The 135,135-nt window shown below is 37.0% G+C and overlaps 1 protein-coding gene across 1 annotated transcript; it reads right to left on the bottom strand.

Annotated features, from left to right (window-relative positions):
- Positions 1-31,738: 31,738 nt before the first annotated feature.
- Positions 31,739-110,526, bottom strand: LOC111149006 (NEDD4 binding protein 2). Its single transcript, XM_022505881.1, has 18 exons — positions 110,289-110,526; positions 96,022-96,118; positions 81,252-81,591; positions 76,717-77,863; positions 76,012-76,136; positions 69,929-70,017; positions 67,891-67,967; positions 63,260-63,415; positions 59,589-61,975; positions 58,914-58,999; positions 58,345-58,390; positions 56,893-57,089; positions 53,798-53,916; positions 48,196-48,334; positions 41,364-41,552; positions 40,269-40,437; positions 33,515-33,638; positions 31,739-32,285 (listed from the first exon to the last, which is right to left on the bottom strand). The coding sequence occupies exons 3-18, from the start codon at positions 81,475-81,477 to the stop codon at positions 32,240-32,242; spliced, it is 5,322 nt and encodes a 1,773-aa protein (XP_022361589.1). The 5' UTR covers positions 81,478-81,591; positions 96,022-96,118; positions 110,289-110,526; the 3' UTR covers positions 31,739-32,239.
- Between the last annotated feature and the right edge of the window lie 24,609 nt (positions 110,527-135,135).

Below are 135,135 nucleotides of genomic sequence, written 5' to 3' on the forward strand. Positions count from 1 at the left end.
TCATTTCCTGCTTCTGTGAATAGGCATGAATTTTAGACACATGCATTTTTAGATCCTATTTTTATTAGCTATTGCCACTATCCAAAGAGGCCAGAGGAATTTCAGCCACTACTGAACAGTGGTGCTGACAATGTGAGGGACGAGTGTAAAAATGCCTTCACATGCGCTCCAGAACAAAGTTCCAGAATAAAGTTCTGGAAGCCGTTGCTGATACACACTGATTTATAGAAGCAGCATGGTCCTGTCTTCTGAAAATCACACAGACTGGAATTGATATGGCTTGTCAGTTCATAATTTGAACAGGTGGTTCTCTTAAATGAATAAAATGCATCTTATAGGAACAAATAACGAACACAAGGAATTCGGGATATGTTATGGGTTGAAAATAAAACAAACAGTGGTGTTTTAACTACATAGAGCAGTTTAAAAATTTTTTTGCACAAATGCCCAGTTTGTAAGTAGATTTTTGGCTTTGGATAAATGTAGTTTCATGTTTTTGTTTTTGTTTTCAGATTCCACCCTTTCATTAAAAATGGGCAGGGTTGGATGGCTTCAGTCAGTTAAGCATCTACCTTCGGCTCAGGTCATGTCCCAGGGTCCTAGGATCAAGCCCCATGTAGGGCTCCCTACTCAGCAGGGAGTCTACTTCTTCCTCTGCCTCTGAACCTCCCCCAGCTTGTGCTCTCTCTCAAATGAATAAAGAACCTTAAAAAAAAGAAAGAAAGAAAGAAAGAAAGAGAGAAAAAGAAAAGAAAAAAGGTTGAAGTCTGCCTGGGTGGCTCAGATGGTTAAGAATCTGCCTTCGGCTCAGGTCATGATCTCCAGATCCTGGGATCGAGCCCCACCTAGGGCTCCTGGCTCAGCAGGGAGTCTACTTCTCCCTCTCCTCCTTCTCTCTCTCCCTCTCTGTCTCAAATGAATTTAAAAAAAAAAAAAAAATCTTAAAAAAAAAAAAGTTTGTAAAAACCAGCTGGGGAACTCTAACCTTACCAGAAAGTAATATATTCCTTAAGCTGGCATTTACCTCAATAAAAAATTTTATATTTGATCTGTGAGCAAATCTGGAATAATTTGGCCAGCGCTTTGGGAAGCCAGATTCAGATTAACATATTCCTTCTTCCTTACCAATTAACTTCTTGTCTTAGAAATCGCCACTGTTCAAATGATAAATGTTGACTCACCTAAGCGAAAATATGAATTCCATTCCCTTTACTACTGATGGAACATTCATGGAGGGAACGAGCTTGAAATATCTGTGTGAAAGTTTGTACTTATTTATAATAAGTGCAATTAGTTCCATAGATTTAAAAAAAAAAAAAAAAAAGCATGTCATCCAGCCAAGACTTGATGCCAGTTGGCATGGCTTATCAGGAAAAGTAGTCATGGGCACAATGACAGAGAGACGGATGTGGGCAGCAGAGGCAATGACTTTCTTCTGGAAGGGACTGATTTCATTTCTTTGTTACTAGTGGCTCAGTCTGAAGAAGCAGGCAATTTCAGGTCATTATAAATCAAAAAATATTTAATGACATGGGAAGGTGCTCACAGTACTCGGTTCAACGCAAGAAGCACAATACAAACCTTGAATTTGAACTCAACTTATTATACGCACATATGCAAGTGTTAATTAGAGGTAACCTCTGAGGGACAAGAACCAGGGATTTTTCTGTTTTCCTTTTCGGTATAGCCCAACTTCTCTATAATAAGCATTAATGATTTATGTAAACCAGAAGGAAAAATTGTTGGTTTTATCTGCTTTGAGCAAGTCTGCCTAAGTTTTCTCCATAAACCCTTGGCACTGCTTCAGCCGTGTTTTGCAAGATAACCAGTGATTTTAGAGCAGGTAATTCTCAAGCCAACTACTGAACCGCAGCCGAACTTTGCAAAGTCATCTTCCTCAGCACTCGGTCTCTACAGGGTCTCTTTCCAACCAGATGCAAATTCCTCTCCCCTGCCGCCTCCAAAAACAGGGGATCCCAGAGACTTCTGCACTAACCCCCTTCGAAGTCCCGTCTTAAACTTCCTTTAAAATGCAAATCATGGCTGGGAAAGACATCCTAAGCTATCTAAGAGCTTGATCTTCTCATGGGAAAGATAAAGGACTACTCAGAAATAAAAGAGGGAGGTTTCCGGAAACTTTGGCAGTGTCTGAGCTCAAAAAGAAAGAGGTAGTGGGAAATGCTTGATGCTTTATTAGAGGAAAACATGTTTGTGACGAGTGCAGTCAACGATTGCAACATTTGGTTTCAAACTAAACCCTCCGCTTTCTTCTTCTTAGTAGTAGTATTACCTAAATTATCATAGTTTTGCTGTTTTTTAAGCATTTAGGAGAAAAGGAAGTATTTTTGTAAATTCTCCTTAATGAACACTCTCTGTTTAAATTACACTGAAAAGGACACATAAAATTTCAAGATTAATCATAAATATCTATTCTTTTTACTTTTTTAGCCACACAAACTTTTTAAAAAGCGAAACTTCTATTAAAACACTTCCCAAGTAAAAATGTTGAGTTTTCATGTTTATCAAAACATATGTTTATCATATGTTATCAAAAAAAAAAATTTTTTTTTAAGATTTATTGATTTATTTGAGAGAGAGCGAGTGCGCGTGTTCACCCATGTGCCTGGGAGGGGGCCTGAGAGTGGGGACGGGCAGGGTGAGAACAAGAGAAGCAGACTCCCCACCAAACTGGGTGCCCAACTCCGGGCTCAGTATCAGGACCCTGAGATCACGACCTGGGCCAAAATCAGAAGTCAGTCACCCAATGGACTGAGCCAGCCGGGTACCCCCAAAGCAAGATGGTTTCCACTAAAATGTTAACTTAATTTCTTCTAATGATTGGATTATAAGGGATTTTCTTCTCCTTTTTTAGTTACCTATCTACATATTTTTTAAATTTTATCATAAGAATGTTTATTGATTTTATTATAAGAAGAATTAAATAAATATTATTATAAAAGTGAAAAAACAGGGCACCTAGGTGGCTCAGTCACTTGTGCGCCTGACTTCATTCAGCTCAAGTCATCATCTCAGGGTCCTGGGATGGAGCCCCTCATGGGACTCTGCTCTCAGTCGGGAGGCTGCTTCTCCCTCTCCTTCTGCCTCTCCTCCTGCTCGTGCACGTGCACTCACTCTCTCTTTCATATAAATAAGTAAAATATTTTTAAAAAGAAAGATTAAAAATAGCTTTTGTAATTGTGAGCAAACTTATCTCTATGGTATTTTTATTTTTTCCTATGGTGTTATTATTTGAAGTATAAAATAAGATTTTTTCATTCTCTGTAATTCCTTTCTTTTAAATTAATCTTCTAAATATAAAATAATGAGGTTTTTTAATGTTTTGGAAGAAAAACATTAAGTTACTAAGGTCTCTTTTAACTTTGGATTTTTGTTCTCCAGATTAATTTACAATTTACAAAATACTTTTATGTATATTGTATTTGATCATCAAAAGATCACTGTAAAATAGCAAAAATCAGTATTATTATTATTCTCAGCAACCTCTATAAATAAGAAAACTAAAGTTCAGAAAGGTTAAGAAACTTATGGAAGGCCTCACAGCTAGTGAGTGAGAGAACTCTCTAGATCAAGTAAATTCTACAGCATTTCCCCAACAGTTGGGGAAACAAATTACATTTCCCAACTGATTCATAAACACAGCAAAAGGTACACATTAGGGATGCCTGGGTGGCTCAGTTGGTTAAGCGGCTGCCTTCGGCTCAGGTCACGATTCCAGTGTTCTGAGATCGAGTCCCACATCAGGCTCCTTACTCAGCAAGAAGCCTGCTTCTCCCTCTGCCTCTGTCTGCCACTCTGTCTGCCTGTGCTCACTCTCTCTCTCTGACAAGTAAATAAATAAAATCTTTAAAAAAAAAAAAAAGTACACATTGGAGAGAGACAGGCAAAAAATTAAGAAAAACTGTTATTTTAAAAGAATCATAGATTTATTAATATAGAAAATACAAAACTAAAGTATCTGTACAATAAAATCCTAATTTTATATAAAAATGTATTTGTAGGGGCGCCTGGGTGGCTCAGTGGGTTAAAGCCTCTGCTTTCAGCTTAGGTCATGATCCCAGCATCCTGGGATGGAGCCCCACATCAGGCTCTCTGCTCAGCAGGGAGCCTGCTTCCCCCCCCCAACCCCTGCCTGCCTCTCTGTCTACTTGTGATCTCTCTCTGTCAAATAAATAAATAAAATCTTTTAAAAAATGTATTTGTATGTCTAAAAGGATCAAAAATAATCAGATCAAATAATAACAATGATTGTCTCTGGTGAAACTAAAGCTAATCTTTTCACTTATTTTTCTTTAATCTTTTGTACTCTAAATTTTAACAGGATTAATTCTATAATCAGAAATGTAAACATTGCAAGCTGTTGTTAATAAAGTACTATAAAGGGACACCTGGGTGGCTCTGTCGGTTAAGCATCTGCCTTGGACTCAGGACCAAGTCCCATATCGGGCTCTCTGCTCAGCAGGGAGCCTGTTCCTGCCTGCTTCTCCCTCTGCCTGCCACTCCCCCTGCTTGTGCTTATACACTCTCTCTGCCAAATAAATAGTAAAAATTAAAAATGTTTAAAAAAAGAGTACTAAAAATATAGTTTACTTTCTTTAGTGACACTACAATGTAATTGGTTTCACTTCAGTTTCTTGGTTTTGTTGCAAATTTTCAATTAAAAAAAAAGGCAGATGTGGTTTCAGTGTAAAAAAAAAAAGTAATAAGAAATCACAGCACTGTATTTTGAGGACTTGGCTCTCTATTGTAACTTGTTTAAGGATTCAAGGCTAGTTTTGAAAATATGACCAAAAAACTGTTTCTATGGTTTTCTTTGTCTCTACTTTCTTTGTCTCTAGTAAGTCCCAATGTTAGCTGTTAATTTGGGTGACTACCTGCCCTGTAGCCATTTCTACTTCCTTGCTAAAAGAACCCATATTTCAGGGGCGCCTGGGTAGCTCAGTGGGTTAAAGCCTCTGCCTTCGGCTCAGGTCATGATCCCAGGGTCCTGGGATTGAGCCTCTCTGCTCAGCGGGGAGCCTGCTTCCCCTTCTCTCTCTGCCTGCCTCTCTGCCTACTTGTGATCTCTGTCTGTCAAATAAATAAATAAAACTTAGGAAAAAAAAAAGAACCCATATTTCAGGATGGACAGAGAGTCCCAAATCAGGGGACGAACCATGATGTCCAGTCTAGGACAGTGAAAGAGAATCTTCTGGTTCCTGGCTTTCCAGCTTCCTTGCAGCTCCGGGTAGCCATGTACCCAGTTCTACTCAATAAAATATTTGGAAAAGTCTTCTTGAGCATTCCTGGGGTTAGATGTTCCTCACCAGTTAGATCAGGGAGACATGGTCAGAAAGCACCTGCCCTCCTTCCTGTATTGGGTGTTGTCATAGGAGAATGCTTTGTTCTGAGAGCTACAGCAGCCATCTTGGGACAAGTGGGAAAGCCAAGAAAACGACAGAGACACAGAACCAGAACACTGTTGACTCACTCACTACCTCTTAATTTTTATTATGTGAGAAGATGATCTGCCTGCATTACCTAAGCCATAGTTTGTTATTCTAATACTTGGAACCAAATGTTCTCTAATGATGTAATAACACATAACAAAAATTTGAAGTTGAAGATATCAACACCTCACAAAATGTAAACAAATTTAGCCAGTAACCAGTATCAATGGCCAACAGTACGGAGTGTCATATTTAAATGGTTAGGTATACACAATATTATATGTCAACTATATCTCAATAAAGCTGAAAAATAAAAAGAAATGGTTGCTTTACTGGGATAGCATACAGTCGTTTTAAAATAATATTTAGGAGGACAGTGTGGCCGCATGAGGAGATGCTCATAGTCTAAGATTATGTGAAAATAAAAGGAAAAAGAAAACCTGAGATTATAAATACCCTATGATTACAACATTTTCAAAGACTGTGACGAGACATACCCAAGACATTAACAGGAATTGTCTTGGGGGAGATTGGATTGACAATAAATTGTTTTTATCCATTCCTCTATTTCCTAAATATCGGATTTCACAGGTTACGATTTTTACATTAGAAAATATTAAATAAAGGAACTCGGATAGACAGGTGATATAAGTCCCTGGAAGAATTAATATCAGATATAAGACTATGGTTAGCACCCTATTGGCCGACTCCAACTTCCCAATCTGATTGTCCGAGCGGTTCCTAACACAGTTCCTGGGTTCCTGCCTACCCTCTAGTCCCGTCTCCCAGCGCATGTCCGTTCCAGCCACAGCGAACACTCCTGCATCCTGAGGATGTGTTCTCGCCTCTGCCGGAAGAGCCTTTCCTTGTGTGCAAGCTAAGCATTGCTAGTCATGCCAAGACTGATGGTTATTCTCCAAAATCTCTTTCCTCAGTAATAGAAAATAATATTCAGCTGAGCACGCTACAGCCCCGGATAAAGGCTACATTACAGTCCAGTCTTCCTTTCGGCTGGATGTAGTCGTATGGCTTTGCTCTGGCTACCGCAGTGTGGGCAAACCTTCAGGCAACCTGCAAGAATGTCCTTAGTAGGAAGAGGCGCTTTCTTTTCTTTGCCCTTTCCTTCTTAGATGCTCAAGCTTGAACAGCCCACGTGGACCGTGAGATGACAGCCATGAGCTGAGCTTGGAGGAACATGCTAGAAGGAGGCTGGGTCCCTGATGCTTGCGTTGCTGCCACACTACTGGCCCTGGAGAGTCTGTCTGTGGGTTTTGTCTCCACAGAACAGAGAGATGGATAACTATCTTGCCCACCCCACTGTTGTTTTGGGGTTTTCTGTCATACACAATTAAACCAAATGCTAGTTGATGAATTAATTTATGAGCTAAGCTAGTAGTAAAAATGGCTTTTAGAAGATGAATGACCGCAGTATTACTGAATTGTTGTCCAGAAGAAATGAAGAGAAAGTTGGCGGTGTGGGGCTGGCATGCAAAGGAAAACAGAACGGCGGAAGAAGAGAAAGGGCTAGAAATGTAGTGAGAAGTCAGGGCCTCCAATGACTATTTGGCGAGAAGATGGGGGCTAAGATTTGACCAAAGAAGTTTTAAGAATAAAGATGGCTAGTATGAAATATTACATCACTTATTGTACTCGGCTACAGTGTAATTCCCTGAGGTTAGCAAATTCTTGGTTAAAAAATCTAATAATATACACAATAGCCTGGCATGAGCAGGTGTTTTGGAAAATCAAGAAGAAAGGGTCAAGACAGAGTAAAACAACAGGTTAAGTGAAACACCAAAAGCTGTACATTCAGGGAAAGCCGAAACGAGAGCTTATAATAAGCAAAAGCTTCCCCAAATCCCCAGAAAGTGGGTGGATATGCTCTATTTCCAAAATGCATCAATTTTTGGAACCAATATTGTACATATATTAGCATGTTTTAATGCTATTTATGTATGTTTTGCATATCATTTTTCTTTATACCAGAAATAGAGTCATGTCAGACATATTCTTTTGCAACTTACTTTTGCTTTGTTTTAACCAATCAATATGCCCAGGACATCTTTCCAAATAGATTAACCTCATTCGGTAAGAACAGCATAGTATTCCATCATATGGAAACAGCATAATTAATTTAACTAGTCCATACTGATGTAAATTCACTTTTTTTCGCTCTTGCAAACAGTACTAGACTTGTGCAAAACAGTGTAACACCTGAATGCAATTGTGCATTAACAAATATTCCTAGAATAAATGACAGGAAGGGACTTTCCAAGGTTTCAGAGTAGATATATTTTTATCATAGCAGCTGTTACCGAACTACATTCCAAAGAAGTCTACCAGTGATGTACAGGAGTGCCTGCTAGCCTGCACTCTTACTGCACTAGATATTATAAATCTTACTTTTTGTCAGCTGTAAAGCAGTCTAAAGCTGATCAATTAGAGCGATTTAACATCTCTTCATATATTTACTGGTCACTTATATTTTATTTTTATATCTTGTGTCTGATTTTTTCAGACACAAGATACAAAATTTTTTTATTTATATCTTGTGTCTGATTTTTTCTATTAAATTGTTTCTTTTGCGGGGATGCTCATGTGACTCAGTTGCTTAAGCATCTGTCTTTGGCTTGGGTCATGATCCCGGGGTCCTGGGACCGAGTCCCACGTTGGGCTCCCAGCTCAGCGAGGAGCCTGCTTCTCCCTCTGCCTGCCCCCTGCCCCAGCGTGTGCCTTCCCTCAATCTCTCTCTCTGATAAATAAATAAATAAATAAATTCTTTTTTCACACTGATTTAGGAAAATATGTTTATATCTAAAAGATATCAATAATTGTTCTATATATACTTAACAAAGATATAGTCTGTCATTTGTCTTTTAATTTTGTCTATGGTGTCTTTTGCCATGCCCAAGACCTTAATTTTAGAAATGACTTAGAAAGATTTTGCCACTCCAAAATGTAAATAAAATTTTCTTTTATTTATGATTTATGATTCTATCAAAATGACATGGCACTAATGTAATAATTAAGAGTACAGTCTCTAGCCCCAAGCTGCCCAAGTTCAAATCTTAGTGATTCTGTGTAACCTTGGGAAAATTATTTAACTTCTAAGCACCTTGGTTTCCTCATAAGGCGCTTGTGAGGATTAAATGAGTCAGTACCTACTAGGGGTTCAGAACACTCTTTGCAACACAGAAAGTTTCAGGAAACATTAGTTACTATTACTTTGCTGTGTCTTAATGACAGTAGTTTTCCAAAGTGTTTTTAATATCTGAAATAGCCCACAAATAAACACTCCAGAAATGCCTCCAATCCTTATAATGGTCTTAACCTTTCTGCCACCTGCCTCTAACAGAAAAATGAAACTTGGCACCTGCACACAGTTGGAAAACTGAAGACAGCAAGTAAGAAGGGCTAAGTGCCACACAGCAAATGAAACAGAAGTACCAGCGAGAAAACTCGACCAGCCCCAGGGAAACAGAAGGACGTAAGGTCGGAATTACGTTTCAACCATGAGTCTTGCCCCGATGGGTCTCTCACACAGCGGCTGCGCGAACTTTTCTCATCCTATCTGGAGCCAGTGCACCCTTCACAGTCAGGGGAAGCTCATTTCCTACACATTGAACCTATATCTTTTTTTAGCACGTCTCAGGGACTACGTTGTGTTCAGTCCTTTCCAAAGCTTTGTTTAGTCCTGGGCAACTTTATGTTGTTATTTAGAGAGCCTGATCGTCGTCCTGGTTAGCATTGTGGCTGGAAGACTAAGATGGTTCATTGTTTTCACGATGACAAAGTGTGCCCATGTTTTGTTAATAATTACTGGAATCTCCAGAAAGGCACAGGCTTGCCCACATACCGCTAGTGCATCTTCTAATTCTTGAATCTCTTTCATCTCCTCTCCTCCTTTTTTGTGCCTGAAGCTGAATGGTTTTTTCCTTTTCTCTTACAGAGAAGCAAGAATCTTCTCTGTAACACTTATATATCATGAGGAACAGATTTGGTTTTACTTACCAACTCTTGTTATATTTTTATTTTCTAATTTATTTATTTCTGATTTTATCTGCTTCATTTGCTCAAACACAGGCAACAGAAAGGTATAGACAGCTTTTAAGAGAGAGAGGGAGAGAGCATGTTCATGTGTGGGTCGAGGGCAGTGGGATGGGGCAGAGGGAGAGGGAGAGAGAGAATCCCAAGCAGACTCCATACCCAGCCCAGAGTCCCCTACAGGGCTCCATCTCACAACCCTGAGATCATGACCTGAGCCCAAATCAAGAGTCGGTCACTTAACCGACTGAGCCACCCAGGTGTCCCAAGACGGCTTTTGAATTGTGCTCATTTCTGAGCAAGCAAGTCATCCCCCCTGTTATTTTCTTTGATTAATTCTGTTGTTTCTTTTCTGGTTGTTCATGTGAAATGTTGGGTCTTTTTCTTTTCAGTCACTCTCGTTTCCTAATGAAAGCATTTGGTCGTGGCAATTTTATTTAAATTTCGAAGGGCTAGGTGACTCCAGCAGACATCTAGACTACAAATGATTTATAAAAATAGAGTCCTTCTCTCAAAAAAGGCCTGTGTGCCAGGTGAGTGTGGAGAAAATGCTAGAATGTTAGAACTGGGAGCAGCCTCTGGAAGAGCCAAAGTCCTATGCCCTACAAATGGGGGCTGTGATCACAGGAGATGAGATCATTTGTGTGATATTTTAGAAGTTGTATATTCTCACATCGAGTCTGTGCTCTCCTTGAGCAAAAAGTCTTAAAAATCAAAGCAAAGCAACCTCTTTCCCTCCCTTTCTTCTTTGTACATGACACCAGCCCACCTTTTATTCCAGAAAGAACCTAGTTAACTCTTTCCTTTCATAATCAACCCATGTCCAAAATACTGTGCAAATGCTGTTTTCAAAACTGAGCTTCAGCCAAGCACTGCCCCAAGCCTTCTCTTTCCCTCCAAACTGGAAACTGGAGGAGGATTCCGGAAGGCAGGAGAATAAGGCTGGCTGTTGGTGACCTTCTTTGACCATGTGTTTTAGATGAAAGCACTTAGAGCTTAAATTTAAAGTTAACTCAGTGTAAAAAAGATATGTCACAATTATTTGGGCGTTTATTGTGGTTCCTGCCCTTCTCATGTTTTCTTCCAGTCACTGGGATTTCATTGCCTTAATCCTGCAGTTCTTAACCAAAGTTGGGGGAAACAGGGGTGTGTCTATCAGAATCGTCTTGGGAGTTTTTTTGTTAAAATTATACACTTTCCACTCCTAGAATCATAAACAATGATCTAATCAAAGAAGAAGAAGGGAGATAACAAAAGATGAAAAGGAATCTAGGAATCCAGTTTGGAAATAATTAGAAATGAGGACAGCTATTCATTATTAGTGATGAAAAGTCATCAGCTTGAATGTCCAAGAACAGGAAAATAAATTATATTACAGTAATTCACATTATGGAGTATATTTGTAACTATTACAACTAATACTTTTAATAACATGAGAAAAGGTGCATGATTTAACTTTCATTGCAAAATGCAGGATACAAAATTATATATAAAACATGATCTCAACTATTTAAATGTTATATATATAGTGTGTGTGTGTGTATATATGTGTATGTGTATATATATGTGTATACTCACACACACACATATATATGTACATGCAGCAAAAAGATTAGACAGGAAAGTCACCAAAATGCTAGCAGATTTTTATTTTGAATGGGATTAATGGAGAGTTTTAAAATTTTTTTCTCTTTACACTTTTTTGTGTTTTCAGTGTTTTTCTCACCATTATTGCTTTTTATATTCAGAAATAAATCAAGAAATGTTCATAGGTAACAACTTAAATCTGTAGATTCTATTTCTTATAATCCATTCTTGGAGAAAGAAAATAAATAAGAAAAGGAAGATGGGGACAGGAGGAGAAAGTTATAACTCAGAGAAAAGGAGGTACTGGTTTACCAAAACTACTGATACGCAACATATTTAATGAGAGTCTGGCTCAGGCTCCACACCATAACACAGGATGGCTAACTGGTCAACCTACACCATTGTCATCTCACTGAATGTCAGCCAGTATTCAGGCTCACTTTATAAGGGAAGGTGTTGGGAATATCCTGACCACCACTTTGAGGCTTTAAATACATTGTCTCCTTGCATAGAACATGTTTCCCTCCAACTCCCTCTGTCAAAACCCTGTATAGGTCTTTCCTCTTCCATGAAGCCTTTCCTGGCTGTTCCAGTCAAAATAAAGCTTCCTTGTCTGTCTCCTGATAGCCTTCTCCCCAGACCTCTAATGTGGTATTTATCATAAATGTGTATTAGAGCAATCATGTGTCCTATTGTCTTTCCTGCTGGTCCATAAATGCTCGAGGGCAGGGGCTATCTCCCCACAGTACCTAACACAGTAAGTCACATCTGAGCTCTCATGGAATGATATAAAAACCAAGGCTCCTTGTCATCATGGTGGGGTACCTTCCAGAAAAGTCCATGGGATTAGGGCAGCCAATTCCCTTTTGCAACTTTGCTTGCAGATTTGCTCATATTCAGCCATTTACTGAACCCGGGAAATGAGTGATTTACTGAGGTGGGAAAACAGTTTCCAAAACCAGCCCTTGTGAAATGAGGGAGTTGGCCTGATTGTAAGAGAAGCCTCTACTGATGGTGCAAGTAGAACTAGATATAGGTCAAGTCCACCCTTTGTTCTTCGGTAGGGGGAGATTAAGGGAGCAAATAGGCAGTATCAGAGTCGTGTCATCAGGACACACTCTGACAGATATGTATAGGGAATAATGGGTGGTACTTTCGCAAAAGAAAAAATGTTCTTAGCTTTGGAACATCTTGGATGAATTATTCACTCGTTTAGTCAACAAACATTAGTACTATTGTGGTTGGGCCACGTGCTGGATATTGGGAGGTTATAATAGATGACAGACACATGCCGTTGGGAAGGGTACATGAAATGACAGTCATAGACTTAAATACACACAGCTGAGTTGCACTGATTCAAATCCACTGTATGGGTTTGCTAGGGCTGTCATAACAAAGTACCACAGACTGGGTGGTTTAAACAATGGAAATTTATTGTCTCAGTCTCAAGACTGAAAGCCTTGAGATCAAGGTGTCTAGGGATTGGTTCCTTCCGCAGGCTGTGAGGGAGGGATCTGTTCCAGGCCGCTCTCTTCTTGGCTTGTAGATGGCCATCTTCATCTCGTGTCTTCCCTCTATGCATATATCACTGTGTCCCAATTTCCCTTTTTTGATAAGGACACCAGTGTACTAGGTCAGAGCCCACCCCAATGATCCCATTTTAACCTAATTACCTCCGTAAAGACCGTATCTCCAAATAAGATCGTATGCTGAGGTACTGGGGATTAGGTCTGCAACATACAAACTTTGAGGGGATGCAACTCAACCCATAATACCCACCCACATCTAGCAGATAATCCAAAGCTAAACCTGAATGTCATCAGACAGCCTTGACTGCCTCTCTGGCCATTGTTGCATGGGGACTACCACCCACCATTACCCCCAGGAGCAAAGGTAGCAGAGACACCAATCACAGTAGCAATAGGTAAGGTACAAGATGGCACTCTCATCCTTCCAAGGGGGTTGGCAGCCTTCTCCTGGAGCTTGGCTCCTGTTTTCTGTCTCATTCCTGGCAGCAGGGATAGGCCCACAGCAAACAATATTCACGATAACATGTCCTGGCACTTCACTTTGGAGGGCTTTGCCCCAGGCAGAAGACAGGCTGAGAAAAGTTGAAGCCCAGTGTTTAAATATGCAACCCAGAAAGACAGGCTAAACATATCTAAATGCCTCTCCCCAACCCCAACCCAACTAATGATAAAGTTATTAAGCTAAATACCACTAAATAAATTATGCCAATCTGCTTTACTGAAATATTATGCCTGAATTCTCAAATTCCAAAAAATATTTAAAGCTGTCACTTGTAAACATGTAAAAAAATACATATCACTTACTCCCTCGTTTCAATCACTTTCCAATACACCAAAGAGGAACTAAAGTAGAAAAGACATCATTGAACAAAATGAGGATACTTTAAATACAGTTGCACTGTCTTCAATAGCTCATTACACATTAAATCAATCACTCAAGTTAATGCATTACTTGATACAGCTATTGAACAAGAAATTTATCTCATTTGGTAGCATCTGGCCAAAAAGATACAGCTAAAAAAAATATATAGAATCAACAATTTCCAGTAGAGCACAAAAACGGATGAGCTCATGCATGTATCCTTACTAGAAGTCTACCGAGTTCATGTTCTGTTTTGTAACCTTTAAATACATTAGCACAATAAACACTTATATTGGGTGTGGTGGGTGTGTTCAGTGCGTAAGTAGGCAGAAAAAAAAAATTAAGGTTAATGACTGAGGCTGTATTAAAGACTCCAAGTAATCCAGTTATTAAAATTTGACATAAAAAAAGATGCAGGAGTTTCCTTTAAGCCTCAAAGGTATCTGGTTAGCATTCTGAACCTCATCAGAAGAACACAATGAAAACTACATAAAGCAGTAACTACCAGCACTCTCTTGATAAAGTTGGGAAGGATTCATGGGCTAATTTCTGACCTCTAGTGGTAAAGTTGTACTAAGGTCCTCAAATATATTCTCCATCCTGAATTACTGCTACCATTCGAGAGGGTTAAAAGGAAAACAGTCCACCACGCTTTCAGAGGGCACTGATCTCTCTGCCCCTAGGTGGTTCGAGGGTATTAGGGAATTCCTTGGCCAACTTCCATTTAAATGTTTGTTTCAAGCAGGCCTATCCAAGAACCTCAGATAAAGCAATAGTTCTTCAGCTTGCGTTCAGATTATTTTCTCTTCCTCTCCCCAATCTCTTCAGAGTACTAGGGAAAACCCCAAAAAATCAACCACGGAGAGAAAAGAAAGGTGTGTGGTAACTGAGGGCTAGTAAGTGAAGATACATGACTTAATCATATATAATCATATATATATATATATAAAATCATATATAAAATTTTTTGTTTTCAGAAACAAAAAGTAATTCTGATAAACCAAGAGGAATATTAAGTTTAGATGTTAGAAAACAATTCTTTCACTACCATTTAAAACTAGTAAGACTTAAAATTTTGAAGTGAGTGTAACCATTCAGACATTGACCAGACATTACACCACTAAAGAGAAAGATGGCCAACATGATATTCTTTTAAAAATAATAGCAGAAAAATATCAAACTTGGAAGGAAAACATCTTTTTCAAGAAAAGCAAAACTGCTTTCCCTGATGATAATAGGGTCATCATTTTGAACAAGTCTATTTCTGCTAATCCAGGTGTTGAAACTGGAAATTCCCCAATATTACTTACAAAAGCACCACAGAGATGCCATTGCTTTCGACACCAGCTGCAAATCACAGCCCTTCCCATTGTTCCAGATTTTGTCCTTCAGAATCTACATACACATGCAACATTGCCACATACATACTCTCCATTTTTTTTTAGCCCCACTACTAGCACTTTCTTGTATTTGTAAGTATGTAGGTAGGTAGGTATGCGTGTACTTTTACCTTCTTGTTTATCTCTGCCCTCCATCTAGGCCCTCAACCGAAGTTGACTACCCATTGGTTCATCTCTCCATGGCCTTCTCTCTATTCATATAATCATAATATACACATATATCAGAGTTGTCATTCAGTTACAAAAACAGAATTTTACTTATACATTGATTTTATTGTCTGTTTAATAATAATACATCATGGAATGCCCTCAAAGTTAACTGGTAGACATCAGTGGTAAATTTATTTTCCAAAAATAGCCACAATGATATATCCCTATCCCATATGCTGTTCCAGTAATAGGTCACTCTCCTATAAAAAAATGTGGAGTCAAAAAAATAAAAATAAAAATAAAAATAAAATAAAGATGTGGAGTCTATTTCCCACCTCTTGAACCTTGGTGGGCCTGTGACTGTCTTGACACATAGAATGTGGCAGAGGGAAGTTGTGTGACTTCTAAGACTAAGCGAGAAAAGATGATAAAACTTCAAACTGTTTCTATCTCTTCCAATTTCTGCCACTCCCCCTCCCCTTTCTTCTTCCTCTTTCTCTTTGCCTCCTCCTTCTCCTTCTTGCCCACTCCCTCCTCTTTTGCCTCCTCCCCCACCCCCCACTCTCTCAGCTACCATGTTGTGCAGAAGTGCAGGTTAATCTGGGAACCCAAGTGTAGAACTTCTAGGAGACAGCTCTAATTAGTTTCACTCAATAAGCCAGACAGCCAGATGGAAGTGGATGACCCTTTGCATAGTTCCTGAAACCTTCCATGAAGTTCCCCTCTGCTTTCCACGTAACACCTCAGATACCATGGAGAGTAGACAAACTATCTCCCTTGTGCTTGGAGTCTGTACTGTGCCTCTTCCAAATTCCTGACCCACAGAAGCCATGAACATAATAAAATTATTGTTTTAAGTCAGTTAAGTTTGGGGGGAACTTTGTTACAACAGATAACTGGAAAAGAACTGACTTGTCCATTCTCGTAGCTGTATGGTGTTTTACAGCTGGCTATAATATGGCTGGTTTGATAATTACATTTGCAAGGGTGTTCACTTCGTTTCCAGTTTTTGCCACTACAAACATTACTGCAATGAATATCCTTGAATATGTATCTTGAGACTTATGTTTTTATTTCCACGAGAATTGTAGAGTAGAATTGCTGTGTATTTTGATTTTTACTAGTTCTTTTCTTACCCTCTGGTTCATAAGGGCTTATGGGGGGTGCTTTTATCTTTCTTTTCTAATGTCTTTTATGGTTCTTTTTCTAATTTATTAAGATGAACACTGAATTCTTGTATTTTTAATCTTTGTCTGCATACTTTTTTTTTTTTTTTAAGTAGACTCCACACGCACAACCCTGAGATCATGACCTGACCTGAGTTCAAGAGTTGGACACTTAACCAACTGAGCCATCCAGGCATCCCTACATGCAACTTTCTTTGGGTCTTGTAGGTTTGGTTATGGTGGGTTTTCCTTTTTTACTTTAAAAAGTTTACAATTTTAATCTTAGTTTCTAATTTGATCCAAGAAATTATTTAGGAGGGTAGTCTTAAGTTTCAAATAATTGGTTAAACTATCTTTTAAAAATTTATTTCTAATTTCATAAATTTTCTTCTAATTTCATCAGATAATGTGAACTATAGAAGTCTCTGCTTTAAAATTTCTTATTTTTTTTTTTTTTGTGGAAAAGTTTATGATAAGTTTTGTAGATAGGCAATGGCCACTTGGAAATATATATGTAATCTTTATTTAAAGAATGTAAGATTCTGAAAAAACAATGTAAGATTCCATATATATTTATTAAAGTATATGTGTTGATTAGATGCCTTGGTATCATGTTACTTTTTTTTTTTCGGTCTACTAGGTCCATCTAGTTCTGAAAACAGTATAGTACAAATCCACTCTAATTTCATGTTTATGAAATTATCTTTACATTACTATTAATATTTTGGTTTACATTTGTTTAGCTATTATGTTGTTTGATGCATATATTCATTATGTTATGCCCTTCATGGCAAATGTTCTTCTTCCTCATGCTCATCAGCCACCTGACTGATGTTAATACTGCCTCTTCTAGTTTTGTTTGCTTGCATTTGTGTGGTATTGGTTTCCCAATCTCTATATTTTAGAATATTTCTTTACTATGTTAAGTGTTTTCTATGGACAACATATAGCTGGGCTTGCTTTTAATCTAATGTGACATCTCTGTCTTTGGATGGGAAAACCAAGTTCATTTACATTTAATATAATCTCTGATACTCTTGATTTTATTCCTTCCCTCTTGTTTTTGCTTACTATTGAACATACTTTATTCCCCTATTTCCTTTAATTTACATTTACTAGTATGAACAAGTTATAATTTAATCCACTTCCCCCTTATTAATTTCTAAATTATATACTCTCCCATTCCATTAATGATTATCTTCTTTTTTATTTCCTGAAAAGATGTGTTTCCCCTACATATTAGTCTATTTCCTGATACTTTCCCTCCACCTCAGTAAGATAATACTTCTAGAATGCTTTTACTTCCACTCCCCTTCTCCCAACCCCGCCTTTTGGGTTTTGCTGAGAAATTTTGCAACTTTTACTTCCAGGCTCTCATCAGTAGAGTCACATTTATCTTAAGAGTCTTTATTTAACACATGTAGTACATATTCTCAGTCATTCCATTATTATCCACATATATTACAAGGCTCACTATTCACTCATCACTTTTCCCCTTCTCCTTCACCTTCTCCTTTCTTGAGATCTCTATTCTTATTAATTCATTGTTTAGTTACAGCCCTCTTTTCACAGTTTTCTTGGATGGGGTATGAGTGATATATTCTTGGAATCCTTACATTTCTGCAGTCCTTTCCTCTTGGCAGGTGAATGATGTTAAGTTGGAAAGAGACCTACCTCTTGGGTTACATTCCTTTTCTCCAAATAGGGATAGACATTATTCCACTGTTTCATGCCAGTCTGATTCTTTCCTCTTTGTAAATTATTTATTCTGTCTAGAAACTTAAAAGGTTTTTCTCTTCAACCTTGGTATTCAGGAATGCTGTCAGAATATGTTTAAAGTGTGTTCCTTTTCTCATCAACTCTGCCTAAGACTTAGGGCACTTTCAATTGCAAATACAAGTTTTCATTTAGCTCAGGAAAATTTGCATCTATTACATTTGGTCTTCCCTTGTAATTCACTCTGGAACTCCTATTACCTACACATTAGATCTCTGGATTTGTCCTCTTTCTTCTAGCAATGAAAGTATCCATTTAAGAATTTGAAGAGATATATTAATGTTTTTCCTGATAATACTGGATCATCATCATCAGCTAAATTATCTGGTTATAACATTTTGCTACTACACTGTAGCCTAAAGTGAAATATAATAATATGCATATCATTTGCATACCAGATAACTCACTCTATCAAGGTTGGCTTTTGGGGCGCCTGGGTGGCTCAGTGGGTTAAGCCTCTGCCTTCAGCTCAGGTCATGATCTCAGGGTCCTGGGATGGAGTCCCACATCAGATCGGGCCCTCTGCTCAGCAGGAAGCTCTCTGCTTCCCCTCCCCCCCCCACCTGTGTGTGATCTCTCTCTCTCTCTCTCTCTCTTTCTCTCTCTCTCTCTCTCTCATCAAATAAATAAAAATCTTTAAGTTTGGCTTTTTTCACTATATTTTAAAATGTACATCTATTAATTTAATTATATCTATTTTTTTAAATATATATTTAAAGCAATATACACACAGTCTTTTAAAAAATTTGTTCCGATAATGAAAGTAAAATATTTCTCTCCTACCTCTGACTCCCCAGGCCCACTCCTAAGGTAACCTGCTCTTTACAGTTTCTTACAAAACCTTTCAGAAATTCTTCATGTATAACAAAAATTATTACTATAGAAGTATCCATAGCTTCTTTCCATCCTCCTACCTACTAACAAAGCTTTTTGCCATTTGCACCCTGATCCCTTCCCACCTCCTACATTCCTGTCTCCCACTGCCTTATTATGTGGATGGGACAAACAGGAGTGGAGGACTTAAAAATAAAGAAGCAAAGAAGTCCAGGGAGGAGATTTATATCCAAAAAGCCCAGGCCTACTCACTACAGGGAAGAGGAAAAAAAAAAAAAAAAAAAAAACAGGAAAGAAATAGAAAGAAAGGTAGCGGGGTGACAGATGAGGACTAGTACTAGCAGAGGTATCAGGGAAGGTTTTGGCAAAAGACAGGCTTTGGGGTGTGTATTGGATATGAGAGAGTGAAAGACAGAAAGACTATATGGATATGCAGAGTTAAAGAAGTGTTCATGCAAGTTATGTTTTATATAACTTGTGTTGTATAAAACACAAGTGTTTCATATACAGTTTTTGAGGAATAGGAAGATTAGAATTACTTTCACTATCTTATAAGCACAAGACCCTCTGAGGTTGTCATTTGAGGCCCAAGATCTATTTCATTCTTTCTATGTGTGGGTTTGCATTCATGTATGTGTGTGTATATGTAGGTATGTGTGTTTAGAAAGAGATGTATAGTACATAAATAGATTTATCTACACATATCCTTTTTAAAATTTTTTATTATTATTTCTTAAGTAAGCTCTACATCCAACATGGGCCTTGAACTCACAACTCTGAGATCAAGAGTCACACGCTCCATTGAGCCAGCCAGGTGCACCCACAGATATCCTTTCTTAAAAAAAAACACAAATGTGTAAATACACTTTTGCACCTTGTTTCTTTTCCCCTTAAACATATAGATTGATTGATTTCTATCCTGCCTACTTCCTAAAAAAATCTGAGTTCATTTACAATAAAATCAGAGGCAAATTTTTAACATGACTCCAAGGACAAAGACCAAAAAGTAAAAGGGCCAAGGGAGAAACTATATTCAGAAATTCTAGCCAATAGTTTCATTTCATGAATGTAATAAAAAATTAATAAGGTACTTTAAAAATAGATTCCTAAGTAACCAAATGCCAAACATTATTTTTGAAGGGAAGAAATTAATTTTACCTAAGAAAAGACCGAACAGTGAAAAGAAACCCTTAGCCCAGAGCTTAAGAAGACAGTGAGAGCTCCATCCACATCAGAATCTTAGCAAAGAAATTCAGGACAGTGCCATCAGTTCTCAATTGTTTATACAAGCAGAGAAACCAAGATAAACCAAACTAGTGGGTCATTTTTTAAGTATATTTTATTGGCTTTTATATATCCAGATGGATAAATGATCAGTAAATAAGTGTGCAAACAGAACAATGAGGTCCTGCTGCAAAGAACGGTTCCAGAAAGATCTGGGAAATTGTTCGTTTCCCACAATCCTCTTGGTGACTGCATCCATCTCATCCCTCCAGTACGTGCAAAACATTAGATTAAAGCAGAATAATCCTTATAAATCTTTCCTCAAAATGGAGCTGTGTTGAGTCAGATCCTATCAGTGTGAAGGATGGGGACCACACAAATAAAGAGAACATGTTTTAATCCATCCATACTTTGGGCAGATGGCTTTCAATCTTCCCCTTCCACTTCATTGCCTGTCACCTTCCTGTGGAATACATACCTAAAATGGATAATCTAGAAATCTGATATCACTTCTGTGACCTTCTCCACTCGGATAACCATCATCTCCATGCTCAGCCACAAATGAAACTATGTTGGGAACAAATATCCACAGTCCCAATATCTTGAACTCTGATACTCTCTCCCTTCCTACAACTTCCTTCTACCTTCTCTCTCCTCCACACTTTCTGAATCAGTCCTTTACCTCCACAACATCTTCACCTCCATTCCCCGATTCAACCAGCCCCCTCTAGATTCTGACAATCACTAACCTTACTTAACCCAACTGATGTCTGTTTCTCCTCCCTTCTGAAAACTGGAGAAAAATCACTTAATTGATAAAATAAGCAAGTACCAGGTGTTGAGGATGGACAGCTCTCAATCCAAAACCTGGTTCTGCCATTTATTAGCTGGTAAAGTTTGGACAAGCAACATAATCTCCCTGAACATCTCTTTCCTTATCTGCAAAATGGGGTATTATCCATTAAGACACTTGCAGCTATAACAGAAAATTCAAGCGAAAGTAGCTTATTGTCTCCCATAATAAAGTGGTTAGGAATCAGTACCAGGGTTAATTCAGTGGCTCTGTGATGTCATCAAGAACAAAGATTCTTTCCTCTTTATGCTCCACCATCCTCAGCACATTGCCTGGGGGACTTAGGCAATCTCTTCCTGTTACTACATTGGTGACTGCTCTACCAGGCATCTCATACAGACCCCAAGTCCTGCTGAAGAAGAGTGCACTTCCTCCCATGTGCCTCTCTGTATTAGTGAAGGAAACCTTTCCTAGAATTCTCCTTAGGTCCCTTTGGCTTGGTCAAATATCCATCCTTGAGCCAAGCACTGGCAAAAGTAAATGGGATTGCCATGATGGCCTTTTCAACCAATCATAACTCACTTTCTGGGGCTAGAGAGCGGCCAAGCTTTCCTCAGCACATTGCCACCAGATACCTAAACAAAAGAAGGCTGTGATAATAAGAATATCTGTTGTGTATGCCAACAACCTCTGCCCTTTGGGCAATAACACTTGCTCCCAAGATGGCTGTAAAGATGATACTGGATACATTTGCAAAGTATCTGGGGATGCCCGGCACATGGCAGACATCATGGTTTTTAAAGACGTCCACAATTCTTGAACATTCTTTCAAAAATTATTATTTTTGAATTTCAAAAATTATAAAAATAATTTCAAAAATTATTATTATATAATTTCAAAAATTATTAGAGCTAATTCCCCTACCCTTGAATGCGGGCTGTACTTCCTGACTGGGTTCTAATAGAATTTGGCAAAAATAATGGTGTGAAATTTCCAACACTATGTTACAAAAGGCACTGCAGCTTCTGTTTTTCCTCTCCTGAGTGGCCCACTCTGGAGAAAGCTGCCATGTTGTAAGGACACTCAAGCAGCCTATGGAGAAGCCCACACAGGGAGAAATTAGATTACCACCAACAACCAGCACCAATCTACAAGCCACGCAAATGAGCCACTGCCAATCTACAAGCCATGCAAAAAGGCTGGAAGTGAATTTCTCAGCCCCAGTCAAGCCTTCAATGGACAGATGCACCAAGCCACTTCTTGGATGCAACCTCATGAAAGACTCCTACCCGGAATGATCCCAGCTAAGCCACTCCAAGAATTCTGGGAAACGGAGAATAATAATTTTCATTGTTTTAAGCCATTAAGTTTTGAAATGATTTTTTTACACAGCAATAGATAATATGGATTTTGGTACCAAATGAGGGTTCTGCTATAACAAAAACTTTAAAATGCAAGAGTAGCTTTGTAACATGGCAGTAGACAGAAGCTGGGAGAACTTTGACGAGAAATTTAGTGAAGACTTAAAGAGCCTTGAAGAGACTGCCAGTGAGGGAGGGAAGGTTCATGGGTTTTACTATGACAGACCAGGTAAAAGTGTATCTTGCTTTTCTCCTCCATAAATTTTAAGTCTGACCATTGCTGAGAGGTAATATGCATCACAGATAAATGCACAGGCTTTGGAGTCTGTCTTGATTTGAATCCTGGCTCCATCACCTCTTATCTATGTAATATTAGGCAAGTTGCTTAACCTCTTTATGCCTCAGTTTCCCTCGGGATTTTTATGAGGATTAAATAAGTTGCCGCATATCAACTATAAATAAATAAACAAACAAACAAACCAGGGTTTCTTTCTGTATCCCATGGCAGAGTTGATTATGGTTGAGAACCAGCAAACCAGAATTGGGGTAGAAGCCAAGGAACATTACCTTGAGTAGCCAAAAAAAGAACAAAGTCTTTGTGATGGGCTATCCCAACTAGGGTAGCATTTCTTAAGGTGTTGCCCTACCTGCATTAGAACCATTGAGGTATTTATTTAAAAGTTGGGGCCCTACCACCTGAGATTGATTCAGGAAAACTAAAGGAGGGCAAAAAGCTGGATTTTAACTGAAACTTTTGTGGATGATTCTTGTGTCCACTAAAGTTTGAAAACCATTGTCCTGGGGAAAGGAGACCAGGTAAATAGCCCAAAGATTAATCTCTTTGAACCCTACTGTTTTACCTTAAAAATGAATGCAAAATTGCCCATTCTTCTCCACAATTTATCCATTTTTGTTTTACTATACAAATAAGGTACATTAAATAATAATGCACATAATTTGCCATTGAGTGAAATTAATATTCCTGAAAGATCTGCTACCTTTATCCAGGACTCGTGGTAGCCCCCGGCATACATCTACATACCCCAGTTGACATACAAGCTTTTGTGATAACTGTATCAATCCATTTTTAGTGTCTGATTTGACAAGTACCATCAGTATTGTAAATATGGACATTTAATAATTCGGCCTCTGCTCCACTTCTTCTAATGAGCCTTTTTGTACCACAGAGACTAAGAAGTTTAAAATTACATTTCCTAGACTCCTCTGGCTGGTAAAAATCTGGATATAAAATAGTGTTCACCCCTTAGATACACTATTATGAGATGTGGGAGGTAGAAGTAAGTTGAAGGTGCTCTGTCTACTGCTATGTCTCATTCCGATAAAATGTCAAGTTATAGAGAGGTCAGAGTTTTCAGCAACAGTTGTCTGTTACCAACTTTGGGTCCACTGAGAGCAGGTGTGGCAATGGTGCCATGGTGGCCTTTTCATTAGGGCAGAGGTGGCAGTAGGTTAATTCTGCAGTGTTTTGAAAGTCATTCTCTGAGCCAAGTCTAGAATTTACTCCTCTAGCTCTTCTACCAACTTTTAAAAAACACTTTTTATTACAGTTTTGAATATATTCAGAAGTAGAACCAAAAACTAATAAAACCCCAGCTTCAACATTTACCAACTTAGGCCAATCTTATTTTATTTTTTAAGTACCCCTACCCACCCACTTCATCTTACTTTCAAGTAAATCCCAGACATCATATAATTTTATATATTTTAGCATGTATCTCTTTTTCAAAAAGTAGACTAAAAAATGTAATCTCTGAGATAATAGAACATATTGGTCTCTTGCCCCCAGTTCTTGGCACAGAACTCCTGAAACCCTTGTAGTAATTTCCGAAGTGATAAAAACACTAGGTGATCTCTTACTATATTTGTCCTTGATCCCATTCCTGCCCAACATACAGCTCCTAAAACCCGTTTCTAAGTGATTAGAGCACTAGAAGCATCTTTTATTCTATTGAAGTGACTCTGGTGTGGGCTCCTGGTTAGAGGCTGGTCACCATAAAGACCATGCATGATCAGAATCTCAATTTTCAGTCCCAGCCCTCATCCTGAGACAGGAAAGTGGCTGGAAATGGGAGTCAATAACTGTATGCCTATGTGAGGAAGCCTCCATAAAATTCCAGTACAATGGGGGTTTAGAGAGCTTCCAGATAGATGAATACATCCAAATAGGAAGGGTGATGCACCCCAACTCCAAAGGACAGAAGCCCCTGCACTCGAGACCCTCCCAGATCCCAGGCTCTTCATCAGGCTGTCCATTTGCGCCCTTTATCGTATCCTTTAATAATCTAGTATACATAAGGAAATGTTACCCTGAGTTCTGTGAGCCACTCTAGCAAATTTTCAAACCATGAGGAGAGGATTGTGGGAACCCTCGATTTATAGCCAAGTTGGACAGTTGTGGGTAACCTGGGGACCTACTTATTACTTGCAACCAGCATCTGAGGTTGGGGGGGGACAGTCTTGTGGGACTGAACCCTTAACTTGTGGATGTTACCTCTAGGTAGATCGTGTAAGAACTGAGCTGAATTGTAGACACCCAACTTCTGTCAAGAGAATTGCTTGGTATGGGGGAAAAACTCCACACATTTGGTGACCAGAGGAAGGTGTTTTTTGTAAGCAGTAAAGACACAGAAAAGAAACACACAGGGGGAACGATTGGGTTTTCCCTACAAAAGAAAGAGATGGGGGGGGAGACTGTATTTTTTCCTAATATGACTACAGTATCATCATCCCTAAAATAAATAGATAAATGGATAAATAGATCTTTAATATAATTAAGTGTCCAGTCAATGTTCACATTGCCAGTCCCCGTTATTGTCATTAAAAAAACTCAATAGTTTTTGCTGAACAAATAAAGTCCATAAATTGTAATTGGTTGATATGCCTCTTCCATCTTAATGTATAGGTTCCCTTTCCATCTCTGTGTGTTTGTGTGTGTGTGTGTGTGTGTGTGTTTTTTTCCTTTTGTAATTTATTTGAAGAAACTCTTGTTAGAGCATCCCACAGTCTGTATTTTGGTGGTCACATCCCATGGTGTTGACATATTCCTCTGTCCTCTGTAATTCATATAAACTGGTTGTTAGATCTACAGGCTTGATCAGATTTAGGCTTTGTTTCCACTGATTTTTGAGTCCCCAGTTGTATATTAGATACCTTTCTGGGATAGTAGAAGCTACCAAAAAAAACCCAAAACAAAACGAAACAAAAAACAAAACAAAAAGCATAATACTGTGCATTCAATCAGACGGACAACCACAAGGCATACATAACTCATTTCACTGCTTTTGCTGTATTGTAGTTCACAGATACTGCATTTTTACAAAATGAAGGTCTATGGCGACCCTGCATCACGTAAGTCTATTGGTGCCACTTTTCCAACAGCATTTGCTTATTTTTATCTCTTTGTTGTTTTTTGGTAATTCTCAAAATATTTCAAGCTTTTTCATTATTATATTTGTTATGGTGATCTATGATCGGTGTCTTTATGTTACCACTGTCATTGTCTTGGGGCGGGGAGCACAAACCATGTGCATATAGGATGGAAACTCAATTAGTAAATGTTGCATGTGTTCTGACCTCCATCATTGGCTGAGCCCCTATTTCTCTCCCTCCTTGGGTCTCCCTATTCCCTGAGACACAGTAATACTGAAATTAGGCCAATTAATAACACTATAGTTGCCTCTATGTGTTCAAGTGAGAGGAAGAGTCACACATCCCTCACTTTAAATCAAAAACTAAAAATGATTAAGCTTAGTGAGGAAGACCTGTTGAAAGCCAAGACGGGCCAAAAGTGAGACCTCCTGTACCCACTGGACAAGCAGTAAATGCAAAGGGAAAGTTCTCGAAAGGAAATTAAGAGTGCTACTTCAGTGATTCCATGAGTAAGAGAGTGAAACAGCCTTACTGCTGGTATGGAGGAAGTTCTGGGGGTCTGGATAGAAGATCAAACTAGCCACATAATTCCCTTGAGCCAAAGCCCAATCCAGACACTCTCCAATTCTGTGAAGGCTGAGAGAAGTGAGGAAGCTGCAGAAGACAAGTCTGAGGCGAGCAGAGGCTGGTTCATGAGGTTAAAGGAGAGAAGCAAGTAAAGCAACAAGTGCTGATGGAGAAGCTGCAGCAGCTTCCCCAGAGGATCTAGTTCAGGTCATGAGCAAAGGTGGCCACACGACACAGACTTCTGATGTAGATGAGAAACAGCCTTCTAACAGCTAATGCAGCCGGAGTCTTTAAGTTGAGGCTTCCACTCACAGTTCCAAAAACCGAGGACCCTTGACCATTATGCTAAGTCTACTCTCCCTGTGCTCCATAAACAGAACAAAGCCTGGCTGACAGCACATCTGTTATAACACGGTTTACTGAATATTTTAAGCCCACAGTTGAAACCTACTGCTCAGGAAAAAAAAAGATTCCTTTCAAAATAGCACTACTCATCAACAACGTACCTGGTCACGCAAGAACTCTGATGGAAATGTAGGAGATTACTGTTGTTTTCAGGCCTGCTAACATAACATCTGTTCTGCAGCCCATGGACGGAGGAGTCATTTTGACTTTCAAGTCTTATTATTTTAAGAAACCTGCTTCATAAGGCTATCCCTGTCATAGATAGTAATTCCTCAGATGGACCTGAAAGCCTCCTGGAAAGTTCACCATTCTCAATGCCATTAAGAACATTCCGGATTCATGGTAAGAAATCAAAATGTCAACATTAATGGGAGTTTGAGAGAAGGTGATTCCAACCCTCATGGATGACCTGGATGGATTCAAGAACTCAGTGGAAAAAATAACTACAGATATAATGCAAACAGCAAGAGAACTAGAATGAGAAGTGGAGCGTGCAGATGTGACTGAACTGCTGTAATCTCTAAAACTTTAACAGATGAAGAGTTGCTTCTTCTGGATGAGCAAAGAAAGTGGTTTCTTGAGATGGAATCTACTCCTGGTGAAGATGCTGTGAAGACTGTTGAAATGAAAACAAAGGATTTAGACTATCAAAAAAACATCATGGATAAAGTAGTGACAGGGTTCAAGAGGACTGACTCAATTCTGAGAGGTCAGCTGTGGGCAAAGTGCCATCCAACACCATCACATGCTACAAAGAAACCATCATAAAAAGAAGAGTCAATCAATGCAGCAACTTTATTGTCTTATTTTATGAAATTGCTACAACCAGCTTAAACCTTCAGGAAACACCACCCTAATCATCCATGTTGGTTAGTAATATTATTTGAATATTTAAGTTAAAATAGACTGTTATTTCCTTTTTTATTATTCCTAGCACAGGGTAATCGTCAACAAAGATATGTTGACAGAATGCATCAAGAACTGATTTTCACATTATTTGCAACCAATGGTCAAAAATGATGTGGCAGAAACTGCCATGAATTCCCCTAATACACATTCTCTTTCCTCCAAGAGAATGCCCAAATTTTAGCTGAACGTATAGTAGACTGAAATAAAGACAATTTCCCAGCCTCTCTTGCAGCTAGATATGACCACATGACTAAGTTCTGGCTAATAAGATATAAGTGGAAGTATTGCACAGCACCTTCCAAAAATCTTCTACAAAAGATCGCTGGCCCCTGCCCACTGCTCCTTTCTTCTTTGTCCTTCCGCCAACAGAATGCAGATGTGATTATTAGAGCTCGAGCTACCCACCACCCTGGTTTAGGAATCGATGACCACACCTGGGGTATGATAAGAGTGGTGAGCTAAAATAAAAGGATCCCAGATCTCAAAAACTTCGTGGAGAAGAGCACACCCATTGGTCCTGCAGTCCCTAGCTCTGGAATTTTATATGAGGAGATAAATGAACTTTTATGTTTGTTATTGGGAAAACCCCACAATACCAGCTTCCTTTGTATAAGGGAGGAAGGCAGATTTATAAGTGGCAGTTTTTCAAGCACATGTACTGTGTAGCCACATCTCTCTTAGTTGGGGATAATAGGATATTCTTTCTTTCCAAGTAATTATTTTTATTCTTATGAAAATGTAACTCCTCTATAGTTGGAGTTAGAGAACCCAGGTTCAAGTCTTACCTCTGCCTTTAACGAGCCAATGCGTCACCTTCTCTAAGACTTTGTAAGACACAATGTAATAAGATTCTCTTGAGCCTTAAAATATAACATATATGGAAGTGTTTCACAATATAAGTAACTACACAGGGATAGTTGACTACAATTATAAGATACCTGTGGGGAGAAACTGTCTCAGGTTGTATCTCCAGTAACGAGTGCTCAATAAATATTTGTTGAATAGATATTTTGAAGTCCTCAGTAAATGGGTGAATTGTTCTGCTTTGGAGTGAATAAATGTTCACAAGTCTTTAATACTGATTAAAGTATTACTTGAGTTTCTTAGAGCCAATTCTTAATTTTGCTAACAGTCAAAAGATACAAAGGTGTGAAAAAACAAACCTAGTTAATCCGTTTATCTAGTTCAAAAATGGACCGTAATTTGCTATAGCAAAATAATTTAAGAACACAAGTTGTGGTACAGAAATAAAATTTTTATGACCCTTTTCTTTTCCTTGAAATTACAAAGTTACATATAAAGACACATTTTAGTATTTAAACCACTAACCCTACCACATCAAATGAAGGATTTCCTCACACTGGGCTGTGGCTAAAGTATTTTATTAAATTAAGTATGTAGTTTGCAAATGGTTTCATAAGAAATTTTAAAAGCAAAGTTATAAAACATTTTCAATAAAAAAGTACAGAGTTAACAGCAAAATTACATTTTCTTTATAGTACAAATAAAAACATTTCTGATACACTGTCTGAAAATCTTATAATATATTCTCCAACTGATAGCTGCAATATTATATTTTAATGAGAAATTTCACCATTAATTCAATCATTTGCTAGTAACAGGTTCATCATTTGGACCATAAAAGTCAACTGCTCAACTTTAAGGAAAATAATAAAATTTGTCATTAGATAATGTTAAGTTACAAAAGGCTCTCCAGGATATACATGTATGCCAGCCTTGTTTCTCTACTAAATTCTGTAGAGGCATTAAGTAATATGTAAACTTCAATTACATTTAAAAAATAAGCACCATTAACATACATTCTACATAAATTTACTTTTAATGACACTTTTTTTGGCCACACAAACATTTAAATCTGTTTTCTTTACCATGTAAATAAAAATATGCAATATTTAACCACTCCACAGAAAATTACCAAACTTCACCTCATTGCACAATGGAAAAGCATTTGGAAAAAACACTTGGAAAAAAACAGCACACGTTATTTTTGTGTCTTTTTTATAGATTTTGTCATTTTCTTAAATTGAGAGCAGTTAAAACATTGTCAGAGCAATTTCCTGAGTCTCAAAGTTTCTAATTCCCAGCTCAGAAATAACCAATCTTGCTATTATACATGTTCTTTTTCTAAGAACACACACAAAACATTTGAATTTCAAAAGAGAAAGACCAAAATAAGGACTGGGAACAATCCAACAGAAGAATTGTTTAGCTTTTCTTTTCCAAATGTGTTATAATATGCAAGACACTTTAAAGTATAAGTCAGATCTTCTACCATATAATATGTTCTATATTTAAAGGCCATAGAATTGCAAATAGTATAGAAACACTAATAAAGTGATGAAACCTCAACTTGAAAATAATACAGAACTATATGAACAGCCAATAAATCTAAGACAACATGCTTCCAAGTATCACGTTGAAGTAAGGAAGTGGATGAATTGAAAATACTGTTAAAGAGTTTCCTCAGTCCAACCTACTTCCCCTGTGATTTCCACATTAGCTCTCTTTTTTTTTTTCCTGGTAGATAAAAATGAGAGACTACTGAAAAGAACTAATTGTTACTAAAACCTTCCAAACTACAGAAGTGTTATACTTTTAGAAGATCGATACACTTGCAAAGAGCCATTTTAATGAGTCCTGGATTAGCACAAATACACCAATACCTGAAAACTTCGATAATCCCCACACTGTCTTTACTTTTGACACACAGGATTTGGAAAGCAAGGGAAGAATTTGATAAGCCCTGAACCTTTGGCATGCAGGATTTAGAAACGGGCAAAACAAGAAAAGAGCAACTATAAAATTTTCTTTCATAATTGTTGTTTAAACTATGCTAGACAGTGGGGTGGGAGGCCATTTAGAATTAAACAACTTCATAAAAACACAAGACGCTCAAAATTTGCCTAAATACTTATAAATGATGATTAAGAAAAATACCCTAGATCTACCAAAATAAAGCCTAAAGTTGAGGTTGGTACAGCAGAAAACGTAACCTCTTTCATTTGGTTTCTGCCCACGAAATACCTCACCCCTTGTTCTTTTTTATTGCTCCCATGTTAATCATAATTACAATAACACAAATAAATTTAGCTGAAGTGCACAAAAGCGACACTTGTTTAAACGGGGTGAGGAACTATAAAAACATGGAAAGCTAGTATGCAGCTGTACACACTCAAATAACTCCAGGTTTTAGCACTGTTATTCACATTTCCTAAATCATATTAATTTATACATAGAAATATTTTATTTCACTAACAACTGTAGTTTCATAATAAGTTCTTGAAATGAATTGCTTTATTTTTAATTTATACAACTCTTCTAGACATTACAAAAAATATGCTAAACTGTTGATTTTTCTTTTTTAAACAAATTATTATCAAACATAAGAATAATATTTCAATACCACTCACTAAGTACTTCTAAATAATAAATTTATTTTTTTGTGTGTGGAAATAAATTTAATGATATAGCTCTTTTAAAAGCATGCTTTCATGATATATAAAAACATGTTTTTTGAGTTTTATTTTCATTAAAATGTCTGTTCTTTTGGGAAACCATTCTATAATTCAGGATTCTTTCAGGAACAGCTCGACCCTGTAATTCCTGATCCAAATGATTTTTAAGCTTATCAAAAAGCAACACAACCGTTTGTTAAATTACATATGTTGGAAACAAGTCTCCATATCCGAAGTCAATAAGCCATTGTTTCATGTTGGAAAATTATACTTTACCACATTAAACTTGCGTAAATGAAATTATAATTGACATACTAACAGGACTTTTTAGCTCACACACACAAGAAGAAGTCAATCAAATTTTCCCTTCAAAAAGTTGGCTCATTTTAAAAACAAGGGTAAAAAACTTTTAAATTGTAAAGATTCCTTTTAAGATTATATCAAAAATGTTTTCTATATTTGCTTTAAATTAATAGAGGACTTTAACCTACTGCACTTTAGAAATCATATGCTTCAAATATAAAATATAGCTCTTTAGTACCATCTTAAATACCATTTATACAGACAGCTCTAGAAGCAGTTCTATAAGACACCAATACTTGGTAGATTATCCAACCATTTCTCCTTCTCTAAAAACTTTTCTGCTTACAGAAGGTATAAAACTTTAATATAATCTCAGGCTCCAACTTTCCTCCTAGAAAATGCACACACACAGAACAAAAGGTAAGAGATCAAGATCATATACAAGACCGAGGAAAGTGCAAACGGCATGCTTTCCTTCCTGTAAGATATGGCAAAATGAAACTTTTTTTTTTATTTAGTTTTGAAATCAAAAAGTATTCAAGTGTTTTTGTTAGATTTTCTTTTCTTCATTACTACTACTACTACTACTACTACTACTTCTACTTCTCCTTTTAATACAAGGCTTTGACGGGCATGAACCAGGTCTCAAAGCACTTTAAAATACCTTTCAAAGATGCCTTTAGGATATTACTAAACGTTAAACAATTAATACAAAGGTATCATTTTTTTCTCTGAGAAAGAGTCAGAGCACTTCAAACTTCGAAACAGCAGCTAATACTTTTCTTAGACATTTTATAATCAATAAAAATTCTCTTTAATATAACAGACAACGTATTTGGCATTTGATTCAGTACAAAACTATTTTTTTGAGTTCTGAAAAACATCCTCATAATGTTTTTATTATAACTGGACATTTCTAATAAACACATGTTTACAGTAAAAATGACTAAATTTACCGCAAATAAAAGTAAGTTTAACCTACAAACCTTCACACGTCTAAGTCAAGGACGTTTATTTTACTTTAGCATGACTTTCAAGCACCCTGGTTTAATTTCAGAGAACCTACAGAAATGAGAAAAGACTTATTTTAGGTAAAAATTTCAAAATGGTTAAGGAATAGATCATGCATGTAATCAATTCCAAATGTCTATGCCAAATACAATATTTACTATCAAAGTATTCTCCTTTATTAAGTCAATCATCCAGGACCAATATCTATGCTTATGTATCCTTCAATTCATTGTAAAAATAAAGAATCCTAAGGCTAGGGGTTACTCCTAACTTAGTAGTTATTTAAGATTTTTCAAAACTCTCGAGCCTGAATTTGACCTTCATGAAGAAGAGCATACTGTCTGAAGGATAAGCTGATGTCTGCATTACATTATTTCTACGCATTAAGTGAGTACTAAAAAGAAATATCTAACATAATCGTAAGTCTGATTCATCAGGCCGTGAAATGCTTCCAAGCCCTTAATGTGAAATTTAAAAAACACTAGTCTCTACAATAGCCCATTAATCCCAACATGATAATGTTCTAGTCCAACTACTTTTTTAACAGACACTCTGAAATGTCACCTGTTTGCATGCTCAAAATTAATGTTACCATTTCCTATAATGTCGCCAAACGACATTTTATTACATGGCATAAACATAACTAAAACTAGAAGTAAGGGGAGGTTGGTACCTAATGATAAACATCCTCAGGGAATCTATCCATCAACAGATCTTATTCTTAGACTTTTCTTGTCATTTCCTGTTATTGAATAATAATCATTTAATGAAAAAGGACATGTCATGTTTGTTAGTTAAGATCATGAACAACACTTGATTTACAGAGATGTATAGATTCATAGTGACTGGGTGCTTCTGCTAAAGTTTAAAAAAATCCAAATTATAATCATATTTTAGTAGAAACGCCCAACTCCTTCCGAAATCTATGAACGCATAAATAGTAATTTTAAACTATGATACATATAATCTCACTATTTTGGATAATACATTATCAAAAAAACACAATTATACTTACTTTCTGTTAGATTTTGAATTTATGATAGAAATAATTTTGCCAAGTGATTGCTTCAACAAGAAACACATTTGTCTTTCATTTCTGGTTTTCTGAACATCATATATCCAGCAGGGAATGTTGTATCATAATTTAAGCATAAACTTGTGGCTAATACCAGGTGGTTAAATTTAGTTAACTATTTTAATAAACCATCTGAGCATATGACTAGTGTTAACTATCTGTATATGGGCAATTGCCATTATCAATAACAGAAATCTATACTCACCTGAAGCTATGGCTTGTGAGGTATTTAATGACAGCTGGTTTGATGCGAGCAACTCCTCCTTGGCTGTGGTTTCCTCTCCCCGTAATCACAGACAGATAGGACTTCCCACCATTCTGCTTAAATTCTGTTACAACAGGAATTGGAACAGTTAAAATTCATTTATGTTACATTCTCAATAGAAAACAAACCTGAACTACTCAAACACATATGGAATTACTTTCATGGGGATTTAGATATTTATAAATTCAAAAAGCCCCCAAATTGAGGTTTTTAAATCCATGTTTCATCTACACTGTTTAAGTACAGAAGCCTCAAAGCAACTCATCCACCTAAACACAAGTGAAAGTTCTTCCCCTGTGGGGAAGGAGATTTCTGTGTCCTACCAGAATTTCTTTCTAAAATAATGATAATGACAATAACAATATTAATGATATCTTATAATTATTACATACTTGGGAGTGAGACACTGCTTAAAGCAACTTAATTTATTAACAAAGAATCTTCACAATGGGGGCACCTGGGTGGCTCAGTGGGTTAAGCCTCTGCCTTCGGCTCGGGACATGATCCCAGGGTCCTGGAATCAAGTCGCACATCAGGCTCTCTGCTCCTCAGGGAGCCTGCTTCCTCCTCTCTCTCTCTGCCTGCCTCTCTGCCTACTTGTGACCTCTGTCTGTCAAATAAATAAATAAAAATCTTAAAAAAAAAAAAAAAAAAAGAATCTTCACAATGACCCTTTTAATTAAATATTCTGAAGCCAGCCAGCTTTGGTCTGATTAACAGCTCTGCTGTTAATGGCTGGATGGTATGACCATGGACAAGTTATTTAGCCTTACTGTGCCAGTTTCCTTATCAGGAAAATGGGATACAGTCTTACTGTTAAAGATAATTGTTAAGAAACTCTTCTAAGGGCAACCTGGCTGGCTCAGGTTGGAAGAAGATGTGACTCTTAATCTCAGGGTTGTGAGTTTCGAGCCCTATGTTGAGTATAGAGATTACAAAAAACAAAAAAACAAAAAAAAAAAAAACTTAAAAAAACTCTTCTAAAGAGATAATTTTTAAATATTAAATGAGTCTAGGCCTCTTGTAAGAATACAGCTCCTGCTCTGGATATGACCAGGTGAAAATCAAATGTATAAATCCAAAAAGTAAATAACAGCTACAATAAAATAACAAAAAGTGTTAAGAGTTGACTTAATGAATTTAATAAATATTTGTTCCTCAGTCATAAACAGCACAAATTTTACTTTAGCATAAAATATACATAATATAAATATTCTATATTCTGCTCATTAAGTTGCCCTAAGACTCCAGCAGATCCATAGTTTTTCAAGTCTCCTATCTCTAAGGCAATATTTAGCCTAGAATTTGAAGAGGGTATGTTGCCCTTGCATTTCTAATTCCTTCTTTGCTTGAGATCTCCATTTCTTTCTTTCTTTCTTTCCTTTTTTAAAAAGATATCATTTATTTATTTGAGTGAGAGAGAGTATAAGCAGGGCAGGGAGGGAGAGGCAGAGGGAGAGGGAGAAGCAGACTCCCCACTGAGCAGGAAGCTCAACACAGGGCTTGATCCCAGGGCCCTGAGATCATGACCTGAGCCAAAGGCAGACACTTAACCAACTGAACCACCCAGGCGCCCCAAGATCTCCATTTCTACTCTAGTCCATACCCATTACTTCAAGCAGTGTTCTGTTCAAAATTCAACTCTTCCTGGGTGCTACATACACAGGGTATTCACTTTGTAAAGAGTTTTTATGCTATACAATTATTACTTGTACCCTGTTCTTCATAGATGTGATATTACAAAGTTTACTTTAAAAAAAACCTCAACTCTCATAACTATCCATAATTCCCTCTCATCACTCCTTCATTGCTGCTCCCCTTATCAGTTAGGGCAGTCATTTATACCACCTCATTTTTAAATTCACTGCTCTGAAAATGTTCCACAGTTAAATTGCGTGCCTCAGATAAAAGTAGGCATTCAAAGGATGGCTACTGAATGAATTAATGGGTATGTTTAAAGGTCCCCAAATTTCACACTATTCCTAACATTTATCACCTTAAAAAAAAACAAAAACCAAAAAACTATTCAACTCATTTTTAAGCCCAACTCAGATTTATCATTTCATTTGTAAATATTTCTGTGTACCTTTCAAAAAGAACTCTTAAAACACACACACACAATATCACCACCATATCTTATAAATAGCTCCTTAATATTATGCTTCTAAAAATGGCTAAAAGTTTCCCCCAAGAAAATGTTTTTATAGTGGTTTGCTTAAGTCACAGTTGAAACAGGTCCACACATTGCATTTGATTGATATATTTCTGAAGTAACTTTTAATCTAAATGTTCTCCCTCCTCCTGGGTTTTTCTTTACAATTTGTTGAAAGACTTGGTTGATTTATGGGACACCTGGGTGGCTCAGTCAGTTCAGCGGCTGCCTTCGGCTCAGGTCATGATGCCAGGGTCCTGGGACTGAGTCCCGCCTTGGGCTCCCTACTCGGCAGGGAGCCTGCTTTTCTCTCTGCCTGCCACTCTGCCTGCTTGTGAGCGCTCTCTCTCTCTCTGACAAATAACTAAATAAAATCTTAAAAAAAAAAAAAAAAAGAAAAAAACTTGGTTTATTTATCCTAGATTTTCACAGCATGAATACTGGTCATTGTATCCTCATGGTGCCATTTAACCTGTTCCTCTGTTCCCTGTAAATCCCTACAAAGTAGTAAAAACTTTATGGGTGCTGGTGATGCATAGTCCAACCAGAAGGCACATAAAGGTCAGATACTTTTTTTGTTGTTCACTCCCAAGTTTGACAATCCCCTTTTATTACTAAAAACAATGGAGGGCAGAGCCACAGATTGTCCCCTGAATGTATTTCTGTTCAACAATACTACCATCTGGTGGTGACTCACTGCAACTACAGACTACCGCAGGTGGCAACATGCACAAGGATAGGCCTGGCTTCGGAAAGGGTTTGTATCTTGGGTCTGACCAAGTATCACCTTACACAAGTTATTTAACTTTTTTTCTTGTAATCTTTTTTATTGAGATACAATTAATACAACATAAAGCTCATGATTTGAAAAATGTACAATTCAGTGGCTTTTGGTATAATATTGTGCAACCATAAATACTAATTCCAGAACATTCCATCATCTCAGAAAGAAATTTTCTGTACTTGTTGAGCAGTCACTCCCAATCCATACTTTTTAGCCCCAGCAACCACTAATGTGCTTTCTGTTTCTATTGGTTTGTCTATTCTGAACATTTCATATGAATGGTAATCATATAAAAAGGGGCCCTTGTGTACCTGGCTTCTTTCACAAAACATGTTTACAAGGCTCATCCATGTTGCAGCATGTATCACTACTTGATTTCTTTTTGTGGGGCTGAATAATATTCCATTGAATAGATACACCAAATGTTGTTTGCCCTTTTATCAGCTGATAGACATTTAGTTGTTTCTACTTTTTGGCTATTGTGAACATTCATGTACAAGTTTGTATGTGAATGAATTGTGCTTTCAATTCTCTTGTGTACATAACCAGGAGCAGAACCTGCTGGTTCATACGGTAACTCTAGGTTAAACTTTTTGAGGAATGCCAACCTTTTCCACAGTGGCTGCACCATTTAACATCCTCACTAGCAACATAAAGGGTTAAGGGATGCCTGGGTAGCTCAGTTGCTTAAGCGACTGCCTTCAGCACAGGTCACGATTCCAGGGTCCTGGGATCGAGTCCCACATCAGGCTCCTTGCTGCCAAAAACTACTAGTTAATTAGAAAGAGAAGGTACATTTACACAGAGAAATCTAGCAGAGTCCCACATTAGCTAAGAAATCAAACTTAACATCACCAATAATGGGCCAAAATGACCACGTTATGTCTTTTGATGTATTCATCAAGGATAATTCAACATCACCTATGTAGTATTATTGCCAAAAAAATCTAATCAGGAGGAAAGAATCAGACAAAATTGTAGTTCAATCTACCAAAAGCTAGGAGTCTTCAAAATGTCAACATAGAAGACAAAAAACAGGCAGCGTAACTATTCCTATTTTTTTCTTGCGTAATCTCTACACCCAAAATGGAGCTCGAACTCATGACCCTGAGATCAAGAGTCACATGCTCCACTGATTGAGCTAGCCAGGTGCCTCAAACTATTTCTATATTACTGCAGGCTACAGACACGGGGCAATCAGCTGGAACAGATAATGTCTGACTGGATCCTGGCTTAAGGGGGAAAAAAATGGCACAGCTGTAAAAGACATTTCCATACAGCTGGAGAAATGTGGATGTGGCCTGTATATCAGACAATATTATTAAAACAATGTTAAATATCTTAAAAGTAACAATGGTACTGTGATTCTGTAGGAGGATGCATTTGTTCTCAAGAGATAAACATGCTAAGGTATTTGGAGGTAAGGTACCACAGTGGTTAACAACTTATTTTCAAATAGTTCAGCAAAAAGCAGTTTTAAACAGATTAAGCAAATGTGGCCAAAGGTTAACAACTGATCGATCTGGGTAAAAGATATACGGATGTCTATTATACAATTATTTCAACTTCTCTATGGGTTCTTAATTTTTCAACATAAAAAGCCAGGAAAAGGGGCTCCTGGGTGGCTCAGTGGGTTAAGCCTCTGTCTTCAGCTCAGTTCAGGATCTCAGGATCCTGGGATTGAGCCCCGCATCAGGCTCTCTAATCAGCAGGGAGCCTGCTTCCCCCTCTCTCTCTGCCTGCCTCTCTGCCTACCTGGGATCTCTCTCTGTCAAATAAATAAAATCTTAAAAAAAAAAAAAAAACGCAGGAAAAAAGATAGCAATAAGAGTACACATGTTGATATGCAAAGTAAAGCTCACTGTACTTAATAATTAAATGTGAGTAGAGGAATGGATACATTATGATGCACTCAGAATACTATACAGCGGTTACAATAAACAAATGATACTATCAACGTAAGTATATCTTGAAAACTATGCTGAGTGAAAATAAACAGTTTGGTTGAAGGCAGTGTGAAACCACGTACATTCATTTCTTAAAATTCACAAAAGAAATACTACAGAATGATTAATGATGAATGTACATATAGTAAAGGTATTTTAAAAACTAGACAGGAACCAAACTGAGAGATGTTGATTTCCACCAGAAAGAGAAGGAAGAAAGAAAAAATGATTGGGAAGAACAGAGGCACCTGACTGGCTCAGTTGGTAGTGTATGCCGACTCTTGACCTCAGGGTTGTGGGTTCAAGCCCCACACTGAGTGTAAAGATTATTTTTTAAAAAAAAAATCTTAAAAATACCTGGAAAGAAAAAAAAAAAATACCTGGAAAGAATACAAAGGGAAGAGTAAAAATAAGATGTAAAGCATACATGGTAAAATGTTATCACTTGTTACTTGGATTCATGGGAACACAGGTGTTTCATTATATTACTGTAAGCTTTTCAACATGGTTTTTATGGTAAACAGATGAATTTCCAACCTCTTATTAATCATATTTCATCAGGTATTTAATTAATTACAAATGATACATGTTGAATTGATAAACCTGCATAAACTACAAAGCCTCCCTACACATATTATATATGTAGTATCATATACGCATAAGTTAACCAGAGTAATATAGCTATCAGAGACAAGGCAGGGTTATGGAGCTATGAGGTCATACCTGAGGCATGGACTCCCATGTCTCCACAATAAAATGGAAGATAAAGAAAAAGCCAAATTGAGAATTCAAAAATACTCTAGTAGTGGTAAAAGATGACTTCTAGAATTGGAGTCTGGAGTAACTCAAACAGATTGACTTTTTCTAAATGCTACCATTATCCAAATGATAATGAAAAAGAAACAAGATACTTTAATGCATATGAAGTACATGATACTTGATGGAAAAAGATCCTCATCCAAACCCCTTGGAAGAGGTAGAACTTAGAGAAGAGGCAGGTAGTGGCCTTTCCTGAACCTGCAAAGACAAAATACAAGCAGAAAGGGAGAAAGGGAGCACCTGCATAACGCAAACACTCCGAAAGCCCGCCTTCTGTGATAATTCTGTAAAAATCCTATCACCTTATTTACTTCCGCATTTTACTGAACACCTATTGAACAACTGGCATCTAATACACATTTATTAGCTTTAATAAATGTCTACTGAACAAAGATGTCTGATACTCCTGAAAGGTCCCATTTATAAGTCACAGAGGATTCTCAGATTATACCATGCCCCCCCTTTAATAAATATAGCAAAGGAATACAAATATAACTGAAATAGGGAGTTACCTAACAAGAATTAAAATAAAAACTTGAAACAAAAAAAATATGAGATAAGGAAATAAGAAAATGTTAATGACTATGGCAATGAGCATTCTTTTCCAAGAAGGTCCCCTTGAAGCATGAACCTAAATACAAACATCTATAAATGTGACACAGATATCCTCAGCTGGCGAACTGAGAATCTCCTGAATTGGCAAGTTTACCAATATAAGCAAAAACATATTTTCTATTTTACTTTCTTTTTAAAAGATTTTATTTATCCATTTGACAGAGAGAGAGAGAGAGCGTGAGAGAGGGAACACAAACAGGGAGAGTGGGAGAGAGAGAGAAGCAGGCTTTCTGCTGAGCAGGGAGCCTGATGCAGAGCTCGATCCCAGGACTCTGGGATCATGACCTGAGACATGACCTGAAGGCAGATGCTTAATGACCGAGCCACCCAGGTGCCCCATATTTTCCATTTTAAATTTGTCATTACCACAAGTCTTACCTTCAGTTTTCTGCTGTAAAACTGTCATCAGGTGTTCTATAGCTTCATCCACATGCAGCCCATGGAGGTCTAAAACATTCTGTGGCAGCAGGGAGGCATTGACTTTCTCAAAAATCTCCACAGCAGCAAGGTGATTGGCTTCTTTCATCTTCTGCTCATGGAGACTACCCTTTTATTTTAAACAGACCACCAGTAAACACTTTTGCTATTTGCTACTTAGAAGGCAAAAGAGGAAATAAACAGTGCCCCAAATAAAAGGTAAGACAAAAGAGGGAACAACAAATCTAAAATTTTAAATAATGCAATGGCCTATGCAAGAAGGCACCAAAGTTTAGGTGAATTTCAGTGAATCAATAACATAGTTCTTAAAATATTAAATCATCATTTCTAACAGATTTCCTAGTCCAAAAACCATAGAAGAGGAAGACTTAAATAAACATTGCCTATCTCAAGAAGGATTCCATTAGTTATCCTTCAATAATCCTGATCTCATTCAACATCTTGTGGTTACTCCTGAAGCCATCCCTCAAGGTATGTTATTGGGGCTCACGAGGTTATACCAGTTTGTTATCTTTCTCCACTCAATCACAAAAAGCAATCCATATTGGAACCACAAAGCTAAAAAGGAAATCAGATAGGTTTCTTATAATACTATGTCCAATAAGCCTGAGTCAAAATTTTACTTCCCTGAAAGATACTAATGCAACTTTCTTTTTCTGGCCATAGAAGTGATATATTACTAAAAATTCAAACACGCTAGAAAGCACAAGTCCCCTGAAATTCCACTCTGACATGGTCAATATCAACATTCTGTTGTCTTTCCTTCAGAAAACCTGTATCTGTTTAGAAGCAGTGCTAAATGACAGATTTTATCCTAAAAGAAAATATGGACTGACAGAATAAACTGTAATTAATATAAGCCATAAATGCAAAAGCAACCATAGAAACTGAGCATTTCAAAGGAGAGGTAATTCTCAGAACCATACATTTCTTATATATTAGGATATCTACATTCCCCAGAATAACTTCATCTAGTCACAATAAGAGTATTAGCTGCTTTAAGATTATTCAGATATCATAAATGACAAAAAATACCTGTTGGGCATAAAATGTGGCAACGTGTTTTTTCCCCATCCGATAAGCTTCTTTTGCTTTGCTGTAGCATTCAATCCTCTTCTGTTGGTGCAGGAAAGCCTCTGCTCTGTAGTCATTATACTCTGGGTACTCAAAATCCTGGAAAGATGGTTCACTTGGTATATCTTCAGTCTCTTTTGATTTCTTTGCCTACAAGATGTTAGACAATAAATAAAACACAAAAAGAGTAGAAAAATAGGGGCTTTTCCTTCAGAAGATGTATTCGAAAACTGAGATCCACTATTTTTTGCCTTTTCTTTTAAAAGATTTTATTCATTTATTTACTTATTTGATAGAGAGAGAAAGCAAGAGAGTACAAGCAGGGCTTGTGTCAGAGGGAGAGGGAGAAGCAGACTCCCCACTGAACAGGGAGCCCAATGTGGGGCTCGATCCCAGGACCCTGAGATCATGACCTGACTCAAAGGCAGACACTTAACCCACTGAGCCACCCAGGCATCCCTATTTTTTAACCCTTCTTCTCAGGAAAGGAGACTCCCCAGAGTCAACCTAGTAAGTCATGTATTTAGCAACTACATTAACTTTTTCATGGTATAAGGTACCTCTTCTTTAACCACTCTTATCTTAAAAGATGTTGCAAAGTTCTCTAAAATAATCAAAATATAATTAGGTCACAAAACCAAATCAAAAAAGAAAACACAAGATATTCAAAGAATAAAATTCATATAGCTAATGCAAAATTTTCCAAATTTTAATTTATAAACCCAGAGAGTCCAGTCACTGAAGGTAGTAATGGCATATTTCAATTTTTTTTTAAATCAATAAAATAATTAAATTCTTTTTGCAGGGACTCCTGAATGGCTGTCAGTTAAGCATCTGCCTTTGGCTCAGGTCATGATCCCAGGGTCCTAGGATCAAATCCACATCAGGCTCCTTGCTCAGCAGGGAGTCTGCTTCTCCCTCTGCCTGCCACTCCCCCTGCTTGTGGTCTCTCTTTCTCCCACTGACAAAATCTTTCAAAAAATAAAAAATAAAGCAGAAGACATATGGAATGTCCACAGCTATTAGTTAGCAAAAATTATAGGTAGGTTTCAATTTTTCAATTGCAGTTTTTCAATCAGCTGACTACCACCAACTAGCCACTATGCTAGTGTTGACTTCTGAGCTTTCTCAAACACCATCAATCAAGTAACTGTTATCCAATATGGACTTTAAACAAGCAAAAGTAACTCTAAGATACAAAGTAATGAAAATAATAATTATGCTCCAATACTCCTCACTGAACAGAAAACTGCATGTTTCTGAAGATGTCTCTAAAATATCAAAAGTCGGTGTTTAAAAAACAGCAAAATATAGTGACTTCTACATCCAATTTGGTTTTTCATTTATTGCATTCCTAAAGAGCTACTTGCAGAAAACTGCTTGCAAACAGCAATCTGATACATTTCTTAGCATGTCACTAGGGGGTGGGAGTGGGTATTAATTATTGTGATTTAAGTGGATTTTCTTAAATGCTTAAAATAATTCCAAGGGGTGCCTGAGTGGCTCAGTGGGGTAAAGCCTCTGCCCTCAGCTCAGGTCATGATCTCAGGGTCCTGGGATCAAGCCCTGCATAGGGATCTCTGCTCAGCAGAGAGCTTGCCTCTACCTCCCCTTTCCTCTCTGCCTGCCTCTCTGCCTACTTGTGATCTCTCTCTGTCAAATAAATTAATAAAATCTTTTAAAAAATAAATAAAATAAATTTAAAAAATAAAAGAATTCCAAGTATCAGGTGCCATACCAAGTAATTTAATGAACATTTTATGAAAACTCAATCCCAAAATTCCTCCAAAAATATAATTTTTAACTTCATAAATAAATCATACTTTTCTGATACAATTAATTCAAAGTAAATTAAATAGTGTAGGCTATTAAATTCCTAAAAGCTGAAAACTGTCATTAAATTAGAAATATTACCAAAGACTGTAATTATAATGCACTCTACAATACAATCTTTAATAAAATGCCACTTTAATTTTTTAAGGTAATATCATTTGATATATATTAAATATTACATTAAAATTTTATGTATATATTATATAATACATACATTACTAATTGATCATTTTTTCAAATTGCCCGCCTGTGAATTGAGTTCTGAAGTCACAAAAGGTTGGTTAAAAATACTGGTCTAATATATAATAGTTGATTGTATTATCTTTTTACTCATTACATTTTATTAAACCCCTAGAATTCTAGAGGTTTAAAACAAGTTAAAGAATAAAATAAAGGTATCACCATATTCCTGACTCATTATTAAAGTCAAAAAATTTATAAATAGGGTCACCTGGGTGGCTCAGTCAGTTAAATGGCTGACTCCAGCTCAGGTCATGATCTCAGAGTCCTGGAATTGAGCCCCAAGGCAGGCTCTGCACTCAGTGGAGAGTCTGCTTTTCTCTCTCCCTCTGACCCTCACCCTTTCATGCTCTCGCTCTCTTTCTCTCTCAAATAAATAAATCTTAAGGGGCACCTGGGTGGCTCAGTGGGTTAAGCCTCTGCCTTCGGCTCAGGTCATGATCTCGGGGTCCTGGGATCGAACCCCGCATCGGGCTCTCTGCTGGGCAGGGAGCCTGCTTCCCTCCCCCCTCTCTCTGCCTGCGTACTTGTGATCTCTCTCTCTCTTTGTGAAATAAATAAATAAAATCTTTAAAAAAAATTTTTTTAATAAATAAATACATAAATCTTAAAAAATTCTGTCTGTACAGTTGATTAACTTTTGCAACAAACAGCCAACCTATTTAATGAAAGAATACAAAGCTCTCTCTCACATAAGAATATGCATAGACCCTCTGTCACTCTCACCATTACTTAATCACAAGCTTGTCTCATATTAATGTTTAAGTATTCTATGAGTATATGGTTTGCATCTGATAAAAATCAAAGATTTGGTAAGGAGAGGATAATAAAAATGCTTTCTATGACTTTTGAAAAGCCACAGTGCTTAACAGTATGAACATAAATATTTCATAGCATCAGAGTCTCTGTTGGTGTTCATACTTAAAAAATGCAAATCATATTTGTTTCTCTGGGAAAAGACCCTTCATTTCTTATTCTTAAAAAAGAAAAAAAAAACAGTATGCAATGAGAAACGCTTTCCCAAATAGCTATTCTCTTTCAAAATAAAACCAAGATTTATTTTTATAACCATTTCATAGGGATGTGGTTTATTACTATAACCTCATTAACAAGGGCCAAACGAAACATGCTTCCTAAGAATTCCCCTCATTAATGCCACTTACTCTCTTGAAGTATAATGTACTATAATACCAAAACCATTTCCCATGGTAACAAGCTTGTAAAATTCATTAAAGGCTAAAGGGAAAAATAGTAGTATTAACAAAACAACAGTTTTAAATGCTAGTTTCTTGAAAAGAGACAAATCAACATATTACTGGTACCATGATACCCCTGTTTAATATCTGTGGTCCTTTAGAGTCCTAGGATATCAAAGACAGAGTATTCTGCTCAAAAATCTGAAAATATTTTTTATCAGTGTTATGATACCTGCCTATATTTTGTGTAAAAAGCTAAGAATAATGTCCAGAATAACTTAAAAGGTCTACATTTTGGCCAATGTTTACATAACTCATAAAATCCCCTTTTCTTTTTTTTTTTTTTTAAGATTTTATTTATTATTTACTTGACAGACAGATCACAAGTAGTCAGAGCGGCAGCAGAGAGAGAGGGAGGAGGAAGCAGGCTCCCTTTTTGAGCAGAAAGCCTGATGCGGGGCTCGGTCCCAAGACCCTGGAATCATGACCTGATCCGAAGGCAGAGGCTTTAACCCACTGAGCCACCCAGGTGCCCCAAATCCCCTTTTCTTATTCAAACATCTTCCAATCATCTCCCATTTTGAGCAAACACACCTTCCTCCCATTACCTCCTCTACCACCATAATGACCCACAGTGCCTCGTTCTATTAACAGAAGAGAGAAGAAATAACCTTCATTCCTAAGTTGGTCTTGATGGTCTCATCATCATCTTGTATCCTCTCTGCATCTTATGAAATATTACAATACACTTATCTATCCATGATGAACAGAGGCATGTATAGCACTAACAGATCACATAAATACAAAAATGAACTGAGTCCTATATGTAAACAAAATGGTGAAATATTCAAAGAAAAAAGGGAGCACACAAGTTATTCCTGGTGGTCTCAATTAATAAGTAAGAAGAGCAGGATAATGAAGGTCTGTGAAAAAAAAAAAGCCTAAAGGTAATACAAAATTGATATATAAAAACAATTGTATTTCTATGCATTTGCAATGTTCAATCCAAAAATAAAACAATTTCATTTACAACAGCATCAAAAAGAATAAAGTAACTCAGGAATAAATTTAACAAAAGACATGTAAAACTTACATTCAAAACTACAACATAACTGTTGAAGAAATTAAGACCTAACTAAACTGAAATTCATGAACTGGAAGCAATAACATTAAGATGGTAATACATCTCAAGTTGATCTACAGACTCAACACACACCACATAAAAATTCCAGCTGGCTCTGAAGCATCTGGCTGGCTCAGTCAGAAGAGCATGCAACTCTTGATCCTGGGGTTGTGGTTCGGAGTTCGAGTCCCATGTTACGTGTAGAGATTATTAAAATAAATAAATAAACTTGAAAAAAAAAATATCCCAGCTGGCTTCTCTACAGAAATTGGCAAACTGATCCTAAATTCATACGGAACTGCGAAGAAGGAAAACAATCTTGAAAAAAGAACATAGTTGGAAGCTCATACTTCCCAATTCCAAAACTTACTACAAAGCTACAATAATCAAGGTAGTGTGATACTGGTATGATGACAGACATACAGATCAATGGAACAGAACTGACAGCCTAGCAATAAACAGTCAATTCATTTTCGACAAAGGTGCTAAGAAAATTCAGTGGGGCAAGAACAGTCTTTGCAATTAAGTAGTTCTGTGACAGCTGGATATCCACATGCAAAAAAATGAACTTGGACCCCTATCTCACACCCTATGCATGAATTAACTCAAAATGGAGCAAAGATCTAACTTACAAAGAAACGTAAGTACAATGTAAGTACTAAAATTACAAAATTTTAGAAGAAAACATAAAAACAAAACCCAAAAAATAACAAAATATACAACATAAAAAACAAAAAAATAACCTCATGACCTTGGATTAGGTAATGATTTCTTAACCAGGACACCTAAAGTACAAGCAACAAAAAAGATAAATTGTACATCATCAAAATTAAAACTTTGTACTTCAAATGAAAGACATCGAAAGAGTAACAAGACAACCCTTAGAATGGGAGAAAATTTTGCAAATCACATGTCTGATAAGGGACTTGTAACTAGAATATAAAATGAAATCCTATGACTCAAGAATAAACATTTTAAGGGGCACCTGGGTGGCTCAGTCAGCTGAGCATCAAACTCTCGGTTTAGGCTCAGGTCATGATCTCAGGGTCATGAGACAGACCCCACTCATGTAGGGCTCCACACTCAGTGGGGAATCTGCTTGAGATTCTTTCCCTCTGCCCCGCCCCTTTTTCCTGTTCACACACATACACACTCTCTTTCAAATAAATAAATAAATAAATCTTAAAAAAAAAAAACAAGAATAAAAAAACATTTCTTAATGGGCAAAGAATACAAATAGATATTTCCTCAAAGAAGACATTCAAATGACCAATAAGCACATGAAAAAGTGCTCACCATCACCAGTCATCAGGGAAGTGCAAATCAAAATGACAGTGAGATAACCACTTCTTTATTAACCGTTTATTTCCTGTTTCCTGATGCTTTGACATCTAGGTCCCTTGCTAACCCCTGGAGATAAAAGTATCCCCAGCCCTGGGGCTGGCTAATTCCTAGAGATAGCAAACAACTCATCTGCTAGCATACTTTACAGAAGTAAACCAATCTCAAGCCCATATTCCCAACCACTTCCTTTACGGGGTTCTCACCCTCAGGGCCATCATCCACGTTGCCTAATCACCTACACCAGAGAGGACAAAACCAGGGACGGTTCCGACGCTCCAGAGCCTGCCTCAACTGTTCAAACTGGCCAATCCTAAACGTGTTTGCTCTGCCTCACCCATTCCTCTCCACAGAAACCACAGAAAAGGCTCTTGCCCATGTTTCCCCTCTGCTCGGTCTCCTGACTCTGGTGTGTCTCCATGTGGCCCTGGGTGGCAAGCCATGTCTCCTGTTTCTAGAGATCTGTGAGTATAATAAACTTCTTCCCTCATGACATTGCCATGACTCAGTATCTTATCATACCTGATTAAAACAAATCCCAGGTACCCTTAAGACAACTTCACACCCACCAGGATGGCTATAATCAAAATGACAGATACTAACAAGTGTCAGAGACAATGTGGATAAATTACAATCCTCATACATTACTGGTGGGAACATAAAATGGTACAGCCACTTTGGAAAAAAGTTCAGCAGTTTCTCAAACGGTTAAAAATCTCTGCCCACATATTCAACATATTTACACCTAAAACCCACCATACCATCACCCCCTGCTATTCAATTAAGCCTCATACTCTACTGTATACAGAGAAAGTATCTATAAAGAAAAAGTTAAGACATTCAAGTGCTTGCCATACATAATGACACTGAAGAAAAAAACATAATCAGCTATAAATTCATTATTTTGAGCAAACAGATATCCTAAATCAAATATACTGCTGGTGGTTAAATTTCTAACGTAGGTAAAATGTTGAGACATAATCACTAAATTATATCAACAAACAATTACATTTCCATATACAATCATTTACCATTATAGTAAAAATAAATAACTCCATACCTTTTTTTCCTTAGACTTCTGTGTAGTATGAGAAGGGACATTCTCATTTTGGTGAACGAACTCTTGCGCTACAACTGTTTTTACAGGGTCTCCTTCAAGGACACAGTTTAGAAACTGAACTGTGTGTTCTAATGAATAACTGTAGAGAGTTACAAACATAATGTTAATTTAAAAAGCAAAAGTTATATGAAAACAGTAACACAAGCAAACCTTCAAACATTTTAGAAGAATACGGAAAATTGGTTTACTTCTTAGTTTTAAACATTGACACTATATGCTCATTACATATCTCAGAGACTCAAGAACGACCAGAAGGAAACTATTAAATAATAAGCTCTCAAAAACTAATTTTTGTAAATGAAGACCAAAAGGTAACATACTGATAATTAATTTTTCTGATTTTTTTTCCCAGGTAGATCATCCACAACAATCTTACTTTCATTTTATTACCTATACTTCTCAGGCCCCTTGTTGGGTTCACACATGGTTTCAGTTTCCTCCAAACATCAAACACAGACAATATATCTCCAAACTGACATTTTTATTGCATGAAATTTCACTTTTTACTTAAACCATAAGGTTCTAATCAAAGAAATTTTAAGTAGGGACACAGAAAGGAAAATATACTATCTTACCTCTCACCCCTAATTATTTAGGCATATTTCCATGGTGATTCTATATTTTATGTAATATCAAATTTTACAAATTGACATAGACTTGAAATACTCGTGTTCCAATTCCTAAAGAAACTCATTCCAAAGCAAATGATTTTATACTGCTATTATTTCAGGCTATTTATGCTTCTGATCGCTCCCAGTGACTACATAATGAAGAGCTGACCACAAAGGAGTATTTGTGAAATGTGCTAAACAGTGATCCAAAGTACTGTGATATTTTGCTATTCTTCTTGATGGAAAACCATTTTGGACTACCGGGTTAGCCCTCTGGTATGCTCCCCAAGGAGAGGTTCCTAGGGGCTGCAAGCTACCAGCAATTACCATCCTAAACAGCCCTTAGAATGGGAGAAAATTTTGCAAATCACATGTCTGATAAGGGACTTGCTTACTATGGGGCCTGAAGGTAATATCCACCAGTGGTGGTGGTAGAGTAGGATGGCCCTGGAAGATTACAGCACAGGCATATATGTAATCAGTAACTGAACCCACCTACCCTTCTAAAGGGTAAATGTGAAGCTACTGCTAACTGAAAAAATTATCCAGCTGCCAGCAAACAAATGGAAGCAACTGATCACCTACCCTGAAGGGCCTGACTGACCCCCATCACTCTGGGCATCACCAGAAAGGACTCACTCAGTCCCCCTTACCTTGCCCAGGGAACCAAAACTCTGGGTTATTTCACATCAGGCCATCTTTTATCAGCCCATAAAAGAGAGTTGCCATATGTCAGTTCACACTCTCCTCATCCCCGTCCCCTTGGGAGATTTTAACACATAACTCTAAGAAAACAGCCAGTTAGGGAGCAAAAATAAATAGGGAAGTTGTTTATTAGAATAATACCATTAAAAACCTGATTTAAGTGAATGTTTAGAACTCTACATACTTAAAAGAGAATATTCTTTTTCAAAAGCACCTTTCATGTAATACCTATAAAAACTGATCATGCATAAACCACAAAGAAAATCTTAAATTCTAAAAAGAACTCTTCAGGCCACATTCTTGTACCTCAGTACAACAAAACAAAATAAATAATAATCCTCACTCTACCTACCACCAAAGACATCAAACCATTTAGAAAATTAAACCCTCTTAAAAAAAAAATTAAAAACTTTAGGGGAAATGAAAAAATCAATCTGAATTAGAGATTATTTTAAAAATAATGAAAATGAGGGATGCCTGGATGGTTCAGTCAGTTAAATGTCTGTGTTCACTTCGGATCATGATCCCAGGGTCCTGGGATCAAGTCCCACACAGGGCTCCTAGCTCAGCAGCGATCTGCTTCTCCCTCTGCCTGCTGCTCCCCCTGCCTATGCTCTCTCTCTCTCTCTCTGACAAATAAGTAAATTTTTTTAATGGAAAAAATAAGGAAAATGAAAATATTATTTATCAAAATCAAAATATTATATATATATCAAAAACACTATACAAAGAAAAATTCATATCCTTAAATGTATTTTTTATTAAAGACTGAAAGGAAACAAACTAACCAGAGTTGAAAATGTATCAACAAATTTTAAGAAAAAGGAACTATCAAAAACAGAAAAGAATCACCAAAATTAAAAAACAAAAATAAATGATGTGAAAACACAGATCAATAAACCAAGAGCTTGTTCTTTAAAAGGGCCAATCTGATAAAGAGCAAAAACAACACAGAGAAAAAAAAAATCAGGAAAGGAAAAAGGGATACAACCAAATACAAAATGTTTTCAATTATCAAAGAATATTTATATAACTTAACAATAATAAACTCAAAAATTAAGGTAAAACTGATTTTCTAGCAGACAAACTACCAGAAAAGATTCATGAAAAAAGCAATCTGAATAAAGCAATAACCTTAAAAAGATAGTAAAGATTCTAAAGACCTTCTCTCTGAAAAGGCACAACTCCAGAACTTTCAAGGTACCAATTTTAAATTTTCTAGAGCATAGAGAAAAATGGCAGTCTTTCCAGATTATTTTATTAAGCCTAAAGCCAAATAAAACCCTGAAACCAAAATCTGACAAGGACAGCATAAGAACAGAAAATCACAGACCAATCTCATTTAATTACTGTTGTGAAATCTTGAAATTAATTCCTACACTGCATTTAGAGGAAAAAAAAAATCAGGGGTGCCTGGCTGGCACAGTGTTTAGAGCATGTAACCCTTTTTTTTTTTTTTTTTTAAGATTTTATCTATTTATTTGACAGAGAGATAGAGAACACAAGCAGGCAGAGCAGCACGCAGAGGGAAAGGGAGAATTAGGGTCCCTGCTGAGCAGGGAACCTGATGCAGGGCCTGGGATCATGACGTGAGCTGAATGCAGACGCTTGACCTACTGAGCCACCCAGGTGCACCAAGGGCATGTGACTCTTGTCTTGGGGTCAAGAGTTTGAGGCCCACATTGAGTATAAATATTACTTAAATAAACTTAGAAAAAAAGAAAAAGAAAAAAAATCAAAAACAAAAACAAAAATCTGAAGGTAAAATAGGTTTTATTCTAGAAACTCACTATTATGATTGAAATACACTAAAACTAAAGAAAAAAATCTGTATTAGATTCTCAAATGATTATAAAAAGGCATGTATTTAAAAAACCTCTTGGGGTCTGTGGGTGGCTCAGTAGGTTAACCGTCTGCCTTCGGCTCAGGTCATAATCCCAGGGTCCTAGGATTAAGCCCCGCATCAGGCTCCCTGCTCAGTGAGGAAGTCTGCCTCCCTCTCTCCATCTGCCTCTCCCCCTGCTCATGCTCTCTCTCACTCTCTAATAAATAAATAAAATCTTTTGAAAAAACAAAAACAAACAAAAAAAAACACCTCTTGCTAAAATACAAATGTAAGAAATACTAAGATTTAAATACATATTATTCAAACCAGAAGTATCCCTAACATGCCAAACATCAAATACACTGTAATACTATGATAATTAAAACAACATAGTGGAAACCCAGGACCAAAGAACTCAACAGAATTGAAAAGTCTTTAAAAGAAAATGTATATTTTGGAATATAGCAAATATTAGTGTTTATATTTTATATCAGTGGGTAAAGATGATCTATTCATCTCAATTAAGTTAAATCTCTACCTCATACCATACACATAAAATTTAGAAAATTTAAAACTCCTTGGGTAAATGGGAAATGCTAGGTATGTTAAAGCTTTTTAGCTATTAAAAATACTGAAGAGGAGTGCCTGGGTGGCTAAATGGTTAAGCGTCTGCCTCCAACTCAGGTCATGATCCCAGGGTCCTGGGATCGAGTCCCAAATTGAGCTCCCTCCTCATCAGTGGGTCTGCTTCTCCCTCTCCCTATGCCCACCCTCACTGGTGCTCTCTCCCCATCTCTCTTTGTATCAAATAAATAAATAATCAAAAAATAAAATAAAAAAATAAAAACACTTAAGGAATATTTTTATAATACTGTGGTAGGACAGACGTCCTAAAATGACATGAAACCAAAAAGGAAATGATTTTCTGATAAAACATATGAATTAAAATATGTATAGACCCAAAGAGACTATCCTAAGTTAAACGATAAGTATCAGGGTAGAAAAATAATTATAATCTATAGAAATAAAGATAACTACACATAACATATAGTGAGTTCTCACAAACATCAAAAGAAATACAAAGAACCAAACAGAAAACAGGCCAAAATTAATGACTAGAAAAATAAATTAATGAGGGGCGCCTGGGTGGCTCAGTGGGTTAAAGCCTCTGCCTTCGGCTCGGGTCATGATCTCAGGGTCCTGGGATCGAGCCCCACATCGGGCTCTCTGCTGAGCGGGGAGCCTGTTTCCTCCTCTCTCTCTCTCTGCCTGCCTCTCTGCCTGCTTGTGATTTCTCTCTGTGTGTGTCAAATAAATAAAATCTTTTTAAAAAATTAATTAATTAATTAATGAAAAAGGCTCAACCTTCCTAGTAATCAAGAAAATTAAAATTTAGGGCGCCTGGGTGGCTCAGTGGATTAAGTATCTGCCTTCAGCTCAGGTCACGATCCCAGGGTCCTGGGATCAAGTCCAGCACTGGGCTCCCTGCTCAGCAGGGAGTTGCTTCCCCCTCTGCCCTTCTCCCTGCTTGTGCTCACTCTCTCTCTCTCAAAAATTAATTAATTTTTTAAAAAGAAAATTTAAATTTAAACAACAATGAACTATTTTATCCACTAGAATGGCAAAAAATTTAAAGATTCTCAATATCCAGAATGGGTTACACTATCAGTACAAAAAGCCTCTATTAAAAAAAAAAAAGTTGACATTAGCTGTAAAAATTTTCAATGTGTACACTCTAAACCAGCAATTTCACTTTAGGAACTAGCATACAATAGCATTCATCCATGTGTGCAAAAATGTATGCTCAAGGAGGCTTCCTTGAACTGGTTTCCAATTTTTCTTGCAGTCAAAAAGGCCATAAAGAGGAGCATGTTCAAATTATAGTACTTCTGGGGGGAAAACATCCACCTATGAATGAAAACTGGGAATGTTTTTCACATGTCTTTTTTGTCTTTGTAAAAAAGAAAAGTTGGAAAGACTGAAAGAATACATTTTATATCTGGATTTTTATAAAGATGGCCATTAGAATGGAAAGTAAATAGATAAATCTTTAAAAAAAACACTTTAAGATTAGTATGGAATACTCTATGGACTTAAAGCAAATTACTAAGTATGGACTAGAAAAATAAATACCAACAAAACTACAAAAGAGTATATAAAGCAACCTATTTTTGGTGAAATATGTATTTTTACATAGACAAAAAAGCAAACAGATACACACGTAAGCACATACACATCAGTGGACCATGAACCACCTGTCAAAACCTGCTCACTTTCTGTATTATTTACATTGCACTTAAGTGGTTTATAATATGCCTATTATGATTTGTTATCAGAAAAATTAAAATGATATGTTTTCAATTACATCATAATAGAACCTACAGATAATCCTATCACTCACTTGTGGTCCTTGAAAATGTCCACCAGAAAATTTTGGTTAATGGCTGGAAAGATCTTAAAGAGCTGCTTCTCCTTTAGTTTAGTGGCACAATCTTTTTCAAACAGAAGTGCCTCCCTTTTCTAAAACAAACAAACGAGAGAGACAAAAGTCATCCTTCAGACGGAATTTATAAAACTAATTATGCTGATCCAAAAGCATGGTTATTTTGTTGCAAAAAGATCAGTCATTTAAAAGCAATCACAGACTTTCTTCACTGATTAAAGACTGAAATTAGTAATGTAAGTATTCTTGCATTATTTATTTATATCCCATTTTTTGCAAAGTATTTGAAGCTGTTCATTTATATACATACACAATCACACATATACATATATGTGTGCAAGTGTATATAAATATATACATACTCACATATACACACTCAGCACAGTCATATTATATTAAAAAAGATGAAGATACATATTCATACACACACATATATAAACAGGATATAAATAAATGAATAAGTCAGAGTAGAGGAAACAAAGGTAAGAATATAGGATAAAGCTAGCAAGTAAAATTAGTATATAAATGCATGCCATAAAATCCTGTACATTGCTAAAGGTGGGCCACAAATTCAGTTCTGAGCTTCTCAGTGGCCAAAGCAAAGGGGGAAACAAAGATTCTCAGTGTCCATAAAATAAAAACAAACCAGTTGCTCAGGAGAAGTACAGCTTTTTCTGGTACTGAGACCTGAGAGAAATTTCTCCCATGGGTCCTCATAAAAGGGACACTGTGTGATGCTGTGAACAACGTCCTCAAAAACATATTCTCCTCAATGGGCAGAAACTACAACGTACAAATAAGTTGCAAATTCAGGTTGATAGAAAATCTTAAAATTCACAATTTAAAAAATTTTCACAAACATATTTACTCCAAAATAACTGTATGAGAACTGTCACTGATTGTTATTTTTTTTCACAAGTCGTAAGTTGGATCTGTTTAAATTGCCAAACTTACCTAAAGAACTTACCTAAATAAAACGTGCTTTTTAAATTCTAATCTAGGATTATGGTAAACATTCTTAAAGTTGATTTCTAACTCTAAAACAATCTGTTGACACTGTGATGTAAGTACATAATATTTTTGTTTGCTATGAAGCTGCTAATGTTTGAAAAATAACTTCTTACAAAATTTCAAAGGTGACTCAAAAATATGAAAATTACAATAATCGAGGACAACCCTAGAACAGTTATTGCTTTTGAAGCCTAATGTATTTAGGTCATTTATAACACCAAACAACAATAAAAGAGGATCCACAATAGGTGACAATCTGACCAGAAAGAGAGACTAGTAGAGTTGAATACATCACACATCACAACAGTAATGGAAACAAGCCACCTCAAGAATTGAAAATATCTCATGTTTTATTTAAGATATACATTATAATCTGAACTTAATAAAAAATTCAGTGATCAGATTTACTAGCACTCTACCAGGTCATAGAGTTTCTAAACTACAAATTCTAAGGTCTCATGACTGAAACTCATGACCTTAATCATCTTATAATTATTCTACTCATATATCATGCCTAATGTTTTATTTTATATTCTTTGCTTAAAAAAATACAAAGTGTATTTCTCCTTTGGAGACAAAGAGTGAAAAGAAAGCACCAAGAAATTCTTTTACTGAGGTTCTACCTACAGAGAAGTCCTTGGGACAAAATAAGTACAGCTTCTATCACCCAACCCATAGAAAGATAAGCAAAAATCACTGAAAGAAAAAAAAATGCATTAAGTTGGGAAGGCAAAGATACTCATCTGTTCGCTATTATACTGAGAGATTAAAGGGCAGATTAGAACCACAAAGATAAGTTCCAGTAGTAAAAACTGGCATTTCAACAAAAGGTGTCACACTATTTGGGCCTAAGTTCTAAAATTTCCTTATTTCTTTAAGTAAATGCATTTCTCCAATTTATTACACATATAAATGAAGAGGATATGTGAACGCCACCACATTATAAGACCCTATCAAAGAGACTGTTCCTTAGGTTATGTAAACATGCAAAAATGGCAGCATATTTCCAACTAATTAACAAGATAACTGGGGAAAATAAATACGAAGGTGGAGGAATCCCATCATTCTTCTAAAGTCCCAAATCTATGTATTTCAGCCAAATGTAAAGATGCTCCTTTGAGTAGTCAAATGAGTAAGAAAGTAAAATGTTTAAGATCACCATCTAAAAATTACTTCTTTTCTTTGAGAATTGGACTAAATAACTTCTAGGGTCTTTCCCTTTTTGATTTCTGAAATTCTCTAATACTAATTTTCAGAATTTAAAAAAAGGCTAAGAAGAAATAGAAAAGAAACCAAATTCACTTATGGCTTCATAAAACTTGATATGGTGAATAAAAAACAAAAATAAAGTTCAAAATAAAGTTTCTATTGGAACTTGTTTGATTAAAAAGTTAGAAAAAGAAGAGTACTTAATTTTTGTTAAGTTTCTAGATTTTTCTCTAAAAAACTTTGTTTTAGGCCACCTGCATGGCTCAGTTGGTTAAGCATCTGACTCCTGATCTCAGCTCAGGTCTTGATCTCAGGGCCATGAGTTCAAGCCCCTGTCCCACCCCCCAGGTTCCACGCTGTGCATGGAACCTACCTTAAAAAAAAAAAAAAAAAATTATTTTGAGGTTGGAAACGTCATTAATAGCAAAACAGAAGACACTTCTTTTTACTAATTTATGAATAAAATTATCTTTAAATGAAAGATTTCTTTCACGTTTTTCAACAATTAAAAAATTATTTTAAAAAATTTAAAAATTATAGAAATAATTGCTAAAAGTCAAAAAATATATATGCAGCTCAATCACCTACAAAATTAAATCTAAAAAAATGGTTTAACACAGACTGGCTTATTGTTATAGAGTATCAACTAGTCTCCCAGAAGCAAAAAATTTCAGCTTCAAATTTCAAAACAGTTTCAATTTTAACATTAACTTCAATCAGGTTAAATACAGATTCCAGACTAGGAAATACAGAATCAAATGAAAATCACAAAGTAAACATATCATCAACCTAGAGTCAAGAGATAAAAGCTTAATAGTTACACTAACTCATACCAAATCGTGTTTTTCCTGTAAGGCAATCTCTTCTGACATTATTTCTCTGAGTGATACTTTTTTAGTTTGAGTGTTCCAATGATCCAATAAGGGTAGCATTTCAGGTGTTGCTAACGTCTTCAGTAATTTTTTGCCCATTCTCTGAGATGATTTTTGTTCAGGATTATCAAGACCAATATGCCCAACCAGGGAAGGATCTACAAAAGCAATATAAATAGAATCAGACCCTCAACAATAAACACACAATGCACTACTCATTCTGTTACAACTACCTCGGAAAGACCAAAGAAATGTGATTTTTTTTATTTCTAGCTTATAAATATAATTCTGAGGTTTCAAAATGTATCTTCACATAATTACAAGCAAGAAATATGTGTAAATGTAGGAATATTTCAAATGAGCAAGGATCTGGGTATCACTGTAAATCAACGCAATGGTCCCCACTCCTTTCTACACCGCAAGAGCACAGACAAACCGACGCACACACGCTGGTGAACAAAGGCAGCTGTGGCCAGGCGGAAGCCACCAGCCGGAGCAGCTCTGCATAGCTCTGCGCAGCTCTGCTCAGCCACTCCAAACACTGAAAGGACCAATATTTTGGCAAACCCATAAACCCATTAGAGGCACACAACACATACTGAACAAATGATATTCAACATAAGGAAGAAACTGAACATTCTAAGTTCACAGGAACAAGCTTTAAGTGTATACTATCTCAGCATCTCTAGAGGGTATCAGCACATTCTGACACACTCCTGTGCTTTCCCAGAGAGTGAAGACTGGAGATGCTGCCATCCACATAACTCTGATACCCTTTCAGTACCTCTAGCTCTCAAACAGCTCTAGTTCTCGAAGCTGCAATTATACCCAAAGAACCTTCAACCGGAGTCCCGGTGTGGCATGGGGGGATCTGAAGGCAACGTGCAAAACAGGAGACCTCTGTTAACAGCTCTGCCACCCTGTGCTAATCACTGAGGACAATGCTACCTAAAAAGTCTTTTAGAATCAAATATTTCAATTTGGCAGATGTTCCAAAAGCAGGCTGACTTTTGTGCTCTAACAAAATTAACATCAATACCCATTTTGAGTAACCAAGTAACAGCTGAATGATGCTCTCAATAAGACAAACGAACATTTTATCGCTCTCGAACCAGAACAGTTTTCTTTCGTTCAGAGCAAAATCTTAAACAGGAAACACCTTGCAGATACATAACCTAAGGCGTTCCACTGTACTCAGGAAAGTTAATCATAGGCACTTTTTAGTTCTTCTAGTTTTATTTTACATCAATATTAAATGTTAAATATTTTAAAAAGAACTTTTATTTGCAACTCAAAATGGTTGGGTAACATATTTTGTGGAAGTACATTTAATAATGAGGTAAAATTCATACACATATACTAAGTTTTGACATCATGACAAGAACATCAGAAGTAAAAAAATATGTGCTTTACCTTGCATCAACTTGCCACAGGATACCTCTTCTTGTCTTTGTCGCTCCTAAACACAAATGCAGGATGGGGGATTTGCAAAGGGAGGGTGCATTAGAAAATGAGATTATATTATTTTTCTCTAGAAATCATTTCTCCTTGTAAAACTATCAATCATCCTTGCTAAATCTAAGTGAAACAATAAAATAAGCAAGATTATGAAAATGACCATATCAATATATTTTTTCCACTTATAGAGCTCTGAGGCTGTTTTTCTTTAGACTGTTTTTGAAATTTAATCAACTAGCACTGCAAGTCTTTAGAGAATAAAAAACTATGACTTTTGTCTTAAAAAAAAAAAAAAAGCCAACAATTACATTGAGCTCCACCATTAGTTATGTAATTTGGCCAGTCTGGAAATATTCTAAAATATTGCGAAGACAAAAAAATATCACTAATCTTTTTACTGGAAAAAGTTCATTCTCTCTCAAAGTCAAAATTCAACAGAATTCTTTCATACAACAGATTTTATTAAGAGCAAAGGTGAAGACAAAAGGAGCTCTTCATAAAAAAAAAAAAAAAAGCCTACCAACCATTACAGATTCTTTCCATTTCTCATGAATCACTTTAGCCAGATTCAGATCTATATGAACCACACAATCCTCAACTGTTAGAGACCCTTGTGAGGGGGAGAAAAGAAAAGAAAATATAATCATTACTCATATGTTTTCAGAAAACATACTCAACCACCTTATGTATCATTAAAATTAATTTATATTAGTTACTAACCTATATTCCTAGTTCTAAATCTCTTGGAATATTTTTGTTTATGTACTATGTCACAGTTTTCACACTTCCTGGCAGGTGCAATTATAAAATACTTCATATATTTAAGTTATTCATGTCCATTAGTTTCCACTACTCAAGACTTTTCAAGAAGTGTGTTCTAGAAATTAATCTTGCCTTAAGTATCTCTGGAGTAGCACCAGAGATTCAAAAAGGTTCATCTGTGCAAATAAGTATGAGGTAAATACCACAGAAAATTCTCAACATATGAATGGGATGAACACAAACTCCATATAAATACTATTTCTTTAAATTACAGTTTTTAAAAATCCTCTACAAACAGATGTGTCAAAAATAAGGTAGGCAACACAAATTACTTCTATATTTCAATTAACATACAATTTTAAAATTAAGACAGAACCCTGAATCTGTATTCTAGTCACACAAAGACACACATATAGGTAATGTACTTTTTTCTTTACCTGAATCAATACCAACAGGGCCAAATAACTCATTGAGCTGAAAAGCCAACTCAGGCGGTAATGCCAATTCCAGACAGTCTATGGTCAGAGATTTGGGCATCACTGGCATGGGATTCAACGTCTCAGGTTTATCTTCTTCACTAATTCCAGCTGACAAAGTACTCTCAGCCATTAGAATTTTTTCCATTTCCTGTTCATCTTCATTCATAAATTCTTTGGTGTTTGGAAATCTCACACAATCCTTTGGAAAGTTTTCATTTTTCTTTATTTCAAGAGAGTCAGTAAAATCAACTTCTTCATTTAATTCAAGATTTGAAGTGCTCGGTACAGAGTTTAAAATATCAGACAAATTCAAAGAAGAATGTATACTGTCTCCAGTCTCTGTGACTTCTAGGTGCTTCTCCATTTCACTCACATCTTGAGCACCAGTAGCTTTGAGAGTACCTGGGAAAGACTGCTTCATGTTATATAGACATGGAAGTTCTGCCTGGCTACTGGGAAGTACTTCATTAGTACTCTTTACATCTAGAGTGGCATTCGGAAATAAACCTGTTATTAATCCAGGTTTTTCAGTAGTGATAGCTCTTATTTCTGCCTGCTCTGAATTTCCCTCTTCTGAATCACAGGAGGACTGTACGTTAGTGTTACTGTCAGCAGTGCCATGGCTAAATTCTGGCACAGAAGAATTAGAATCTTCTGAAGTTCCTCTTTGGCTAATAATTTCCTTCAAATTTAATCCCAGAGAAAATGGCCCAATTTGTGCTTCATCATATGATTTTTGGATATTCTCAAATTCAGTATCTTCACATAGTTTAGTCTCAGAATCCAACAAAAGGCTTGTGGCCCAAATAATATCTTTGTTACACCTCTCATATAAGTCTTTTAGGGCTTCTAATGAAAAGGATCCAAAGAGTTTACAAAGAATGTTAAGATTTTCAGATTCATCAGCACTGGTAAGCTCACTTTCTTCGACATACGTGCTTTTGTCATACATGACCCTATATGGAATTGTTTCTTGAACATCTAATTTTGTGTTGCTATTGAAAGCTTTTGGTTTAAACCCATCTAATCGTCCTGTTAACACTCTCACAGAATCTGAAACACTAATTTTATTCTTTTCTATTTTCCATAAGAGAGCAAAATCCCGTGGTTCAGTCTGAGTACACATGCCTTCTTCTATTCCAGGAACTCTTTTAGGTTTTCCTTCTGAAAATTCAGCTAAAGTTTGAGGTCCTACTACTCCAGGAATAGTTGGCCCACTATTGGTAAAAGTAAGAGACAATGTATGCTGTATGTGACTGTTTTTACTTGGACAAGTCTTACTCTCACACGTCATTTCATTGGGCAGCGTTTCAGAATTTCCTAGAGTGGAACTGCCCAGGGTTTTTAGCTCTTTAGGACTTGTGCCCCAACAACAGGTCTCATGGGCTGTGCAGAAGGATGTCTCATTCATACCGTCATTAGTTCCAAATTCTAGGTTGGGTTCCTTTAAACTATTCTTTGGCATTCTTGATCTGTGCTCTCTCTGAGCTAAGGAATCAGACGAAGGCCAGTCACCCACAATGGTGAAAGACTGTTTTTCAGTATTTTTATATCTATCATATTGATAGTTATTGGAAGATTCTGAAGCATCATCGTACTGTGACTTCCTGTCATCCTCTGTACTTTCGTGTGGAGATTCTCGTTGCTGGATATGATCCATATTCAGAGATAGGGTACTCTCCAATCCTCTGCGTGACTGAGGGCGATTATATTTTTTGTCACTTTGTATAGATGAAGTTTTTTCAGTTTTTCGGTTCCTTTTTGTCCTCTGACCAATAGTCTTATCAACTGGCCAGTCACCAACAAAATTTGACAGTTCATGTCTTGGGAACTTTTCCAAAGCTGACTTGCTTTTTTGTTTTCCGAAGGCTTTTTTCCTTACTGTGGCTCTTTCTTCCAATGTTTCACCAGGTGAAGATCTTTCATTATGAACCGGTATAGTATTTGAAAGATCATAGTCTTCTTGGTTATTTTCACCATAGCAAATACTTGACAACACTCTCTCTACAACACCAACTGCATCCACTTTACTGCACTCTTTTTCAGAAGCCAGTTCAACCTGTTCTTCTTTTTTACTTTTTTCTGTTGCTTGTTTGCTTTCAGAATCAGAAATATCCATGTCTGAAACTTCCTGAATGAAAGCACTCTGAATGTTAGGATTCATAGCATTTATTTCTTTTCTTCCTTTGTTTAAATCTGCATTAGAGAGAGATGTAACATTCTCGGGTAATATAGTTTCTTTGGTCACTTCAAGTTTCTTCTCTTCAGTCAATTCTAGATGCTTCAAAGATGAGGATAAAACATTTTCTTCTTTTTCAGAGGTAATATCTTCATTGTCTTTTGGGCTGCAAGATTTTTTTTTAAGTATTATAAGGAAGTCTCTTAATGTTGCCGTTAACATTATGATTTAAATCAAAGAAGCATTCAACTGAAAGATAAGGCACTTAACATTCATTCTAAAACTTCTATAAATAAACTACATTAAAATTATAAAAGCTCATCTTGATCCTTCCCTGTACATTATGAATACATCCCTTTATTGTAACCCTAACACCTAACACAATACTTGGCATATAGGAAGCACTCAAACTTTTTTGAATTAAATAGTAAACATGAGATTTTCAGTTAAGGTGTTCATATGCATTAAATATTAAAGTTATGATTCTAGGGGCGCCTGGGTGGCTCAGTGGGTTAAGCCTCTGCCTTGGGCTCAGGTCATGATCTCAGAGTCCTGGGATCGAGTCCCGTATTAGGCTCTCTGCTCAGCAGGGAGCCTGCTTCCTCCTCTCTACCTACTTGTGATCTTTGTCTGTCAAATAAATAAATAAATAAAAATATTTTAAAGTTACAATTCTAAATTTGTTCCCAGAAGAGGACACCACCTCCCTGGCTTTTTTCAGAACTATTTTAGCTTAATATATGTGAAAAGAAGTCTGCCTCTATAACACCTGTCATTTGCTAGAGGGTAATGCTTAAGCTTCATTTACAAAGGCACAAAGAGTCAACAGGATTTGCACAACTAAAAGAAATGAGAGAAAGGGAAGAGAGCTGTCATTTGAAATGTCACCTGTTAATTTTTTTTAAAACCATCCTCAATGTTAATTTCAGACTTAGAGCGCTTTTGCCTAATTATTACACTTTCAACTTCAGTGTTTTTTCCTTAGTCAATATATCAACTCATCTTCCCCTCTTTCTTTATTCCGGAGCTCTCAAAGTCCCAACTCTCCCATGTAGCCTTCCTAAAAGAAATCACATCTAACACTGAGTCTTCTATATGCCAGATGCTATTCTAAGTCTTCTTAAAGTATTCATAATCCTTATGAGATTCGCTTGAGCAAAGTGTTATTATTGCCATTTTAGAAATGAAGAGCTGAAGTATAGAGAGATTCTATAATTCTATAATTCTGTAAAACTCCCATGTCACTGCATATATAACTTCACTTCTCTTGCTGACCATACACAACTTGCTAACCATATACATCTTGCTTCAGGTAAGACTATATCTAAACCCTACAAATAATAAAAGTCTACTTATATTTTTAAAGTTGTTTGGCAGTGATTTCACAAGCTCCAACATTATTATTTTTATATTTCAAATTGAATTTGTGTATAGAGGGACTTTAACCTACCTAGTACTTCTGTCCTCACAAGAATAGGCACACAACTCAATACGTTCAATTTTCTCTGGAACTGAAGAATTCATGATTATTGGAACTGAAACAAAACGCTGATAATGGTCCAACATTCTTGATATTTTTTCTTTGCTTATACCATGAATATTACGCCTAAAATTTCCAGGGGACAAAAGGGTAGAAAGGATATTGGTAATTAAGGTTTTTTTTCAAAATTGGAACATAAAATGTCAAGAAAATCAGTATTATTTCTAATATATAAAAATATCTAAGCTAGTTTATTATGACACAATATAGACTGTTCAATTCTAATTTCATCTTATTCAGGATGTCTGAAATGACCATTTTTTAAATCACTGCATACAAACTTTTCTAAACATCATTTATCGATTTGGAAAAAGCCAGCAGATCCTAATAACTTTAAAAGAAGTTATTCTCAAGCTCTGCAAAAAAACATTTCATAACAATATGACCATCACTTCAAGACTAATTATTAACTAGGAGGTAAAAAAAATTCCACTATAGTCTTCTACTTATGCCACTATGGCAAGTTAGATGTCCAAAGGGCCCTCCTATTACAATAAAACTGGATCCCAAGTCAATTAAAGCACACATATATTTTAATACATTTTAAGTCCAAACAAAGAAAAAAATTCCTAGTATACCAAGTCTCTGGATGACCAAATATGAAATTTGTCATATTTGTGCTTTCACTCACGGTAGCTTATTTGTGTGTTTTTACGGACTCATGTTTAGTTGAACCTAATATATGAGAATCCTCAGGCCTTAAACTGGGGTGCTTTCTTTCAAGCAATATCTGGATTTGCATCTGCCAGGAGGCCGGATGAATATGCTTTAGTCCCTCAAGGATCCTGTCTTAATGAAAACATCTTAGTTGTAACATTCCTATCTTGGGTTGGACCCAAGGCTTAGTGTCTATCCCAGAGCTAATGTTAGTATTTGCCATCTGGGCAAATCTGGCTTTCATATTTACCTACCTCAATCTTGTCTGGTTTCAGATCACAGAGAAGCAAAGAGATAGAAAATATGAAAGAGAAGTTAAGAGTTATGACATAGAGGACAGAATAAAAAGGTAGTATACATCCAATCCAAGTCCCAGAAAGAGAGTACATGGGACAGAAGCAATTTAAAGAAAAATGGCTGAGGATTTTCCAGAACTGATCAAAGACATCACTGATGTCCCCTGATCTCAGAAGCCCAACAAATCCCAAACAAGACACATATTAAGAAATCCACTAGAAACATGGTACTGAAATTGTCGTTCACCAAAGATAAGGAGATGATATTAAAAGCAAGCAGAAATTAAAGGGAAAAAAATGAGTTATCTAAACCAAGTATTGGAATTACAGCTAACTTAACAAGAATAACAGAGGCCAAAAGAGAATGAAATGTTATCTTCAGTAACAGAAACTATCAATCTAGAATATACACACCCAAAGTATCTTATAAGAATGAAGGCAATAAAAGAATTTTCAGAATAAAAAAAAAAAAGAGTTTGACATGAAGCAGAACTATACTGTAAAGAAAATCCTAAAAGATGAATGTCAGACAGAAGGAAATCCCAGATGAATTATCTACGATGAAAGAAAAATTAAGCACAAACCAATAACTATATGAGTGAAAACACACACTGTCTATACATTCTGGACAATCATAATATATAAGTCAGAAGGGAGGTAAATATCAGAGTTAAAATGTTTGAAAGTCCTTATATTTGTGAGAAGGCAGGCTAAGAAAATGGCTTGACTTTAAAGTTTGCATGATCTAAGTTTTAATATAACGACTAAAAGGATAAAAATACTGTATATAATTTCTAAATTAAAAGGAAAAAATATGAAAATCTGCATTCAGTGAAAAAAATCCAAAATAAGGCATGATAAAAAGGGAGAAAAAATCAAATATATAATTTTCTGTGATAGGAGAAAAACAATCACAGGAAAGGTGAAATAAAGAGAAAGTACACAGAGTGAGATAGTAGGAAACAAGACTAATTATATGAATAACCAAAATAACCATAAAAGAATTAAGCTTAAGAATGAAAAGCCAAAGATGGACAGAGAAGATTTTTTAAAACCCAGTAATGGTTATAAGAGATACACCTAAATGTAAAGACACAGAAAAGTCAAAAGTAAAAGTATGGAAAAGTTGAAATAACACTCAAATCCTAAAAGGAAGCTGGTTCTATTAATATTAGACAAATTAGACTTCATAACAAAAATTAATATTAAGGGTAAAAGAAAATCACTTAACAAGGATAAAAGGTTCAATCAGACAGATATAAAAACTTTAAGCTTATAAGCACATCAAAAAATATCCTCAGAATACATAAAGTGAAAATAGGCAGATTTATAAGAAGAAACTGGAACATACTCAATACAATAAAGGGAGATTTCAACACATCCCTCTCATACCAATTTCCTCATTCCTCTCTTATACATTAATCCATCAAGCAAATTTTTTTTTAAAAGTAAAGCTAAAGAAGATATGAGCAACAGAATTGATTTAATAATATAACATACTATAACCAGTATACATTTTTATCAAGCAAACATGAAACATTAATAAAAAAACAGACAATGAGGGGCACCTGGGTGGCTCAGTGGGTTAAGCCTCTGCCTTTGGCTCAGGTCATGATCTCAGGGTCCTGCGATCGAGCCCCACATCAGGCTCTCTGCTCAGCAGGGAGCCTGCTTCCCCCTCTCTCTGCCTGCCTCTCTGCCTACTTGTGATCTCTCTCTCTCTCTCTGTCAAATAAATAAGATCTTAAAAGAAAAAAACAGACAATGAAGTGGGCCATAAAATGCATCATTTAAAATATCAGGGAATTAGTATCACACAAATGGCACAATCTTACCCACTACAACTAAGTTGAAAATGGATTTCTTAAACAAGAAATATAAAAACTATCTGTTCACAAACTTTAAAACATAATTTTAAATAACCCAAGGGTTAAGAAGTGAAGTTAATCATAATGCAAATTAGAGGATAAATGATAAAAAGAAAGTATTATATATTAATATTACATATTAAAATTCTAGGAGCATCTAATTTCCTAGGGAAATTTATAGCCTCAAATGCTCATATAAGAAAATAACCTAAACTTTCAGATGAATCCTTATAAAAATAATAAACAAAGCAAAATAGATTTTTTAAAAAGCAAAGAAGGTAGAATAAAAGAGAAGCAGAAATGAACTGAACATAAAACAAACTTAGAAAGATCAAACAAGCAAAGAGATGTTTACTTGAAAAGGCTAATAAAAAAATCTTGTATCTAGTGAGAATAATCAAGAAAAAAAGAAGGAAGATACATATAAACATATCCAGATTGAAAAGAGGAACTTAAGTATGGATGAAACAGATATAAATGGTAGGAGAATATTATAATTGTTTTAATAAAATCAATAAATTTGGAAACTTTGGTATAATGGACAAATTCCGACTGAAACTTCTCACAAAGAAAACAGCAGGTCCAGAAGTTTCATAAGTAAATTCTATCAAACATCCAAACTTACACAAACTCAGAAAAGAGAAAAAGAAGAAATACTTTCCAATTAATTTTATCAACCATGATACCAAAGCTAGGTAAGAAAGGGCAAGGAAGAAAAAAATTATTGATCAACCTTACTCTTTCATACAGATGCAAAAATCCTAAGCAAAATATTAGAAAACCAAATCTAGTAATGTACCAAAAACATGTAAAAAGGAATGAAGTACTGATACATGCTACAATACAGATGAACCTTGAAACATTATGCTAAGTGAAAGATGGCAGACACAAAAGGCCACAAACTGTATGATTCCACTTATATGCAATGTCTAGAATAGGCAATTTCAAAGACAGAAAAGCAAATTAGCAGTTGCCAAAGGAAAGGGAGAATTGGGAGTGACCAACAGCAGGTACAGGGTTTCTTTGGAGGTGATGGAAATGGGGGCTAATTAGATAGTGGTGATGGTTGCACGACATTAGGAATATACTAAAACTAGGTTGTCCTTTAGTTAGAAGTGAAATTAGTTAAAATGACCAAGAAAAAAATACCCTGACCAAAATCAAGTTAGGGTTCTCTCCAAGGGAATACAGAGCACAAAGCAAAATACAGTGTGTGTCCATGTCCTAAGTAACATTTTAACTTAAGTCAAACAATTAAATAAAAAAGTAAAACCTTTGGCAGAAGGGCAAGGAGGTGGGAGGGTAGTGCAATAACTGGAGAGCTAGACATGTGCTACCTTTTCCACCTATGCTTCCCTCACTTCCGTTCAGTATTTAAGTCACGAGGCAGCACAAAGACTTGTTCCTCCCAGCCCACGTCGCTCAGATATGCCAAACCCCAGGATCTAATTTCAGATATTGACATTATACTACTAATAAGTGGTAAAGTACTGACTATATAAGACAACTGGAATATTTGTTAATTAATTCAATCTTAGGAACAAAAAGATACAAACTTCATAAACTGAAAAAAGGTCTACAGGAAATACAAAATTTGTTATCAAAGCTGCAATCTAATCTGTTTTGTTTCATTCATTATTTATAGGGAGAAAAAAGTCTAGATGGACTTTCTAGCACAGCCATAAAATTAAAAACATGTTAAACTGTCTCTAAATTTTACCTTGCAAGTTCCTTTGGTTTGAACTTCCACCATGTATCCGGTTCCCGGAAGAGGACTTTATATTTATGTTTTTGAGACTACATACAAAAAAGACAAATGTATTTAAAAATACTACATCCATGAAATTAAATGCATTGTTTCCAAATTCACAGCATGTAAAAACTGAAAGAACCTAAAGGTTATGTAATTGTGATGAGTTTGTTAAACTGGCAAAAGGTACAATCTCTTTGACCCAGCAATTAATTTCTAGAAAGTTATGCTAATAAATTATGTAAGTGCAAAGACACACACATACACACACAAACACGCACATAGACACAAGCTATCCAGTTCACCATTATTTGTAGTAAAAAAAAAAAGAGGACCACACAGTGACTATTAATACACAACTGGATGAAGGTACAACCATACAATGAAAATACAGCAATTTAAAAAATGCTGTATGTGTTAATGAGAAAAGGTCCCAATACAAACTGTCAAGAAAGTAAGATACAGAATTTTCACTTGGGTAAAAAAGAATTATTCACATATTTTTATACACTTTCTTCTACAAAGATTCTCAAAAATATTACTAAAAGCATCTACCTCAAGGGAGTAGGAATTTTGGCATTCTTTTTTATAATTTCAGTATTTATCATACATGTATTACTTTTATAATTTTAAAACTATTTTAAGTAATACTTCATTCTATTTTTCAAAACTCTTAACATGGCTATAATCTAAAAGCCATGCCCTACACTTGTCCACTAGATCCATCTCCCTCTGCACCTCAAGGATAACTTGGGTTTAGCAATTCAACCCTCTCTCTGAGGTAGTGTTAATTTCCTCACCACCTTGAACCAGTCTCATCACATTCAGTTATTTCTCCCATGTTACTCTTAATCCCCTATCCCCTGCCAGCAATCTCCCCATTTTCCTGCTCCTCTTTGCAGGAAAATGCTCAAAATAATTATTACACTTTGTCTCCAATTCCTCTCCCCACATCTCTTAAACCCACTCCAACTGGGCTTGGCTACCCCCACTGAAACTGTCCATCAAGACCACAGATTACTTCCACACTGAGAAATGCTCCGATTAATTCTCAGTCCTCTCTTGACTTCCAGCAGCATTTGTCACAGTTCATCACCTCCTCTCCTGACCCTTTCATCCTGCCCCTCTGGAAAGGTGTTCTCACTCTTTTCTGCTAGTCCTTTTTTGCCCAGACCTCTTCCCACTTAGTCCTTCACTTAGTCCTCGGTCTTCTACTCTTGATCTACACTCACTGCTTTGGTAATATTATTCCATTCCCTGGCTTTGAGTATCACCCATATGATAATGACTCTCAGATACTCCCACTACTGATCCCCTCAAGTTTTATGACAAGATGCAAAGTACTCATTGCTATTTTCCATTATTCTGACAGAAAAGCACTTTATAGACAAAAGCTAGCTAACCCATGGCTTACTGATAAAAGCAGCATGCTTAATGGTATCACAGAATTAAGTCAGGGTACCATGAAAACCGAAAGAGTACTCCACTCCACTTTTTAGTAAGTTCCTGAAAAAAGTGACATCAAAACTGGGAAAAAAAAAAAAAGAATCTGGCAAATTTGAAGAACTGAAAAGAGTTGAATTTATAAAAGTCTGAATTTATCAGAAAAGCAGAATCAAAAGAAATTTGGTTACTAACAAAGGACAACCAATTTTGTTTCTGCCGAGTAATAGCAATAAGGAAAAATATTTGTGTGTATACACATTAACACACGGACACATATACCCATAGAAACATGAAATTATAATTTAATACCACTATTTTTTCATAAGACATCAAAAATGAAAATAATCACAGGATTTAAAAACTAAATCTCAGAATCTGAAAACTGATTAATTTTAGCTTTATGAAAAAACTATTTCTATTTTTCTCATTTCACTTAAGACCAGAGAAAGCTCAGTTACAGACAGTCCCAAAGACTGTTTGCTTAAGATTCGGTTGTGTAATCAACATCCCCCAACAATTTCAAACTTACTACCATAGACTTATGATAATTTATGGTACAAACCAAAGAAACATATGGCTTCATTTCCCATGCCTGTAGGTTTGTATTGTCTATTATTACAGGAGACACCTTCTTCTCAAACGCTTCTTTCGCTGAAAAACACAAACAGAAGATGACAAATCACTTTTTATAACAGTATTAAGTACTCTCTGGAAATTTTAAAAATCTGATCTTGTTTTCATAATTTGAAAATCATAGATACGTGGTAATTTTACTCACAACTCCACTACCTTTTTTTTTTTTTTTTTTTAGGAGGGGGAAGGGCAGCAGGAGAGGGACAGAAAGAATCCCAAGTAGATTCCACACCCAACTCGGACACCAACACAGGGCTTGATCCCACAACCCTGAGATCACAACCCAAGCCAAAATCAAGAACTGGTTGCTTAACCAACTGAGGCACCCAGGCCCCCCACAACTCTACTTCTGAATGTCACTTTTGAGTGTATGAAAAATTAAAGTACAGATAAATGTTAGATAATAAATAATAAATAAATACTAAAGTTATAATCAGAGAAAATTATAAAATAAAAACTGTCTAAATTTTATGTGTGTTACACGTATAAATGCCATAAATGGGGAAAAAACTATCATTAAAAACAATATCATGCTAAAAGCAACATGGTATCCTGGATTAGATATTAGAAGGGAAAAGAACTTAAGTAGAAAACTATTATCAGGGTGCCTGGCTGGCTCAGCCAGTAGAGCATGCAACTCTTGATCCCAGGGTTGTGAGTTCAAGCTCCACATTGGGCATGGAGCCTAATTAAAAACAAAAATTGTAAAAAAAATAATAAAAATAATTAAATAAATTAAAAATTTAAAGAAAAACTAATCCAAATAAGGTCAGAGTTTAATTAATAGCAATATACCAGCACTAATCTCTTAGTCTTGATAAATGTATACCACGATTATATAAGATGTTAACATTAGAGGGAAATAAGTGAGGGGTATACAGAAACTCTACATTGCCTTTGCAACCTTTCCACAAATCAAAAATAATTCCAAAATAGTCTTAAAACAAACAAGCACAAATTTTAAACAAACACACACAAAAAGATGTAATGATTTAAAATAAAGAAAACATTATTATATACCGTCATGCAAGAGAGTTATTTTCTTTTATTATTTTTTTTTAAAGATTTTATTTATTTATTTGACAGACAGAGACTACAAGCAGGCAGAGAGACAGGCGGGGGGGGGGGGGGGGGGAAGCAGGCTCAATCCCAGGACCCTGGAATCATGACCCAAGCCAAAGGCAGAGGCCCCAACCCACGGAGCCACCCAGGTGTCCCTGCAAGATATTTTCTTAAAACACTACATTTTTTCCCAAGGACTTGAACCATTCAGGAAATTAACGATGAAACACAATAAATAAGCTTTACAAGGAAATTATGTGGAAGTTTTAAAAATTCCATGTACTCTCTTATAACTCAATAATAAATGGGCAAATAATCCAATTTAAAAATAAGGAATGATTAAGGAGCTAGAAAAAGAAGAAAAACAAAACTCAAACCCAGGAAAAGGAAGGAAATAATAAAGATTGGAACAGAAATAAATGATATAGGGCACCTGGGTGGCTCAGTGGGTTAAAGCCTCTGCCTTCAGCTCGGGTCGTGATCCCAGGGTCCTGGGATCGAGCCCCGCGTCGGGCTCTCTATTCAGTGGGGAGCCTGCTTCCTGCCCTGCCTGCCTCTCTGCCTACTTGTGATCTCTGTCTGTCAAATAAACAAAAACAAATAAAATCTTTAAAAAAAAAAAAAGAAATGATATAGAAACTAAAAAAATAATAGAACCAATCAATGAAACCAGAAGCTAGTTCTTCTAAAAAATCAACAAAATTGCTAAACCCCCAGCCAGACTCATCAAAAAAGAGAGGACCCAAATAAACAAAATTACTAAAGAAAGAGGAGAAAAAACAATACCATAGAAATACAATTTTTATAGAATATTATAAAAACCTCTGTGCCAACAAACTGCACAACTTAAAGGAAATGAATAAATTCCTGAAACATATAACCCAACAAAATTAAAGCAGGAAGAAATAGAAATATTTAACACACCAATTACCAGCATGAAATTGAATCACTAACCAAAAAACTCTCAAAAACGAAAGTTCAGGACAGATGGTTTCACAAGCGAATTCTACCAAACTATTACAAAAAACAGAAGAGGAAGGAAAACTTCCAAATTCATTCTATGAGGCCAGCATTATACTGATACCAAAACAAGATAAACACTACAAAAAAAGAGAACTACAGGCCAATATCTCTCATGAAAAAACCCTCAACAAAATATTAGCAAATCAAATCCAACAATACATTAAGAAAATCATACACCACAATCAAGCAGGATCTATTCCTGGGTTGCTAGGATAGTTCAATATTCACAAAACAATCAACATGATACATCACATCAATAAGAGAAAGGATAAAAACCACAGGATCATTTCAACAGATGCAGAAATAGCATTCAACAAAGTACAATATCATTCATGAGAAAAATCATCTGCAAAGTAGGTCTAGAGGAAAGATACCTCAACCTTCATTTGCAAATGACATACCAATAAAGGGTTAGTATCCAAAATATATGAAGAATTTATACAATTCAACATCCAAAAAACAAATTATCCAATTTAAAAAATGGGCAGAAGACACAAAGACACATTTCTCCAAAGAAGACATACAGAGGGCCAACAGACACATGAAAAGATGCTCAACATCATTCATCATCAGGGAAACACAGATCAAAACCACCATGACATACCACTTCACACCTGTCAGAATGGCTAAAATCGAAAACACAAGAAACAAGTGTTGGTGAGGATGTGGAGAAAAAGAAACCCTCGTGCACTGTTGGTGGGAATGCAAACTGGTGCAGCCACTATGGAAAACAGTGTGGAGATTCCACACACACACACACAAAAAAACAACAACAACAACAACAACAACAAAAAAACTAAAAATGGAAATACTCTATGATTCAGGAATCACACTACTGGGTATTTACCCAAAAGGTACAAAAACATTAATTCAAAGGGATATGTGCACCCCTATGTTTATTGCAATATTATTTACAACAACAAATCTATGGAAACAGTTCAAGTGTCCATTGACAGATGAATGGATAAAGAAGTGGTGTATATACACACACACACACAGTGGACTATTAGTTCAGCAATAAAAAAAATGAAATCTTGCCATTTCCAACAACACGGATAGAGCTAGGGAGTATATTGCTAAGCAAAATAAGTCAATAGAGAAAGACAAATAACACATGATCTCACTTATATGTGGAATTTAAGAAACAAGCAAAGGAAAAAAAGAGATAGAGAGAGACACAAACCAAGAAACAGACTCTTCACTCATAACAAACTAATGGTTATGAGAGGGGAGATGGGTGGAGGGATGGGTAAAATAGGTGATTGGATTAAAGAGTACAGTCATCATGATGGAAAAAAAATACTTTTTCAAAAAAGAACACAAGATACTTTAGAAAAAGTGCAATTTTTTCAAGAATATATTATTTTTTCATTTAAATATTTTTAAGGGAAAGACTGTACCTGAATATAACTAATGTATTAAAATTTTTTAAATTACATCTTAAAAAAAAAAAAACTTAGATAACTCTCCCAAGAAGATAAAGTAATGGCCAAAAGGACACACCAAAGAATGCTTAACATCATCACCCACCAGAAAAATGCAATCAAAATCAAAGTGAAATACCACTTCACAACCACCAAGATAGGTATAATCAAATATACAGATAAAAACAAGTACTGGTGACCATGTGGAGAAGATGGAACCCTGATAAACCCCTAGCAGGAATGTAAAATAGTGCAGTTGCTTTAGAAAAACAGGCTGGTAGTTCCAAAAAAGTTTAGACATAGACTTGTACGTTCATACCAACATTATTCATAATAGGCAAAAAGTGGAAACACCCCAAATGCCCACCAACCAATGAAAGAATAAATCAAATGTGGCATATTCATACAATGGAATATTATTCAGCCATAAAAAAGGAATGGATTACTGATACATGCTACAACATGAGCCTTGAAGATGTTACACTAAGTGAAAGAAAGCCATTCACAAAAGACCATGTATGATATGATTCCATTTATATGAAATGCCCAGAACAGGCAAATCTATAGAGACAGAAAGTAACTTAGTGGTTGCCTAGGGCAAGGAGAGGATGGGGAGAAATGAGGACTGACTGTTAATGGGTAAAGGATCTTTTTTGGATGATAAAAATGTTCTAAAATTGATCAAAATGTTCTTAAAAGCGATCGTTGCAGAGCTCTGAATATGCTTAAAACCATGTGATTCTTCTCTCAATAAAGCTATTTAAAAAGAGTTCTGCCTATTAATTTAATATTATTATTATTATGGCTATTACAGTAGTGAGGACATGTTGAACCACTGCTAAACACTTATTTTTCAACCTTAACAATCATGGGGGTAATATTAAGCCCTTTTACAGGTGAAGACAATGAGCTCTGGAAAGTATAAATAACTTATACAAGACAGCATAGCTAGTAACTGCCAAATCTAAGATAATTCTTCACCACATCCTACTGTTTTCATTTTTTGTTGTGTTAGTATTTTCTTTTCTTTTCTTAAAGATTTTATTTATTTATTTGACAGACAGAGATCACAAGTAGGCAGAGGCAGGCAGAGAGAGAGGGGGAAGCAGGCTCCCCGCTGAGCAAAGAGCCCGATGTGGGGCTCGATCCCAGGACCCTGAGATCATGACCTGAGCCAAAGGCAGAGGCCTAACCCACTGAGCCACCCAGGCGCCCCAATGTGTTTGTATTTTCAAATTCCTGAGTTCTCACTTTAATATTTAGTTCAAGAAAAAAATACAGAAAAATTTAATAATGTCTGAAGATGGCAAAATCAAGAATCACTTTCATGTTGCCTTTATCATAAAATAAAGGCTAACATAGTGTCTATGTGTATTAAAATTCCTCATGGGATGCCTGGGTGGCTCAGTCAGTAAAGCTGCTGACTCTTGATCTTGGCTCAGGTCTTGATCTCAGAGTCCTGAGTTCAAGCCCCATGTTGAGCTCCACATTGGCGATGGAGCCTACTAAGAAAGAAGAGAAAAGAACAGAAAATAGGAAAGAACAAAGAAAAGAAAAAGAATTCCTCATATGAAATTCAAACTATTTGTAACTAAATATTTCATGATAAAACCATCTTCAGTGAACAGATCATTACACTAATAAAAGCAGTAAGGTCGGTTTGAGGAGAGCCATTTTTACTCTCACACTGTCCCCCCATAACAATAAAATCAATCTAGGGAAGAGTAGGGGTTAACAATTCAAATTCCATTCTAGGGGACACCTGGGTGGCTCAGTCGGTTAAGCTTCTGCCTTTACTTCAGGTCATGATCCTGGAGTCCTGGAACTGAGCCCTGAATTGGGCTCCCTGCTCAGCAGGGAGTCTGCTTCTCCCTCTGCCCCTCATCCCACTTGTGCTCTCTCTCTCTTAAATAAATAAATAAAATCTTTAAAAAAAAAATCCATTTTAGGAAATAGAAACTGAAGCATACCAGACAACTGGAGACATCTTGAGCTATTCTGAGACCCATACAGAAAATCTCCACTGATTAAGTAAAACTTAAACACGCCATGCGATGTTCTAAGCATTTTACAAAATTTAACTTGTTTAATCCTAACAATTCTGTAACATAAGACTAACCTCTTTCACCTCTTACTCTGTAATGTAACAACTGTTACAATTTTATATATTACATATAGTTAAGTAAATAATTCACTTTAGTAATTAAAGTTGGGGGGCACCTGGGTGGTTCAGTCAGTTAAGCAACTGCCTTCAGCTGGTCATGATCCTGGGGTTCTGGGATCAAGCCAAGCATGGGGCTCCCTGCTCAGCAAGGTGTCTGGTTCTCCCTCTCCCTCTACCTCTCACCCCACACTCATGAGTTCTCTCTATCAAGTAAATAAAATCTTAAAAAGGAGAAATAAATAAAGGGAATTATACCCTTCTTAAAAACTGTCTCCCTCTCAAAAGACAAATATTTCATATTGCTCTTAATATTACTCAAAATCTAATATCTATTCTTACCACGATTCTGGTTCCATTCATGTGCTTCTCCTAAGTACTTTATATCAAACTGGTACTGTCCATTTATGTAAAAATAATCATCAGTACTCAGAATAACTCCACTTGGATTATCCTCTTGCAAAGTCCTGTGAAAGATAAATGGAATTATTTTCATTAACTTTTATCCTAAATTCTCTCTCCTAATTTTTACAAGGTCATAATCCAAATAAAGAATTCAAGTATTGGTACTTAAAAGTGAGAATACAATAATATCCAGACAACTCATATCGGAAATCCTCTTAGCAGAAGTTTGACTCCCAAGAACATTGACCTAAAGCAAGTCTATTTTATTCCTTGAATTGAAAATCAATTATGGCTTTGTAACTCTGTAATCAAAGTTGAACTTCTCTTTTTTCCCATTCAAATTAGTTCTCTTTCACATAAAGCTATTTCTACTGATTTCAGAAGTTCACAGTCTTGGAATTATCTTTGAATTTTTCTTCTATTCTATCTCCCAAAATGACAGTCTAAGATAGAAGGCTTCAATAAAAACTTCTGGAGAAAAGAGTACTGCTATTAGCTACAAAGAAAAAAAATGAGTAAAAAGAAAAAATTTTAGTGGTTACTAAACATCTCTATTAAGCAATAGCATTTCACATATTCATACTCTGTTAATGTTCACGTTCAAGCACTATACTGTTTTAAAAACTCAATTAAACCTCATACCTTGCCAAAAAGGATTTTCCTGATCCTGGAAGCCCTCTGAGAAGAACAAGAACCAGTCCAACATAAGATGACATCTTCTTTCTTACAATCTGAGAAACTGGGGCTTCTTGCACTTGATAAGCACTTGTTCCCTCTTGATTTCTCCATAACTTTGTTGGGGAAGTGTGAGAAATAACTGGAGGGGGAAACGTGTAGTTGACCGGTCTCCAGTGTGTAGTGGTGGTTACAACAGGAGCTACAAAGCCATGATTTCCTTGAAAGAGGTCAAAAGCAGGAATCATTGGATTCCACATTGGTGGAGGGGGAGGAGGAGGCAGCAGTAGAGGGAGAGGGGTAAGTATAGGGCAGTAATTCACATCCTTCCCCTTTGACGGCAGTTCAGTATGTTTCTGTGGCTTGAAACCAAATTCTTCAGAAGGTACAAATGCATCAGGGAGAGAAGTAGATTTCTGATCCCCACTTGTACCTAGTAAATCAAGCCCCAGATTTTGCACGGGAAGGCTTAAAGGAGGCTGAGGTTCGTTGGCATCCAAATCTACAGGGGCTGGAGAGAATGGAGTCTCGACACACTCAGATTCTAAAAGCTCTTTCTGTCTTTGACTGAGATTGCTACCACCCACCACAGTGTCATTTGCTACATTTAAAGAACTACTGAGAAGAGAATCTTCCAATGCCAATGTGTCATCCTTTATAAAACTTTTGGACTCATTAGAAACAGAATGTGAAATTAAGGTGTTTGAACTTAATGCAGAGGCAGAATTCTCTAAATTTTCACTGTTCAAATCCACATTTTGTGCAGAAAGAATGGGAGTCATACTATTTGAATCGGAATTTATAAATGCACTCGGGTCACTAACACTATTAACATCTTGTAAAGGCAAAAATGAGTATACTTGGTCATCAGGAGAAGAGTTCAATTTCTCAAAAGCATTCTGTATCAAAGAATCCAAGTCTTCGGTTAGCTGCATGTCCAAAAATGAATCCATTTTTGATTCTTCACTCTCTTCTTCAGGAAGATACTTTTCCATTATTTCACGTCCCACAACACTTACTTGGTTCTCAGAAGCAACAAAGCTTTTTGAAGATGATTCTTCTACCTTGGCGTCAGTGGCAGATAATTCTAATAGACAATCCATTGCATTTTCAACTGTACAACAACAAGAGCAATATACATGTGTATTGAAAACAGTGAAGTATAATTTGATTAAAATCTGGGTAAATTTATACTTTTGCACTGAATGGAATATAGAAATTTATAAATATTCAAGTCATTTTTTAACTAATATTTTACAAATATACCAGTCTATATTAGTGAAAGGTTTGAATGAAGTCATGTAATGCTGTTACTATCAGACAAATTGCATTAAAGTAGGACAATAAATTGCCATCAAGAAGATAATCTCTGACAACTGAGAATAAACATAAATATCTATGAATTATATCTAAAGGTATCTATAAGTTGTATCTAAAAATTATCTGTAAGTTGTATTTAAAAATATCTATAATTGCAAATATTATGGTTATTTATAAAGACCCAAAACCAGTTAATTCATTATTTATATTGAATATCCTTTTAAATATTAAGCATTTTACTTGCCTATCCTTTTAAATATTAAGCATTTTTAAGTACTCTCCTATAAACCTATTTATATGGTTTACGCTATAAATTTCACTTAATACAAAAAATAGGCATCAGCATATCAGACATACTCTGTTCAAAGTAAATAAGACATAGTTTTTACTATACTTAAGGGATTTTTAAAGCCTAATGGAGGTAAAGATAATTAAGTTAGAAAACAATTAATTATAATATAATATAGATTAAATAATACACACTTTTAGTAATACACAAATGCCATAGCAGCCTTATAGGAGAATAAAGAAAAATTTCATGTAAGGTAATAAGTGAACTGGGACTTGAAGATTAAAAAGAAACTTGTCAGACACAAAGGGAAAAGTAAAGACAGTCTTGAAAACACAAAGCATGTTTAAGGTATTAAGTTGGTTGGAGTATGAGCACACAGTAGGTACGGAAGATAAAAGGAGACAAAACTGGAAAAGATCAAGTAGAATTGGAAAAAGTGCTACATGTCATGGTAGGACATATCAATTTTACTTTCTACAAAAACTACCTGTCACCATATTTGAGCTAGGAGCTTTCTTTTTTTTTTAATTTCTTTTCAGTGTTCCAGAATTCATTGTTTATGCACCACACCCAGTGCTCCATGCAATATGTGCCCTCCTTAATACCCACCACCAGGCTCACCCAACCTTTCATCCCCCTCCCTTCCAAAACCCTCAGTTAGTTCCTCAGGGTCCACAGTCTCTCATGGTTTATATTTATCACCTCAATGAACCATCAAATAATACTATGAGGTATAGTATTTCTAGCAAATAGATGAAGAAAATAAAGTTCAAAAAGTATATTAAGTCGGCCCAAGTCACACAGATATTAAGTGACAGAGTCAGGACTGGTATGTCTGACTCCAATGCTGAGCTCTTTCTATTATAATACAAATACAGAATTAGAATTGCTAAGCATTTGAAATTTGGAGTTTTGCTTATTTTTGTGTTTCCTCTTTTGTTTTATGGAAAATATATATGAAAAGGAAGCAGAGCACAGGAGGTAACAGCTCTGGTCTAGAGTCAGAAAACCAACACCTAAATCTCCGCTTGCTGCCTATGACCCTCTGAACAAGTTACCTAACTTTCCTAAGCCTTGATTCTCTCATTTGCAATATGGGGATAATAAAAGTACCTACCTCATAGGGTTGTTGTGAGGATTAAATGAGATAATCCATGAAAATGTGCTGTGCACAAGGACTGGCACCTAGTAAGCACCCAATTAATGTTCCCTTAAGAAGAAAAACAAAGAGGAATTGGAGGGGCAGGCCTGGCAGAGATCAGTTAGGATATTATAGCAATAGTACAAAGGTTAGAAGCCCTAAACATGGGGGGGAAAAAGAAAGAAAGCACGCAAGCAAACACAGAAGTAGTTCTACGAAGAAAATCTACATAATAGAAAAACCACAAGGTCAACCAAAAAAATTATTAATTATTCATGAAAAATTTACATATAACTAAAAAAATTAGAGCACAACAATTCAGTGAAATATTAGAAAGCTATTAAAAATAGTTATAAAGATCACAACAACACTGGAAAAAATGCTTAGGTTAAGTTTAAAAAGCAAAATACATATTTTCATCAACACTATTTTTCAAAATACTCAAAATATCAGTATTTATGGACTAGGTGTAGAGAAGATCCTGGAAAAGAGAAATGTTTTTTGTTAGGATGTAAGGGTAATATATTTTTCTTGTAATTCCTCATTTCTATGTTAGTGTATGTGAAACAAATTTTAAAATGCCGCAACATCAGGAAATAAATATTGAAGTCACACATAAAATTCTACACACTATCATTTCTTAGCATCATGTGGACTGCTGAAAACTGGTTTTCTGCATACATATCATAACAGGATAGTTAGAATATGCTCACATCACAGTCCATGTAATAAGTAAAAATGGAAGTTCCTCATCCATTAGCAAAACTTCCCCAATCTTGAATAATTTTATCTTACACTGATCATATCAACACTAAGCATTAACATTTAATTTACTCATTTAGTCAACTTTGATTGCTTGTCCATCTGCCAAAATACTTCCAAACAATTTATTACAAGTTATTAACAATACTAAAGATAAAGACTTTACCAAAAAAAAAAAAAAAATCCTCAATTCTCACCAAAAAAGTCATGTGAGATACATATTATTATTTTTCTCATTAGCAGATAAGTAAACAGACCCAGAGAGCTTAAGTGGCAGAACCAGAAATCTAACCCAGGTTTCTTGACTCCAAAGCCAATATTGTGAAACACTACCCTATTAGCATCAACTCCTAATCAGCTCTTATTCCCACAATTACAATTATCTTTTCATTCAGTAAATATTTACTGAGGTCCTATCTGAATCATTTGCTATATTAGGGGCTGGGGATACAGCATAAAAACAGTTTATAAAAATCTGTCTTTATGGAGCTTACATCCTAAGACAGTGGTTCTCAGTTGGGGATGATTCTGGTCCCCAAGAGACATATGACAATAGATGGAGACATTTTTAATTGTCACAACAGGCTGCTGAAGGTCGCTACTGGAATCTACGGAGAATAGGCCAGGGACACTGCTAAACATCCTATGATTTATAGGAAAGCCACTCACAACAAAGAATGATACGGTCCGAAATGTTAATAGCACCCACCTGTTCTAGAGGAAAGATTAAAAAAAAAAAAACCATAAAATATGACATCTATATATACATCTTACATCTAGAACTGTATATTTCTCAAAAGCAGAAAAAACTATGTTTTCTTCTTCATATTACTCACAATACCAACTTAGTACCTTGCCCATAGCAGATGCTCAATAAATTAACAAAACAGAATAAGGCAATTATTTTTCTATATTACTACTAGTCATGGCACAGTACATGGAATCTTCTTATATGATGCAAAGGGTTCAAACTAAACTTTTTCTCACCTTTGAAATCACATTCAGAAAGCATCAAATACACTACATCGGGATCCAGATCAGAAAACATCTCTGAGATACTGGTGAAGAGTTCCTCCTGATCAACTTTTGTCTCACACATGGAAGGAATAGTAGTTGGCTCCTCATGACTAGCAACACCGGATACGACAACTTCCTTAGAGTTTGCAGTCTTCCGAAAAGGATTTCCCCCAAGATTTTTCCTTCTCCTTGGCATTCTGACTTCCAAAACTAAAATGTTTCCCTTTTCTTATTTAAGATGTTTGATATTTAAGTCATACCTCAAAGAAAACATGGTTAAATATCTTGCACAATCCAGCAGTAATAGGACCTAAAACAGAAAGCAAGTAAAAACAGACTATATAGTTACATTTCCATTTCTAAAATCGGAATGACATCTTTATTTAACTCTAAGAAAGTACCACCAACTCTGGTAGCAAAGCCAAAAAGCAGTCAGACAACTTCTCTCTCTCTAAAATACTCAAGTTTTACCAGGATTGAACATGTTAAAACTCAAGATATTAACAACTGTAATCAATTTTCACAACAGTGTATACACTGTTTTAATGTCATTATTTTATTTTTGAAAAACATAAAACAGTATTCACAATGACAATGCCTACTGAACACCAAATTTGGATGTCTAACAGGCATTATAAACTTAACATGTCCAAAACTGAGCTCTTGGTCACTTCCTTCACATCCACTCTTCTCAGTCTTTCCAGTCTCAATTAATACAACTCTATTATTCCAACTGCTCAGATCAGAAATCAGATCTTAGAAAATTCCTAACTCCTCTCATCCCACATCCAACCAGTAAGCCAACTTTGTCAATACAACCCTCAAAATGTATCCAGAACATGACCTTTCCTCACAATCTCACTGCCACCACAGCCTATTGCCTAGATTACTATAAAAGTCTCAAACCAATCTCCTTGTCCCTTCTCCTATTTACATGTAGCAGAGCAATCAGTAGTGACTCAGTTAAACTATAAGTCAGATCATACAGATCTGCTTAACTATCTACTGACTTCCCATTTCACTCAGAGTAAAAGCCCAAACCCTTAAAACCCATAAAAAGTAAAAGCCCATAACTCAGACATGTGTTACGTCAGTACTGTCATCCCTAAACCTCTTTCCCTTGCTCAGTGTCGCTCCAGCCACACTTCGCCTCCTTGTTCTTCTCCAAACACACCAGCCATGTTCCCTACGGGGAACTTTTATATTTGGCTCCCTCTACCTAAACTACTAGTCTCTCAGGTATCTATAAAAGTTTCTTTCCTCAACCCCTTCCTATCATTACTTAAACATTACCCACTCAAGAAGTCAATCCCCAACACCACTTATCCGACTTTCCTTATTCGAATTTTCTCGTAAGACTTATCATCTTCTAACACAGTGTATGTTTTACTCATTTTTTATTGTATTTACTACCCATAATTAATAAAGTGTAAGTAAGCTCCACAAGGGCAGGGACTCATTGATCTAGAGAACCCCAGATAGTCTACTTACTTTCTCTACTTGGATGTATCTAATAAACGTTTCAAATTTAACATATCTAAAACTAAATGTCTGATATTTTCCCCAAAATCTGCTCTAACCATTTGGTCTAGCTACTGTCCTCATTCACTCATATTCCAGGATCCTAAATACTCTGCTTCCAACCCTTGTCTCCTACAGTCTATTTTCAACACACTAGGCAGAATGATCTTTGTACAAAATACAACATACATATATACAACAACCTACAAGTCAGAATGAATCAAAATCTGCTCTAAATCCTCAAGTGGCTCTCCACATCACTCAGTAAAAGCTAAAGTTCTTACAGTAGCCCATCTCCCTCCTGGCCTCTGATAAACTCTTCCCCAAAAATTTGCAACTCCTTCAAATCTTTATTCAAGTGTCACAGTCAATGATTTCTTCCTTGATTACCCAATTTAAAATCATGTCCCCCCAATCCCTCTGCCCCAATCTCCCTTTCTCCAAACCAACCATTGGCCCTTAACACCCATACTATAAAATTTACCTTTTAATTAAATTTATTGTGGCATAGCTCTCTCCGTCTTCCAGAACCGCACTGTCAATATGGCAGCCACTGGCCACATGTGCCTATTTAAATTTAAATTTAAATTAATTTAAATTAAGTTAAATTGCACTTTTCTATATTAATAGCACATAAAGTAGAATGCGGAGGGGAAAAAAATTATCAGACAGAGAAGGACATTATATGATCATAAAGGATCAGTGCACCAAGAAGACATAGCAACCCTAAATGTGTATACACCAAACAAAAGAGCCACTAAATAAGTGAAGCAGAAGCTGAGAGAACTGAAATGAAATGGACAGATCCACAATTAGAGAAATTTCAAACTCCTCTCTCAACAATTGATAGAATAACTAGACAGAAGATGAGCAAGGATACAGAACACAGTAACATCATCAATTAAGAACAATCGACTTTTATAAAACACGCCACCCAACAATAGCAGAATACATTATTTCCAAGTGCCCACCAAATATGTACCAAGAAAGACCATATCCGAGGCCTTAAAACAAACCCAGAAAATTTAAAAGGACTGAAATCATACAAAGTGTATTCTCTGACCACAATGGAATCAAAGCAGTAATCAATTAACAGAGATAACCGGACCTTAAGCAATATACCTAATAACCCATGAGTCAGAGAGAAAGTCTGAAGAAAAATTTAAAAATACACTGAAATGAATGAAAATGAAAATAAATCATATCAAAATTTGTAGGACACAGCTAAAGCAGCAATGCTGGAAATTTATAACCAAATGCATACAAATCACAAAAGAGGAAAAGTCTCAAATCAATAATTGAAGCTCCCACCACAATTACCTAGAAAAAGGAGAGCAAAACAAATCCACAGCTAGCAAAAGGGAATAAATAAAAATAAGAGCAGAAATGAATAAACGGAAAATGTAAGAGCAAAAAAGAAAAATCAATGAAACAAACTGGTAGTTCTTCAAAAATAAAAATGACAAACCTCTAACATGACTAACAAAGAAAAAAGGAGGAAAGACACATAGTACCAATATCAGGAATGAAAAAAAGGATATCACTACAGAACCTTATATGCTGAAAACTACAGAACACTGATAAAAGACATCAAAGATCTAAATAAATGGGAAGACACAGGATGTTCACGGACTAGAAAACTGAACATAGTAAAGATGTTAATTTTCCCTAATCTGATAGAATTCCTATCAAAACCGCAGCAAGAGTTTTTGTGGATATGGACAAGATTATTCTCAGATTTTTTTTGTGGATACAGACAAGATTATTCTCAAACTAAATGTAAAGACAAAGGAACTAGAACTGCTACAACAATTTTGAAAGAGAGGAATCAGTCAACTCAATTTCAAGATTTATTGTATAACTACATTAACCAAGACTGTATGGTATCAGTAGAGGGACAGACATATAGATCTGAAAACAGATTATAGACTTAGAAACAGAAGAGAGAACCCAGAAATATACCAACACAGAAATATACCAATATGCTTTTGACAGGTGCAAAAGCAATTTAATGGAGAAAAGATAGTCCTTTCAACAAATGGAACTATAGCGAGTGGGTATCCACAGATTAAAAAAAATAAATGTTGACCTCATTTTCACATTTGATAGAAAAATTATCTCAAAATGGACCAAAAACTCAAATCCATAAAACTATAAACATCTTAGGAAAAGAAACAAAACACACACACACACACACACACACAAAAAAGAGGAGAAAATCTCTGGGACCTAGAGCTAAACAGAAACCAAAAGCATAATCCATAAAAGGAAAACCAGATAAACTGTACTTCATCAAAATTAAAAACTTTCACTCTCTGAAAGACCTTGTTAAGAAAATGAAAACACAAGTTACAGATTGGAGGAAATATCTGCATACCATATATCCAACAAAGGACTAATATCTAAAATATATAAAGAACTTACCAAAACTCCAGAGTAAAAACCAAACAATTCAATTAGAAAATGGGCAAAAAGCGTAATACCAAAAGGATATATGAATGGCAAATAGGCACATAAAAGATGTTCAACAACATTAGGCATTAAGTAAATGCAAAATTAAAGCTATATACAATGAGATATTACTTACACAGCTATCAAATGGGCTAACCTAAAAACTAATGACAACACAAAATCCTGGCAAGGTTACAGAGAAAATGGATGGCTCATACACTCTGCTGGGAATGTAAAATGGTACAGTCACTTTGGAAAAGAGTTTGGAGGTTTCTTTAAAAGCTAAACACGCAAGATCATACAACAATTCAGCAACTGCATTTCTGGGCATTTATCTAAGAGAAATTAAATATTAAGTTCACCCAAAAACCTGTACACCAAGTTTATAGCAGCTTTATTCATTATAACCAAAAACTAGAAAACAATTCGGATGTCCTTCAATGGGTGAACTGTTAAACAAATTATGATACTTCCATTCCATTCCACAAATTACTAGTTAGCAATAAAAAGGAATAAAGTAATGATACACAAAAATAACCTGGATGAAATTCCAGAGTTATGCTGAACGGAAAAAATGCAATCCCCGAAGGCTATATATTGAATGATCCCATTAATATAACATTTTAAATTAAAGAAATAGAGAACAGATTAATGACTGCCAAGAGCTAAGGAAGGGATGGGAGAGGAGGGCAAGTGGGTGTGGCCATTTAAGGGTAAGTTGGGGGATTCTTGTAGTGATGGAAATGTTCTATATCAAGGACAATATCCTGGTTGTGATACCATAGAACAGTTGTACAAAAATGTTCCATCAGGGGAACTGTGTAAAGAGCACAGGAGATTTCTCTGTACATTTATTAGAGCCAGATGTGAATGTATAATCCCAAAATAAAAAGTTTAATTCTGAAAAAAAGCATGTTAAATTAAAAATTCATTTCATCAGTCATACTACTCATATTTCAAATGCTCAGTTACTACATGTGGTTAATGATTATCATATTGGAGAGCAGAAATAGTAAACTTTTCCCATCAGTGCAGAAAATTCTATTGGGCAGCACTGTTCAGTAATATAAGATCCATGGAACAAGTGAATATCCTATCTTAGGAAAATAAGAAACTATATAAGCAAAAAAGTACAAAGAGGAAATCATAAGGAAAAAAAAATACTAACAGATCTAGCCACATTTAAATGTAAAAGACCTATGTATCAGAAACAAAATCAGGGGAAAATACATACAACATACAGCAACTGTTTTCAATTTTTCTCCTTCCATTCTTTCATAGATTTTTGCCTCCACCATTTCTACAACTACCCTAAAATTGCTCTTATCTACCAACAGTGCACAAAGGTTCCTTTTTCTCCAAATCCTCATCAAAACTTATTATTTTTTTGACTTCAATAATTCTGATAGGTGTAAAGTGGTATCTCGTATTTTTAATTTGCATTTCCCCAATGATTAGTGACGTTGAGCATCTTTTCACTTGTCTGTTGCCTATCTGTATGTTTTCTTTAGAAAAATGTCTATTCAGGTCCTTTGCCCATTTTAACCAGATTATTCAGTTTTTAGGTACTGAGTTATTTGGAGGTTCCTCAAAATATTAAAAATAGAATTACCATATTATCCAGTAATTCCACTACTGGGTATTTACCCCAAATGAAAACACTGATTCAAAAAGATACATGAACCCCTATGTTTATTGAAGCATTATTTATAATAGCCAAGACATAAGGGTGCCTGGATGGCTTAGTCCATTAAGTGTCCAACTCTTGATCTCAGCTCAGGTCTTGATGTCAGGGTCATGAATTCAAGCCTCTATGCCCAAGTATCCATCAATAGATGATTAAAGATGTGGGATGTGTACATGCACACATACACAGTGGAATATTACTCAGCCATAAAAAGGCCACGAAATCTTGCCACTTGCAACAACATGGGATGGACCTAGAAGATATAATGCTAAGTGAAATAGCCAGTCAGAGAAAGACTAATATCATATGATTTCACTCACATGTGGAATTTAAGAAACAAAACAAATGAACCAAGGCGGGGGGAAAGCCAGACTCTATTTTTTTTTTTTTTTTAAAGATTTCACCCATTTATTTGACAGAGAGATCACAAGCAGGCAGAGAGGCAGGCAGAGAGAGGAGGAAGCAGGCTCCCCGCCGAGCAGAGAGCCCAACGCAGGGCTTGATCCCAGGACCCCGAGATCATGACCCGAGCCAAAGGCAGCAGCTCAACCCACTGAGCCACCCAGGCACCCCGGAAAGCCAGACTCTTAAATACAGAGAACAAAATGGTGGTTGCCAGAGGGGAGGTAAGTTGGCAAATGGGTGAAATAAAAGGGATTAAAGAGTATGCTTATGGGGCGCCTGGGTGGCTCAGTGGGTTAAAGCTTCTGCCTTCGGCTCAGGTCATGATCCCAGGGTCCTGGGATCGAGCCCCACATCGGGCTCTCTGCTCTGCGGGGAGCCTGCTTCCTCCTCTCTCTCTGCCTGCCTCTCTGCCTACTTGTGATCTCTGTCTGTCAAATAAATAAATAAAATTTATAAAAAAAAAAAAGAGTATGCTTATATTGATGAGCACTGAGAAATACATAGAATTATTGACTCATTATACTGTATACCTGAAACTAATATAACACCGTATGTTAATTATACTTGAATAAAAAAATAAAAATTTTTTAAAAGGAAAAAAAATTTTAGAGATCTTAAGCAACCAAAGGTTTTGGTACCTTCTCCTATATTCATTTCAAAGTACAAGCCAATCTAAACTAAAATAAGTGAAAAAGAAGCCCAGAAAGGTTCTGATTTTCCCTGTGATTTATGTTGTTCTTTTTACATCAAATATTAAATCATTTTCAAAAAAAATAAAAATTGCTCTTATCTAAATCACCATTGATGTACATGTCAATGATAAAAGTCGATGATAAAATCCACCAGGAAGATGTAACAATTCTGCAATTCTAAGTTTGTATTCAACTTGTAAAAACGCTCCCTCTGTAACTATTAGAAAAAAGAGCCCCCCAACAAAATAGAAAAAAAAGAAGGGAGGAACAATAAGGACAGAGAAGATCAATAAATAACTTGGCTTAATATCTATATAACATTGGACCAAATAACCACAGAATATACTTTATTTTCAAGTACATATGGGATTATATTAAAATTAATGACTAAAACAGAACTAGAAGACACAGTTGTTTGAAAATATACTCCTGTACTTAAGCCAAAGAAGAATTCCACTATGTTAGTGAAATGCTAACATCAATTTAAGATAATAGTTAAAGGGCACCTGGGTCACTCAGTGAGTTAAGCATCCAACTCTTGATTTTGGCTCGGGTCATGATTTCAGGGATGTGAGATCGAACCCTGGATCTGGTTCTGCACTCAGCTCAGAGTCTGCTTGTCCCTCTCTGTCACTCTGCCTTCCCCACCCCCCCACAAGCCCTCTCTAAATAAGTAAGTAAAATCTTTTTAAAAATAAATAAATGAAAATTTAAAAAATAAAAAAATTAATATTAGAAAATATTTTAACCAAATAAATATATCCAAATTTGTGAGATACAACTAAAGTCACGCACAGAAAAAGACGTGTACAAATGCAGGTGCCTGGGTGGCTCAGTTAGTTCATCTGCCTTCAGCTCAGGTCATGATCTCAGGGTCCTGGGATCCAGTCCCACCCTGCAATCAGGCTCCCTGCTCAGCAGGGACTCTGACTCTCCCTCTCTCTTTCCCCTCCCCCCATTCATATTCTCTCTCAAATATATAATTAAAATCTTTATTTTAAAAAAAAAGATGCATACAAATGCATATATCAGAAAAAAAGAAAGGCTGAAAAATCAACTGTCTAAACATTCAATAGGCAATTTGGAAGGGGGCAGCAGCAAATCAAACCCAAAGAAACTAGAAAGGAAATAACAAACAGCAAATACAAAATAGAAAACAAATACATAGTAAATGGGATCAACAACATCAAAAGACAGTTCTCTGAAATCTAAACTAGTCTTAAAAAAAAAACTATTAAAAATAACAAATCTCTGGCAAGAGCAACAAAAAGAGAGAGGAGGTACAAATTACCGATATCAGAAATGAAAAAGGGGACATCATTATCAAGTCCAGAGACAGCAGAGTTGCACAGTGGAAGCGTGCTGGGCCCATCAAGTCCAGAGACATGTGTTAAAAGAGGGAGAGAGATCATAAATAATTTTATGCCAATTTTAAGCTTTAAATGGAATGTACATTTTTAAAAAAACATACATCATACCATATCTGAAATAACAAGATCCGATAGTCTTGTATCTATTAAAGAAATGAATCTTTAATTTAAAACCTTCCCACAAAGAAAACCCTAGGGTCTAGATGGCTTCATAAGTAAATCCCACTAAATAACCTGTAATATCAATCTTACACAAACTCTTCTAGAGACTCAGTTAAAGTGAAAACACTTCCCAACTCATTTTATGAGGTCAACCTAACCTTGATACCAAAACCTTACAAGGATATTAAAAGAAAAATGTTCCAGGCCTATTTCAATCATGAAAATAGATGCAAAATTCCAAAGCAAAATATTACAGTAGTAAGATATAAATTATGAGTGATATACTATATAAAACATAAAAATATTAGTTATTTATAAAAATAATGTATCACAACTAACCTGAATTTATTTTTAGATTATAAAGTTGTTTTAATGTTTGGAAAATTAATCAATGCAATACCCAGTATTACCAAAATAAAGAAAAAAAATCACATAATCAACTCAATATACACAGAAAAACTATTTGAAAAACATCAACATCCACTCATGATAGAAACTCTACACACTGGGGCACCTGGAGGGCTCAGCCATTAAGCATCTGCCTTTGGCTCAGGTCCATCCCAGGGTCCTGGGATCGAGCCCCCCCACCCCTGCCACCGTCGGGCTCCCTGCTCACCAGGGAGTCTGCATCTCCCTCTCCCTTTGCTGCTCGCCCCAGCTTGTGAGCTCTCTCTCTCTCTCTCGCTGGCTCCCTAACAAATAAATAAAATCTTTGGAAAAAAAAAAGACTATTCTTTCTCTAATGAATGGTCTTGGCACCCATGCCAAAAATCAACTGACCATAACTATAAGGGTTTATTACAAATTCTCAATTCTATTTCACTGGTCTATATATCTACTCTTATGCCAGTATCACATCATCTTGACTTATAGTGAAGTTTTAAAATCAGGAAAAGTAAGGACGCCTGGGTGGCTCAGTCAGTTAAGCGTCTGCCTTTCAGCTCAGGTCACGATCCCAGGGTCCTGGGATAGAGTCCCACATCCGGCTTCTTGCTCAACAGGAATCCTGCTTCTCCCTCTGCCTGCCAAACCCCCTGCTTGTACTCTGTCTCTCTGTATCTCTCTCTCTCTGACAATAAAATCTTTTAAAAAGTAAAATAAAATCAGGAAAAGTGAGTCTTTGAACTTTGCTCTTCTTTTCCAAGACTTCTGACTATTCTGGGCCCTTTGGATTTACATGTAAAATTTAGAATGCGTTTACCAATTTCTGCAAAGAAGCCTTTTGGAATATTGACAGGGACTCTGTTGAATCTGTAGATCCTAAGTCAAAGATTTGATTTAAAGCCTCCAAGACCTCTGCATTTCATATAGAGTAAAAGCTCAAATTCTTAAAATGGCCTAATTAAGATACTAAACAGTCTGGTTCCCTAAAAACTCTTTCAAATCATTTCTTGGTACTCTCCCTCTTGCTCTTTCTTAAATTCACCCAGTATTCTCCTGTTTCACTGCCCTTATACTTAATTCATAGCCTGAAATGCACTCCCCCGGATACCTACCCGACTCACTCCTTACAAGACTTAACTTATGGCACCTTTGCAGCAAGTCTTCCCCTAACCGTCCTATGCAAAACTGTACACACGAATGTTCTCTCCATTTCCCTCTCATTATTTTTTCCCTCCAAATCAATTACCACTCTGTAATTTCAATGTTTATGTTGTTTAATGCTTGTATATACCCTGACACTAGGAAGTAAACTCTTTGAAGACAAAGGTTTTTGGCAATTCTGTTCACTCCTGCACTGCCACCACTAAACCAAATAGTAAGTACCAAAACTATATACCAATACCAAAACAAGCTCTAGCACATAGTAAGCACTCAATAAATTCCTGCTAGATAAATAAAGGATTAAGGTAAGGAAAAAGAAAGAAGAACAGGAAAGCAATAGGTATAGAATTCTAGGAAGAAATAGTAATACTCAATAAAAATTTAAAAGTATAACCCTATTAATAAAATGAAGTTAAAAGAGGAACGCCTGGCTGGTGTCATCAGTAAAGCATCTGCTTTTGGCTCAGATCATGATCCCAGGGTCCTGGGATGGAGTCCCGTATCGGCCTCCTTGCTCAGCAGGGAACCTGCTTCTTCTTCTGCCTGCCACTTCCCCTGCTTGTGCTCTCTCTCCTCTCTCTCTCTCTCTCTCTCTGACAAATAAATAAATAAATAAATCTTTTTTTTTAAAAAAGTGAAGTTAAAAGAATATTACTGAGGTGCCTGGGTGACTCAGTTAAACGTCTAACTCTTGATCTCAGCTCAGGTCTTGATCTTGTTATGTTGCTTAATAGATAAAAAAATAATTTTTAAAATAATAATAGCCACTGTTGGCAAGGCTATAGTGAAATAGGAATTCTAATACACTGTAATGAGAATAAACTAGTAGAACCTTTCTAGAAAGCAAACTGTCACTGTGTATCAAGAAATCTCAAATTACAGTTGACCTTTGAACAACGTTGGGGGAGGTGGTAAGAACATCAACCAGGTAATCAAAAATCCACTGATAACTTCTTTTTTTTTTTTCTAAGATTTTATTTAATCACTTAACAGAGAGAGATCACAAGTAGGCAGAGAGGCAGGCAGAGAGAGAGGAGAAAGCAGGCTCCTCACCGAGCAGAGAGCCCAATGTGGGGCTTGATCCCAGGACCCCGGGTTTAACCCACTGAGCCACCCAGGCGCCCCACCACTGATAACTTCTGACTTAACTACTAACAGCCTATAGTTGACTGGAAGCCTTACTGAGAATATAAACATAAGTCAATTAACACAAATTTTGTAAATGTATTATATACTGTTTTGTTACAATAAAGTAAGCTAGAGAAAATAAAATGTTATTAAGGAAAATATAAAGAGGAGAAAATATATTTGCAGTACTATACTGTAAGAAATCTGCATGCCAGTGGATCCAGGCAGTTTAAACCCGTGTTGTTCAAGGGTCAACTTATATTCTTTGATCAAACAATTCCACTTTCAAGAAATTCATGATAGAAAATAATCAGATTTACATATTTAAATAGATATTTATACAGAAATATTCAAAATACAGTAATTTTTTTACAAAGAAAAACTAAAAAACAACAAGGTAATGAGAAAGAAATGAAAAAATAATTTCTGGTGATAGCAATTATAGTTTATTAAATACTAACATACGTCAGCTAGAATGTTATGGCCATGATTTTACTTAACTTTTAAAATGGTAAGTAATATTATGCCTATTTTGCAAATAAGAAAAATAAGAACTAGAAAAGATAAGTTATCAAGCTTAAGGCTCTCAAGGAACAAAACTGGGATTGAACCCAGATTTATTAGAGTCCACTAAGCACAATATCCCTTTAAGATTCCTAAAATGGGGGGCACCTGAGTGGCTCAGTGGGTTAAGCTTCTGCTTTCAGCTCAGGTCATGATCTCAGGGTCCTGGGATCGAGCCCCGCATCAGGCTTTCTGCTCAGCAGGGAGCCTGCTTCCTCCTCTCTCTCTGCCTGCCTCTCTGCCTACTCGTGATCTCTGTCTGTCAAATAAATAAAATCTTTAAAAAAAAAAAAAAGATTCCTAAAATGGAATTTTATACAGTCATTAAAGACTATATTTTGGGGGCGCCTGGGTGGCTCAGTGGGTTGAGCCTCTGCCTTCGGCTTGGGTCATGATCTCAGGGTCCTGGGATCGAGGCCCACATCAGGCTCTCTGCTCAGCGGGGAGCCCGCTTTCTCCTCTCTCTCTCTCTATGCCTGCCTCTCTGCATACTTGTGATCTCTCTCTCTCTGTTTCAAATAAATAAATAAAATCTTTAAAAAAAAAAAAGACTATATTTTGGATAATATTTGAGAGGTTTTTTTTGTTGTTGTTGTTTTATTTTAAACAGCTTTTTTTTTTAAGATTTTATTTATTTATTTGACAGACAAAAATCACAAGCAGGCAGAGAGAGAGAGAGAGAGGAGGAGGCAGGCTTCCCACTGAGCAGAGAGCCCGATGTGGGGCTCGATCCCAGGACCCTGGGATCATGACCCGAGCCGAAGGCAGAAGCTTTAACCCACTGAGCCACCCAGGCGCCCCGAGAGGTTTTTTTTTTTAAGACAATGTTAGAAAAGAAAGAAAGACACAAAACTAAATATAATTTATACAGACACCCAAATGGGACTAGTTTAGATTACAATATTAGACTGGAAAAGAAATCTCTTGTTTATGGGATTATAAGTAACTTTATATTTAGCATAGTACTCTTTTCAAATACTACTTTTGCATTTTCCAAATAATCTATACTATATACATACTTTAATAATCAGGAGGGAAAAAACAACCACTATTAATAAAGCTGAATCTTAGATTTCCCCTATACTTCCTCCATCTGGCAAGCCATACATCCCTTCTACCTCTTTTTCCATGGTGTCCATTTATACAGAAAAAGATCTAAACATGTAAGCAGCTTAAGTGTCCAACTAATATTTAGTATAGTGAAGCACCTCTATGAAAACATACACTACCACCAAGTACCAGTTTTACTTTATGTACCCAGATTATTTCAATCCCATTTATCCCCCTGCGTGATCTTCAACTCTTTTATCAACTGATCCAATGCATCTTCCTTCTTCTATGAAGAGAGCTTTATTAATACACTAGTTTAAACAAGGTTATGTAGCTTCTTCACATACATACCTGACCTAGAGAGTGTATTCTAAAACGATGTGGGAAATAAGGATGGGTAAGTAAGGTTTGATATATTATGGAGAAATGTGAAACTGGCTCAAATGAAGAACCTAAAAACAAGTAATATAAATTTTTATTAATAACGAGACCATGAAAATTTAAATTTCATATATACATTTTCTAAGCTCTCCTACCTCTATAATTCAATTTTAACCTGATAGAGAACCTAACCAATATGTATTTGCTCACTGATTATCATCAGAATATTCCAGCAGGAGGCCTTAACAACTCAAGTTTTTTGGGGGGTTTTTGTTTTGTTTTGTTTTGTTTTGTTTTAAGAAATAAAGATACATGTTCTTTTAAACATCAAAAAAAAAAGTCTGGGTTAACATGATATTTATAAACGTAGTAGAGTGAACACAAACTCTAACACTGGTATGGCAATAGTCAGTACTGTCATTAAAGTGAATACACCAATAAATACCACTTCAAAAAAAAAAACCTTCCTATCGAAAGCTACATCATCAACACAATACTAAAACACTAAAGAAATTCCCCATGTCATTTACAAATAAATCTGCTATATTTATACAAAGGCTACTAATTTTAGAAAACTTAACTTTATAGAACAATATCAGAAAATAACAAATTTCTGTAATAATCAAGAAAGATATTCTATTTAATATATGCAATATCAACCATCTAGAAAGGAGAGGCCTAAGAAAATTGATACTAACAAATTTATTAATAATACTTTAGCTCCTTAAAGCCATCAAAAAAGAAAGAAAAATGAAAACATCACTCTATAAGGAATATATATGGAAGTCACAGAACTCAAAACATTCTATCATCCCAAACAAGATGAAGAAACATCTCTTTCAGAAACAAATGCCACCCAAACCAAACAATCCATCTTTACTGGGGATTAAGTTACCTACAAAATGATTTTAAGTGTACCACTATGATAAGGATAAGATAAATACTAAATCTCATGAAGGTACCAAAAGGTGTGTCACTAAAAACAAACAAACAAACAAACAAAACATCAGCATTTATACAAAATGTAATCAGAATTAAGTGACCAGTAATCTTAAAATGTATTTATCTGACATAAAAACTACCATATCTAATCATTGAAGACATCCTAAATATCAATGGATAAGAGTATGGCTGAATAAATTAGGGTAAAAGTCACCCTTTAGAATACTAGGCAACTATTAAACAGTTTAAGATAAAGAAACCAGATGTGTGTAGAAACCAGAAAGACCCCTGCAACATATTTTTAAGGGAAAAATCCAGTTGCTAAATAATATACAGCATTTGGCCAAAAAACCCAGGAAGATGTAATTCTCTAGAGTTCTTCAACACTTTCTATAATCCTCCATTACATACTGCCAGTATTTGTCTTGCTTGGTTATTTTAGGGTCTCACTGTTGGTTTTACCAACATATTTTCATCTATGTGTGTATATCTCCCCATTAGCCATGTTCCTTAATAACACAGGTAATGATACATACTCGTCTGACAGTTAGCTGTAGTCCCATACATAAAATAGGTGCACAAATAATATTTGCAGATGGAGAATATATAAAATATGAAGAAGCATTTTAGAAGCAGAGACACTAAAACATTAAAGGGGAAACATTAAAGAGGAAAAGCAGGACTACAATACAGTTTTTTTATACAAGCACAAGCTCTTTGAGAAGTTCTAGTAACAAAATCCATGATTACATTTTCTTTCTGAGAGATTTTTTTAAATCACAAAAAATGCTTGAGAACCTAAGTGCAAAAAATTCATACTCTATGACTTTAACAATACTTACCATCTGTCTGACATAGACGCTAAGAATGTGCTTATTAAGGCCACAGTTGATATCTGCAAACTCTACAGCTCTTCCTGTTATTCAACATGTCTTCTCACTACAAAAAAATATTAATATATTTTATATATGCAATAAAGGCAAATCTACATCGAAATATAATCCTAAATGAAACCGAAGTTCAAAATATGTAATACTTATAAGTACATATGATATTCCACACAGAAAGCCACAAAAGTAATCGCCAAACTGTGGAAAGAGCCAAGATGCCCTTCAACAGACAAATGGATAAAGAAGATTTGGTCCATATATACAATGGAATATTATGCCTCCATCAGAAAGGATGAATACCCAACTTTTGTATCAACATGGACTGGAGAAGATTATGTTGAGTGAAATAAGTCAAGCAGAGAGAATCAATTACCATATAGTTTCACTAACTTATGGAGCATAAGGAATAACATGGAGGACATTAAGAGAAGGAAAGGAAAAGTGAACTAGGGAAATCCACGGGGGAGATGAAGTATGAGAGACTGTGGACTCTGAGAAACAAATTGAGGGTTTTGGAGGGGAGAAGGGTGGGAGGTTGGGTGAGCCTGTTGGTGGGTATTAAGAAGGTCATGTATTGCGTGGAGCACTGGGTATGGTGCATAAACAATGAATCGTGGAACACTGAAAAAATAAAATTAAATTAATTTTTAAAAAATAAATAAAAGTATATATTGGCCAAAAAAAAAAAAAAAAAAAAGGAAAGAAAGCAAGCCACAAAAGTAAAAAACAAAAACAAAAACAAAGACAAAGAAAAAAGACCCAACCTCATTTGTCACCACTGGAGGTAACTGTAACCCTCCAGAAAAGGCTATATTAAAGGAACAAACTAAGCATTTATTCTCCAGGTAGAACATCATTTCAAGGTAACAAAATAGCCCTAATTGATGAGGGAAACTTCTTCACAGAACATGACTATACAAAAAGAATGTGAAAGGAACAAAAGAATCTTAATATTTATAACAAGTAGCTGAACAAGAATCAGCCATCACCAAAGAAGGTTAAAATTATTAGGTGAAACAGGTTGATAGAGATTTACCCGGTGCCGAAGTGCCATTCACAGATGACTTACAGATGCAAAAAGAAAAAGATAACATTCAATAAAATGATCTGGTTGTCACCACCTCAGTGTGGTGATGAAACACAGCATCAGAATGATGGACAAGTAAACATTATGTGCTCTTAACGTGAAACAATATGAATACAAAGCATTGCTAAAGTACTAGTATAAAAACCTTTAACCTGAATCTGAAACACTGAGTTTGCTTCTCCCTCCCATTCTCCCTTTGTCTCTCCCCTTGGCTTGTGCTCTCTCTTGCTCACTCTTTCTCTCTCTCTTACTCACTCTCTCTCTCTCAAATAAATAAAATCCTAAAAAAAATAGTAACTTTCACTTGCCACCATTAATATCCTTTTAAATGGTGCAGAAAATTTAGATGTACATACACAGATATGTAAAGTAAATATGGCAAAATTATTAAAAATTATTCGATCTAGAAGGTGGGTATACACAAGTTCAATGTACTATTCTACTTTTCTATATGCTTAAGAATTTTCCATTTATAAAAGTCTTTAAATGTACCATGCTTCAAGTAAACTAGTCTGTCTAATCTATAAAGAAAAAAATTATTTTTAATCCAAATACCAACACTTAATTTGAAACTTCTAATTCAAATATGCCAAGTTTTCATAAAGCAGAGTAAAGGTTATATCTGGTTATCTATCCATGTGTGTTCTGAGAAGAAAAATTCAACCACTCTATAAGTCATGGGAAGAAAGAAAATGAAAGAAAAAAAATTTTTTTAAAGATTTAATTTATTTAGACCAGGCTAAGGGGCAGAGGGAGAAGCAGACTCCCCACTGAGAAGGACCTCCCCGCTGCAACCGGGGACTCTGGGATCATGACCTGAGCCAAAGGCAGACGCTTAACGTACTGAACCACCCAAGTGCCCCTGAAAGAAGAAATCTTAAAGGATAAAACTGAAGAGGGGCTCCTGGCTGGCTCAGTCAGTGGACCACAGGACTCTTGATCTCAGGTTGTGAATACAGAGCCTGGAAATAAATCCTCACATATAGAGTCAAGTAATCTTTATTTATTTGAGAGAGAGAGACAGAGAGAGAGGGAGCAAGCATGAGTGGGGAAAGGGGCAAAAGGGGAGGGAGAGGAAGACAGAAAGAATCCCAAGCAGACTCCTCACTGAACATGGTGCCTGATGTGGAGCTCAATCTCATGTTCCTAAGATCAGGACCTAAGCCGAAACCAAGAGTCAGTCGCTTAACCAAAGGCACCACCCAGGGACCCTACCTTCAAGTAATCTTTGACAAGGATGCGAAGGCTACACAATGGGGAGAGGATAGTCTTTTCAACAAATGGTGCCTAGAAAACCAGATATCCACATGCAAAAGAATGAACCTGGAACCTTACCTGATATCATATACAAAAATTAACTCAAAATGGGTTAAAGACCTAAACATAAGACCTGAAACCATAAAACTCTTGGAAGAAAACAGGGGAAAAGGCTTCATAACACTGGACTGGCATGAATTCTTGGATATGGCACCTAAGCACAGGAAACAAAAGCAAGAACAAACAGGACTACATCAAACTTAAAAAAAACCTTCTGCACAGCAAAGGAAAACAATCAACAGAGCAAAAAGGCAATCTACAGAATAAGAGAAATATTTGCAAACCATACATCTGATAAGATGTTAATATCCAAAATACATACATCTTACAAGTCAAAAACAAAACAAAACAAAACCTCAATTTTCAAAATGGGCAAAGGACTCCAAATAGTTATTTCTCTACAAGTGATATACAAATGATCTACAAGCATATGAAAAGATGTTCAACATCACTAATCATCAGGAAATGTTAACCAAAACCATAATGAGGTATCACTTAACAACTGTTAGGATGGCCACTATCAAAAAAGGAGGGGGGGGAGCAGGGACAAGTGTCGGTAAGAATGGGAAGAAACTGAAACTCCTGTGTACTGCTGGTGGGAATGTAAAATGTGCAGCTGCTGAGTAATATAAAGAATTGCTGAATGACTATGTCGCATACCTGAAACTAATTTCACACTGAATATTAACTATACTGGAATATGAATTTTAAAAATAAAATAAATACAATGTGCAGCTGCTACAGAAAATAATATGGAGGTTCCTCCAAAGTCAAAAATATATTATGATCCATCAATTCCACTTTTTGGGTATATACCAAAAAGAAAAGAAAACAAGACCCCAAAGAAATATTTGCACAATCATGTTCAATGCAGCATTATTCACAACAGCCAAGAAGTAGAAGCAACCAAAAATGCCCATGCAACATAAATGTTCTTTAACAGAAAAATGGATAAAGAATAATTGGTGTACACACGAACACACAATATGGAATATTATGCAGCCTCAAAAAAGGCAGGCAATCCTGTCATATGCTACAACATGGATAAGCCTTGAGGACATTATGCTAAGTGAAATAATCCTGTCACAAAAATACAAATACTATACGATTCCACTTATACAAGTATCTAAAGTAGTCAAACCTTAGAAACAGCAAGTGGCATGATGGTTGCCAGGGGCTGGAGAAGAGGGAGAAAAGGAAAATTCTTTGGGACTAGAGTTTCAGATCTACAAGATGAAAAAGTTCTAGAGATCTACTGTATTAACAATGCACATATACACACCAACAAGACAGAAGAAAGAGAAATTAAGGAGATGATCCCATTTACAACAGCACCCAAAACCATAAGATACCTAGGAATAAATCTAACCAAAGAGGCGAAGAATTTGTACTCAGAAAACTATAGAATATTCATGAAAGAAATTAAGGAAGTCAAAAAGAAATGGAAAAACGTTCCATGCTCATGGATTGGAAGAACAAATATTGTGAAAATGTCCCTGCTACCTAGAACAAACTACGTATTTAATGCGATACCTATCAAAATACCATCAACTTTTTTTCAAAGAAATGGAACAAATAATCCTAAAATTTGTATGGAACAAGAAAAGACCCCGAATAGGCAGAGGAATGTTGAAAAAGAAAACCAAAGTTGGTGGCATTGTAATTCCAGACTTCAAGCTCTATTACAAAGCTGTAATCATCAAGACAGTATGGTACCGGCAAAAAAACAGACACATAGGTCCATGGAACAGATTAGAGAGCCCAGAAATGGACTCTCAACTCTATGGCTGACTAATCTTCGACAAAGCAAGAAAGAATGTCCAACAGAAAAAAGACAGTCTCTCTTCAACAAATGGTGTTGGGAAAATTGGATGGCCACATGCAGAAGAATGAAACTGGACATTTCCTTACAACACACACAAAAATAGACTCAAAACGGATGAATCAATGTGAGACAGGAATCCATCAAAAACCTTGAGGAAAACACAGGCAGCAACGTCTTCGACCTCAGCCGCCGCAACTTCTTCCTAGAAACATCACCAAAGGTACGGGAAGCAAGGGCAAAAATGAACTATTGGGACCTCATCAAGATCAAAAGCTTTTGCACAGCAAAGGAAACAGTCAACAAAACCAAAAAACAGAATGGGAGAAGATATTTGCAATTGACATATCAAATAAAGGGCTAGTGTCTAAAATCTATAAAGAATTTATCAAACTCAACCCCCAAAGAACAAATAATCCAATCAAGAAATGGGCAGAAGACATGAATAGACACTTCTGCAAAGACGATATCCAAATGGCCAAGCAGACACATGAAAACAAACACATCACTCGGCATCAGGGAAATACAAATCAAAACTTCAATGAGATACCACCTCAAACCAGTCAGAACGGCTAAAATTAACAAGTCAGGAAACAATAGATATTGGTGAGGATGCAGAGAAGTGGGAACCCTCCTACACTGTCCGTGAGAATGCAAGCTGGTGCATCCATTTTGGAAAACAGTATGGAGGGTCCTCAAAAAATTGAAAATAGAGATACCCTACAAACCAGCAACTGCACTCCTGGGTATTTATCCCAAAGATAAAAATGTAGAGATCCAAAGGGGCAAATGCACCCCAATGTTTATAGCAGCAGCATCCACAATAGCCAAACTATGGAAAGAGCCCAGATGTCCATCAGCAGATGAATGGATAAAGAAGATGTAAAATATACATAGATATATAGATATACATATATATAGAGAGAGAGAGAGAGAGAGAAAGAGATGATGAAATATTATGCAGCCATCAAAAAATGAAATCTTGGGACGCCTGAGTGGCATCTCTGCCTTCAGCTCAGGTCATGATCCCAGGGTCCTGGGATCGAGTCCCACATCAGGCTCCTTGCTCAGCAGGGAGCCTGCTTCTCTCTCCACCTCTGCCTGCTTGTGTGCTCGTGCTCTCTCTCTCTCTCTCTCTCTGACAAATAAATAAAATCTTAAAAAAAAGAAATGAAATCTTGCCATTTGCAACAATGTGGATGGAACTAGAGGGTATTATGCTAAGCGAAATAAGTCAATCAGAGAAAGACAATTATCATATAATATCACTGATATGTGGAATTTGAGGATCATGGGGGAAGAGAGAAAAAAAATGAAATGGGATGAAACCAGAGAGGGAGAAAAACTATAAGAGACTCTTAATGTCAGGAAACAAACTGAGGGCTGCTGGAGTGGAGGGGGCTGGACAGGATGGGGTGGCTGGGTGATGGACATTGGAGAGGGTATATGCTATGGTCAGCACTGTGAATTGTGTAAGACTGATGAATCACAGACCTATACCCCTGAAATAAATAATATGTTATATGTTAATTTAAAAAAAAGAAAGAGGGGCCCCTGGGTGGCTCAGTGGGTTAAAGCCTCTCCCTTCAGCTCAGGTCATGATCTCAGGGTTCTGGGATCGAGCCCCGCATCGGACTCTCTGCTCAGCAGGGAGCCTGCTTCCTCCTCTCTCTCTCTCTCTGCCTGCCTCTCTGCCTACTTGTGATCTCTGTCAAATAAATAAATAAAATCTTAAAAAAATTAAAATTAAAATTAAAAAAATAAAAATTAAAAAAAAAAGAAAAGAAGCAAGGTGATTAAAAGAAGGTATTTCTTTTAATATTGCTTCTTGCCAGTAAGATTGCTAAAGCTGTTTAATAAATAATAAAAACAAATGCATTCACACAAAAAAATGCACAGTTAACACTACTATGCTTACTGTTCATCTAAAAATGGTTAAGATAGTAAATTTTATGGTATATGTTTACCAACTCTTTAAATAAAATTATAAGGGGTTTAACTACAAAGGGAAAAAAATAAGAGAAGGTGATTTAGCAGGGAGAGAGGATGTTCACTGAAGAGAGTTGGAGTCAGAACAGAGAAGAAAATCACAAATAGAAATCCTGAGAAGTGAACTACATTGGTTACAACTACATAATGAATTATTAACTCTGAGTCCCAGGATAGAATAGACCTCCTGGATCTTTATAGCTCCAAAAATTATATGCAAAATACTCTACAATCTACTAGGATTGTATATATGCTATATCCATATCCTAGTCAACCACTTCTTTCCCCAAAATTCCTTCTCCTCCCCTACTCCACCAGGGGTTGTTTTCTGCTAACAGACCCCTGACACATAAACGAGCACATTACATGATCTAAACTAAACTAAGCATAGCACCTTAGCACCTCAGCTCTTCAGCTGCAGGCATCGGTCAAGGTATGGACATGTGACCAAATCTACCCAAAACCTCGTAAATAAGGCTCTAAATAGAGCTGTACTGGGAGGAACCAGGTCCTACCACATGAAGTATAGCCACAATAGGAGAAATGGCACCAGTATACACAGATTTTAAGTATAGGAAGGACCTACCTATGGGCAAGTTCCTACCTTAACCCATATGGCCACTTCTAGCCATACCATTTCTGTTGTATGGTTATTAAACCAGTAACTTCTACTTTGACATAGGCTATTTCTAACTGTATCTCTGTTCCTTGCAATCCAAAAAGTCCTAACAGAGAAACTGAATATATGGAAATTTTACGTAAAGATGTATTTCACTGACACTATAAAAGGGCCTACCTAGTATCCCTTTCCTAACCAAGAAAACTTTCATCTGGGGCACCTGGGTAACTCAGAGGGTTAAGCATCTTCCTTCAGCTCAGGTCATGATTCCAGGATCCTAGAAAGGAGCCCCGCATCAGGCTCCCTGCTCAGCAGGGAGTCTACTTCTCCCTCTGCACACACGCTCTCTCCCCCTCTCCCTCTCTTGCAAAAATAAAATCTTCCAAAAAAAAGGGGGGGGGAGAAAACTTTCATCTATCATATATAGTGTCTTCTTCCCTTCTCTACTAGGTAAACCTCAAAATAACTACTTAATTCCCTCCATGCAAATCACATCATTTTTTAAGATAGCCAACTCTCTTTCTTTCACTAACTCTAACCACTACAGGGTGAGATGATAGATAAGCAAAGTAGAACAATGTGATAATACAGAGTTGGCTAGGGAAACAAGCAGAAGAAATAGGACAAACCCGAAAAACCAGGCCTTGAGATTCAAAAAAAGCTTCCCCACAGAGGTATGATCCTGACTGAGACCCGAAAGACAAGCATAAGACAACAAAACCAAAGGGAAGGGAAGCGGGGAACCAGAGAAGGCAATGCAGAGGGAAGCTCCTGTACTCAGGCTTAGATTGAACGAACCTGGCATCCTAAGGAAGAAATGCTGTAACCGAATGTGACCAGCACACTGAAGGCAAAGGGAAAAGGTGAGAGAGGATGAAGACGAAGAGGCGAACAGAAACTAGATCATGAGGATCCTGAAAGCTAAATTAAGAAGGTGACTTTATCCTAAAGATGATGAAAAGCCACAATAAAGGTTTTTTAGCAGGGAAGTAAAATGTGCAGCTGTGTCAAATAGATTACTGTGGCTACAATGGGGGGGTGGGGTGGTAGGCAACACTGGAAGCAGGGATACAACCTTAGGAGAGGACTGCAGCAATCCGTGTGAGAGATGATGCTAACCCTGAGCAGGATGGTAGCCTCGGGGATAGGGAAAAGGCAGGCACAGAGTCAAGAAATATTAAGAAGAAAGAATCCAACAGGGTTCAGTGATCAATCAGAATGTGAAAGCAAAAACACAGGACAACGGATAGCCCCTGTTTCTGCCAAGTTATTATTATCAATCTCTAGCATTTACTGAATTTTTAACACACATGCATTATCTCATTTAATCTTCCCCTAGAAAGAAGACTGAGAAAAAACAGTCTGTTCTGTATTTTTGGTTTGAGGATAGGAGACAGAAAGTCGTTAATGAGTACAGTTTGAGATAGGCTTAGTACTGATGATAGCATACAAATGGACATGTCATGAAGACAGATGATACATGAGTCCACTTATCAGGAAAAGAGCTTTGGGTTGGAGACAGAGAATTATCAGAATACAGATGGTAACAGGGAGAAATATTTTTAAAAGTAAAATATCTCTTCTATTCATGCCAGTATTTATTTAATACTTACATAGCTAAAGTAATTAGGTTGGGACCAGTGTTAGGAAAAAAAAAAAAAAAGGAAGATTCAGTGAGGCTCAATTACTAAAGGGAGGGAGGAAGGAGCTCAGCATAGCATTAAGTGTATATTAGAAATATATCAAAGGTTCAAAGGTTAGGGGGAGGAGGACCGAGAAAACAATAAAAAACTCTAGGCAGAAGATATAAAATTCAAACACAGAATTTTTTTTAAAAAGATGTCCTGCCTTGGGGTGCCTGAATGGCTCAATTGGTTAGGCAACTGACTTGATATCATCACAGGTCTCAATCTCAGGATTATGAGTTCAAGCCATATGTTGGGCTCCACTTTCAAATAATTAATTAATTAATTAATTAATTAAAAAGAAACCTTGCTTCAGAACAATAAAGTATCATTAATGTCAGTTTCCCAAAGTAATTCTTAAATTTAATGAATAGAAGATGTACAAAAATGTTTTTCTTCAAGAAAGTAACATGGGGAAATTCCCTCTACCAAATACTAATGCATATTATGAAGGGGTGCCTGGGTGGCTCAGTGGGTTAAGCAACCAACACTTGATCTCAGCTCAGGTCTTAATCTGAGGGTTGTGAGTTCAAGCCCCACACTGAGCTCCACACTGGGCATGGAGCCCACTAAAAAACAAACCAAGCATGTTATGACAGTAACAATAAAATTAAATGGTACAATCACAAAAGTCCAATAAAAGACTGAGGAACTATTATAAAAAATGCAAGAATCCAGAAAAAGTCCTAACTATATCTCAAAATTTACATGTAATAAGATAGGCTTTCCAAAACACGAAGATTAAAGTTTTTAACAGTGATAAATGATTTAATAATAATCTGTAAAACAATTAAGGTGGTATTACCTTAGAATTATGAATTTATGCTTCGAATTTATCCTAAATTCTGATTACAAAGTTAATTTTAGGAATATTAGAAAAAAACTGATTATTACATCTGTAGAACAATGAAATGTTTTAATTTAGAAATGTGAAACAATGGGACGCCTGGGTGGTTCAGTTGGTTAAGCCGCTGCCTTTGGCTCAGATCATGATCCCAGGGTCCTCGGATGGAGTCCTGCATTGGGCTCCTTGCTTGGCAAGGAGCCTGCTTCTCTCGCTGCCTCTGCCTGCCTCTCTGCCTGTTTGTGTGTACTTTCTCTCTCTCTCTCTGGCAAATAAATAAAATGTTAAAAAAAAAAATGTGAAACAATGACAAAGGAAAAGAATGATGGATTCATGTATGAACATTTTAAACTTCTGACAAATAAAAATAACCAAAAAGTAAAACCCCAAGCTAGAGAAAAATATTTCCAAAAAAAAAAGACACTAATAACCATATATTTGGACCATTCTTAACATTTTAAGAGAAACTGATGTAATATATGATCAAAGGATACGAACAATCCATATTTAGAAAAATGGTGTCCACTATCAGTCTAGTGGGGTTTAGTGAGACTGGTACACCCAGAACCAGTGCTCAGTCAAGGGCAACATGTGGGTTCTTCCTGCTAATAATTCCACTAATAGTCATAAAAACCTAGCTGGCATGGCTAGTTTCCACCTCCATGGAAATTAACAAAATGATTTTTTTTAATTTTCAAAGTTATGTGAGTTTGGATAGCACAAATGAATTAACCTGAACCTACATGTACTACTGAAATAATTTCTGGAGAACAAGGCTGAGATTCTTCCAAGTCTGCCCACCTACACATATTTTCAAACTTCAGTTCAGTGGGTAGGAAGGTACTTAAAAGAAACTTCAATAAACCAAAATTCAGAGTAATGTTAAAATCTGTATGATTTTATATAAGCAAACTGAACTGTAATGTAGAGGGAAAAAAATGTTTATGTGACAAACCAATATAACTTATTTCATCAATTTTAAGACATTTTTACATTTTATGTGGTAAGGACAACCCTAAAATCAATGGCATATCACAGTTAATTGGGAGTTTTTTTGGTTTTGGGGGCTTTTTGTAAACGTACATAAAATAATCCACCTTATAACTAATGCAAGGAATGGTGGATATTTGGAAATGTCACGATTTACTTGATATCGAAGGTTTTGTTTCAGAGGGCCACAAAAAGAATATGATAAGAGTAAGGTTTGGGGTCAGAAAGATCCAGAACTTATAGAATCCTGGCTCTGCCAAATACCCATTGGCTGATGTTGGGATAACTTTCTTCGCATTTATCATATTGTCTGTTTCCTCATCTGTGAAACTGTACCAGCAATAATGCAAATCTCATAGAACTGTGAAAATTAAATACAGTAGCCTATGTACAGTGCTTAAAACAGTGCCTGGCATATATGCACATACACACATGTATACATTTATATACATATGCACAAATACACACAGGTATTATTGGTAGCCACTTTTATCACTGTAAGGATGAGGGTGATTAGGTTGATAATGACTTTTGGCTTATTCATTGCCTGGCATGGTAAATATTTTTCCAAACATTCATTCTCTTCTTTAATTCCTAAAGCTACTTCTAAAGGCATTTAATAGGGATCTATTAAGATCCAGTATTTGGCCTGACCTATTCTTCACAAGACTTACAACATGAGTTTGCATATAAAAAGCTGAAGGAAGGAAGGCAAAGAGGATAGCTGTTCCCTAAAACTCATAGTGACTACTAAATGGTTACTGTTTTGCGTATCAAAAGGCACCCACAATCACGGATAATCGTGAAGCCAAAAAAGGAGATTTTAAAAGGAAAATCCTCAGACAGTTAAAAAAAACATGCACCTACACTGATATTTATTTAGCCTCTACTGTGTACAAGATACTATACCTACTTCAATAAAGAAAAAATACTCTTCCGTAATAACTTAAGCCCACTTTTTCTATTCCGTCCAACGCCTGGTCCTCTTTACTCTTCCCTTCAAAGCTATGAAAATCAACAGGTACACAGACTGACATTTCATCAGTACTGTATGCTGGGTTTCTGCACTGGGATTTTGCACTGTTTTGTTGGGGTTTTTTTCCCCCCGTTAATATAGTAGTCTTTTTTCATGAAGTAAATTGTAGGCTCCTCGTACAAAAGCAGCCATTTCTTCCCTATTCTTCCCACCATCTCCACCACTGCAGCCCCCCTGTCCGAACACAACCACTTAAATGATAAAGGCTCTATCTAGCATAGGACCTAGAAATTGTTGACTTAATTTCTGACCTTAAAAACGTACAATGTTGCTTCCTCCTCTCTCTCTCTCTGCCTGCCTCTCTGCCTACTTGTGATCTCTATCTGTCAAATAAAATAAAAAATAAAATCTTAAAAAAAAAAAACAAAAACGTACAATGTTAGAAAACTGAACCACGCCGAGCATCAAAACACATGACGTTTACATTTCTTAAAAGCATGTAAGGATTCTTTCATTGAAAATTGAAGGATGGTTAAAACGAGTTACAAAAGAGAGCTCGGTGTTTGACAGAAAAAGCCATAGAAATAATAAAAATGTAACGAAAACCTGATGCTAGGATAAAAGGTATTTTTTTTTTTTTAAGTGAGAGAAGAGAGGCATCTGCAAATCAGTCATTGTTTTCCCGGAGACGAGGTTCATCACCAGGATTTTCTTCTCTGCGCTCAACCAATCCCCACCTTTTTCTGAGTTAACCAGTTTCCAGGCAAGCAGCGCTTCTTGATTGGCTTAAAGATGTTGTGTAGAAAAACCAGCCAATCCTGCCTGCAAGTCGGAACTGTGCTATGGAGACATTACAACCACTGCATGGCGAGAATGTGTACAAACCTGTCCCTGCCACAAATTGCAGATTCCTAGTTCTAAAGGCTGTTGCGGAAAGGAACAGTCTTTAAAGCGACACCAAGCAAGATCTAGCATCTACACTTTATCACTCTAGCTCTCTGGGGTGGGGGGGACTGTTTACTGCTTTAATCAAACGAGCTTAAGGAATAAACTGTGCCCCCGGTCGGATGACTCACTCTATCGAAGACGGATTTGCACAGGGACAGCTCGGAGAGGGTCCGGATGACAGAAGGGTTCGGGCAAGGTCCCACAGAGGATCAAAGTTGCGGTGGGGGAGGGGGGTGCGGACGAGGGTCAAAGAGGCACAAATACCAGGGACCTGGGGTGTCTTCCCACGGTGTCCAAAATCAACGTGCGGAGTGCGAGGTTGTGTTTGGATAGGAAGTGAGTAAATAAAGGGCTTTGCTAGGACTACGGGAGGGTGGCCCAAAGTTCCGAGAAGGCTCCGCCTGGGAAACGCCGAAGGTGCTCGGAGAAGCACGAGGTCAAGTCCGGGCGAGAACCCACAGGGAGGCAACCCCGGGGGGTCAAGAGGGGTGTGTCTGGGGCCTGGAGGCCCGCCCCGGACTGGGAGGCCGGGGAAGCGGCCGCGGCCCCCGCCTTCGCCGGGCCTCGGAGGCACGCCAGGACCCGCCTCTCACCGACGCCTCACTTCCCTTCCGTCTAGGCGGCCAGGCCCGCGGGCCCCGCGCCGGCCCCCACGTTCAGGGATTTGGGCTTCGGTCGCAGCGCTGCCCGCCGCTGCCTCAGGCCCTTCGCTTCGGCTTGGGGCCCCGGAATCCCTTCCCTCCCGGACCCGCCGCCCCGCCTACCACCCGCCGCCTTTACCTGCTCCGAAAGCGGGTGGAGGGCGTCGAGGCCGGGGCCGCGTCGTCGAGTGCGCGACGCGGCGCCGCGGGTCCGCAGCCCTTTCCCGCCGCCGCCACTGCGCTCTCCCGCGCGGCGCTGGGCTGGCTAGCAGCGGCGGCCGCCGGGCGGGTGGGGGAGGGGGGGGAGTGGTGGGGGGGGGGGGACGCGCGGCTAGTGCCGGGCGGGGAGACACTGCCGCTCTCTGTCCGGTCCGGGAAGAGCAGCCTCGCAGCCGCCAGCCGCGAGAGGGCGGGTGGGCGGCCGAGTGGGGAGGGGTCTCGGGAAGTAGGGAATGGCTGCCACGTCGTTCAGGTGGCTCGCTGCCCTCTGCCTCCCCCCACACACCCTACGGCTCCCCGCCGCGACCTCTGGTTCGTCCCCGAGTCCGCCGTGGCGCATCGGCCCGCCCCGCGGGGCCGGCTCCGGAGACCGGGCCCGCGGGCGCTCTCTCTCCCGCTCCCTCAGGAGAGCGAGTCCCGGCCTGGCCGATTCTGCCATCGGACCCCTGCCTTCACCAACACCACCACCAAAAAGCTCCCCCGAAATCCTGTGTTTCCCCCTTGCCTGGTGGAGCGGCCACAGGGAGGAGCAAACCCTTCTCCAAGTGTCGAGTTTTCGGGGAAGGCGGGTGCTGTTTTGAGCTCGTGAACGTTATCGATAAGGGGCCCCAAATTTTTGCCGAAGTAAGCGGCGCGGGAGACCACGGCTGTTTCTAGCCCTCTGCACGCTCCCAACCCGAAAAGCAAGACAGAAACCCAAGGTCGTACTCGGTGCTGGTCGAGGCGGGGGAGGAAATGACAGCCGGGGCGGGCCCGCCAGCGCGCGGGTCCCGGCGGCAAGTTGGGAGGGACAGCCGGGCGAGCCATACCGCCTCAGCATTGCCTCACTGGGCTGTTGACTCGGGCCTCTGGGCCGCGGCGGCGGCGGGCGCGCGAACCCGCCGTTGCGCGCGCGGCGCTGCCCGCGTAGGTTTCCCGGCCGCGCCGGCTGCCTCGCCGCCGGGAAACAAAGGGGTGGACGGCGGCAGCGGCCGGGACGGAGGCAGTCTGCTCCCAACCCGCGCTGCCCACTTGGGTCCGAACACGCTGGCGGAAGCACCGAAACGTGTGCTTGTTTGCGATGCTGGACTGCAGGCACTGACCTTGCCCTCCCGTTAGAGCTTCAGTTTCCAGATGCCAAGAAAAAACGAGGTTTTCTTCCCTTTTGCGATCACTGTACCATGAGCCTGTCGCCTACGCCTGCTCCGTTTCTTCCCCTAAACTCTGCTTTCTTTGGTTTGTTTCTTCTGTGTTGGGACGTGAAGTCAGTGTTTTCAGGTGCATGAATTTTTTAGGCTTGCTTTCTGCAGGGGATGGTGGTTTTGCTGATACATTTTTTTTCTCGTTCTGTTCGACTCCCTTTGCAATTGCTTTTTATTCCACTTTCATTGTTTTTCATAGAGAAACAAAACAGCTTCCTGACGAAGTACTCCTTTGCGTCGAAGAGGCAGACTGTCCATGTTTTAGTAATTGCTTTAAAGTGAGTGGAAAATTGGGAAAAGTTCAAGTGAATTTTTATCTTCATCTGGTTCTCATTGGAATACCTACTCACACTCAATGGAAACATTCTAGTGGGGTTTTTTTTAAGAATCAGAAATATTTAAGCAGAGACCTCGGGATGGTAAATTTTCTAATGAAACCAACAATACACAATTTTACTTTTGTATGATTTTTTTCTATTATTAGAGATCCTTGAGTCCCAATAAAGAAACTACAATACAAAATCTTTACTAATGCTTTTATTAAATTTCAAAACAGCAAAAATTTTAATAAAGAACCCAGAATCTCAAGATATAAATAGCTATTGCTGAGAACCTAACATTAACTCTGCCTCTGAACAGCCATTAAAAGAGGCTAATAACAGTGATATATGCCACTTTAGAAATGAAAGAACCCTAGTAATTATGAACTTCAAACAAATCTAGCAAATTAGTATCAATTTTGTTCGTATGAAGTATGTTCACCACGATTATAAAAACACATTTTAAATTCTTGATTTTCCTTTGAACACTGTTAAAGATTCATCACTTCTTGCCTGAACAATAAGAAATAGTGTTCTTAACATTGGAAAATATATTTGTAAGCCAAGACATCATCCAGCTTGAATTTTTTAAAAAATGAGTGCTTCCTACACCAATAAGAGAAAAACATCGATATTACAAAATTCTGAAAATCAGACTCAAACGAAGAACAAAGCAATCTTTACTCAATATTCACAATGCCAGCCTTCCTTTGTGAATATTTATAAAAATGTTCTCCTTCCTTATTGGTTTAAATTCTAAGCCAATAGCAGAAGTACAACACATCTTTGAAAGGATGAGACATTAGCACTGGCTTAAAACATTGGATAAATAGATTGTTTATCATGCTCATTCTCATTTAAGATCATGTATCTTTTCATTTCAAAGAAGAAATTTAAGAATATATGAATGGAAAAAAAAAAGAATATTTGAATGGTTGAGTATCTTGATGTACCTTAAATACCAAATTGCTACTCTTGATCACACTCTGCTCTCTGTAATCTTCCAATGGGTTACATTACAGTTTGTTAAAATATTTTAATTCTCTAAAATGCCAGATGAATCTGAAGAATGAGTAAATGCCTACAACCTAATACTTTAAGTAAGATGAACACTGCCATTTCTTTCTATGAAAGATGACCTTTAAGGAAATAATAGTTTCTCTTTTAGAAAATGTCTTGGATTTTTGTAAATAAAATGGCCAATGCATCATAAGTAAATCTTTCGTATTTGTCTAAAGCCATCTTTGGCCTATTTAATGGCTAAATACTAAACCTGCTTGTTGATGTTTATATTTATGTTTAGAACATAAGTATGATTTCCTCCCAATCAAAAATAATCTCTGCTTTCACATTCTTTGATTTTGGCTCAGCATTCTGCTTAATTATAATTATTTACATATTTATAATTTCCCTCAGTAATTCATCAATTCCTTGAAGATAGATTCCATTCCCCATTCAATCTTTTATTCCTCAGAACCTTGTACAATATAAACAATCCATGGATATTTGCTGAATGAAAGAATGAGTGAGCATTGCTCTACAACACAGCATATGGCAAATCAAAGAAAATCTGTCTCGGGACTTTTTCCTCCTGTACATAATAGCTGATAAATACTTGTTTTCATTCCAATTAAACTTAGAATAACATTGTTCCATTGTTGTTAAGTGGGCTCTACAACCAGAGTGGAGCCCAATGTGGGGCCGAACTTACAACCCCAAGGTCGAGCCCCCAAAATAAGACCTGAGCTAAGATCAAGAGTCAGACACTTAACCATTCAACCACCCAGGTGCCCCTAGAATAGCATCATTGCAAGAAAGCTACTGAAAGAAAGTAGGACCAACATATGCTGGAGCGCCTGTATTTTTCAATTTTAAATCTAGTGGAAACTGGATAGTGGGTAATATTGCTGTCATCTAAAGTAAATAAGTATCAGTGGACTTATCTTTATAAAGGATTGCTTTACCATGCTTAACAAGAGCTACGAGCTCTGTGACTTCAGGAAAATTACTTTAAGCCCTCTAAAACTCACTGATCTCTCAAACGCATTCATTATATTCACTTTCTGATTAATTAAAATAATGAAACCATGTAAAAATACTCAATAGAAAGTAGTTACTATTACTTGCAAATATTAGTGGGCTCAATCATGAAGAAAAATGACTTTTTGTGCAATTATCTATAAACGGCAGGCATAAAGTTGTGTTTAAAAGATTTTTAAGGGGCGCCTGGGTGGCTCAATGGGTTAAAACCTCTGCCTTCAGCTCTCCATCATGATCCCAGTGTCCTGGGATCGAGCCCCACATCGGGTTTTCTGCTCGTCGGGGAGCCTGCTTCCCCCGACTCTCTCTGCCTGCCTCTCTGCCTACTTGTGATCTGTCTGTCAAATAAATAAAATCTTTAAAAATAGATAAATAAATAAAAGATTTTTAAATGAGGAAACAAATATCCTGAGGGAAGGAATAGAATACTAACCACATCTACTAATGGGAGATAACTTTCGAGAACTGAAATTTGCTAGGAGAATAGATCTTAAGTATTCTACGCACATGTGCCCCCCCACAAGGTAATCATATGAGGTGATGGATGTGTTAATCATTTCACAATATATGTTAAATCACGTTGTACACACGTAAGTATGTATAACTTTATCAATTGTATGTTGGTAAAGCTGGGTGGGGAGGCAGAAGGAGGAGAAAAACATCAACCTACTATTGAGAAATCAAAGAACAATAACAAAAAATAAGCAAGCAAAAAACAAAAATAAGCAAACTGAAACAAGAAAAAAATAAGGAGAAAGAGGGCATTGCAGACTGAGTGAAAACTTCATGAAAAACAAAATCTGACTGCCTCAGAAACTTCACAGCTCCCCACTATTTATTTTAGCTTTTCTCAAAATTGTAAGAAATACTGTATGAGAAAATCTGCAAATGAAGGGTAAATAAATTATACCTTTCTTTTAAACTGGAAGGCTTCTCATTGCATTCTGTCCTTTGAATAAATTCTGAGAGATTTTAATATGACATGGTACACTATGAAAGGGAGGAATAGCATTACATATTACATATTTCCATGGAGAGTATTTCAGGGCATAAAATTTTATATCATGCTTTGGGAAGAAACACTCATTTATATGTTTGAAGATAAAATCCCAGCCCCTCAGCCCATGCATCCAAATCCTGCCACTAATTCTGCAGATATGGACTTCAAATGGACCCTCAAGCCTAGAAACACTGAGGAATGCTCTTGAGAAATGTATCCCTGTTTTACCCAATTTCTCCATGAGTAGGCAGGCAGGCATGAGGCAGTCTCCAAAGCTGACAGGGAAGGGTAGAGATGGGATTGGCAAAGAGAGTATTAAAAACAAAAAACCCTAAGAGAACCAGAACTGCAGTATGGCAAGGATAGCTTTCTCATGCCTGGGAGAATCCTGTGGGTATGATAGAGACCACAGTCTGTCTTTGTGGGGGATTTTTACAGGAAGCCACGCTTCAGTCCAGAAGCATATTGTGGTAGCTCCAGCTTTACGTAACTGTTAAGATTTTGTATCATTTAGGGGCACCTGGGTGGCTCAGTGGGTTAAAGCCTCTGCCTTCGGCTCGGGTCATGATCCCAGGGTACTGGGATGGAGCCCCGCATCGGGCTTTCTGCTCAGCGGGGAGCCCGCTTCCCCCTCTCTCTCTGCCTTCCTCTCTGCCTATTTGTGACCTCTCTCAGAAGATTTTGTATCATTTACCAATAAGGAAATAGTACATCCCATAGCCATTCCTGGTGACGTTTTTCTGTCAGTCACATTACTCTTCCATTTGTGACAATCATACATTTCCCAATATAACCTACTTTCGATGATGTTAAGCCCTTGGCCAGCAATCATTCATTTTCACTTATTTCTGTCTTTTACACACCCGGCTCAAATTCCTTTTCTCCTGTAAAGTTCTCCCAGATACCCCAAACTTAATGAACTGCTGCTTCTTCTATGCCCACAGCAATTTATATATCCGCTTTTAAGCAATTGCAGTGGTGACTATGTGTCACTGTGTATCTTCCCTAAGCTGTGAGCTCTCTTCCCCTAGGCAAGAAGATGTATCCCCAGTTACTAGAAAGGGTTCTTTACACATTGAAATTAGTAGACTCCTTTTAGGGTACCTTCCTCACGCACAATTTCCCCTTAGTTTTATTTACCCCCATTCCATAAAGTGCACTCCAGGATTTAAAAAAAAAAAAAAAAAAAAGACTCTATCTCCCCAGCCACAGTGAATTAACCAAGAGTATGTGTCTTTATCCAATTAGCCCTTCCTGGGGAATTTTAGAATTAGGACGAAGACAAAAAACATCATTAGTAAAATCAAATGATAAACAAGAAAAAAATGCAATTCAAATTGGAGACAAATGACTGATTTCTCTAATATATAAATACATAGAAATCAATAAGAAAAAGACCAATAATCCAATAGGAAAAAAAATAGACAATGCATAAAAAAGATTGCTCACAGAAAAAAGAAAAATTACTCTTAAATGTGTGAGTGTTCCAGTTTTTATTGCAACATCATTTGTAATAGCAAAAAAAGGGGAAAACCTAGATGTTTATCAACACAGAAATGGTGAAATATGTTAGCTCACAACGTCAAATCCTAGGGCATTCTCTAAATGCTGATACTGTACAGTTTCTGGAATAAATTGCTCAGTGAAAATGTGTGTATATTATACTGCCATTAGTGGGGAAAAATGGGGAGAGAAGAATACCTAGACATAGAGATAGATAAATGTGTTTTATCACATATACATAAAATAGGTCTGGAAGGAGCTGGAACAAACTGGTACCATTGGTTGCCTTGGAGAAACAGAAATAGGTAAGTAGAGGGAAAAGGGCTGGAAATACTTTTCACTGTACCTTTTTGAAACAAAAGAATCTATTTACAATTTTTTAAAAATATCATTTTAGTAAGAATAAAATACTCTAGAGAGATTCAGTTTCTTTGTGCAGCTAAGCCTGTCAGAGGATTAACTCAGAAGTTGGGGCCAGATATATTCTGCAAGAAGGCTGGGGAGCAAAGGAACCTCTCCCGGAAATAATGAAGCAGACGAAGCAGAGAAGACAGATTGAGAGATGGACGATTTGGTTGTAGTCTTTCCTGGGGCTAGCTGCAACCCTCTTCTTAGTTTCTTTCTTTCTTTCTTTTTTAAAGATTGTATTTATTTATTTGAGAGAGAGAGAGAGAGAGAGAGAGAGAGAGAGAGCACACAAGGCAGGGGGAGGGGCAGAGGGAGAGAGAGTAGCACACTCTGCACTGAGCAGGGAGCCTGCTGAGGGAGGGGCTCAATCCCAGAACCCCAGGCTAATGTCCTGAGCCGAAGACAGATGCTTAACCAACTAAGCCACGAGGTGCCCCTCTCCTTGTTTCTCTTAAATATTCCTTTTATCACAATAAACATCCCCTTTGTGGGCCTAGGTTAACTTGAGGTGTTTTCTAATAGTGGTGTCCAACAGAGTTTAACTATTTAGCAGGTTTTTTGTGAATGCTTGTTAAAATGAAATGTAATGTTCTCTATAATGAAATCCATTTGGGTTCTCAAAATCTGATTGTACTATTTAACAATTAAAAAACAAAACAAAACAAAACAGGGGTGCCTGGGTGTCTCAGTGGGTTAAGCCTCTGCCTTTGGCTCAGGTCATGATCTCAGGGTCCTGGGATCAAGCCCCACATCGGGCTCTCTGCTCAGCAGGGAGCCTGCTTCTCCCTCTCTGCCTGCCTCTCTGCCTACTTGTGATTTCTCTCTCTGTCAAATAAATAAAATAAAATCTTTAAAAAAAACAAAAACAAAAAGAAACACAAAAAATACTTACCTCTTTCAAGTTGAGAGAGGGCTAGCTCAGAAGGCATTCTAAAAGATTTTCACCCTAAGCAAAAGTAGTGCTTGATGGTGGAAAATATAACCTGGGCCTGGGGCCAAAATATAAACTGTGGCCTGGGGCCACATTCCTCCTAATAGACCTTCCTCTCCAATCCTGTCTAAGAGCTGAGACTTCTCAGTGAATGTTTGGTGATAACATTTCTGAAACATGAAATTTCTTGAATTTTGCTAATTAGGACAGTTTGAGGATTGAGGACAAGTTTGTTGGTTTGGTTTAAGCTGATTTGTATTTTAGGAAAAGCATTAGGGAACAGAGCAAGAAGAACACCAATCCTAACGCAATTATTTAAGCATTTTCAAATATAAATTTCTAAGACCCAGAACTACTTAACACTTTGAAGCTAAACATTTCTGGAGACGGTATCCATTTCTTTTAGCATTTTTTCAAATATGTGGATAGTACTATTTATTTTACATCATCCTTCCCGGAACTGAAAAGGTGGGAAGTACTTGGGAAATTCCTAGAAGGTCCCGAGTGAACTTGTAAAGCGTCTGCTAGAGTTAAAACAGCCTACAAGTGAAGTTAAATGTATTCTGTATGAGCCTGGTATTGTAATGCACATTCCAAGAACTGTAGCATAGAAGCTTCATTTGTGTTTATAACTTTTTTTTTTTTTTTTTGAAAGACAGTGAGAGAGAGCTCCTGAGCAGGAGCCGGGGGAGGGGCAAAAGGAGAGGGAAAAGCAGACTCTCCACTGAGCAGGGAACCTCACCCTGGGACTCGATCCCAGGACCCTGGGATCATGACCTGAGTGGAAGGCAGACACTTAACTGACTAAGCCACCCAGGCTTTATATACACTTTTTATATAAGGTGAATTTAAACAGGATGATGAAATGATATCTGCTGTAAAGTAAGTCAGAATAATTGCATGTATACACTAAGGGGTAGAAGAGCACAATTTATTTGTATCCATTGAAATCCCATTGAAAAATTAAATAACATTAAATAAATATCAGGAGCTATTCTTTTTTCAACCAATATTTCTTGAGAATTTAGGGATCTTGTAAAAGTAAAAGACACAACCCCCGTCTTTAAGGAGACTGTGGCAATTTTTCTGAGGTAAGACATACATACAAAGCATCATCATTGTCATTTTTACTAGGGGGAGTAGGATAGTGAAATGGAAAATAATATTGGCTTTTAGATTTCTTTTTAAAGATTTCATTGTTTATTTGAGAGAGAATGAGAGAGAGAGAGAGAGAGAGAGCAAGAGGTGGGGAGGGTCAGAGGGAGAAAGAGACTCCCCACCAAGCAGGGAGCCTGATGCTGGACTCAATCCCAGGACTCCAGGATCATGAGCTGAGCCGAAGGCAGTCGCTTAACCAACTGAACCACCCAGGTGCCCTTTCAATCATTTTGAGAATCAAAATTTTAATTGCTTTAAAGCTAAAACTCAAATATACAGGGGTTTTTGTTGTTGTTGAAAGATTTTAATATTTATTCTAGAGAGAGAGAGCACGCACAAATAGAAGCAGAGGGAAAAGGAGAGAGAATCTGAAGCAGATTCCCCACTGAACACAGAGCCCAGTGCAGGATTCAAGACCTGCGCTGAAATCAAGAGTCAGACACTTAAATAACTGGGCCACTCAGGCACCCCATACAAGGTTTTAATCAAGTAAACTAGGTAAGGAAAAAACTAAGAATATAATTATTTTCCTAGGAAAATGGTATTCATAATTCCAACTTGCTCTTTGAGTAGAATAGTGTCACCTAACATAAGTGTTGTTGTTTTTTTTAAAGATTATTTATTTATCTGAGACAGAGCATGAGAGAGAGAGCATGCATACAAGCAGGGGAGCAGACGGGGAGGGAGAAGCAGACCCTCCACTGAGCAGGGAACCAGATGGGGGGCTCAATCCCAGGATCTGGGATCATGACCTGAGCCAAAGGCAGACACTTTAATTGACTGAACCACCTAGGCGTTTCCATAAGTGCTCTTTAAATATGCAAAACAGTTCCAGATTTTGCTTTGGGTCTGCTATAGATGTAGGTGTTTCAAAACATGTCCTTCATTGAACATTCGTTCATTATAGAGCATAGGAATTTCTCATTGTTTTGATGGGTTGCTGCCAAAAAACCTGTTTGAAAGAGGAGAAAGACCTATACTCTGAAAACTATAAATCACTGATGAAAGAAATTCATGAACAAAGAAATGGAAAGACATTCCATGCTCATGGACTGGAAGAAAAAATATTGTTTAAATGTCTATACTCCCCTGCCTAAGCAATCTATACATTTAATGCAATCCCTATCAAAATATCAACCAGCATTTTTCACATGATTAGAACAAACAATTCTAAAATTTGTATGGAATCACAACAGATCCCAAATAGCCAAAGCAATCTTGAAAAAGAAAGCAAAGCCAGAGGCATCACAATTCTGGAATTCAAGGTATATTAGCTGTAGTAATCAAAGCAATATGGTACTGACAAAAACAGACACATAGATCAATGAGACAGAATAGAAAATCCAGAAATAAACCCATAACTATTGGTCAATTAATCTTCGAGAAAGCAGGAAAGAATATCCAATGGGAAAAAAAAATGGTCTGTTTAATAAATGGTGCTGGGAAAACAGGACAGCAACATCTAGAAGAATGACACTGGACCACTTTCTTATACCAGACACAAATATAAATTCAAAATGGATTAAGGACCTAAATGTGAGATCTGAAACCATAAAAATCCTGGAAGAGTACATAGGCAGTAACTTCTTTGACATCAGCCATAGCAACTTCTTTCAAGATATGCCGCCTGGGGCAAGGGAAATAAAAGCAAAAATAAACTTTTGGGATTACATCAAAATAAAATAAAATAAAACGCTTCTACACAGTGAAGGAAACAATCAGTCAAAACAAATGGGAGAAGATATTTGCAATGACATTATCTGATAAAGGGCTAGTATCCAAAATACATAAACAACTTTTAAAACTCAACATCCAAAAAACAAATAATCTGATTAAAAAGTGGGCAGAAGACATGAACAGACATGCTCCAAAGAAGACATCCAGATGGCCAACAGACACATGAAAAGATGCTCATCATCATTTATCATCAGAGAAATGCAAACCAAGATTATAATGAAATATCACCTTACACCTGTCAGAATGGCTAAAATCAACAACACAAGAAACAACAGGTGTTGGCAAGGATGTGGAGAAAAAGGAGCACTTGCACACTGTCGGTAGGAATGCAAACTGGTACAGCCATTGTGAAAAACAGTATGGAGGTTCTTCAAAAAGTTAAAAATAGAAATATCTTGGGGCGCCTGGGTGGCTCAGTGGGTTGGGCCTCTGCCTTCAGTCGTGTCATGGTCTTAGGATCCTGGGATCGAGCCCTGAATCGGGCTCTCTGCTCAGTGGGTAGCCTGCTTCCCCCTCTCCTTCTGCCTGCCTCTCTGCCTACTTGTGATCTCTCTCTGTGTCAAATAAATAAATAAAATCTTAAAAAAAATAGAAATATCTTATGATCTAGCAATCTCACTACTGAGTATTCACCCAAAGAATACAGGAACACTAATTCAAAGGGATACATGCACCCTTTTGTTTACTGCAGCATTGTTTATAATAACAAATCTATGGAAACAGCCTAAGCGTCCATTCATGGATGAATGGATAATGAAGATGTTGAGTGTGTGTATAAATAAATATATGTGTGTGTGTGTGTGTGTGTGTGTGTTATTATATATTGAACATTTTCCCCTTAATCATTTTCTTTGACTGGGATGCCTGGGAGACTCAGTCGGTGAAGCCTCTGCCTTCGGCTCAGTTCATGATCTCAGGGTCCTGGGATCCAGCCTTACCTCAGGCTCCCTACTCAGCAGGAGTCTGCTTCTCCCTCTCCTTCAGCCTCTCCCCCACTCATGCTATCTCTTTCTCGCTCTCAAGTAAATAAATAAAATCTTAATTTTTTTCTTTTACCTACAAGTTCATTTTTTTCCTTCTGATTTTAAATTAAAACATTTTACAGACCTCTGAAAGTATGGTAGACCCTAGACATTGATCCTAATGTGTCCAATGGAGAAGTTGGCCCTGGGCAACACACTGAACCAAGTAAGGTTTATATCCTGAAAAAAGTGTGTGCTCTCTGAGTGCGACTTACTCAAGAAAAAGAGCAGGAATGAAGCGAGATGCCTAGGTCATTCTTCCTAAATTTACCAATCAGATATCACTCTCTCTTTCCTGGGATGGGTAAAGGAATAGTGAGAAGCTAAGGGTTATACCATCACAGCTCAATCTACATAAAAGAAAATACCAGTGGAGAAAAAGCAACCCTCCCTGAACAAGTCTGTCCCTACCATTGAAATGGTTGTGTTCAGTTATCATAACATGATAATCCTGGCCTTTAAGGTTACATATCCAGGCGCGCCTGGGTGGCTCAGTGGGTTAAAGCCTCTGCCTTTGGCTCAGGCCATGATCCCAGGGTCCTGAGATCAAGGCCCTCATTGGGCTCTCTGCTCAGCAGGAAGCCTGCTTCTTCTCTCTCTCTCTGCCTGCCTCTCTGCCTACTTGTGATCTCTGTCTGTCAAATAAATAAATTAAATCTTTTTTAAAAAATTACATATCTAACTCTTCTTGCTCTAGATTCCTTTTTATTAGAAAACTTTCTGATTATAAGTATATGGCTTTCCATATAGATTTTCCTACAAAGAAAGTGCATCAAGCAGCTGATAAAACATACAATCTGCTCTTTGGTTTAATTTATTATCATAAATTAGTAAATTAGCATTCTGATTTACATATTATTCTCACAAGAAATTGGTTGGCATGAGAATCCGTGGATTCATTTAATTCATCTAAGTGATGTGACTGTGTTAACTGAACCAGAAACCGAGATTCAAAACCTAAACCATTGATGGCTTAATCTAAGGTACTACAACCCCAGGGGACCCTACCTCAGTGGTGAGCAAGTTTTTGTTCGCTGCAATTCTTTTTTCCTATTCTCTAACCACAGCGTACCTCTCCACCCTCACACTGTTTCTAATAATAGTGTGTCCGCAAATTAGATGAGTGGTGGGGGAAAAAAGGGAAGAAATGATCTGTAAATATTTCCCACAACTGTTATTTCCTTCCAGGTCTATCCAATGTCAGAGGATTAAGAATACCCGGCTTTTTTCCATGACTCATAATTAGGGAAGAATTAATCGTTAGCAGTTAGATCTGCGTAAAAATCATATTCTTTACAACAAATTATCCTTGGAAATTTTCATTTGGTCTTTTTTTTTTAAGATTTTATTTATTCATTTAACAGAGACAGACACAGTGAGAGAGGGAACATAAGCAGGGGAGTGGGAGAGGGAGAAGCAGGCTTCCCGCGAAGCAGGAAGCCCAGTGCAGGGCCCGATCCCAGGACCCTGGGATCGTGACCTGAACGAAGTCTTAACGACTGAGCCAACCAGGTGCCCCTCATTTGGTCTTAACCACCTCCATGGCCAGACGAGATGCTATGTTGGACCAAGATAAAGAGTAACTGGTAATACAACAAAGTTTTGTTTTGTTTTTTAAAGATTTCATTTATTTATTTGAGAGAGAGAGAGAGAGAGAGAGCATGAGCAGGGAGGAGAGGGAGAGGCAGTTTTCCTGAGAACAGGGAGCCCGACATTGGGCTCCATCCAGGACCTTGAGGTCATGACCTGAGCTGAAGGCAGACACTTAACTGACTGAGCCACCCAGGTGTCCCCACAACAAAGTTTATAATGGAACATTTCAGTAGTTATAATCTTTCATTAAATATATATTGAGAGCCAGTGATGTGTGAGTCAGTAGGCCTCTAACATAATTGGAGGCTGAAACATACCTAGCTACGTGTCCAGGAAGAAAAGGAAATAGACTTTGATAAATATATATTAATTTCTAACTCAACAGTTGGGATTATCATCCCCATTTTCAGAGAAAATGGAGGCATAGAGAGTAAAGAATTTGCCTAAGGTCATATCTAGAAATCATGTCTCAAATCCAGGACTGTTCAGTTTAATAAACACTTGCTCTGTCCCTGCTCTATGGCAAGCCCTGTGGTGGACATTGAGGGGACAATCCTGGTCTTCCCTTAAAGAACCCCACCAGTTTCCTGACATCAATTCAGTAACCCTACTTCCATGACCACTCATGCTTTCCATCAGCTCTCTTGGTTCCATGGGAGAGTCATACCTCCTCCTAACCAGGAGTGCCTTTTACTCTGTGCTCTAGATCCCACCCCTCACCTTCATTCTTTTTCTTTTTTTTTTAACTTTTTGTCCTGAAATCGTTTTAGATTTACAGAAAAACTACAAACATAGTGCAGAGTTCATGGATATCCTTCACCCAAGCTTTTTCTGATATTAAAAATTTGCATAACCATGGTATAATGATCAAAAACAGAAGTGAACATATAATACCATTAACTAAACTATAGATAGTCTTGAGATTTTACTGGTTTTTGCCTTAATGGCTTTTGTACCCTATCAGAGGGTACATATCAGAGGGTACATCATGTCAATACATCTTACTACTGGTGGTCTTAATCTTGATCACTTGGTTAAGCTGGTATCTCCCAAGTAGCAAAATTACTATTTTTCCTTTGTATTGATAAAAATCTCAAGTTACTTGGAGATTTTGCGAAAATCCTGTTTCTCCTTGAATTGTCACTCACTGATTCTACCACGCATCAGTGGATCTTGCCTGCAACAATTATTACTATTGCATTTGCCTAAGAGAGATTGTGTATTTCCCTCATTCATTCTACACTCACTAATTGTGAGGAATAGTTATACCTTCTCCTTAGTTTATTTGTTTAATTATATTTGTGTCAGTATGAAATTACGGATATTTATTTTATTCTATGGGTCATAATTCAATATTATCATTGTTTTATTTCTCAAATTGTTCAGCTTTGGCCATTGGGAGCTCGTTCAGGCTAGTTTCTGCATTCTTTTGACATGCCCACTTCCTTTTTTAAGCACTTCCTTATTTCTTGTGCCAGAAGCTATTCCAGGCTCCTTGAAATCAACAACTTTTCCAAGAAGTCCCCTGGTTCCCTTTATTAAAGAATGGCATTTAGGAGCCAATCCGGTTGCTAGATGTGTTCATTGCTACCAGAGTATCTTAATAAACAGAGGCCCTCTTATTGAACAGAGCTAAGGAATTACATGTATGTGTATTAATGCACATATGCATATTTATTCATATATATGAATATATGATATGAATATATATATATTCATCAGCTTTTGCTGACACCATTGATTCCAGATCACAAAGTTTATTTCCAGCCTTTTCTCTTCCTTTATTTGTACCTTCTTCTTTCTCTAACAATGAGAAACCTGGCTCTCATTATCCACAATATATTCACTCATATGTTCAATCCTAGTATATACATAAAGTAATTAGAGAAATGTTAACCCATACCAATGTGAGAAATAGATTTACTCAGCACAATACTTGTGTGGGATTTTTGTCTTTAGTCTTCAGTATCTGGTCCATATACTATTCATTTGTGTTTTTAATATCTTTTTTTCAACTAACATCTTTGCTAAGATGTTAAAGTCTAAGTAGATTTCACCTTTTTAAAAGTTTTTATTTAAATTCCAGTTAGTTAACATATTACTTAGTAATATTAGCTTCAGCTGTAGGCTACTACTCAGAATAGGAGAGTAAAGATTTCCCCAGACAAATAAAAACTAAAGGAGTTCGTGATCACTAAACGAGCCCTGCAAGGAATATTAAAAGGGAGGGACTCTTTGAGTGAAAAGAAAAGACCAGAAGTGACAAACACAAGAAAGAAACAGAGAAAATCTCCAGAAACAACAACAAAGCCAGTAATAAAATGGCACTAAATATATTTTAAAATATCTTTTCATTTTTACTTATTTTTTAAAAGCTTTATTTATTTATTTGACAGAGAGAGAAAGAGCACAAGCAGATGGAGTAGTAGGCAGAGGGAGAGGGAGAAGCAGGTTCCCCACTGAGCAAGGAGCCCAATGTTGGGTTCCATCCCAGAACCCTGTGATCATGACCTGAACCAAAGGCAGTCACTTAACCAACTGAGTCACCTAAATGGCTCATTTAAATATCATTTTTAAAAAGACTTTATTTGTTTGCTTATTTATTTATTTATTTGACGCAGAAAGAGAGAGCACAAGCAGGGGGAGCAGCAGGCAGAGGGAAAGGGAGAAGCAGGCTCCCGCTGAGCATGGAGCCCAATGTGGTTCTCGATCCCAGGGCCCTGGAATTGTGATCTGAGTTGCTTAACGGACTGAGCCACCCAGGTGCTCCCAAATATCTTTTTTTTTTTTTTTTTTTGACAGAGATTACAAGTAGGCAGAGAGGCAGGCAGAGAGAGAGAGGGGGAAGCAGGCTCCCCGCCAAGCAGAGAGCCCAATGCAGGACTCGGGATCATGACCTGAGACCAAAGGCAGAGGCTTTAACCCACTGAGCTACTCAGGCGCCCCGCTCCCAAATACCTTTTTAATGCCTTCTTCTTATCAGCATTTAAACACCTAAGCCCTCTCCTAAATGAAAAACGCTGTTCTCTCACCCCACATTCTCATTCCACTACAGCCCTTAGGACTGAAGGCAGTTGAATAGTTCTATATTCACAATCTCCATTCCCTCCACTTACATTCATTCTTGAACTCATTGCACAGCCTTCTGTCTTTACTACTCCCCCCAAATTACTCTTACTAGGATCACTTCTAATCTCTGTATTCCTATAATCAGCAGACAAATTTTTTTCTCAAAAAAGTATTTCACACTGTCTAGCTCTCTTGAGCTTGACCTTGACACCCAGGGAGACTCTCCCTGTTTTTCTGCCACCTTTCTGGCTAATCCTCCTGTTCTTTCCAAGTACCTCTTTTTATGCCTCAAACAGTGATGCTTCCCTGATTCTTTCCAGCACCTTCTTCCATTCTTACTGTTCAGTTCCCTGAATTATCTCAATATATCCAATGTTTTTCAGTTACCATCTGTATGAAAATGACTCCCAAATCTAGAACTACAATTTAGATATTTCCAGCAGGCACCAGAATCATACATCCAAAGGCCTTTGAGCCAATCGTTACTTGAATATCTCAGAGGAACTTCAGACATAACATGTTCAGTTACCAACCTGTCATCAGGCCCGATCCTCCTCAATAAACCCATTTTTTTTAAAAATAAGCCTATTTTCAAACACTTTTTATGGGTTTTTTAAAATATTTTATTCATTTATTTGTCAGAGAGAGAGAAAGTGTACAAGGAGGGGGAGCAGTAAGCAGAGGCAGAGGGAAATGCAGGCTCCCCACTGAGCAGGAAGCCCAGCATGGGACTCAATCCCAGGACCCTGTGATCATGACCTGAGCTGAAGGCAGATGATTAACTGACTGAGCCACCCAGGCACAGGAAAAGGGCGTTTTTAAAAAGTGTTTGAAGGGATGCCTGGGTGGCTCAGCTGGGTAAGCATTTGCTTTCAGCTCAGGTCACGATCTCAGGGTCCTTGGATCAAGTCCTCTGCTGGGCTCCCAGCTCAGGGGAAAGCCTGCTTCTGTCTTTGACCTTCATACTGTTTGTGCTCTCTCTTGTGCTCTCTCTCAAATAAACAAAATCTTTAAAAAAAAAAAAAAAAACCTCTTTCCCTTCACTTAGTTTAAGACTCAGATATAAATGAATTAAATTTTCTTAAACGATTTTATTTATTTATTTGACACAGAGAGAGATCGCAAGTAGGCAGAGAGGAAGGCAGAGGGGGTGGGGGAAGCAGGTTCCCTGCTGAGCAGAGAGCCCGACGCGGGGTGCTCCATCCCAGGAACCTGAGATCATGACCTGAGCCAAAGGCAGAGGCTTAACCCACTGAGCCACCCAAGTGCCCTGAATTAATCATTTTTCATATTGAGTTTCATATCTTGTTCAGTAGTAATTCTGAAATGTGATACTTACTGCTGAAAATGACACACCTTCTAGTGTTTAAGTCATATTTGTCTAAAATCAAATAGAAATTTACTTTATAACCCTTTCAGAGCAGGAAAACACTTATTTTTCTTGTAGCAATGAACTCCTTAGATCTAAACGTCACCTCTTGGTTTCTCTCAATTAAAAAAAAAAAAACTATTTTTATGTTCCATTTAGACTTCATTTCTTTCAGTTCTAGAAGTTAGAAATGTATATATTTAAATTTTGTTTAAAGTACCAACTAATGAGGAAAATCTATCTCTAGTGTTCCTTTAATTACACTTCCAATGTGTCCTGAAGTTTCCAAGCCAAAGATTCTGTATTACACCCTTTGTTCACCCACACACAATTAGCTGTAGTACCAAGTATTCTTTCTAAAATGTAAATCCGTTTGGTCCTGTTAAAACTCTCCCCTTCGTGCTTCAAAAGACAACATCAAGAAAATGAAAAAACAATCCACAGAACAGAATTTTTTTGCAAATCATGTATTGGATAAGGAACCCGTAGCCACTATGTATAAAGAACTATTGCAACTCAATAATAAAAAGACAAATAACCTAATTTAAAAATGAGCAAAGGATCTGAGCATTCACTTCTCCAAAGAAGATATACAAATGGCCAATAAGCACATGAAAAGACACTCGACATCATCAGCCATGAGTGGAATTTTATTAACCTTGTGTTTCTGAGGCTTTGACATTTGGGGAACTTGGTGATGCTGAAGTAACTGTCCCTTGTAGGGCTATCCACCCTTAGATAGTAAGGGACTTGCCTGCATATGCTTTTCATATGCAAACCAACCACTCCAGAGCCCACACTCCCAACTACTCCCTTATCAGGCTATTATTTCCCTACCCTAATTACCCCAAGCCCACATACCAAGCAACTAGGAGCAGTGCCTTCAACACTGTGGAGCCTCTGAAAATTATTCAGCCTAGCGAATTCTAATCCTGCTTACCAGCCTCGCCTGTGTTCTTCCCATAAAAACCACGTTAAAAGCTCTTGCCCACATTCCATCCCCATCCTGACCTAACTTGGTGCCTCCCCTTTTGGCTTTCTCAGGCAGGGCTTGGTGTAACACCTCCTCTTGTGATCTGTATGACAGCTATCTCTTCAATGGCAATCTGATCTTTTGACCTTGCCATACTTGAATAATAACAAAATCCACATTTTAAAACGGAAATGCAAATTAAAAATATAATGAGATGCCACATCACATCCACTAGGATGGCTGTCATCAAATAGAGGAAGAATAACAAGTGTTAGCAAGGATGTGAATTCCTGAAATTGGAAACCCTCAGACATTGCTAGCAGGAATGAAACATGGTGCACCTAACTGGAGAATAGTCTACAGGTTCTCAAGAAATTAAACGTACAGTTATCATATGACCCAGCAATTCCATCCCTAGGTATATACCCAAGAGAATTGAAAACATGTCCACACAAAATCTTGAATGCGAATCCTTATAGCAACATTATTCATAATAGTCCCAAAGTGGAAACAACCCTAATGTCTATCAACTGATAGACCAAATGTGATATATCCATGCAATGGAGTATTATTCAGCCATAAAAAGGAATGAAGTACTGACACATGGTGAAACATGGATGAAACTTGAAATCATGATAAGTGAAAGAAGCCAGTAATATTATATATTATGATTATATATATATTACATATATATATATATATATATACAAAAAGTAGATTACCAGTTGCCTAGGGACAGGTGGGATGAGAGGTAACAACTAAGGAGTACAGGTTTCTTTTGGGAGTAATGAAAATGTCCTAAAATTGATTGTGGTGACAGGGGCACAATTCTGTGAATATACTAAAAGCCGTTGAATTGAACATTTTAAATGGATGAATTATATGGTTTGTGAATAATTATATGGTTATATTTTCAAAGATTTTAAAAAGTAACTTATTTGTCAGAGAGAGAGATCACAAGCAGGGGGAGCGACAGGCAGAGGAAGAACAGGGTCCCCGATGAGCAAGGAGCCTAATGTGGGACTCGTTCCCAGGACCCTGGGATCATGACCTGAGCCAAAGGCAGACCTTAACTGACTGAGACATCCCGGTGTCCCTAATTATATGGTTAATAATTATATCTCAATAAAGCTGTTTAAACAAACAAAACAAACAAACAAAAACTCTTCAATGGCTTCCCACTTCCCTTAAAATAAAAACTAAATCACGAAGATTAATAAGGCAATAAGAAATCTGGGCCCAGCTCATGTCATGGGTCACAAGTCTTCTCCTCAACCATCATTACTCTCCTTTTACTTTAAATCTAGCCATGCTGAACTTTTTTGTCATTTCCCCAAACATATGTGGAGGTTTTAAAATATGTGTATGTAATTATTGATGCTCCTTCTTTCAAATAGTTGTAGCCTAATTCTCTTCTCTTTTAAATATGGGGTAGACTTAGTGACTCACTTCTAATGAATGGAATGTTTGTACAAGTGATGGTGCATGATTTCTAAGACTAAATCATGAAAGACATTGTGGCCTCCTTGTTCTTTCTGTAGGATCACATGCTCCTGAGAAAGTTGTCATATTTCAAAGATACTCAGGCAGTGCTGGGGAAAGACCCTTGTTGTGAGGAACTGGGTTCCTGCCCATAGCCATGTGAAAGAGCTCACACACCCTCCAGTCAAGCTTTGTTAAATGTCCTGATGACTGCAGCCCCAGTCAGTATCTTGGTGACAGAGAGACCCTCAGCCACAACCACCTAATTAAGTCACTTCCAAATTCCTAACCACAGAAACTATGAAGAGATAATGATTTAATTTGTTTCTTAAGCCACTAAACTGGGGGGATTAAAAAAGATATAATATAATATGACATGCTACCCATCATTTCCAAGCCAAACATCATAAGATATTTACCTCACTAACCTCCCACGATCCTTGTCCTTCTCAGTTCAGAATAATTTTCCAGGCTTCCTTAACTACTGATTATGTCTCCCTGCTACCTTCTACCATAGCACACATCTGTTTAATCAAATCGTCTGTATACCCCCCTACACTCTAAGTTCAATGAGGTCCCATACATGATCTAACTTGTCAACACTGTATTTCTAGCCCCTGCCGCAGTGCCTGACCTATGTAAAACTGTAAATAAATATTTAGAGAATGAATAGTTAAATGAATAAATGATTGAATTAGGGGCATATTAAGGAGATAATATAAATGTAATGAGATAAAAAACCCATGTATGCAGGGCTGCTATCAGAGTCTGGAAGAATGACATTTAATTTGATCTATAACACTCCCTTACTTTGTAACTTTTGGCAAGTTATTTAACATCTCTGTTTCTCATTTTTTCTAATGCAGAGTTTCCTTATGTACCAAATTGGGATAATAATAGTTCCTGTGTCATAGGACAGTTGTATTAATAAGTTAATACCTAGTAGAAAAAAATAGTAACATCTGGGAATTTAGAGAAGAGCTCATGAGAAAGGAAAACCTCAGGAAAGTCTCAAAGCATGTGTATAAATTGGACAAAGAAAAGTTGGGAGATGGGGGAATCAAGGCAGAGAGAAATGCAGAAACAAAGTTTCAGAGGTTAGAGGTAGCAAACTGCATGCAGAAAACTTCAAGCAATTCAGTATCACCAGAGTATAAAATTCAAGGAAGGGGAGTGCAGAACAGGAGGCTAAAGGGAAAGGGCGTAGGGAAAGCAACATGGAAGGCCACCTATGTTATATAACAACTTTGTAATTTATTCTGAAAAAAAAAAGGGGGGGGAACCACTGAATGGGAGTGAGTTGGCCATATTTGCATTTTGGACATCTTGTTTAAACAAACAGAGTCTACCAACTGAGCCACCCAGATGCCCTGGACAAATATTCTTTAATTTTTTTAATTTTTTTATTAACATATAATGTATTATTAGCCCCAGGGGTACAGGTCTGTGAATCGCCAGGTTTACACACTTCACAGAACTCACCATAGCACATACTCTCCCCAATGTCCATAACCCCGCCACCCTCTCCTGACCCTCCCCCTCCCCCAGCAACCCTCAGTTTGTTTTGTGAGATGAAGAGTCTCTTATGGTGTGTCTCCTTCCCGATCCCATCTTGTTTTATTTCTTTCTTTCCTACCCCCAAGCCTCCCACGTTGCCTCTCAATTTCCTCATATCATGCCCTGGACATATTATTTTGACAGACTTAAAAGTCACTAATCTCCATACCCACTAAGATGACTACAATAAAAAATGTGGACAATAAAAAGTGTTGGAAAACATATAGGAAAAATGGAACCCTCATACACTGCTGTTGCCAACGTAAAATAGTGCAGTTCTTCAGAAAATAATCTGGCAGTTCCTCAAAGGGTTAAACATAGAATTACCATATAGTGCAACAATTTCACTCCCAGGTATATACCCAAGAGAAATGAAAACACAATTTGTCCTCTCGAAAATGTATGCATCAACACCCATAGCAGTATTATCAGTAATAGACAAAGCATGGAAACAAGCCAATGCCCACCAAGTGATCAATGGAGAGATAAAATGTGGTAAATCTGTACAATGGAACCATGAAACCTGGCCATAAAAGGGAATGAAATGTTGATTCAGGCTACAATGTAGATGAACCTTGAAAACATGATGCTAAGTGAAAGAAGATAGACACAAAAGACCACATATTATAGGATTCCATTTACATGTAAAATATAGGTAGGCAAATCTGTAGAGACAGATTGTAGATTAGTGGGGCGCCTGGGTGGCTTAGTTGTTAAGCGTCTGCCTTCGGCTCAGGTCATGACCCAAAGGGTCCTGGGATGGAACCTGACATCAGACTCCCTTCCTCAGTGAGGAGCCTGTCTCTCCCTCTCCCTCTGCCTGCTGCTTTACCTACCTGTGCTCTCTATCCCTCTGTCAAATAAATAAAATCTTTTAAAAATTAAAAAAAAAATAATGTAGATTAATGGTGGCCTAGGACTAAGGCAGGGTGGTATAAGGATTGACTGCTAATGGGTAAGGAGTTTCTTTTTTAGGGGCACCTGGCTGGCTCAGTCAGAAAAGCATGTGACTCTTACTTAGTCTTGGGGTCGTGACTTTGAGCCCCAGCTTGGGTGTAGAGATTACTTAAATAAATAAAGCTTTTTTAAAAAAGGAGATTCTTTTATAGAACATGGAAATGTTCCAAACTTAGATTATGGTGATGGTTCCACAACTTTGTGAATATACTAAAACCACTGGATACCTGATATAGGTGAATTTTAAGGTGTGTGAATGATATCTCAAAAAAACATGGTTTTTCTTAAAAAGCCAATAGTCTTTCCAATAGAATATTGTGTTGCAACGGTTATTACTATTATTATTACTTTTTAAAGTGCCATGAAAGAGTCATACATTTTGAATTTGCAATATTGCCTTTTGTGGCATTAAGTTTTTACTTCTTTATCCATGTTAATATAAAATTTTTGAAACAAAATGGTTTTAAAAGTTCCCAATCTAGTCACATCTTTATTTTAGTATTTTTTTCCATCACATTGAAATAATAACATTTTGCAGGGCACATTACAACTATAGAATAAGGAACATTAGAGATGGATTTTCCTCATACAGTTGGTACTTTTTTTTTTTTAAAGAAAGATACGTGTTTAACTAGAGGAATCAAATATTTTTTTTTCTTTTTTAAGATTTTATTTATTTATTTGATAGAGAAAGAGAGCAAAAGCAGGGAGAATAGCAGGGGGAGAGGGAGCAGCAGGCTCCCCACTGAGCAGGGAACCCGATGTAAGGTTCTGTCCCAGGAATCTGGGATCATGACCTGAGCCAAAGGCAGAGGCTTCATTGACTGAGCCACCCAGGTGGCCCATTCACTTGGTACTTTAAACAAAACCTAAAATGTATAAATTTTTGACTTCTGGAAATAAAAGAATATTTCTAAAAAAAATCTGAAAAGGATATAAATTATTTTGAGAACGAATTTTTACTTGTTAGAAAATATGGTTTAAATACCAGAAAGAGGGACACCTGGGTGGCTCAGTCAGTCAGTTAAGGTCTGCCTTTGGCTCGGGTCATGAACCCAGAGTCCTGGGATCGAGTCCCACATTGGTCTCTTTATTTAGCAGGGAGCCTACTTCTACCTCTTCCTGATGCTCTCCCTGCTTGTGCTCTCTCTCTCTCTCTCTTTCATTCTGACAAATAAATAAATAAAATCTTTAATACATAAGTAAATACTAGAAAAACTATTATCTTAGCAATGTGTCATATTCCAGAAATATCATTAACTAAATACGGAGAAGGATATAGTTAGTTTATATCTGCAATCATAAACTAATCCAACAAAAAATATTTTTTAAGTTTAAAAAGTGCTTCCCTGCTTATAGAAAACATTAAAAAATACACATAATGCTTGAAATGACCAAATAAATAATGTTAACATTTACTTAATTTTTAAATGGGCCAAATCAACCTATTTCCTTCTATTTCTCTCCCCAGCAAAACTTGAATAAACTACCTTATTCTCATTATGTCCAATTAAAGAGAGAGACATCATCACACAATTTTTTTTCTCTACTCCAAGGTTATTTTATGCCACAAGTCCTGCCAGGTATTTGATGACTTTCAATAAAAGGAAGAAGTTTCAGTAAGAATTCCAAGATTGTCTCAAAGATTCCTGCCCTTTGATTTATATGCCTTGCATATCTGAGCCCAGCGAATAAGATGGAGTGAGTATCTTTCCCATGATTAGATAACCAAACTGGACTTTGAATTAAGAGAAAAGATTATCTTGAATGGGCCTGCCTTAATCAAGTGAGCCCTTTAAAAGACGGTGAACTATCAGAGGGATGTTTTCCTGATCCCTTGAAGGAAAAAACAAACTGTCATTTTATGATAGGGTGCCACGTGGCAAGGACCTGAGAGCAGCCTCTAGGAGCTAAGACCAGTCCTCAGCTAACAGCAAGCAGGAAACGGGAGTTTAATCACAAACCACAAGGAATTAAATTCTACGGACATCCACAGTGAGCTTGAAAGAGGACTCTAAGTCTCAAATGAGAGCGTAGCCGTGGCCAACACGTTGATTTCTGCCTGGTGAGACCCTGAGCAGAGGACCTAATGACGTCAAGCCAGACTCCTGACTGATGTAAACTGTGAGTTAATAAATACGTGTTGTTTTAAACTACAAGATTGTGATAATTTTTAATGCTGCAAAAATAACTAATATAAAGGAGGTAAGAGAAAAGCCAGCTTCCCTTAGATTCTAGGGTGTAGTTCAGTAGTGTTAAGTTTATTCACATTGTTTGAAACACGTCTCCAGAACGTTTTCATCTTGCAGATTTCAAACTTTATACCTATTAAACAATAACTCCCCTCATCCCCTCCCCTCAGTCCTAGTAACCACCTTCTACCTTCTGTTTCTATCAATTTGGCTACTTTAGATATCTTGTATAAGAATCATACAGGGAGGGGTACCTGGGTGGCTCAGTGGGTTAAAGCCTCTGACTTCGGCTCAGGTCATGATCCCAGGGTCTTGGGATCGAGCCCCACATCGGGCTCTCTGCTCAGTGGGGAGCCTGCTTCCTCCAATCTCTCTCTCTGCCTACTTGTGATTTCTGTCAAATAAATAATAAATAAAAATCTTTTAAAAAAAAGAATCATACAGGGAGAATTTTGAGACCCATTAAAAAAAAAGTTTAATGAGAAAAAAAAAAAGACATAGAGTATGTGGTGCTTGGATGGCTCAGTCAGTGAAGCATCTGCCTTCGGCTCAGGTCATGATCTGAGTCCTGGGATTGAGCCCTATCTTGGGCTGCCTGCTTAGCGGGGCGTCCACTCCTCCCTCTCCCTCTGTCTCTCTCCCTGCTTGTGCTCTCTTGCTCTCTGTCAAATAATAAATAATTTTTTAAAAATCATACAATATTTGTCTTTTTGTGACTAGCTAATTTCACTTAACAATATGTCTTCAAAGTTCATCCATGTTCCAGCATGTAACAGAATTTCCTTCCTTTTTGAGACTGAATACTATATCACTGTGTATACATTTATACCACATTTTCTTTATACATTCATCTGTTGATGTACGTTTAGGTTCCTTCTACTTCCTGGTTATTGGGAATAATGTTGCCATGAACATGGATGTGAAAAATATCTCTTTGAAATCTTGTTTTCAATTCTTTTGGATGTATATCCAGAAGTGGAATTGCTGGATTATATAGTAGTTCTATTTTTAATTTTTTTAGAAAGCATCATACTACTTTCCACAGTGGTTGCACCATTTTACACTCCCACCAACAGGATTCCATTTTCTCCACATCCTTGCTAATACTTTTTATTTCCTGTTGGTTTTTTTTATAGTGGCATCCTAATGGGCATGAGGTAATGTCTCAATGTGGTTTTGATTTGCTTTTCCCTAATGATGAATGATGCCAATAATCTTTTCATATGTGTATTTCCACTTGTATATCACCCTTGAAGAAGTGTCTAGTCAAATCCTTTGCCTATTTTTTAATTGAGTTATTTGATCTTTTTATTGCTGTGTTGTTCTTTTCATATGTGTATTTCCACTTGTATATCACCCTTGAAGAAGTGTCTAGTCAAATCCTTTGCCTATTTTTTAATTGAGTTATTTGATCTTTTTATTGCTGTGTTGTTCTTT

Source organism: Enhydra lutris, unplaced genomic scaffold (genome assembly GCF_002288905.1).
Source record: "Enhydra lutris kenyoni isolate GAN:26980312 unplaced genomic scaffold, ASM228890v2 scaffoldscaffold21, whole genome shotgun sequence".
NCBI classification, from domain to species: domain Eukaryota; kingdom Metazoa; phylum Chordata; class Mammalia; order Carnivora; family Mustelidae; genus Enhydra; species Enhydra lutris.

What these genes read in the sequence shown, in the direction of transcription:
- LOC111149006 (XM_022505881.1), bottom strand. Translation starts at nt 81,477, where the DNA reads ATGCCAAGGAGAAGGAAAAATCTTGGGGGAAATCCTTTTCGGAAGACT. An exon ending in TTCTGAATGTGATTTCAAAG is followed by an intron (nt 77,864 to 81,251) that starts GTGAGAAAAAGT and finishes GTTGTTGTACAG; the next exon opens with TTGAAAATGCAATGGATTGT. An exon ending in TTTACAGCAGAAAACTGAAG is followed by an intron (nt 33,639 to 40,268) that starts GTAAGACTTGTG and finishes CTGTTGTAACAG; the next exon opens with AATTTAAGCAGAATGGTGGG.